Genomic DNA, 144,179 nt, shown 5'->3' with positions numbered 1-144,179 from the left:
ACACTACCACAACTGGTGAATTTTAAAATTTTTCAAAGAGATGGGCCCCACTATTCTCCCAAGGCTGATCTTGAACTTGTGGGCTCAAATGATCTTCCCACCTTGGCCTCCAAAGTGCTTGGATTATGAGCATGAGCCACTGAGCCAAGCCAAAAAAGGTTATTTCTTTCCCCATACATCTCCTACCATTGGTATGTTCTTCTAAATTTCTCTGGGTCTCTGAAAACCAGGTCTGGTGCTTACCGAATGGGTAAATTTAAAGGAAAAGGGTTTATAAGGTGAAAGAAGTTGGTGCCACTTTACTTGTGTGAAGATATTTTTCTTTTCTTTTTTTTTCTTGAGATGGAGTCTCTCTCTGTTGCCGAGGCTGGAGTGCAGTCGTGCAATCTCGGCTCACTGCAACCTCTGCCTCCCAGGTTCAAGCTATTCTCCTGCCTCAGCCTCCCGAGTAGCTGGGACTACAGGCGCCCGCCACCACGCCCATCTAATTTTTTGTATTTTTAGTAGAGATGGGGTTTCACCATGTTAGCCAGGATGGTCTTGATCTCCTGACCTTGTGATACGCCCGCCTCAGCCTCCCAAAGTGTTGGGATTACAGGTGTGAGCCACTGCGCCCAGCCAAGATATTTTTCTTAAGGATAGGATGATATTTCTCAGGAGCACTTGGGGGTTTTCTTCCTTGTCAACTTCTTCCATTTCAGGAGAGAAAATAATGTTTGCCCTTATCAAAGGTCAAACGTGGAAACCTTAGACAGTGCCTGTCCATCGCCACTCACGACTTCCCCCCACTGGGGCAAGGGAGCTGCTCACAAGCAGCCAGGGAAATAACAACACCTGAACCCTGAAGTATAGCCATAAGCCATTGAAAACAGCCTTCGTTCACAAAGCACACTGCTGGCTTCCAAAGTTCTCAGCTGGCCAAGTGCAGTGGCTCATGCCTAGAATCCCAACACTTTGGGAGTCCAAGGCAGGAGGATTGCTTGAGCCCAGGAGCTCAAGATGAGCCTGGGGCTTGAACCCATAGGGAGATGCCATCTCTTCAAAAAATAAAAAATTAGACTAGGCATGGTGGTTCACACCTGTAATCCTAGCACTTTGGGAGGCCAAGGCAGGCAGAGGGCAGGCGGATGACCTGAGGTCAGGAGTTCCAGACTAGCCTGGCCAGCATGGTGAAACCCCATCTCTACTCAAAATACAAAAATCAACCTGGCGTGGTGGCTCATGCCAGTAATCCCAGCTACTGGGGTGGCTGAGGCAGGAGAATTGCTTCTACCCAGGAGGCGAAGGTTACAGTGAGCCAAGATTGCGGCACTGCACTCCAGCCTCTGTGACAGAGTGAGACTCCATCTCAAAAATAAAAAATAAAAATAAAAATAAATAGCCAGGTGTGGTAGCTTGTGCCTGTAGTTTTAGTTACTAGGGAGGCTGAGGTGGGAGGACCAGTTGAGCCAGGAAAGTTGAGGCTGCGGTGAGCCGGGATCAGGCCACTGTACTCCAGCTTGGGCAACAGAATGAGACCCTGTCTCAAAAAAAAAAAAAAAGTTCTCTATGCTCTTACCCAGAAGCTCCCCTTAGTCCCAGAGGTCACCAGATAGGCCACTGGTGCCTCATATATCCCAATGTTAGGCCACAGTGAGAGCTGTGTCTCCAGGGTCCTGCTATGTCAAACTCTAGGATGACAGCAGTCCTCTGATGACAGGGATGAGCCTTGCATTCCAATAACATATCAACCCAATGGTTCTGGCAGGAACATGTGGAGAATTCCACTGTGGCCCTTTGCTGGCGTCTCTAGGATGGAACCTCTTCAGGGAAGGCTGGTGAGCCTGTGTCCAACAGGACAGGAATCTGCATAGCAGGAACCCACCGAGCAACTCCAATGACAGGCACATGAGGGTCATGGCTTCCAGTGCAAAAGCACATACAAAGGAGAAATAAGGAGGCTTAATATTCCCCGAGAAAATAAGAGACTCCTGCAGCCTTTCCCCGCCCCGCCCCTCCCCTCCCCTCCCCTCCCCTCCCCTCCTCTCCTCTCCTCTCCTCTTTCATCTTGCTGTGTGGCCCAGGCTGGAGTACAGTGGAGCAATCATAAGTTACTGTAACTTTGAACTCCTGGGCTAAAGCAATCCTCCCACCTTGACCTCCCAAGTAACTGGGACCACAGGCACACACCACCATGACTGGTTAATTTTTAAATCTTTTGTGGAGATGGGGGTCTTGCTAGGCTCAATGGCTCACACCTGTAATCCCAGCACTTTGGGAGGCCAAAGTGGGAGGATTACTTGAGAACAGGAGTTTAAGATCACCCAGGGTGATATAGAGAGACCTCGTCTCTACAAGAAATGCAAAAACATTAACTGGGCTTGGTGACATGCGTCTGTAGTCCTAGCTACTTGGGAGGCTGAGGTGGGAGGATTGCCTGAGTCCAGGAGTTCAAGGCTGCAGTGAGCTGTAGTCATGCCTCTGCACTCCAGCCTGGGTGATATAGTAAGACCCTGTCTCAAAAAAATAAAATAAAATTACAGCTGGGATCTCACTATGTTTGCCCAGGCTGCTCTCCAACTCCCACCTTGGCCTCCCAAAGCTTTGCGATTACAGGTGTGAGCCACCCACCGTATTCAGCCACCTTTTCTTTTTTTCACCTTTTCTTTCTTTCTACCTTTTCACTGCAACCTCTGCCTCCTGGGCCCAAGCCATCCTCCCACCTCAGCCTCCTGAATAGCTGAGACTACAGGCATGCACCACCACGCCCGGCTAATTTTTTTTGTACTTTTAGTAGAGACAGGGTTTCACCATGTTGGCCAGGCTGGTCTCAATCTCCCGACCTCAAGTGATTCGCCCACCTCGGCTTCCCAAAGTGCTGGGATTACAGGCGTGAGCCACCATGCCCAGCCGAGATGGGGTTTTGCCATGTCGGCCATGGCTGGTCTGGAACTCCTGGGCTCAAAGCAATCCACCTACCTCGGCCGCCCAAAGTGTTGGGATTGGCCAGGCGTGGTAGCTCATGCCTGTTATCCTAGCTACTAGGGAGCAAGAGGATTGCCTGAACCTGGGAGGTGGAGGTCGGAGGTTGCAGTGAGCTGAGATCGCGCCACTGCATGACAGAGTGAGACTTCGTCTCAAAAAAAAAAAAGGGCTGGGTTGGGATTACAGTCTCACGTGAAGCCACCACACCCCCGCTACCTTTTCCTTCTCTTGCTTTTTTTTTTTTTTTTTTTGAGACAGAGTTTCGCCCTTGTTGCCCAGGCTGGAGTGCAATGGCACGATCTCAGCTCACCACAACCTCCACCTCCCAGGTTCAAGTGATTCTCCTGCCTCAGCCTCCCGAGTAGCTGGGATTACAGGCATGCGCCACCACGCCTGGCTAATTTTGTATTTTTAGTAGAGATAGAGTTTCTCCATGTTGGTCAGGCTGGTCTCAAACTCCCGACCTCAGGTGATCTGCCTGCCTTGGCCTCCCATTACGTGCTGGGATGACAGGCATGAGCCACTGCCCCGAGCCTCTCTGTCCTTTTCAAATGTATGTAAATCTTCTAATGGCCAAACAAGCCTCTTGCCTGCCTCCCAATGCCAGAAATGTTTCAAGGACCCAAGAGACATCTCCTTGAGATGTAATCATCAAGGAAGAGAATGGCCCTGTCTCCCAGTTTGAAATGTAATCATCAAGGAAGAGAATGGCCCTGTCTCCCAGTTTGCAGAGAGGAGATGGGCCTCACTTGCCGCCTGACTCCACACTGCAAACCTACTTACTGCAATGTGTTGCAGCCACTTGCCTGTACGAAAGAGGGAAATTTCTTTCAGTCTTTGCAATCTTTTAGCAGATTGCCTATGATGGATATATTCTATTTCATGCTTATTCGATAATAAAATTGTTTTCTTTCTCTTCTACTTTGTGGACAGGTTTTCTAGCTTAGAAGGGATTTTGTTTTTAATTCCATTTTCAAAGCACAGGACAGGGACAGCCCCCAGTGCACTTTTCTCGGGCCCCAGGAGAGGGCTGTTTTTCCTCTTGTGTCCTGGAAGCACCCAGGAGCTCCAGAAAAGACCAAGACTGGGCAGGCGCAGTGGCTCATGCCTGTAATCCCAGCATTTTGGCAGGCCAAGGTGGGTGGATTGCCTGAGCTCAGGAGTTCAAAACCAGCCTGGGCAACACGGTGAAACCCTGTCTCTACTAAAATAAAATTAAATTTAAAAAAATTAGCTGAGCATGGCGGCGTGCACCTGTAGTCCCAGCTACTCAGGAGGCTGAGGCAGGAGAATTTCTAGAACCCGGGAGGCAGAGGTTTCAGTGAGCCAAGATTGTGCCACTGCCCTCCAGCCTGGGTGACAGAGTGAGACTTCATCTCCAAAAAAAATCCAAGACCCAGAGGGGCCCCAGGCCAATTACTCTCAGTTAGAATTTCTGGGAGTAGGGCTGGGAAATTTAAAAATGTTTAAACTCTCCAGGTGATTCCAGTGTGCAGGCATAGCTGGGGTTTGCCACTCTGGAAGGACCAAAGAAACCAACAGACAAACCCACTGCCGATGGAACTGGAGCCTTACACAGAACTATAAAGACACCAAAAAAATGGCCTCTGACTTCACCCTTAAGAGACTTCCCATCTTCCTGCTCCAGGTCCCTTGAGGCTTGCCTGCTTCCTCATCCTTTCTAAGCCTGGTTCTCTAGTCCTTTCATTTTGGAAAAAACATGTGGCCATTAAATTTCCTTTTGTGGCCAGGCACAGTGGCTCACACCTTGTATTAGTTTGTTTCCACGCTGCTGATAAAGACATATCTGAGACTGGGAAGAAAAAGGGGTTTAATTGGCCTTATAGTTCCACATGCCTGGGAGGCCTCAGAATCATGGCAGAGGGTGAAAGGCCACTTCTTACATGGTGGCGGCAAGAGAAAATGAGGAAGAAGCAAAAGCGGAAACCCCTGATAAACCCATCAGATCTCGTGAGACTTATTCACTATCACGAGAATAGCATGGGAAAGACCAGCCCCCATGATTCAATTACCTCCCCCTGGGTCCCTCCCACAACACATGGGAATTCTGGGAGATACAATTCAAGTTGAGATTTCGATGGGGACACAGACAAACCATATCACACTTGTAATCCCAGCATTTTGGGAGGCCAAGGTGGGAGGATTTCTTGAGCCCAGGAGTTCAAGACCAGCCTGGGCAACATGGTGAGATGCCATCTCTACCAAAAATACAAAAATTAGCCAACTGTGGTGGCACGTGCCTATAGTCCCAGCTACTCAGGAGGCTGAGGTGAGAGGATCACTAGAGCTCCAGAGGTGGAGGATGCAGTGAGCTAGGATGGCACTACTGCACTCCAGCCTGGGTGAAACAGCAAGACCCTGTCTCAAAAAAAAAAAAAAAAAATTCCATTTGTGTAAGTTAGACTACAATTTAAAAACCCAATATATTTATCTTCAGAAAGTCATCATTAAGTTAAGTCTCATACTGAAAAATCTAATCATGGCTTAGATTTTTTTCTAAGCTCTGAAGGCATAGAAAATCCAATCCAAACTTCTTAGGACTGCAGCCTCATTAAGGGAAAAATTATTCAGACACTTGTTAAAACAGGAAGAAAGACTATTCAGGACTATTGATATTGGTGTCAAGACAGCCACAATCAGGGAGAGAGATTAAATTTAACTCTGAATACACCTGTAATTTCAGCACTATGGGAGGCTGAGGTGGGTGGATAACCTGAGGTCAGGAGTTCAAGACCAGCCTGGTCAACATGGAGAAACCCTGTCTCTAATAAAAATACAAAAATTAGTGGGGTGTGGTGGCGGATGCCTGTAATCCCAGCTACTTGGCAGGCTGATGCAGGAGAATCACTTGAACCCGGAAGGGGAGGTTGCAGTGAGTCGAGATCGTGCCACTGCACTCCAGCCTGGGCAACAAGAGTGAAACTACGTCTCAAAATAAATAAGTAAAAATAACCAGCCGGGCGCAGTGGCTCACACCTGTAATCTCAGCACTTTGGGAGGCCAAGGCAGGCGGATCACCTGAGGTCGGGAGTTCGAGATCAGCCTGACCAACATGGAGAAACCCTGTCTCTACTAAAAATACACAAAATTAGCTGGGCGTGGTGGTACATGCCTGTAACCCCAGCTACTCAGGAGGCTGAGGCAGGAGAATCGCTTGAACCTGGGAGGCGAAGGTTGCTGTGAGCTCAGATTGCGCCACTGCACTCCAGCCTGGGCAACAAGAGCGAAACTCCGTCTCAAAAATAATAATAATAAAAATTAAACTAACTCTGGCCGGGCGTGGTGGCTCATGCCTGTAATCCCAGCACTTTGGGAGGCCGAGGCAGGTGGATCACGAGGTCAGGAGTTCGAGACCAGCCTGGCCAATATGGTGAAACCCTACTTCTAATAAAAATACAAAAATTAGCTGGGCATGGTGGCATGTGCCTGTAGTCCCAGCTACTCATACGGAGGCTGAGGCAGGAGAATTGCTTGAACCTGGGAGGTGGAGGTTGCAGTGAGCCGAGATTGTGCCACTGCACTCCAGCCTGGGCGACAGAGCAAGACTCCGTCTCAAAAAAAAGTAAAAATAAACAACAACAAAAAAACTCTCAATACAACAAAAACAAGGAAAGCTAAGGAGCAGAGTGAGGGGTCAGAGGATGGAAAATTACTTAAGAGGGGAACTGGAGTGGGTGTTGGGGGCAGGGATTCTTGCTAAACTGATTTAGTAAGATTTTTGCTGAAGGGAGGCCAGAGAATCAGATATCTAGGGCGGAGGGTTAATTCTCTCCAAACTGGTGTGGTAGTATTTTTGCTATGTTGAGACTCAGAAATCAATTCCCCAAAATGAAGGCCTCAGAAGCAAAAGTTTTTCTCTGACCTTTTCCTTCCCTCTTTTTCTCATTTTCCCTCTCCCCCAAGGCTAGCCATAGAAAACAATCCCTCTTCCCCAAGGGGGTCGTAGAAACCTGAACGCTGTTTCTCCAAAGTCAGTCAAAAAACCTAAAAATATTACTCTAACTCTCCCACCACCAACCCACCTTTCTGTGTAAAAACTGGTCAGAAGGAAATTATCTGGGCCTGGGGTGGTGGCTCATGCCTGTAATCCTAGCACTTTGGGAAGCTGAGGCAGGAGGACTGGTTGAGCCCAGGAGTTCCAATCAAACCTGGGCAACATAGTGAGACCCTGTCTCTTTAAAATATTTATTTTAATTAAAAAGATATTTAAAAAATAAATTATCTGACCTATCTTATTTGACTGTATGTCATAAGACCCCCATTCCAGAAAGGGTCCTGCCCCACATGCAGAAGGAAGGAAGGCTGCTCAGAGAGGGCAAGAAGAATCTAGATAGACAGGCTTGCTGGGTTTCCCCACTCAGTCTAATTGCAATAGACCATACTCCTTCTGTCCTATCATATTTCTGCATGGCTGTGCATTGTGAGGAACTTAAGCATAAAAATGGATACTTTCCTCTGTATCCTTGGGTCCTCATTCTGAAGACTCACGTCTCACATAAAGCTATGATCGAATAAATTTGTATGCCTATTCTCCTATTAATCTGCATCTTGTCAGTGATTTTCAGCAAACCTTCATGACACCGCCTTTGCAAAAATTATAACTGAGACAGTGAAGGAGATCTAACTTAGCCAACTCCATCTTTCTTTTAATCTCCAAGCTGCCCTTGTTTATTCCTGGGCATAGGCTGAACTAACTTTGGGAATAACTTAGTTTATAGTTTATAGTTTTATTGTTTTTTTAAATTTTTTATTTTATTTTATTTTTTTCTGTGAACATTCAACTGAGATAAGCTGCTGTGTGTTTGCATTTTGGAGAGAGGTAGATTTTGTTTGTTTGTTTGTTTGTTTGTTTGTTTTTGAGACAGAGTCTCTCTGTATTGCCCAGGCTGGAGCGCAGTGCCGTAATCTCAGCTCACTGCAAGCTCCACCTCCCGGGTTCACGCCATTCTCCTGCCTCAGCCTCCCGAGTAGCTGGGACTACAGGCACCCGCCACCATGCCTGGCTAATTTTTTGTATTTTTAGTAGAGACAGGGTTTCACCATGTTAGCCAGGATGGTCTCGATCTTCTGACCTCATGATCTGCCCACCTCGGCCTCCCCAAGTGCTGGGATTACAGGCTTGAGCCACCGCGGCTGGCCTATAGTTTATAGTTTTAAACAAAGATGATAACAGCCCTTTCCCAAAACAAACCTCCTTCTCGACTGGGGACTAGACTGCCTTTGTGGGACTAACAAATTAGCCACAAGATTAGAAATTATGGTTTAGGAGTCATGCAGCTGGAGGCTACAAGATTCTACATGCCTTAAACTGCTCCTCAGATCAGTGGCTGAGATATTTTGCAGACCCTGCACTTGATGGATCAGCTGGCACTACCCAGATTAATGAACTGGCTCATCTGATCTTGTGGCCCCCACCCAGGAACAGACTCAGCCCAAGAAGACAGCTTCGACTCCCTGTGATTTCATCCCTGACCAATCAGCACTCCTGGCTCACTGGTTTCCCCCCACCCACCAAATTGTCTTTAAAAACTCTGCTCTCCGAATGCTCAGGAAGACTTATTTGAGTAATAATAAAACTCTGGTCTCCCACACAGCCGGCTCTGTGTGAATTAGTCTTTCTCTATTGCAATTCTCCCGTCTTGATAAATTGGCTCTGTCTAGGCAGTGGGCAAGGTGAACCCATTGGGCAGTTACATTCAGAGAGTGAAGGGGAAGTTTTCCCTTGGCTTCAACAGCTTCCACTGGAGTTGTCAGGCTAAAGACAGGACCCAGAATGAGGCCTAGACAAAAAGAGGATTCAGAGGTGCCTGACTCAGGTTTAGCGTCCAATCTCTGTTTCCACCACTTTTCACCCTTTACGCTCTTGCAACAAACAGCTTGTGTGTATACACACAACTACACGCCATATCTTTGACCATGTGGTTTTCTATGCTTAAGCTATTTTTCTGTCTTTTGGTCTACAACTCACTTTCTTTTTTTTTTCTTTTGAGACGCAGTTTCACTCTTGTTGCCCAGGCTGGAGTGCAGTGGTGCGATCCCAGCTCACTGCAACCTCCACCTCCCAGGTTCAAGTCTCCTGAGTAGCTGGAATTACAGGCACCCACCACCATGCCCGGCTAAATTTTGTATTTTTAGTAGAGACAGGGTTTCACCATGTTGGCCAGGCTGGTCTTGAACTCCTGACCTCAGGTGATCTGCCCACCTCAGCCTCCCAAAATGCTGGGATTACAGGCATGAGCCACCATGCCTGGCCTGCAACTCACTTTCAAAACTTACTAAACTTAGATTCCTTGAAACATGCAATTAGCAAAGCTGACACAATGAAATAGAATATGTAAAGAGTCCTATATCTATAAAGAAGCTTAATTCACAATAAAAAATCTTCCCCCTATAGAAAGGACTTTACTAGTTAATTTTGTCAAATAATGAAGAAATAATCTTAATACTAGACAAGCTCTTTCTGAAAATACAGGAGAAGGAAATGCTTCACAGCTTTATTTAGGAGGCCTGTGTGATTCTGGAACAAAACTTGATTAAGACAAGAAAAGCTGGGTGTGGTGCTGCACTCCTGTAGTCCCATCAACTCAGGAGGCTGAGGCAGGTGGGCCACATGAGAGCAGAAGTTTGAGGTTACAGTGAGTCATGATCATGCCATGCAACTATACTCCAGCTGGGTGACAAAGCAGAGAATATATATATATATATTTTAAGTCCAGGAGCGGCAGCTCATGCCTGTAATCCTAGCACTTTGGGAGGCCAAGGCAGGTGGAAAACTTGAGGTCAGGAGTTCAAGACCAGCCTGGCCAACATGGCAAAACCCCATCTCCCCTAAGAATTCAAAAATTAGCCAGTTGTGGTGGCATCTGTAATCCCAGCTACTCAGGAGGCTGAGGCAGGAGAACTGCTTGAACCCAGGAAGTAAAAGCTGCAGTGAGCTGAGATAGCGCCACTGCACTCCAGCTTGGGTGACAGAGCAAGACTCCATCTCAAAACAAAACTAAACAAAAACCCAACCAACCAAACAAAAAAAGGACATTACATTACAAGAAAATTAAGACCTCACAAATATAGATGCAAAACTCTGATAAAATATTAGCAGATCTACTTTGGCAATACGTTTATAGGATTGGGTTTATCATGGCCAAGTGGGCTTATCCTAGAAATAAGGTTTAGCATTCAAAAGTCAATTATTATAATTCTTTATATTGAAAAAAGAAGAAAAACGTCATCATTTCAGTTAATGTATAAAAATCTTTTGACAGAATTAAACACCCATTCAGGATAAAAATCTCAGCAAACTAGGAATAGAGGGGATCATCCTCAACTTGATAAATACCATCTGCAAAAAAAAGAGAAAAGCTAACTCAGACACTACCAGTTTGGGCTCAGTGCCAATACCTGGCTGCCATATCTACAGTTAACTTAGCACTTGATATGGTTTGTCTGTGTTCCCACCCAAATCTCAACCTGAATTGTATCTCTCAGAATTCCCACGTGCTGTGGGAGGAACCCACGGGGAGGTAATTGAGCCATGGGGGCTGGTCTTTCCCATGCTATTCCCGTGATAGTGAATAAGTCTCATGAGATCTGATGGGTTTATCGGCGGTTTCCGCTTTTGCTTCTTCCTCGTTTTCTCTTGCTGGCACCATGTAAGAAGTGCCTTTCACCTCCTGCCATGATTCTGAGGCCTCCCAGCCATGTGGAAATGTAAGTCTATTTAAACCTCTTGTTCTTCTCAGTCTCGGATATGTCTTTATCAGCAGCCTGAAAATGGACTACTACAGTAAATTGTTACTGGGAGTGGGGCATTGCTGAAAAGATACCCAAACATGTGGAAGCGACTTTAGAACTGGGTAACAGGCAGAGGTTGGAACAGTTTGGAGGGCTCAGAAGCAGACAAGAAAATGTGGGAAAGTTTGGAACCTCCTAGAGAGTTGTTGAATGGCTTTGACAAAAATGCTGATAGTGATATGAACAATAAGGTCCAGGCTGAGGTGGTCTCAGATGGAGTTGAGAAACTTGTTGGGAACTGGAGCAAAGGTGACTCTTGTTATGTTTTAGAACAGAGACTGGTGGGATTTTACCCTGCACTAGAGATCTGCAGAAGTTTGAACGTGTGAGAAGAAGTTTGAACGTGTGAGAGATGACTTAGGGTATCTGATGGAAGAAATTTCTAAGCAACAAAACATTCAAAGGGTGACTTGAGTGCTGTTAAAAACATTCTTTTTTTTTTTTTTTTTTTTTTGAGATGGAATCTCACTCTGTTGCCAGGCTGGAAAGCAGTGACATAATCCCGGCTCACTGCAACCTCCGCCTCCCGGGTTCAAGCGATTCTCCTGCCTCAGCCTTCCTGAGTAGCTGAGATTACAGGCACGCACCACCACACCTGGCTAATTTTTGTATTTTTAGTAAGACGGGGTTTCACCATGTTGGCCAGGATGGTCTCGATCTCTTGACCTTGTGATCCCCCACCTTGGCCTCCCAAAGTGCTGGGATTACAGGTGTGAGCCACCACGGCCAGCAAAAGCATTCTGTTTTAAAAGGAAAACAGAGCATACAAGTTCAGAAAATGTGCAGCCTGATGATGCGGTAGAAAAGAAAAATCCATTTTTTGAGGAGAAATTCAAGCCAGCTGCAGAAATTTGCATAAGTAGCAAGGATCCTAATGTTAATCCCCAAGACCACTGGGAAAATGTCTCCAGGCCATGTCAGACACATTCATGGAAGTCCCTCCCATCACAGACCCAGAGGCCCAGAAGGAAAAAGTGGTTTCGTGAGCCAAGCCCAGGGTACCCGTGCTGTGTGCAGCCTATGGACTTGGTGTCCTGGGTCCCAGCTGCTCCAAACATGGCAGAAAAGAGGCCAACATAGAGCTCAGGCTGTGGCTTCTCAGGGTGGAAGCCCCAAACCTTGGCAGCTTCCACATGGTTTTGAGCCTGTGGGTGCACAGAAGTCAAGAATTGAGGTTTGGGAACCTCTGCCTAGATTTCAGAAGATGTATGGAAATGTCTGGATGCCCAGGCAAAAGTTTGCTACAGGTGTGGGGCCCTCATGGAGAACCTCTGCTAGGGCAGTGCGGAAGGGAAATGTGGAGTCGGAGCCCCAGCACAGAGTCCCTAGTGGGGCACTGCCTAGTGGAGTTGTCAGAAGAGGGCCATCATCCTCCAGACCCCACAGTGGTAGATTCACTGACAGCTTGCACCATGTGCCTGGAAAAGCCACAGACACTCAATGTCAGCCTGTGAAAGCAGCCAGGAAGGAGGCTATACCCTGCAAAGCCACAGCGGCAGAGCTGCCCAAAACCATGGGAACCCAGCTTTTTTTTGTTTTGTTTTTTGTTTTTTTGAGACAGAGTCTTGCTCTGTCGCCCAGGCTGGAGTGCAGTGGCGCGATCTTGGCTCACTGCAAGCTCTGCCTCCCAGGTTCACGCCATTCTCCTGCCTCAGCCTCCCGAGTAGCTGGGTCTACATGCGCCCACCACCACACTCAGCTAATATTTTTTGTATTTTTTTTTTTTAGTAGAGATGGGGTTTCACCGTGTTAGCCAGGATGGTCTTGATCTCCTGACCTCGTGATCCGCCTGCCTCGGCCTCCCAAAGTGCTGGGATTACAGGCGTGAGCCACCGTGCCTGGCCTTGGGAACCCACCTTTTGCATCAGGGTGACCTGGATGTGAGACCTGTTATTAAAGGAGATCATTTTGGAGCTTTAAAATTTGACTGCCCTGCTGGATTTTTGGACTTGCATGGCCCTATAACCCCTTTGTTTTGGCCAATTTCTCCCATTTGGAATGGCTGTATTTACCCAATACCTGTACCCCCATTGTATGTAGAAAGTAACTAGCTTGCTTTTGATTTTACACCTCATAGGTGGAAGGGACTTGCCTTGTCTCAGATGAGATTTTGGACTGTGGACTTTTGGGTTAATGCTGAAGTGAGTTAAGACTTTGGGGGACTGTTGGAAAGCCATGCTTGGTTTTGAAACGTGAGGACATGAGATTTGGAGGGGCCAAGGGTGGAATGATATGGTGTGTCTGTGTCCCCACCCAAATCTCAACTTGGATTGTATCTCTCAGAATTCTCACGTGTTGTGGGAGGGACCTGGGAGAGGTAATTGAATCATGGGGTCTGGTCTTTCCTGTGTTAGTCTCATGATAGTGAATAAATCTCACAAGATCTGACGGGTTTATCAGGGGTTTCCGCTTTTGCTTCTTCCTCATTTTCTCTTGCCGCCACTGTGTAAGAAGTACCTTTTGTCTTCCACTATGATTCTGAGGCCTCGCAGCCACGTGGAACTATAAGTCCAATTAAACCTCTTTTTTTTTTTTTTTTTTTTTTTTTTGAGACGGAGTCTCGCTCTGTCGCCCAGGCTGGAGTGCAGTGGCGCGATCTCGGCTCACTGCAAGCTCCGCCTCCCAGGTTCACGCCATTCTCCTGCCTCAGCCTCCCGAGTAGCTGGGACTACAGGCGCCCGCTACCACGCCCGGCTAATTTTTTGTATTTTTAGTAGAGACGGGGTTTCACCGTGTTAGCCAGGATGGTCTCGATCTCCTGACCTCGTGATCCGCCCGCCTCGGCCTCCCAAAGTGCTGGGATTACAGGCGTGAGCCACCGCGCCCGGCCAAACCTCTTTTTCTTCTCAGTATCAGGTATGTTTTTATCAGCAGAATGAAAACAGACTAATACAGCACTTATCATTTGTAGTGATAATATATGTTTACATGTATCACCCATTTTCTAGTGTCTGTAAACCTGTGTTGAACATCTGCATATGTCAGACATGCATTGTTCTAGACAACCAGATATTATGTATGAGTCACCTCGCCTTGGCCTCCTACCTCTCTTGTTGTCCCCAAGCCCCTTACAGGAGGAGTCTACCTCCTATCCTCCTGTGACCACACTTTTCTTTTTTCTTTTTTTGAGACAGAGTTTCGCTCTTGTTGCCCAAGCTGGAGTGCAATGGCGCAATCTCAGCTCACCGCAACCTCCCCGTCCTGGGTTCAAGCAATTCTCCTGCCTCAGCCTCCCGAGTAGCTGGGATTACAGGCATGTGTCACCACGCCTGGCTAATTTTTGTATTTTTAGTAGAGACGGGGTTTCTCCATGTTGGTCAGGCTGGTCTCGAACTCCCGACCTCAGGTGATCCGCCCACCTCGGCCTCCCAAAGTGCTGGGTTTACAGGCATGAGCCACTGCACCCGGCTTTTTTTTTTTTTTTTTTTTGAGACGAAGTCTCACTCTGTTGCCCAGGCCAAGCTGGAGTGCAATGGCATGATCTCAGCTCACTGCAACCTCTGCCTCCCAGGTTCAAGCGATTCTCCTGCATCAGCCTCCTGAGTAGCTGGGATTACAGGCATGCACCACCATGCCTGGCTAATTTTTTGTATTTTTAGTAGAGACTGGGTTTCACCATATTGGCTAGGCTGGTCTCAAACTCCTGACATCAAGTGATCCATCTACCTTGGCCTCCCAAAGTATTGGGATTACAGGTATGAGCCACCCCGCACCAGGCCGATCACACTTTTCAAATAAAAACTGATAACCTTCTGGTCACATTTGACAGTTTACCTTAGAAGTAAGCAGGCTTACAAATTAATCACTCTTGGGAAGATCTTGTGACTTGATGGTGACATTCTGTCTCTGAGTAAAGAATCTTATTGAAAGTACTGCAAATTATTGATGTACTGATGAATGCATAGCCTGCTGACACTGAATAGGATGCTGATTTATTTTAAGATTAGCTGAAGCATGAAGTTCTACTGATTGTCTTGCATGTAGGCATTTTTTAGCCCGCATGATGTAATCTGTAGCTAATGATCACGATTTCTGCATTGTACCCACCTATGAAAAGAGAACAACTCCAGTATGAGAAGTCCTCCTCCCCTCTTTTAAACTTTCCTATAAAAAACTTTTCAGGAGTTTGAGACCAGCCTGGCCAACCTGGTGAAACCCCGTCTCTACTAAAAATACAGAAATTAGCTGGGCGTGGTGGTGGGCACCTGTAATCCCAGCTACTCCGGAGGCTGAGGCAGGAGAATCACTTGAACCCGGGAGGCAGAGGTTGCAGTGAGCCAAGATCGTGCCATTGCACTCTAGCCTGGGTGACAGAGCAAGCCTCTGTCTCAGGAAAAAAAAAAAAACACTTTTCACCACGGTGGGGTGTGGCAGCTCTACCTGTTAATCCCGGCACTTTGAGAGGCTGAGGCAGGAGGATCACTTGAGGCCAGGAGTTTGAGACCTGCCTGGGCTACAAAGCGAGACTCCGTCTCTATTAAAAAAAATTAAAAAGGCAAAACAAAAACAAACAAAACCTTTCACCTAGTGACAGACTCCAGAACAACTGCAAGTTTGTTGGTGGGTCTTCCTGGGCCAATCCTCATGTTCAGTTTTCAATAATCTCTTGTAAAATTATTTCTGTCTCAACAGCCTCAATTTTAGTAGACAAAACCAGCCAATTCAGAGCCCCAATCACCTCCTCTATGGGGATTCCACACTCTGGGCTACCATACACCTGCCCTAACCACCCCAGAGACAGGTATCAGACAACTAAGAGACAGCCCCTAAGCCCCAGGGGCCACTGACATTATGCAATCTAGCTAATCTTAAACCTGCTTTTGCTGTCTCTCCCATTCCTTAGTATGCAAACTTCGATAAATAAACTTACTCACAGTTTTACCCTCCTCTTTCTTCCTCCTAACTGAGCCTGATGCTTCCCCATCCATAATCTTCCCACCTACCCACCCCATCCCCATGGCATGATGTCTCCTCTTGGAAACTATAATTGTGGTTTTTTTTTTTTTTTTTTTTTTTTGAGATGGAGTCTCGCTCTGTCACTCAGGCTGGAGTGCAGTGGCGCGATGTCAGCTCACTGCAAGCTCCGCCTCCCGGGTTCACGCCATTCTCCTGCCTCAGCCTCCCCAGCAGCTGGGACTACAGGCGCACACCACCATGCCCGGCTAATTTTTGTATTTTTAGTAGAGACGGGGTTTCACCGTGTTAGCCAGGATGGTCTCAATCTCCTGACCTTGTGATCCGCCCACCTCAGCCTCCCAAAGTGCTGGGATTACAGGCGTGAGCCACCGTGCCCGGCCTTATAATTATGTTATAAATGAAATATACCTGGTCTTTGTCCCTGGTTCCTAACACAGAGCACCTAAATGCCTTAGAATTTCTTAGGAGACACTTTTATCTTTTGCTGTTCATAATAAGCCTTTGTTCACACCGGAATTTATGCTAATGAGGTGACTCACAGTGGGGCTGCTATGCTAGCCTCCGGATGGGATTGGTCACCAGAAAGACCAAAAATGTGATTAAAGGGTGGGAACTATCGGCCCCACATTCCCACCTCTAGGAAGAGGATGAGCTGAAGATTAAGTGCTATAAAAACTCTTCAACAGGGCCGGGCACGGTGGCTCACGCCTGTAATCCCAGCACTTTGGGAGTCCAAGGCGGGTGGTTCACCTGAAATCAGGAGTTCGAGACCAGCCTGGCCAACATGGTAAAACCCTGTCTCTACTAAAAACCCAAAAATTAGCTGGGTGTGGTGGCAGGCACCTGTAATCCCAGTTACTCGGGGGGCTGAGGCAGGAGAACTGCTTGAACCCAGGAGGCGGAGGTGGCAGTGAGCCGAGATCATGCCATTGCACTCCAGCCTGGGGGACAAGAGTGAGACTTTGTCTCAAAATCTTGGACCAGCCGGGCGCGGTGGCTCACGCCTGTAATCCCAGCACTTTGGGAGGCTGAGGTGGGTGGATCACCTGAGGTAAGGAGTTGAGACCAGCCTGGCCAACATGGTGAAACCCTGTCTCTACAAAAATACAAAAATTAGTCGGGCACGATGGCAGGTGCCTGTAGTTCCAGCTGCTTGGAAGGCTGAGGGCAGGAACATCGCTGGAACCCAGGAGGCAGAGGTTGCAGTGAACCCAGACTGCACCATTGCATTCCAGCCTGGGCGACAGAGCGAGACTCCACCCCACCCCACCCCCCTGCAAAAAAAAGGCTGGGCGCAGTGGCTCATGGCTCACACCTGTAATCCCAGCACTTCAGGAGGCCGAGGTGGGCGGATTACCTGAGGTCAGGAGTTGAGACCAGCCTGGCCAACATGATGAAACCCTGTCTCTACTAAAAATGCAAAAATTAGCTGGGTGTGGTGGCACACGCCTGTAATCCCAGCTACTCAGGAGGCTGAGGCAAGAGAATCGCTTGAACCTAGGAGGAGGAGGTTGCAGTAAGCCAAGACATGCCACTGCATTCCAGCCTGCGTGACAAGAGTGAAACTTTGTCTCAAAAAAAAAAAAAAAAAAGGGAGAGAGGGAGACTGGAACTGCCCAGTGGGGTTCACCTTGCCCGCTGCCTAGACAAAGCCAATATATCAAGACAGGGGAATTGCAAAACAGAGTAATTCACGCAGAGCTGGCAGTGAGGGAGACCAGAGCTGTATTGTTACTCAATTCAGTCTTCCAGAGTATTTAGGGATCAGAGTTTTTAAGGACAACTTGGTGGGTGGGGGAAAGCCAGTGAGCTGGGAGTGCTGATTGGTCAGGGGTGAAATCTTAGGGAATCTGAGCTGTCTTCTTGGACTGAGTCTGTTCCTGGTTGGGGGCCACAAGGTCAGATGAGCCAGTTTATTGATCTGGGTGGTGCCAGCTGATCCATCAAGTACAGGGCCTGCAAAATATCTCAAGCACTGATCTTAGGAGCAGTTTAGGGAGGGTCAGAATCTTGTAGCCTCCAGCTACCTGACTCCTAAATGGTAATTTCCAATCTTGTGGCTAATGTTAGTCCTAAAAGGCAATCTAGTCTCCAGGCAAGAAGGAGGTTTGTTTTGGGAAAGGGTTGTTTTCGTCTTTGTTTTAAACTATAAACTGAATTTCTCCCAAAGTTAGCTCAGCCTACAGTCAGGAATGAACAAGGACAGCTTACAGGTTAGAAGCATGATGGAGTCAGTTAAGTTAGATCTTTTTCACTGTCTCAGTGATAATTTTGCAAACGTAGTTTCAAGACCTTTGTGTAGTGTGGATACCTGGCATGGTACATGAGCCCAGAAGAGTTATTTAAATGTGGTTAAACTAAAGACAAACACATACATTTCTTGGATATAACATTGTATCAAAAAAATTAAGAAAGTTTGGATAAATTTAAATATTAAATAATAGTTTGTTGACTATGAGGCAAAAAGAAAATCCAGGGAACTCACCACGCAGTCATCCCTGTGGTCCTGAGGTTCCTGGTCAGTCTGCTGTTCTCTGTCCTTCAAGTCTTGATGTTTGTTTCATATATAGTACCCAGAACTGTCAGTTGTACTTAGTATGAGGAATAAGGAAACTACCACAACTCACACATATGAAATAGATAATTTGAATAGCTGCATAACTATTAAATTGAATTCATAATTTTAAAACTCCAAAAAGGAAAAATTCAGGGCCAGATGGTTTCATTGGAGACTCCTGCCAAATGCTTAAAAAGTTAACACCAGTTGTACACAATCTCTTTTAGAAAACAGAGGAGAAGGGAATATTTCCCAACGCATTTTATGAAGTTAATATCCGCCTAATGCCAAAATCAAAGAAAATATTTAAAAATAGGGCAGGCATAGTGGCTCACATCTGTAATCCCAGCATTTCGGGAGGCTGAGGTGGAAGGGTTGCTTGAGCCCAGGAGTTCCAGAGACTAACGTGTGTAACCTGGTGAGATCCCATCTCTATTTAGAAATTAATGAATTAATTAAAACAAAAAACTACAAACCTATATCCCTCATGAGTAGAGATGCAAAACTCCTTAATAAAATATTAGTAAATAGAATTCAACAATATATTTTTAGAAACTATACAACATATCTGAGTAGAGTTGATTCCAAGGATGCAAGCATGGTTTAATATTTGAAAATCAGTGTAATCTATCATATTAACAGGTTAAAGAGAAGCAAATCACATGATCATGTCAATAGATGCAGAAAAATCTTTTGACAAAATTCAACACCCATTAATGATAAAAACTTTCAGAAAAAAAGGAATAGAAAAAAACACTTCTTCCATCTACAAAAAACCTACAGCTGCCAGGCATGATGGCTCATTTGCGAAGCTGAGGCAAGAGGATCTCTTGAGCCCAGGGGCTCAAGACCAGCCTGGGAAACATACAGAGTCCCTGTTTCTACAAAAAAACAAAATAAAAAAATTAGCTGGGCATGGTGGCTCTTGCAAGGCATAAGGATCACTTGAGCCTGGGAGGCAAGGCTGTGGTGAGCTGTGATCATACCACTGCACTCCAGCCTGGGTGATAGAGTGAGTGAGACCCTGCCTCCAAAACAAACAAACAAACAAACAAACAAACAAACCTACAGCTAACATACTTGATAGTGGAAGACGTCATGTTTTCCCTTTAAGACCAGGGACAAGGAAAAAGAATAAGATCAGGAACAAGGAAAGGATATCAGCTCTTATCAGTCTTATTCAACATAATGCTGAAAGTTCTATGCAGCGTATAAAGCAATAAAAGGAAATGAAAGGCATACAAACCATATGGATCTGAAAGGAAGAAATAAACTTGTCCATGGCTGGGCGCAGTGGCTCACCCCTATAATCCCAGCACTTTGGGAAGCCAAGGTGGAAGGATCACTTGAGTTCAGGAGTTTGAGTCCAGCCTGGCCAACATGGTAAAACCCATCTCTACTAAAAATACAAAAACTTAGCTGGGCGTGGTGGCGCACACCTGTAGTCCCAGATATTCGGGAGGCTGGGGCATGAAAATCACGTGAACCTGGAGGCAGAGGTGACGGTAAACCCAGATGGTGCCACTGCACCCCAGCCTGGGCAACAGAGCCAGACTCCATCTGAACAACAACAAAAATTGCCGGGTATGGTGGCTCACCCCTGTAATCCCTGCACTTTGGGAGGCTCAGGCGCGTGGATCACCTGAGGTCAGGAATTCAAGACCAGACTGAGGAACATAGGGAAACCCCGTCTCTACTAAAAATACAAAAATTAGCTGGAAGTGGTGGCATGTGCCTGTAATCCAGCAATTCAGGAGGCTGAGGCACAAGAGTCACTTGAACCCAGGAGGCAGAGGTTGCAGTGAGCCAAGATCGCACCATTGCACTCCAGCCTGGGCAACGGAGCAGGACTCCATTTCAAAACAACAACAGCAATAACAAAATTGCAGATAGCATATATATATATATATATATATATATTTTTTTTTTTCTTTTCTTTTCTTTTTTTTGAGATGGAGTCTCGCTCTGTCGCCCAGGCTGGAGGGCAGTGGCGCAATCTCGGCTCACTGAAGCTCCGCCTCCCGGGTTCACGCCATTCTCCTGCCTCAGCCTCCGACTAGCTGGGACTACAGGTGCCTGTCACCACGCCTGGCTAATTTTTTTGTATTTTTAGTAGATACGGGGTTTCACTGTGTTAGCCAGGATGGTCTCGATCTCCTGACCTCGTGATCCGCCTGCCTCAGCCTCAAGTGCTGGGATTACAGGCGTGGGCCACCGCGCCTGGCCTAACATTTATATTTTTAACATTTTATTGGAGATGGAGTTTTATGGTGCTGCCCAGGCTGGTCTCGAACTCCTGAGCTCAGTCGATCCACCCGCCTCACACTTCCACAGTGTGATGATAGGAGTGAGCCACTGTGCCTGGCCAGATAGCACAATTTTCTATGTAGAAAATCTCAAGGTAATTAAAAAAAAAAACTTCCTAGAATTAATGTAGAAGTCAATTGTATTTCTACATACAAGCATGAACATGAAGGCATCAAAATTAACAATGGAATACTTCCATTTAAAATCACTCAAAAAGTACTCAGGTATAAATATAGCAAAATATGTACATGACTTACCTGCTAAAAACTACACAAATTTCAGGAAAGACATCAAAGAAGCTCTAAAGAAATGAGGAGACATACTATCCTGATGGATTAAAAGACTGAACATAGTAAAAATGGCAATTCTTTCCAAGTTGATATACAGGTATAATGCAATTCCTATCAAAATCGCAGCAAGATTATCTGTAGATATAGGCAAGATTATTCTAAAATGTGTGTGGAAAGACAAAGGAACTAGAATAGCTAAAGCAATTTTGAAAAAGAATAAAATAGGAGCAATCAGTTTACTTGATTTCAAGACTCATAATATAGCTACAGTAATCAAGTTGTTTGGTATTGGTAGAGGGATAGAGACATAGATTAACATAACATAACATAACATAACATAACATAACATAACATAACATAACATAACGTAACTTAGACCTAGGAATAGACCCACATAAATATGCCCAACCGACTGGGCAAAAGCAATTCAACAGAGGAAAGATAACCTCTTCAAAAGATGGTACTGGAGCAATTGGACATTAAAAAGCAAAAAAATAAATCTCAGCCAAGTCTCATACCTTATAGAAAAACTCAAGGGCCTGGAGTGGTGGTTCATGCCTGTATTCCCAACACTTTGGAAGGCCGAGGTGGGTGGATCATGAGGTCAGGATCAAGACCAGCCTGGACAAGATGGTGAAACCCCGTCTCTACTAAAAATACAAAAAATTAGCCTGGTGTGGCTGTGGGCGCCTATAATCTCAGCTACTTGGGAGGCTGAGGCAGAGACTTGCTTGATCCCGGGAGGCAGAAGTTGCAGTGAGCTGAGATTATGTCATTGCACTCTAGTCTGGGTGACAAAGCGAGACGGTCTCAAAAAATAAAAAGAAAGAAAGAAAAAGAAAAAAAAATGAAAGAAAGAAAGAAAACGAAGGAAGGAAGGAAAGAAAGAGAAAGAAAGAAAAGAAAAGAAAGGTCCTCCCAATGTTCAGGGAGGAATACATATTGGTAAAACCCTGTCTCTACTAAAAATACAAAAATTAGTCTGGCATGGTGGCAGCTGCCTGTAATCCCAGCTACTCTGGTGGCTGAGGCATGAGAATCACTTGAACCGGGGAGGTGAAGCTTGCGGTGAGCTGAGATCACACCACTTCACTCCAGCCTGGGCAACAGAGCAAGGCTCTGTCTCAAAAAAAAAAAATAAAATAAAATAAAGAAAAAAAATAAATGAACAATACAATGTCTGAGATTAAAAAAAAAAGAAAAAAGAAAAACACTGGACAAGATTAACAGCATCTTAGACAAGGCAGAAGAAAAGATGAGTGAATTGGAAGATGTAGCAACAGAATCCAGGCAAAATGAAACAGACCATAACATAGAGACCCAAAAATAGTCTTTGAGGGAAAGACTCAAAAGAAAAATAAACTGAAAAATGAATTGGTGAGCTGTGGGATAACATCAAATGGCCTAATATATTTGTAATTTGAGGTCCAGATGCATGGACATGGGGTGGAAGGAGGGACGGCCAAAAATATTTGAAGAAATAATGGCCTGGCCAAAAATATTTGAAGAAATAATGGCCTGTGTTTTCGAATTTGATGAAACTATAAACCCACAGTTCCAACCAACAAGAAAACCCAACAACCACAAGCAGAAGGAGAATGAAGAAAATTACACCAAAGCACAATATAATAAAATTGCAGTCCAGATGTGGTGGCTCACGCCTATAATCCCAGCACTTTGGGAAGCCAAGGTGGATGAATCGCTTGAGTCCATGAGTTTGAGACCAGCTTGGGCAACATGGCAAAACACTATCTCTACAAAAAAAAAAAAAAAAAAAAAAAAAAAAATTAGCCAGTCATGGTGGCACACACCTGTAGTCCCAGCTACTCAGGGGGAGGCTGAGGTGGAAGGATGGCTTGAGTCTCAGAGGCAGAGGTTGCAGTGAGCTGAGATCTTGCCACTGCACTCCAGCCTGGGTGACAGAGTGAGACCTCATCTCCAAAACAAACAAACAAACAAACAAATACAATTGTTTAAAGTGAGATATAAGGCTGGGCATGGTGGCTCACACTTGTAAACTCAGTGAGACAGGAGAAAGGTAGAAATCAGTGAGGCAGGCAGTTAGGGTGGGTCCTTGGTTGAATTCTTTCATACAAAAGAACAGCCTGAAAAATCAAGCTTCAGGCACAGATAAGGGAACTTGCATAGAGGGTTTGCCTAAGACATGCCCATGGCTGCACAGATAAGAAAGGATAGGCCGGACGCAGTGGTTCACGCCTGTAATCCCAGCACTTTGGGAGGCCAAGACGGATGGATCACCTGAGGTCAGGAGATAAGACCATCCTGGCTAACACAGTGAAACCCCGTCTCTACTGAAAATACAAAAAATTAGCCGGGCATGGTGGCGGGTGCCCGTAGTCCCAGCTACTCGGGAGGCTGAGGCAGGAGAATGGCGTGAACCCAGGAGGTGGAGCTTGCAGTGAGCCCAGATTGTGCCACTGCACTCCAGCCTGGGCGACAGAGCAAGACTCCATCTCAAAAAAAAAAAAAAAAAAGAAAGGATATATAGGTGACATGCCCACAATGGAAAATTCTGTCCCCTGACACATAGGCAGTAAGGGGAACAAAGCAATACGGAGTAACTCAAGCTAAGGAAGGGCCCGTGTGCACATTAGGAAGATGGGGTGGAGCTACCAGAAATTTGCACCTTATGCAAATGAGATGCCCAGACCTCATAGGTTTCTTATAAAAGCCTTTGCATTTAACTGTAAAAACAGCAAGCCTGGGCGCAGTGGCTCACGCCTGTATTCCCAGCACTTTGGGAGGCTGAGGCGGGCGATCACCTGAAGTCAGGAGTTTGAGACCAGCCTGGCAAACATGGTGAAACCCGGTCTCTACTAAAAATACAAAAATTAGCTGGGTGTGGTGGCAAGCACCTGTAATTGCAGCTATTTGGGAGGCTGAGGCAGGAGATCGCACCATTGCACTCCAGCCTGGGCGACAGAGCGAAACTGTCTCAAAAAAAAAAGAAAAAAAACAGCAGGCTGGGCGGTGGCTCATGCCTGTAATCCCAGAACTTTGGGAGGCCTCTAAGTCTTCAACTCCTATTAACACGACATCATCATTAGCACAACATCACCCCAAGTCCTCTGGCCAGGCATGATTCCTTCTGTGCAGATGATCTGGGAAGTACCCACTGATGTATTCCCACCACGAACACCCAGATTTCCTTGTTCTGCAGTGGTTCACTCTCAACCCAGGAATCTGAAGCAATAATTTCTAAATCGTGTAGTTTGAGGGGGAGAGGTGATGACAATGTTGACATATTTAATTGATAACTAAGGCATAGAAAAATCAGCTAAACTTGGGCCATTTTTTCATATGTAGGTAACAGCTACACACACACACGTGTGCACATGGTACATTCACATATGGGCATGCTCAACAGGTTTTTAACTGCCCAAACAGACTTGGAATTCATCTGTGTAGAACATTCCAACACTCCTGCCTCAAAGGATGATCAGAAGACTGAAGATAACGAACACAGTTCTTGGCCTTTGGTTTGCAAAATAGGCTTCTGAGATTTCAAGGCAGAGATTTTAGTTTGAGACAACAAAGTTTTGAAGTCTGCAAGGTCTGTTTGAGACTCAAATGCCAAATTTCTTTTTTCTTTTCTTTTTTTTTCTCTTAAATGTCAAATCTCTAAAGATATATTTACTTTAGGAATATGGAAAGATTGGATGAGATCAGCGCTCTCCTGTCCCGTGATAAAGATCCCTTCCTCTGCCTGGGCAGGAGAAAGTTGGTGATGCCATGAAAGGTGGAGGGCTTTGGATCAGGGCATGAGAGTGTTTGTTCTCTAGGAGTTAGTGTGTTGGCTGAGTCTTGGGGTGTCCCTTCTGTCCTGGCCTGGCTACACCTTAACTCATTTATGCCGGAGGTTGCAATTTTTTGTGTGAAAAGTCAGATCTTGGCAATGATCTTGAGCAGTAGGATATAAATAACTCCCACAAGCTTAGAGTTCCAATAATGGAACACTAGTTAAGTATTATCTGGGATGTGTATTATCTGCTGGAATGCCAAGGCTCCCCTGTCTGTGCCCCAGCCTTTGTGCAGCCCTCAGACTCATCGTGACACCGAGAGAGGTTGTGGGCAGGCCTAGCATCCCCACTGAAGCTGGGCACTTATCATGTACACTCTGACTATAGTCAGTAGATGACCTAGTCTTGGAGGAAAACTGTGAAAGTAACCACCCCCCAAGGTCACTGTTTGAAAGCACTGTGGTTTCTTAGATTTAATCTATTCTATTACATGCTGGTGATTTATGGTTTTCACATCAAAGAAGTGAGCACTTACACTTTATACCCTCAGGGCAAATCTGGCCAGGGGAGGAGGGGATTGGTTGGTCTCTCACACACAGGAACAGACAGTCTCAAACACAGATGCACATGGAGAACTAGTAATCCTTTTGTTGTAAGGAAATTATCTGTGGGCTGGCTATATAAACTAACATTTATACCTGATAGAGAATGAAAGTGGAATATTTTGATTATTTGACATTGTGAGCCATATGAAAAACATGTTTAAAGACAAAATAGGCGGGCTGGGTGCGGTGGCTCACGCCTGTAATCCCAGCACTTTGGGAGGCCGAGGAGGGTGGATCACCTCAGGTCAGGAGTTCGAGACTAGCCTGGCCAACATGGTGAAACCCCGTCTCTACTAAAAAATACAGAAGTTAGCTGGGCGTGGTGGCTCATGCCTGTAATCCCAGCTACTCGGGAGGCTGAGGCAGGAGAATGGCTTGAACCCAGTAGGCGGAGGTTGCAGTGAGCCAAGATTGTGCCATTACACTCCAGCCTGGGTGACAAGAGCAAAACTCCATCTCAAAAAAAAAAAAAAAAAAAAAAAAAGACAAAATAGGCTGGGCTTGGTGGCTTGCCCCTGTAATCCCAGTACTTTGGGAGGCTAGGGTAGGCAGATCACCTGAGGTTAGGAGTTGGAGACTAGCCTGGCCAACATGGCAAAACTCCGTATCTACTAAAAATACAAAAATTAGCCAGGCATCGTGGCGTGCGCCTGTATTCCCAGCTGTTTGGGAGGCTGAGGCATGAGAACCACTTTTACCAGGGAGGCAGAGGTTGCAGTGAGCTGAGATCGTGTGCCACTGCACTCCAGCCTGGGCGACAGAGACTCTGTCTCAGAAATAAATAAATAAAGACAAAATCAAAATTAATCCTCTCCAGTGCTTAAGGTTTTATTCTATACTTTGAAGTTTTTAAACATAAACAAGTGCTTCTGAACATGAGAGTAGAAAAATGCATTATCTTAGTATGGGAAAGATGTTTCTAAACATTGTAAAAACTAAAGAAGCAGTGTAAGAAAATAGTGCCAAATTTGATTATACACAAATTTTAGGCCAGGTATGGTGGCTCATGCCTGTAATCCCAGCACTTCAGGAGGCGAAGGCACGAGGATAACTTGAGCCCAGGAGTTTGAGACTGCAAGACCTCCTCTCTACAAAAAATAGCAAATTGGCTAGGGCATGATGGTATGTGCCTGAGACCTCATTTACTTGGAACGCTGAGGTGGGTGGATCGCTTGAGCCCTAGAGGTTGAGGACACAGTGGGCTGATGATTGCACCACTGCAGGAAAATAAATACCATAAACAAAATAAAAACCGAAATAAAAATTGGTTAAAAATTTTGCTACATATGTGACAACAGACTAATATTCTTCAACATGTAAGGAGTTCCTGTAAATCAAGGAAAAAAGACAAAAATCCAAATAGATTAGACCACAACATGGACAATTTACAAGAAATAAATTTCCAATTTTTTTTGTTTTATTCTCTTAACAGCTTTTTTGAGATACATTTCATGTACTATATACTTTACTCATTTAAATCATACAATTCAGCTTTTAATATATTCATACTTATGCATCTATTATCATAATCAATTTTGGAATATTTTTATTACTCCAGAAAGAAATGTAAGCACTTGACAAGTTCTTCCTGCCCATTGTGTAACTGCCCAGCGGGTTCACCTTGCCCTCTGCCTAGACAGAGCTGATTTATTAAGACAGGGGAATGGCAATACAGAAAGAGTAATTCACTCAGAGCCAGCTGTCCAGGAGACTAGAGTGTTATTATTACTCAAATCAGTCTCCCTGAGCATTCAGGGAGCAGAGTTTTTAAGGACAATTTTGTGGGTTGGGAAAAGCCGGTGAGCTGGGAGTGCTGATTGGTAGGGGATGAAATCACTGGGAGTGAGAGCTGTCTTCTTGGACTGAGTCAGTTCCTGGTTGGGGAAAATAAGATCAGATGAGCCAGTTTATTGATCTGGGTGGAGCCAGCTGATCCATCAAATGTAGGGTCTGCAAAATATCTCAAGCACTGATCTTAGGAGCAACTTAGAGAGGGTCAGAATCTTGTAGCCTCCAGCTGCATGACTCCTAAACCATAATTTCTAATCTTATGGCTAACGTTAGTCCTACAAAGGCAGTCTAGTCCCCAGGCAAGAAGGAGGTCTGCTTTGGGAAAAGGACTATTAGGGTCTTTGTTTTAAACTATAAACTTTAAACTATAAACTATAAACTAAGTTTCTCCCAAAGTTAGTTCAGCCTACCCCCAGGAATGAACCAAGGACAGCTTGGAGATTAGAAGCAAGATGGAGTTGGTTAGGTTAGATCTCTTTCACTGTCTCAGTCATAATTTTACAAAGATGGTTTCAATTGCAAAGACAAAATTATAATAATTCACTGAGACCACGAAATTGCAGTAAAGGAAGACTTTAATTGATGTGAGGCTGGTCACGTCACATGAGAGACGGAGTTACTACTCAAATCAATATTACCAAAGGCTTAAAGGTTAGGGTGTTTTAAAGATAGTTCGGTGGGCAGGGAGTGAGGGTATAGGTGCTGATGATTGGTTGAGGATTCAATCATAGGGGTATGGAAAATGATCCTTATGTCTGTGTCGGCTTCTTGGTGGGTGCCCCAGGACTGGCTGAGTCATGGGCCTGGGTGGGGCTATCTAGTAGTAAAAAATGCAAAGTCTGGAAAGACATTTCAAAACGCCAATCTTAGGGTCTACGTAGTGATGTTATTTACAGGAATAATTGGGGAAGTCGCTAATCTTGTGACCTCTGGAATAATGTCTGGTAGCCATTTAAGTAATTTTGCAAAGGCAGTTTCAGAAACCATGTACTCCTTAGCCAGTACCCCTCAATTCCCCATTCCCCCCAGTCCTAGGCATCAATATAATTTGTCTCTATGAATTTGTCTTTCAATTCATGAATATAGGATGATTTTTAACTTATTTTGGACTTTAATTACCTTCAACATTATTTTATTCTTTTAGAATCTGTTATAAGTAGAATTGTTTTCTTAACTTCATTTTCAGTTTGTTCATTGCTACTGTATAGAAATACAACTGATTTTTATATATTGATCATACATCCTAAAACCTTGCTGCACTCATTTATTAGTTCTAAGAGTTTTTTTTTTTTTTTTTTTTTTTTGAGACAGAGTTTCGCTCTTGTTGCCCAGGCTGGAGTGCAATGGCACTATCTCCTGAGTAGCTGTGATTACAGGCATGTGCCACCACACACGGCTAATTTTGTATTTTTAGTAGAGACAGGGTTTCTCCGTGTTGGTCAGGCTGGTCTCGAACTCCTGACCTCAGGTGATCCGCCTGCCTCAGCCTCCCAAAGTGCTGGGATTACAGGCATGAGCCACCGCATCTGGCCTGTTAGTTCTAAGAGTTTTTTAGAGGATTCCTTAGGAACAAATTACTTTTAAATATATGAAAAGAGATCAACTTCTCCTATACTAATAAGATAAATGCAAATCCAGATTACCACAGGATATGATAAATTCACCTACTAAATTGGCAGATCTAAAATTTTGATATCATTGTGTAGATGATATCATTGTGTAGGTGTTGTATCTATTAAGACAAATACTCATACTTTGTCTTCAGAATTCTGAAACCGCCATTGCAAAAGTATAACCGAGACAGTAAAAGAGATCTAACCTAAGACTATACTTTCAGGGATCATTTCTATAGTTTGTTACTAAAGAAGTTTCTCTGAACGTGTAGTGCACCAGTACAAACAAATGGGAGAACATTCCATGCTCATGGATAGGAAGAATCAATATCGTGAAAATGGCCATACTGCCCAAAGTAATTTATAGATTCAATGCCATCCCCATCAAGCTACCAATGACTTTCTTCACAGAATTGGAAAAAACTACTTTAAAGTTCATATGGAACCAAAAAAGACCCCACATTGCCAAGTCAATCCTAAGCCAAAAGAACAAAGCCGGAGGCATCACACTACCTGACTTCAAACTATACTACAAGGCCACAGTAATCAAAACAGAATGGTACTGGTACCAAAACAGAGATATAGACCAATGGAACAGAACAGAGCCCTCAGAAGTAATACCACACATCTACAACTATCTGATCTTTGACAAACCTGACAAAAACAAGCAATGGGGAAAGGATTCCCTATTTAATAAATGGTGCTGGGAAAACTGGCTAGCCATATGTAGAAAGCTGAAACTGGATCCCTTCCTTACACCTTATACAAAAATTAATTCTAGATGGATTAAAGACTTAAATGTTAGACCTAAAACCATAAAAACCCTAGAAGAAAACCTAGGCAATACCATTCAGGACATAGGCATGTGCAAGGACTTCATGTCTAAAACACCAAAAGCAATGGCAACAAAAGCCAAAACTGACAAATGGGATCTAATTAAACTAAAGAGCTTCTGCACAGCAAAAGAAACTACCATCAGAGTGAACAGGCAACCTACAGAATGGGAGAAAATTTTTGCAATCTACTCATCTGACAAAGGGCTAATATACAGAATCTACAAAGAACTCAAACAAACTTACAAGGAAAAAACCACCCCATCAAAAAGTGGGCGAAGAATATGACAGACACTTCTCAAAAGAAGATATTTATGCAGCCAAAAGACACATGAAAAAATGCTCATCATCACTGGCCATCAGAGAAATGCAAATCAAAACCACAATGAGATACCATCTCACACCAGTTAGAATGGCGATCATTAAAAAGTCAGGAAACTACAGGTGCTGGAGAGGATGTGGAGAAATAGGAACACTTTTACACTGTTGGTGGGACTGTAAAGTAGTTCAACCATTGTGGAAGTCAGTGTGGCAATTCCTCAGGGATCTAGAACTAGAAATACCATTTGACCCAGCCATCCCATTACTGGGTATATACCCAAAGGATTATAAATCATGCTGCTATAAAGACACATGAACACGTATGTTTATTGCAGCACTATTCACAGTAGCAAAGACTTGGAACCAACCCAAATGTCCAACAATGATAGATTAAATTAAGAAAATGTGGCACATATACACCATGGAATACTATGCAGCCATAAAAAATGACGAGTTCATGTCCTTGTAGGGACATGGATGAAGCTGGAAACCATCATTCTCAGCAAACTATTGCAAGGACAAAAAACCAAACACCACATGTTCTCACTCATAGGTGGGAACTGAACAATGAGAACACTTGGACACAGGAAGGGGAACATCACACACCAGGGCCTGTCGTGGGGTGGGGGGAGGGGGGAGGGATAGCATTAGGAGATACACTTAATGTAAATGACGAGTTAATGGGTGCAGCACACCAACATGGCACATGTATCCATATGTAACAAACCTGCACGTTGTGCACATGTACCCTAGAACTTAAAGTATAATAATATATATATATATAGAGAGAGAGAGAGAGAGAGATCTAACCTAACTAGCTCCATCTTGCTTCTAACCTCCAAGCTGTCCTTGTTCATTCCTGGGGGTAGGCTGAACTAACTTTGGGAATAACTTAGTTTATAGTTTGAAGCAAAGATGTTAACAGCCCTTTCCCAAAACAAACTCCCTTCTTGCCTGGGAACTAGACTGTCTTTGTAGGACTAACAAATTAGTTAAAAGATTAGAAATTATGGTTTAGGAGTCATGCAGCTGGAGTCTACAAGATTCTGACCCTCCCCAGATTGCTCCTGGGGATAACAACACTATTGTAAAACCTAAGATCACTGCTTGAGATATTTTGCATATCCTGCACTTGATGGACCAGCCGGCACCACCCAGATTGATCAACTGGCTCATCTGATTTTGTAGCCTCCATTCAGGAACTGACTCAGCACAAGACTACAGCTTCAACTCCCTATGATTTCATCTCTGACCCAATCGGCACTCCCGAATCACTGGTGCCACCCCTCACTCATCAAATTATTCTTAAAAACTCTGATCCCCGGCTGGGTGCGGTGGCTCACGCCTGTAATCCCAGCACTTTGGGAGGCTGAGGCGGGTGGATCACGAGGTCAGCAGTTCGAGATCAGCCTGGCCAAGATGGTGAAACCCGGTCTCTACTAAAAATACAAAAATTAGCTGGGCATGGTGGCACACGCCTGTATTCCCAGCTACTTGGGAGGCTAAGGCAGGAGAATCGCTTGAAGCCAGGAGGCGGAGGTTGCGGTGAGCCGAGATCATGCCATTGCATTCCAGCCTGGGCGACAAGAGCGAAACTATGTCTTAAAAAGAAAAAAAAAAAAAAAAAAGGCCGGATGTGGTGGCTCACGCCTGTATTCCCAGCACTTTGACAGGCTGAGGCTGGCAGATCACGAGGTCGGGAGATCGAGGCCATCCTGGCTAACACGGTGAAACCCCGTCTCTACTAAAAAAATACAAAAAAATTAGCCGGGTGCAGTGGCGGGCGCCTGTAGTCCCAGCTACTCAGGAGGCTGAGGCAGGAGAATGGCGGGAATCCAGAAGGCAGAGCTTGCAGTGAGCTGAGATCGCGCCACTGCACTCCAGCCTGGGAGACAGAGCGAGACTCTATACCAAGAAAAAAAAAAACAATTCTGATCCCCGAATGCCTGGGGAGACCGATTTGAGTAATAATAAAATTCCCATCTCCGTATGGCTCTGTGTGAAATACTCTTTCTCTATTGCAATTCCCCTGTCTTGATAAATTGGCTCTGTCTAGTCAGCAGTCAAGGTAAACATTTTAGGTGGTTATACATTTATAAACATACACATTTTATAAACATTTATAAAATATCCTCCTTCTCAACATAACTATCATCCCACTCCCCAGTAAAATAATTATCTGTGATCGTGAAGTACCCAGTTTACTTGCTGTTTGACAATTATTTTTGAGACGGAGTTTCACTGTTGTCACCCAGGTGGCGTGCAGTGGATGCTATCTCGGCTTACTGCAACCTCCACCTCCTGGGTTCAAGGGATTCTCCTGCCTCAGCCTCCTGAGTAGCTGGAATTGCAGGCGCCCGCCACCACGCCCAGCTAATTTTTGTATTTGTATTAGAGGCGGGGTTTCACCATGTTAGCCAGGTTGATCTTGAACTCCTGACCTCAGGGTGATCCACCCACCTAGGCTTCCGAAAGTGCTGGGATTACAGGTGTGAGCCACTGCACCCAGCCTGACAATTATTATTATGCTATCTTTTTCATGAGCACTCCATCAGGTCAAATCCTGTCTCCAAAAGTTTATTACAAGAGTCTTCTACATGGTCTCCTATATCTCAAAATTCCTCCTCTACATTTTCCTCTAGACAGCACCAGATTGACTCAGCAAAGTTTACCCCACAAACCTGACCGAACAACTTAAATGGTTTCCAACTGTATGGTGAAACTCCTTTATAAAAGTGTAGTTCTGTATAGAACTTATTTTGATCCTTGACATAACTCTGTAAGAATGGGCAAGGAGAGTTTAAATTCCCCCAATATCCTGGCGCTTCATAACCCCAGTGTCCTAATAAATCCACATGACCCAGTATTCCCTGACCATGTCATGCGTTTATTCATAATAAACAGTTGTTGAACCCTTACCGTGCTCTAGGAGTATACTGATAATGAAAACAAGAGTTTGTTTTGCCCTCTGGACTTGATAATGGGGTACGAGAACAGAGGATACACAAGTAAACAAACTGATACCTATGCAGTTACAAAAAGGATCTATGCTACAAGTAGAAACAATAAGGGTGTAAGTAAAAGGAAATAATAGTGGGCAATCTACTTGTGCGGGTGGTCAGGGGAGGCTTCCCTGAGGAGGTGACATTTAAAAGCATTTATTTGCCTGCTGTGTAGAAAATGACCTGTAGGGAGGTGGGGAGTCAGCCAAGGGAAATGGAAAGAAGCCTGGTAAGTTGACCAGATGGCTGAACTCTGCTCCTGCTGTTTCTCTCTTCAAGTTCTTCATTCAGTAAACATTTCCTGAGCACCATGTGATGTCTCCCCGCTCCCCGACCCTGTGATGTGTAAATGTTCTTGTGGATATACACTTTGTGCCCCCTCCAGAGGCTAATGAATAATGATATCTGCTGAACCAGGGAATGGAAGGGCTGTTCTGGTTTTCTTTTCTTTCTTTCTTGTTTTTTTTTTGAACGGAGTTTCGCTCTTGTCACCCAGGCTGGAGTGCAATGGCGCGATCTTAGCTCACCGCAACCTCTGCCTCCTAGGTTCAAGCGATTCTTCTGCCTCAGCCTCCCAAGTAGCTGGGATTACAGGCATGCACCACCACACCCAGCGAATTTTGTATTTTTAGTAGAGATGGGGTTTCTCCATGTTGGTCAGGCTGGTCTCGAACTCCCGACCTCAGGTGATCCGCCCGCCTCAGCCTCCCAAAGTGCTGGGATTACAGATGTGAGCCACCATGCCTGGCCTCTGTTTATTTTTATACAGACATGGACAGTTGTTTGAGAAAAGCCTGGAAGGGCATGGCACTACAATTTGTGATTTTGCTGAGGCTCCAGGAGCATGGCATTAAGCCACAGTATAAATGAGTGTGGAGAGGGGGTACCTTCCGAGAGACACAGTTCCTGGGTTCTGTTTGCCCCTTGTAGTCCCACAGCTGCCTGGCTTCCAGCAGACAGTGCCAGGCTAGTTCGGGGAAGAAAAAAATATTTTCCCTCAACCCTCTCTGAGTTCTTCATTGAGATGGACTGCTAGAACAAAATACAGATTAACAAGAGAAAAGCAAACAAGTTTATTAACATGACTATCTGATAAATACAAGGGAGATAACTCAGAGAAATGAGACAATCTCAAGAGTAGATCCCAATGAGGTAGCTTCAGACTTATGTACCATCATTCCCTGATACAAATAATGAAATGTGTGGGCCAGACCACCCTCATCCTCTGCTAGGACTACCTGGCCAAGAGGTGCAGGGTAAACAAAAGCCAGGTTTGTGATGCAGATTGAGCTTGTGCTTTTTGCATTAGTAAGAGTTTCCAAGGCCGAGAATGGTGGCTCATGCCTGTAATCTCAGTACATTGGGAGGCCAAGGCAGGCGGATCACCTGAGGTCCGGAGTTTGAGATCAGCCTGACCAACATGAAGAAACCCTGTCTCTACTTAAAAAAAAAAACAACACAAAATTAACCGGGCGTGGTGGTGCATGCCTGTAATCCCAGCTACTCGGGAGGCTGAGGCAGGAGAATTACTTGAACCCAGGAGGCGGAGGTTGCAGTGAGCCGAGATCGTGCCATTACACTCCAGCCTGGGCAAAAAGAGCGAAACTCTGTCTAAATAAAATAAAATAAAATAAAATAAGAATTTGCAGTGATTTAGTCATCCTTTTCTTCCTGGCATGGAGAGGAAAACACGATTACAAATGCAGATTTTCTTTATAGAATAAGTTTCTCTTGCAAAAGGATAACTGTTGACCATTTTCAGAGCTTCTCCTGTGTCTGCTGTTTCCCAAAATCACCAGTTGAAAGTAATCCTTTGTCAAAGAGGCTTATTTGGAATGGCAATATACTGGTCTCCTACAGACATGTTTTGGGGTGGTGTGTGCTGAACTCCACCATTGGCTCCCTCTCCCTTTAATAGAAATGTAAATAACATTTATAGGAGGCCATTGATTTCCACTGAGCTCCTGCACCAGCTCCAAGAGACCAAAGCAAGATGGAGTCCCTCCTGCTAAAGTTTGATGCCACCAAACTAAGTTAACTGACCTGAGAAATCAGGAGAGAGAGAGATAAAAGTCATTCCCAAACAGGCCAGTTTTAGCTGGCTTGATAAGGGAGTCTCCTCTGCTTCAACCCTTACAAGGAAAGCAACTTTGAACGTACCAATTTGCTTTTTGTTCTTTGTTTCTGCTTTCTTCATCCTTTTACCTAAGGATTAAGCTCTGATTTTTTTTATCTTGCCCAAATTCCTATCTAAGGGGTCTGCAGAATCGTGCCCTACAAATCATATCAGATGGGTTTTATTTAACCCTGTATATCGTGACATACTTTCCAATCTGACTCTGGCATAACAAGGAAGAAAATCAAAATATTTTACCCCAAATCATGTTTCTCTGCCATATCTTGAAATGGCCCTGCCAAGCCATGTCTTATGGGAAACATCCACATTCTACAGAGAATCCCCTTTCCCCCTTTTCTTTATTCATTTATTTATTTATTTTTTACCTTCCTTCCTTTCCAGATCCAGGAGATAATCAACTAAGAGCCAGGCACCCTTTTAGGTCCAGTAAGAAACATTTTACAACCTGCTCTCTCTGAATTCTACTATCTGAGAGCTTCTTCTGCACGATAAAACTTGGTCTCCACAATCCTTTATCTTAACCTGAACATTTCCTTTCTATTGATCCCAGGTCTTCAGATAAACTCAACCAATTGTCAACCAGAAAATGTTTAAATTTACCTATAGCCTGGAAGCCCCCTCTTTGAGTTGTCCTGTCTCTCAGAACCAAACCAATGTATTTCTTAAATGTATTTGATTGATGTCTCGTGCCTCCCTAAAATATATAAAATCAAGCTGTGCCCTGACCATCTTGGGCACATGTTCTCAGTGTTATAAAGTTTCAGTGCCACAAAAGAAATAGCACTCGAATATTAAATTTTCTTTTAATTATCAGCAAGGCAAGGTACTTCTATAGAAGGGTGTGCCCTCACAGATGGAGCAATGGTGAGCACACACTTGGACAAGGGAGGGGAAGGGGTTCTTATTCCTGACACCTGCTGCTGTGTCGTTCCCCTATTGGCTAGGGTTAGACCGCATAGGCTAAACTAATTCCGACTGGCTAATTTAAAGAGAGTGACAGGGTGAGTGGTTTGGCGGGAAAAATGTTATCACAGAGCAGGTAATCGGAATGAGTCAGGGTGGAGCAGGTAATTGGAATGAGTCAGAGTGGAGTAGATAATCGGAATGAGTCAGGGTGGAGTAGGTAATCGAAAAAGGTTGATTTATGAGGAAGTTTAATTTTGTAAAAATACACAATTCGCCGGGTGTGGTGGTGCATGCCTGTAATCCCAGCTACTCGGGAGGCTGAGGCAGAAGAATCGCTGGAATCAAAAGGTTGATTTATGAGGAAGTTAATTTTAAAAGTAGAAGGCAAAGAATTGAACATACTGACATATTGACTGTTTGAAAAGAAATTTAGAACTCATATCTAACATCAAGACCACCTGAGGGCTGTGTCACTGGCCATGGTCACTCATATGTGGCTCAGAATAAATCTGTTAAAGGTTTATTCTCAACATATCCATCCAAAATACTCATTGCCCACATTGCGGAGATGAGCTCTCGAAACCCCTTCTTGTTCTGAGGGTTGCATGATTGGTGAATTGTTCTTTGGTCAAATAAACTCTGTTAAACTTATCTTGTCTGATATTCTTCTTTATCACGAAGAAGCTTTGGTGTTGAGTCCAGTAGTCTGAGGCTTCCTGAGAAGTAAACTAAACAGGCCCCCACCATTCAAGACTCACACTCTAGCAAGGTGATGGGATAGTGGGAGAAAGGGTCAGAGGATGGGGGCTGGGTCTAAGACTGGGTGTGGCTCCTCCACAGACCACCTGGGTTTGTTTTTTTTAAACCAATTACTTCCCATGGAAGAATAACTTCTGTATTGAAGTTGTAGCGTGGACATGGGGAAGCCATCCACAGAGACTCTAAACCATCAATAAGCCCTGAGCCGGTATGGAACTTGCCCAAGCTGGTATGGAACTCCTGGGTTCAAACAATACTCCTGCCCAGGCCTCCCAAAGTGCTGGGATTACAGGCGTGAGAGCCACAGTGCCCACCCTTATAGTGTCTTTATTGACCCCCTACTCTCACCAGACTTTTGTCTAGGCAGTGGAGATATGGCAAAGAATAGAGCAAAGGATGTATGCTCTGGGAGCTTACAAGACTATGATAATGTGACAGAGGGCTAGAGGAGGGATGGAGCATGCTCCCACCCTTGCCAGCCTCCTGGAACCCAGGTGAGCAGACAACACCCAGAGAGGCTCCCAGCAGGGCTGTGTGTGCTCAGTTTGTTTCTGACCCTGTCTCTGTTTGTGCTTTCCTTATTTGTTCCCCTCCTCTGGTCCTAATGCTGACCATCCAGGCAGGTGCTGGTGACTTCGGTTCTGACCGACAGCCTGGATGGACACCACACTTCCTCACGTGGAGCCTGTATCAGTTGTGGCTCTCAGTCAGAGATCTGGCCCCAGTGCCTCATCACATCCAACACAGAAGAGCTGCCTCTGTCTCAGTGAGGCCACCATCTTATCAGGATTCACATGTTAGGTGTCTTAGTCTATTTTCTGTTGCTTGAAACTGGGTAATTTATAAAGAAAGGAAGTTTCCTTTTTTCTTTTTTTTTGAGATGGAGTTTCACTTTGTTGCCTAGGCTGGAGTGCAGTGGCATGATCTCGACTCACTGCAACCTCCATCTCCCGGGTTCAAGCGATTCTCGTGCCTCAGACTCCCAAATAGCTGGGACTACAAGCATGTGCCACCATGCCCAGATAATTTTTGTATTTTTAGTAGAGACGGGGTTTCACCATGTTGGCCAGGCTAGTCTCGAACTCCTGACCTCAGGTGATCTGCCCTCCTTCGCCTCCCAAAGTGCTGGGATTATAGGCATGAGCCAGCATGCCCGGCCACGGGAAATTTATTTCTTACAGTTATGGAGGCTGGGAAGTCCAAGCTCAAGAGGGCCTTCTTGCTAGTGGGGACTCTCTGCAGAGTCCTGAGGCTGTGCAGGGCATCACATGGAGAGGGGGCTGAGTGAGCTCACTTGCTAGCTCAGGTCTCTCTTCCTCTTATAAAACCATCAGTTCCACTTTCATAATAACCCATTAATCCACTAATCCATGTATGGACTATACCTCTTAAAAGCCCCACCTCTCAATATTGCCACACTGGGGACTATATTTCAACATGAGTTTGGAGGAGATAAACATTCAAACCATAGCATTTAGAGCTGCCTAATCAGCACATCCATAAATCTATAGCCATGAGTGTGAGTGGGAGAACCAGCATGAACCTCAATCATATTAAGGGCCAACATGTTAATATTCACTCAACGGGAGAACCTGAGCAGTCCTAGCTGGATGACCGCTGCCTGACCCATCTGCGTATGACACAGGCAACCACTGGGGAGACAGCATCCTTTCCTAAAGGTGGATCTTCAAGCTCACCCACCTAGAGGTTAAGCCAATCAAATAATTATCCATGTACTTGGGGTATATATTGGATACTGAACACTTTTCGCTGTGTTGAATAATTCTATAATAAATATACTAATTTGAAAAGGATCCCTAGGGTCAGTTTCCAATTATTACATCAATGCCAGTGGGGTGAACATATCAAGGTTCACCGTAGATATAACCACCCCTCATGCCTTTGGTATCTCTTCCTTCTTCCACTCCAAATCACAAGCATATTCATCCTCGGGGCAGAAATCCTCCCAAGTAGGAGCCCAGGAACCCAGAGGTAAAAGACATATACATCTAGTATAGGCCAAGGCTTTTATTTATTTATTTATTTTTGAGACGGAGTTTCGCTCTTATTGCCCAGGCTGGAGTGCAACGGCGCGATCTCGGCTCACTGCAACCTCTGCCTCCCAGGTTCAAGCGATTCTTCTGTCTCAGCCTCCCGAGTAGCTGGGATTACAGGCGCCTGCCACCAAGCCCGGCTAATTTTTTTGTATTTTTAGTAGAGAAGGGGTTTCACCATGTTGGTCAGGCTGGTCTCGAACTCCTGACCTCAGGTGATCTGCCCACCTCTGCCTCCCAAAGTGTTGGGATTATAGGCACGAGCCACCGCGCCCAGCCGGCCAAGGTTTTTAACATGCCAATTTGTATTTAATAAGCTTGCTATAGGAGGAAAAATATATGTAGAACCTTTGATCCAATCTCTAGAAGTTGAGTATGGTTGAGAAACTGCAGAGAAATTAACTATATGCCACAGTTGGTGGTGCATGCTTGTAGCCCCAGCTATTCAGGAAGCCAAGGTGAAGGATGGACAGTTCAAGCCAGGCCTGGGCGAAATAGCAAGACTCCTTCTCCAAAATATAACAAAAGCAAAATAAAAGAAATTTGCTATATAGGTAAGTTTCTCAAAACATTTCATTAGCAAGTTGGAGGACAGCAGGAGCTGCCTGGCAAGTTGAATCAATGTGTCTTAGTATCCTAGAAATTCAAAAATTAACTTGAATTCTATTTTTCCAATTTTTTATTTTGAAAAGTTCGTTTTCCAGAAAAGTTGAAAAAACTGCACAGTAACACACCTAGACTCATCACTTAGATCCACCAACTATTAACAGTTTGTTACATTTGCTTTACCTCCATATAAAATACATCAGTCTCTGGGGCATTTATATGTCAGTTGTAGCCATCAGGTCTCTTGTCTAATGATTCAGCACTAACATCCTAAGAACTAGGGCATTCTTGTAAATAGCCACTGTCACACTGAAAAATCTAATGATGATACAATAATACTGTCTAATATATAGTCCATATATAACTACAAAGTTCCCCAGTTGTCCCTCAAATCTCTCTCACAGCTTTTTTGCCTTCAATGAAGTGCTGCATCAGGGGTCACTTAATGGACCGACCCAGTTGTGTTATCTGTCTGGACCAATTCCCTAGCTTGACTTTTTTTAGAGTGTAGTGCAGGGAAATTGTTTTGCTGAATGTCTTCCAACCTGGATTTTTCTTATTTTTTTTTCCAACTTTGATTAGATTCACTTAAACATTTTTGGCAGCTATACATGGGTAATATAAAAACCCATTTGTGACATTCTAATGAGCTAATTAGCAAGGCCTTAGATGCAGCTGAGATATGTACCACTGTAGAGTGTGACCTTTACTGATATAGGACTGGGTGGCATTACTGGACTGTGCATTCTTTTATTTTTAATTTTTTTTTTTTGAGATGGAGTCTCACTCTTGTTGTCCAGGCTGGAGTGCAGTGGTGCAATCTCGGCTCACTGTAACCCCTGCCTCCTGGGTTCAAGCGATTCTCCTGCCTCAGCCTCCTAAATAGCTCGGATTACTGGTGCCTGCCACCATGGCTGGCTAATTTTTATATTTTTAGTAGAAATGGGGTTTCACCATGTTGGCCAGGCTGGTCTAGAACTCCTGACCTCAAGTGATCTGCCTGCCTCGGCCTCCCAAAGTGCTGGGATTACAGGCGTGAGCCATTGCAGCTGGCCAGCCTTTGTTTCATTTTAAAAAATTTTATTTATTTATTGTACAGTTGGGGTCTTGCTATGTTGTCCAGGCTGGTCCTGAACTCCTGGGCTCAAGCCATCCTCCCACCTTGGCCTCCCAAAGTGCCGGTATTACAGGCATGAGCCACAATCCTGTGTATTTTTTTTTTGAGATGGAGTTTGACTCCGTCACCCAGGCTGGAGTGCAGTGGCACAGTTCTCGACTCACTGCAAACCCTGCCTCCTGGGTTCAAGCGATTCTCCTGCCTCAGTCTCTGGAGCAGCTGGGATTACAGGCGTGCACCACCACGCCTCGCTAATTTTTGTATTTTTAGCAGAGATGGGGTTTCACTGTGTTGGCCAGGCTGGTCTCAAACTCCTGACCTCAAGTGAACCACTTGCCTCGGCCTCCCAAAGTGCTGGGATTACAGGTGAGAGCCACTGTTCTTGGCCTTTTTAAAATTTTTAAAAATTTTATTTATTTTAGAGTTGGGGTCTTGCTATGTTGCCCAGGCTGGTCTCGAACTCCTGGGCTCAAGCCATCCTCCAGCCTCAGCCTCCCAAAGTGTTGGGATTACAGGTGTAAACCACAGTCCTGTGTATTCTCAATAGCTCCCAATGTGATCATCACTAGTGGCAAATTTTAAGTCAGGGGTTGGGGACGGAGATGGAGGTGGGGCTACATATTTGACTTTGAAGACGTTTTCCGTGAATTTTGGAGGAGTGTGTGTACTACTGGCATCTAGTGGGTGGAGGCCAGGGATGCTGTCAAACATCCTACAAAGTATGGAACAGACCTCACATGAAAGGATTATCCCATCCCAAAAGCCAACACTGCAGAGGTGGAGAAACCCAGGGATCTCACCAATGAGATGAAATTTTCCAACCAGCAGACTTCTTGGCACCTACCTTCTTCCCATCCCTCTTTGTTTCGGAGATGACCCCACTATAAGACATTAAACAGGCCAGGCGCGGTGGCTCACGCCTGTAATCCTAGCACTTCAGGAGGCCGAGGCCAGCGGATTGCTGGAGGCCAGGAGTTTGAGACCGGCCTGGCCAACATGGCGAAACCCTGTCTCTACTAAAAATATTTTTAAAAATTAGCTGGACATGGTGGTGCGCGCCTGTAATCCCAGCTACTCGGGAGGCTGAAATGTGAGGATTGCTTGAACCCAGGAAGCGGAGGTTGCAGTGGGCCGAGATCATGCCACTGCACTGCAGCCTGGGGAACAGAGTGAGACTCCGTCTAAAAAAACAAAAAAGACATTAAATACACAAATGAAAGTGAGTAATTTCTCAACACTTGGTAACTTGTAAGTACAGCGATACACTTTTATATCTCAGTTTTGAAATTAGCCCTCTAGTTGGCCTGTGAACGTCCCATGCCTGCCAAGTGTGTCATCTGAGACAAGCACTTCAATTTGTTTGAGCAGGCATCTATCATTCTTATTTGTTAGAAAAGGTGCCAGTGAAACCCCAAAGAGTATTGCTAACTAATAACTGTGCTGCAGTTTAGAGTGTTCAAGGTGGTTTCCAGTAACATGTTCTGAAATTTGATCTGACAACGCTTTGGGAGGCGGTTTATTATGATGAGGCTGCGCTGTCGCACTCGAGGAACCGGGTCAGTGACCTGCTCCAGGACACGGGACTGGCGGGGAGGGGAGAGCGCCTGGACTCAGCCTCCAAGTCCCGCACTCGACTCTGCAGGAGTAAAAACTATTCTTGATCCTACCTCTCTCCCTTCTGCAAACAAGCAACAAAATGCTGAAAAGGCATCTTAACTGAAACGGAAGTCAAATGAATTCGCGTGCGATCATGGGAATTTTTGGCTCCTAACCTTGCGAGTAGAGCTGGGTGAGTTCCATTTGTGGTGGGGGAGTGGAAACAGGTTTCTGGGCTTGCAGAAGCCACATCCCGTCCCCACACAACCTAGGCCAGGCCAGGTGAGGCTCCGGGGCTCCAGCTAACCTGAGCTACCTGGGCTGGGCTTTGTGCGGGGAGGCAGCAAGCGGGGTGAGCGGGCGACGACGCCGGCCTCTACGTAGTGCGGTGGTGAAGACGTCTCTTCCAGGGAGTCACAGGAAGCAAATCCATCCTTTTAAAGGGCTCGCGTCCCGCGGCCCTGAACCGGCGCGCTGGAGCAGTAATGCGACGTTCTCCGAGGTTCAAGGCTCACGGCCCAGCCCTGTGATCCAGTTTCCTCAGTCTTCGCGGTGTGCACCACTCTGGACGACTTGCGGCTTACGTCCAGGACAAAGGGGGCTTGTCCTTTCTTCAACGTCCTACTGCGCAAAAACGAAGCCCTTCTCAGGCTGCCTGCCTTCCGGGAAAAGCTGCGCCCCGTCAGGAACCTGTGCCCCGCGCGCCTGCCGCCGCCCATTCCCGGCGCGCACCTGGCAGTCCCCGGCTCGAGCCCCGCCCTGCCGCCAGCCAGGTGAGAGGGGCCAGGCCCCGCCCCCGCCGGCCCCGCCCCGCCCCACTGCGCCTGCGCAGTCGGCCGTCGGCGCCAGGCGCCGGGGCGGCGCGGCCGTCGCAGTTCGGCGGGCGCAGTGCGCGTGCGCTCTGACTGTTGGGGGGCGGGCGGCGTCCGCGGCGAGGGAGCGGGGGCGGGGAGGCGCCGTCTGGCTCAGGCTGGGGCCAGCGGGAGCGCGAACGAGCGACGGCGGTACCCGTGGGCCTGTGGACTGCAGCCTCGGCGGTCAGCAGGTGAGGCTCGCGCAGGGCGGGCGTGGGTCGTGAGGGGGTGCGGGCTGCGGGCGGGCCAGCGGTACGGCGGTCTGCCCGGGGGCGCAGGTGAGCGCGGCCAGCGCGGGGCCCGGCGGAGCATTGTCCAGCGGGCGGCGCCCGCATAGCGCCCCCTGCCGGCCGGGCCGCGGCGGGGACCCGGGCTGGGCGGGCCTGGGCCTCGGGGCGGGCGCGCGCTCCTTTGTTCGCCGGCCCCCACTCCTCCGTCCCCCCATCCCCGCCGCCCCCCGCCAACATGGCCGCCACCCTCCCGTCCCCAGTTCCCCGGCCGCCGCCGGCCCCTTAGCGCGCGCTTTGTTTGGAGCCGGGCGGGGAGGCCGGCGGGCAGGGGGCGGCGGCGCTGCGCAGTCGGGCGCGGGGAGGGGGCGCTGCGCCAGAATGCAGGCGGGGAGGGGGAACGTTGCATAATCCCGGGCTGGCGACGGGGGCGGGGCGGGGGGAGGGGCGGGACCCCGGCGCGGCGGGTCGGGTCACCCCGGGGACGCGGGCCTGCCCTGGGGCCACCCCTCACAGGCCCGGGGGATGGCCGCGGACCTTGTAAGTTGCAGGCTCCGCGGTTCGCGGCGCCGGAACGCCCACCAGCCAGTCCTCGCGCCCGCGCAGCCCCTTTCCTGATGCGCCGTCTCTTCGCCGCCCTCCGTGGGGGCGCGGCGAACGGGTTGCGTGCTCTGGAGAGAGACAGGCACTTTTCCTCTCCATCGTGAGTGACCTTGGGTGTATTCGTCAAGGAATGTGTTGAAACGAATTGTGCGATGCGGGAACTGCGCAGCGCTTCGGGTTTGGCTTTCTCGAGCATCTTATTGCATTGATTGTGCGTTCTCGATTTTACAGAGGTTCGTTTTGAGTAATGGCTTCAGTAATGTCATCGTATACGCATTTCAAAGTTTGTTTATGCAATTGTTTTTACATTTATTCTCTTTTTACTTATAATTTTTGAATCAGATTTTGTGTTTTGGAGAGATTTTCCGTACGTGGTGGAAGTGTTTTCACTCATGGTAAATATGGATTGTTTGGCAATTTTATCACGTTAATCACAAAACAATACCAGGAACATTTAAATGTCTTAAAGGATTTCACTCTACATGACTTGTGCCAGAGACGACACACGTACCAAAACGCGATTACCTGTCTTAACTTTTTTTCTATTGGAATTTTCTGGAAGGAATTCCATGCAATCCGAAAGGATTAATGGAGGGTACAGTAATTGCTTTCTACATCGCTTTTGTTAAGCAGTGAAAATTAAACTTGGAGATTTATACCTAGATATACTGAGTTTTTTTTAAACACTCTTGAAGTGAAATTTTGGAAAGGGCAGGTGAAATGAGGCTTCTTCCAACCTCCCCACTCTCCCCCCTCAGCTTTAGTTAAAAGGCAAACACCAAAATATTGTAGTACCTGGTAATTTACAGAACGTTCGTTATCAGATTTGATAATTATATATTAAGGTTGTAAAGAATGTGTATGCCAGAATTATAGGTAGTAGATCCTAGATTCTTAGGAAAAATAGAGTTTCTTTATAATCTTTTGAGTAGCGAAATGGTTACTTTTGCAATGGTTATGAATTGGGTCAAGGCAAAAGGGCCAGTATATGTCTTCAGTCATCTTTCTATGCCTGAAATCCAGGAAACAGTGAAAATGGATGTTCCCTGGAACAGCCATTGCGATGCCATATGTTGGTCATTGGTGTCCTTACAGTGTATCTCAGATAATTGTGTGTCTCCCTTACTTGTGAACTGAGGGGTCACAATATTGATGTGCCTGATGTGTGCCCCTCTGCATTTCGTGGGTAGTGTCTCAAATTTGGCTATCATATTGATGAGAGTTATTAATTTGGTTTTAACTGCCAGAGGTTTAGGTGGTTTTCACTTCCAGTGACTTACCTGATTGCACATAGTTACAACGTTACTGGTTGCACTCCTTAATTGCTAACATCTTTTTTCTAGTATATTCGATATACATTCTTTTGGTTTATCCTTTAAAATATTTGCTGAGATAGCATTTAAATGTTAATGCTGTATTTATATTTGTTGGATGCTTAATTCAATGTGTCTTCTTTCCCTTTCCATGAATGAAAAGAAATTGGAAGAAGAGAATCAACTATTTCGTGCAAGTATTTTGTTCAGTTTAGAAGATATTATGGTATTGTGAAAACAATATTCTGGAGTTAGACATGGAATCACAATGGCCTTCCAAGTCAGAACAGTCTGGGTTGAAATTGACTCCTTACTGGTCCAAAGCCACATAACTGATTCATCATGCAGCCTTTTTTTTAAAAAAGTTTTTTTTTAAAGCTACTCAAATATGTCAGTTTTATTTTCTCTATACACACATTTGTTACTGAAAATTGCAAAAACAGCACATTGAAGGTCCTCTTATTGGAGTTCACATTTTTGAAAACCAGAAAATTTAATAATTATGCTCTTGCCAAACTACCCATTGTTTTCTTTATATTCTTGCCCCACAAGTTACTTTACTTGAATTCTTGGGTTGGGCTTCATCTCACTGACTTCAGGCTTCTAACACACATAGGATACTTAGGACCTACTGGCTCTTTGGGTCACATCAGGGAGGAGAGCTGAAGTATGTTGAAGTTACTCAAATACATTCAAGCTACATAGATCTCTGATAAATTATTGGTGGTATGGTAGAAATGAAAATATACCCCAAAAAATCACAGAACTGTTTATTAAAATTATTGGTATACAGGCTCTTCTAACATAGATTAGCCTTCTCAACCTAATACATAAAATTACCAGCAAGAAAAAAAAAGTACAAGAATGACAGTTTATGGTTGAATTGGCTTGGTGTCATGATTCCCTGTTGTAGCATTCTCAGGCTATCTATGATAACAGAAACTGCAGCCACATTTGAATGGTTCCCTTCTTGATTCATTCTGAACTCTCCCTTTGGCCCAGTATCTACTAGTTTTTCAAGCCAAGAACATCTGTTGAGTAACAGGTATCTCAATTTTGCCATACTTCCTTTCTGCATAGGTAGCAGCGTTCTTACTTCTACTCCTGAGGCAAGCCATCTCTGATGTCCTGGAAGGTCGTTTCTCTTCTATCCAGTTGTTGGGATGAATCTTCTGGTAGAAGGGAAGGGAATTTGGTACTAGGATTGAAAGTCATGCTACTGAAGTTCTTTATTGACATCTCTGAGCAGAAGGGAGGCCCGAGTCGTCCTGGGGATTTTCTTCACTGAGCATTTGTGAAGATTCTGGGGTTAAGGTTGGGTTAAACTTTTGTGGTGGGTCCATCCGCGGTCTAGTCAACAGCACTAAGCTCTTCCTGCAGCTTTGGGACCCAGCGGAAAGTGATGCCAGCTCTCAAATTGCTACAAGGTATCCTGGAAAGAAATCTATGACCTAGAAAGAGCCTGAAAACCCAAACTCCAGCAAATATTGGTGAAAGAGCCAACCCACAAAGCCTTTTAAAACCTTGAATTCCTTAGCTATAAACTGGGATAAAACCTATGGTGTAAGTCTGTTCTGAGAATTACATGAAATGGATTTATAGAGTTCTCAGTACAGTTCCTGAAATACAGCAGCTGACGCCAGTAGATGTTGATTTCCTTCTCCTTTCTACTTTTGAACTTAGCTGTAGTTATTAGCATTTTTTTAATGTTGAGGTAAACAGTTGGCTTAGTTGTGCATCAGTATTCAGTCCAATTTAATGTTAAATTGTGTTTTTACTGGGAGCCTGATCATGACCTTAAAATTGCTGTAAACCCTTTATAGAACAAGTCGTGTTTGGCTAAATATAAAAACAGATGTATCCTTACAGACTTTATAGTCTGATAGAGGAGATACACATGCATATAATGAGGGAATTCTGTGCTGAAGGGTGTCTGGGAAGAGAAGGTGATTCTATAGATTATCAGAATGGGAGAAGAAAGACATCTGGATGGAGGGGAAAGCAGGAACAGAGGCATGAGAGGAGTTAAAGAGGCCATCGGGGATTTCAATCCCAGCCAAAAGTTAGCCCCTTGTTACCTGTCTCCTCTCCTCTCCTCTCCTCTCTTCTCCTTCCTTCCCTCCTTCCTTCCTTCCCTCCTTCCTTCCTTCCTCCCTCCCTCCCTCCCTCCCTCCCTCTTTTTCTACCTACCTACCTAGCTACTATCTTCTATCTATCCTCCTTTGTGAGTGTGTTTATGTATATCAGGGGACGAGAACACCTACCTCATCAGGGGTGAGCTTAAATGAAGTAAAATGATTCATAGGCTCCTGGTATACAGTAAATGCCCAGTTGATATTGATGATGATGTCACCACTGCCTACACCACCTGTAGTTTCTTTCCTATGGCTGATCTGTCTAGGGATGAATTTGGGGGCCACCTTTTAAATTCTGCATGTAACATTAAGGTGGTTGGTGTTGAATTTGTAGGTAGAGGGAAACCATTGAAAGCAGGGGCAGGATTGGACCTGTGTTTTAGAACAGTATGAAAGGTGAGTTGGAGGAACCTGCCCATGTAGGATCTTTAATCTCCAGAGTCTAGCCTGTTAGAGAAGCTGGTGAAGTCATTTAAAGCATGGGGTATTGGTCTGAACTCAGAATATTTAATGTTATGTTAAATGTGCTTTTTTTTTTTTCCTGAAGGGAGGGGAGGAGGAAGAATTTACTCAATGTAAATATTATTTTATCCAAATGGTGAGAGAATACGTGAAAAGACTAGTAAGGCATCTTTATACCATTTGAGATGTTATAGTAGTGTGTTAACAAAATAGGCAATTTTTTTTTTTTAAAACTAGGTTATATTTCTTTGTAGTTGTTTATGCTTGGGCCTGTCTGCAAATGATTTAACAAATCATATCATATATTTGAATTACTGTTACTTAACCTGACACAGGCAATAAGGAGAGAAAAGAATGTCCTTTTTCTTGCTTTTGGGTTTGTTTTTTTTTTTTTTTTTTTTTTGAGACGGAGTCTCCCTCTGTCACCAGGCTGGAGTGCAGTGGTGCAGTCTCAGCTGACTGCACCCTCCACCTCCCGGGAGTCAAGCGATTCTCCTGCCTCAGCCTCCCGAATAGCTGGGTCTACAGGCATGTGCCACCACACCTAGCTAATTTTTGTATTTTTAGTAGAGACGGGGGTTTCATCATGTTGGCCAGGATGGTCTCGATCTCTTGACATTGTGATCTGCCCGCCTCGGCCTCCCAGAGTGTTGGGATTACAGGCGTCAGCCATCTCTCCAGACCTGATTTTTTTTGGAGGGAGGGGTTCGAATTACTTTTTTCTTTCTCTCTTTAGCATCATTGTAGACCCATGGATTTTTATGTATCCAATGTGTGTTTTTGGTTTTTTAAATTTTGAGACAGTCTTGCTCTGTCACCCAGGCTGGAGTGCAGTGGTGTGACCTTGGCTTACTACAACCTCCGCCTCCCGGGTTCAAGCTATTCTCCTGGCTCAGCCTCCCAAGCAGCTGGGATTACAGGCGTGCACCACCATGCCTGGCAAATTTTTTGTATTTTTAGTAGAGATGGGGTTTTACCTTGTTGGTCCAGCTGGTCTCAAACTCCCGAGCTCAAGTGATCCTCTCACCTCAGCCTCCCAAAGTGCTGGGATTACAGGTGTGAGCCACCATGTGTGGCTTTATCCAGTGTGTTTTAATCAAATACTCACTGTTTTTCCTTAGCTTTTCACAACTTGGACATGTTGAGGTCCTTTCAACCTGGTTCTCTTTCCTTTGACATGACACGTAATCTCTGAAGCTTTTCTTGCTTTCTGACACAAGATGTCTAAGGTTCACTTTGTGCTTTTCTTGCCAAATACCTATCAACCGAGTCTTTCAGCTTGCTTTATTGAGGAGTAGAATTTAGATACAGAAATCTGGGTGTTATATGTTCTTACTGTTAGAATGCCCATGCTTTTATTGGACAGCCATGGGAAGCATACAGATTTTGATTTTTATATTGGTATTTCCAGTTCGAATTTAACATCACAGAGTTTTTACTATGAGCTTATCCTTTTTTCTCTAACGTTGAAAATTTACATTCTTAGCAACATTAATATAATTGCATTATCTTACAGTATAAATGTAGTTTGAAAATAACACTAATAAGCAACTGTAGCTTTATGTTTGGTTATGGTTTTTTCCTTAAAATATATCCACATAAGCATGTACAGTTGACATTCTAATTTGGAAGGCCATTTGAAAAGATTTTCTCTGATTATGTTATATGTTTGATAATTAATTTGGTTGGTTTGCCTGAAATTCTTACTTTAAGAATTGCTTTAGTTTTTTATTTAATGTATTTTTTTTTTTTTTTTTTTTGAGACAGAGTCTTGCTCTGTCGCCCAGGCTGGAGTCCAGTGGTGCGATCTCGGCTCACTGCAAGCTCCGCCTCCCGGGTTCACGCCATTCTCCTGCCTCAGCCTCCTGAGTAGCTGGGACTACAGGCGCCCGCCACCACGCCCGGCTAATTTTTGTATTTTTAGTAGAGACGGGGTTTCGCTATGTTAGCCAGGATGGTTTCAATCTCCTGACCTCGTGATCTGTCTGCCTCGGCCTGCCAAAGTGCTGGGATTACAGGCGTGAGCCACTGCGCCTGGCCTATTTAATGTATTTTTTAACATGTAGAACATTTATGTAGTTAAAAAATCTGATCTGTGTTAAAAAGTTATGTTCACAGCTTCACTTTAATTCTGTTCCTCCACGAATTTCTCTCTTGCCCCAGTTGTTTCTGCTTTATTTTTCTGATATTTCATTTTTGCAAATGTAAGCATATGTGTATATTTTTGTTTCCCTTTCCTACACAATAGGCAGCGTTCTATGCACACTGCTCTGCCGTTCTATGCACACTGCTCCCTTTTACTTAATTTATTCTGGAGAGCGCTTCATTGAAGTGCATGCTTGCAACTCATCTAATGATGAACATTTGGGTTTTTTATATTCTCTTGGCTGTTATAAATATTGCGGCAATGAATAACCTTGTGGGTATATTGTTTTTTATTTGTGCAGATACAGCTTTAAGATAGATGTGGGGTGAAAGGTAAACACATTTGTAGTTTTGTTAGTGTCAAAATGTTACATTTTCTTTTTAAAACTTTTTAATTTTTTGTAGAGATGAGGTCTCACAGTGTTGCCCAGGATGATCTTGAACTCCTGACCCCAAGCAGTTCTTTTACCTGGGCTTCCCAAAAAACTTGGGATTACAGGCGTCAGGCATCAATGCAGCCTAAAAAAATTACATTTTCAGGCTGAGTGTGGTGGCTCACACCTGTAATCCCAGCACTTTGGGAGGCTGAGGTGGGCCGATCACGAGGTCAGGAGTTCAAGAACAGCCTGACCAACATGGTGAAACCCCATCTCTGCTAAAAATACAAAAATTAGCCTGGCGTGGTGGCGCGTGCCTGTAATCCCAGCTACTCGGGAGGCTGAGGCAAGAGAATCATTTGAACCTGGGAGGCAGAGACTGCAATGAGCTGAGATTGCGCCACTGCACTCCAGCCTGGGTGACAGAGGGAGACTCCGTCTCGAAAACAACAGCAACAACAACAAAAAAACCCGTCTCTACTAAGAATACAAAAATTGGCCAGGCATGGTGGCCTGCGCCTATAATCCCAGCTACTCCTCATGAGAGTCACTTGAACTTGGGAGGTGGAGGTTGCAGTGAGCTGAGATCGCGCCATTGCACTTCAGCCTGGGTGACAGAGTGAGACTCCATCTCAAAAAAAAAAAATTACATTTTTAAAAGGCAGATCTGACCATGTCAGCTTTTTACTTAAAACTCTAAATGGTGGCCAGGTGGGTGCGGTGGCTCACACCTGTACTGTACTCCCAGCACTTTGGGAGGCCGAGGTGGGCGGATTACCTGAAGCTAGGAGTTTGAGGCCAGCCTGGCCAACATGGTGAAACCCCGTCTCTACTAAAAATACAAAAATTAGCCGGGTGTGGTGGCACATGCCTGTAATCCCAGCTACTCAGGAGGCTGAGGCAGGAGAATTGCTTGAACCTGGGAGGCGGAGGCTGCAGTGAGCCGAGATCACACCCCTGCACTCCAGACTGGGCAACAGAGTGAGACTCCGTCTCAGAAAAGAAAACAGAAAAACTCTAAATGGCTTTCCAGTGCCTTAAGGACAAAAGTTTATAACGTAGCCTCAAGGGTACACATATAGTTGGTGTACATATAGCTTTACATCCCTTAACAATGGGATACATTCAGAGAACCTCGTTGTGTACCTCATAGAGTATACTTACACAAACCTATATGGGACAACCTACTAGGCACCTAGGCTATGTAATATGGCTTAATGCTCCTAGGCTACAAACCTGTACAGCATATGACTGAACTGAATACTGTAGACTATTGGAACACAGTGCTGTGTAGGTATTTATGTATCTAAACATATCTAAGGACAGAGAAAGTACAGTAGAAATGTGGTATAAAAGAGAAATGGCATGCCTGTGTAGGGCACTGAACCATGAATGGAGCTGTCAGGACTGGAAGTTGCTCTGGGTTGAGTCTGTGAGTGAGTGGTGAGTGAATGTGAAGGCCTAGAACATTACTGTACACTACCGTAGACTGTATGTAAACACTACAGTTAGGCTACACTAAATTCATAAAAAGTTTCTTCAGTAATTAACTTTAGCTTACTGTAATTTTTTAACTTAATAAGCTTTTTAACTTTTTTTTTAAACTTTCTGTCTTTTTAAATAACACGTAGCTTAAAACAGCCTCATAATATGGATCCACTGTGGTATGTGTGGTCTGTTGTGTTGACAGAAACGTCATTAGGTGGTGCATGACTAATTACTTTTGGGCCTCAGCCTCATCTTGTACTGTTTTTCCCCTTGCTTTCTTTGCTTCAGCTGTGTGGGGCCTCCTTCATTCTCCTGTGCTCACCATCTTCTCCACCAGGAATCTTGGCACTTGTTCTTTTCCTCTGCCTGGAATGCCTTTCTTTGTTAACAGTTATTCCTGGTCTTTAGAGTTTGGCTCAAGCATCACTTTTAATGAAATTTTCTGTGTGCATGCTTGCACATTTTCATAAGATAAAGAGATTGGACTGTACTGATATTCATCACCGACTCCAACAAGCATCAATTGTCTGAAGTGTTTTTTTTCCCCCAGTCTTGCTCTGTCTCCCAGGCTGGAGTGCAGTGGTGCGGTCTCAGCTCACTGCAGTCTCCACTTCCCAGGATCTAGCAATTCTCACTCCTCAGTCTCCCAAGTAGCTGGGAGTACAGGTGCGTGCCACCATGCCTGGCTAATTTTTTTGTATTTTTAGTAGAGACAGGGTTTCACCTTGTTGGCCAGACTGGTCGCCATCTCCTGACCTCAAGTGATCTGCCCTCCTCTGCCTCCCAAAGTGCTGAGATTACAGGTGTGAGCCACCGTGCCCAGCCTGAAGTTGTTTTTTTGAGACAAGGTCTCACTCCAGTTGCCTAGGCTGTAGTGCAGTGGCACAGTTTTGGCTCATTGCAGCCTCGACCTTCCCGGACTCAGGTGATCTTCCCATCTCAGCCTCCCGCGTAGCTGAGACTACAGGCATGTGCCACCATGCCTGGCTAGTTTATTTTTGTATTTTTAGTAGAGACGGGATTTTGCCTTGTTGCCCAGGCTGGTCTCGAGGTCCTGAACTCAAGCAGTCTACCTGCCTCAGCCTCCCAAAGTGCTGCCTCAGCCTCCCACCTGTGCCACTGCACTACAGGCATGAGTCACCGTGCCCGGCTGTCTGAAGTTCTTGAATTTTTTTGACTTTTCTGCAGTCAAGTCCTCTTGGTGCTTATCAGAATTACAGTGTTATATTAGTTTATGTGATTTAATTAATTTTAGTTTTCCCACAAAGGCTGAGTTTCATGAAAGCAGAACCATTCCTGTTTTTGCCTGTAACTACTTTTCTGGTATCTAGCTCAGTGTCTGAATTGTGAGGGCTCAAGCTACCCTGTGCAGTAGCGAGAATTAAATAATAAGGAAATTGAGGGTGTCCGGTTGGTTAAATGTCTTGTCTGCACAGGTGTTTGTCATACAGTGATTATTAAGTAACAATTTGTTGACTTTTATTTATTTATTTTGAGACAGAGTTTTGCTCTTGTTGCCCAGGCTGGAGTGCAATGGCACGATGTTGGCTCATCGCAACCTCCGCCTCGTGGGATCAAGCAATTTTCCTGCCTCAGCCTCCTGAGTAGCTGGGATTACAGGCATGCACCACCACACCCAGCTAATTTTGTATTTTCAGTAGAAACGGGTTTCTCCATGTTGGTCAGGCTGGTCTCGAACTCCCCACCTCAGGTCATCCGCCTGCCTTGGCCTCCCTGGGATTACAGGCGTGAGCCGCCGTGCCCGGCCTTGTTGACTTTTAATTGTAATATTTTTTTCAGGATCACATAAGGTTTAGAAAAATGAAACCCCTAGGATGGATAAAGAAAAACGTATATGGGATATGTGTGTGTATGTATTAAGGCATTTGTTACAGTGATTTGAGTTCACACAGTGTAGGAGGAGCTGGCTTAAGCAGTTTTTTTTTTTTTTTTTTTTTTTTTGAGACGGAGTCTCCCTCTCTTGCCCAGGCTGGAGTGCAGTGGCACAATCTTGGCTCACTGCAACCTCCGCCTCCTGGGTTCAAGCGATTCTCCTGCCTCAGCCTCCGAAGTAGCTGGGACTACAGGCGTGCACCACCATGCCCGGCTAGTTTTTTTGTATTTTTAGTGGAGACGGGGTTTCACCATGTTGGCCAGGCTGGTCTTGAACTCCTGACCTCGTGATCCACCCGCCTCGGCCTCCCAAAGTACTGGGATTACAGGCGTGAGCCACCGTGCCCAGCCGTTAAGCAGTTTGTGTCAGGCTGTTGTCTTTGTGATTGATGCTGGAGTTTGAAGTCCACAGGGCAGTCATTTGAGAAAGGAAGATGGATGTAAAGTGGGGAAGAAGAGGACACAGGAAGCCACAGGCAAGGTACATGAAAACCATGCTAGTTCTAGTTGCCTTTGTTCCTGCTTGTGTGGGTGGCCTGTAAGAGTTGGATCCTTGGCAAATGTAGCCCAGGAGGCAGAGAAGCTTAAGGAGAGCCCAGAGGAAGGTGGAGTGGATGCAGCTGCAATTCTAGGCCAACCACTGCCTCACACGAATGGGGTGAGTCAGAAGATGAGCAGCAACAGTGTGTGCAAGCTGCAGGGTGGTTGCTTTATCTTCTGCACCCTTCGGTTGCTGCACAAGAATCTCTTGTGAGCCATGCAAGTTGGAAACATAAAGGAAAGGAAATTCTGGGGAATGTAGTTCAGCTCAGCCAAGTTCAAACCATACAAAGCAGAATGATCAGCTCAGGCTTTTAAATTTTTAGCTCAGGTTACACGTAAGGGACCCGAAGGTTTCTGTGACTGCTCTAAAAATGCAAATGTAATTCCTAATTTGTGGGTGAGATCATTGATTGGTAGGAATGGAATCCTGAAAATTGGATTGGAGGCATATGGTCAGATTCTGTTTAAGCTGGAGACCTTAAATCCTTAAATGCTGCTCTGCTGCCTTTCCCGGAGAAGCAGCCTTTCCAACCCTTCCCAGAGGAACTTAATCTCCGTTTGCCTGAAAAACCTGTAATTGGCCTCCCTTTGGGTAGTTGCCCAGCACGGTACTGTCTTCCTCAGAATCTGCCCTGTAATCCTTCTTTCTTGTAGATCTGTGGCTGGACTGTAGTTGCAGCAGGCCCTAGAGAGTGAGGTGACCCATGAGAAAGGTATGCTGCACTCTAAAAGATTGTATAGTTTTGCCACTGTATAGTCAGGAGCCTGGAGGAGTATTTGATTTGTGGCAATGGATCTTAGGGGTATAGTATAACAGTGGAAGGAACATAAAGTTGAATCAGGCAGAATTTATTGATCTGGGCTCACTAAGCAGAGATTCTGGGTTCAGTGTTATAGTTCAAGGAGATAGAAAGGACTCTTAACAGTTGGGTTAATTGACTGAGGCCCATCCACAAGGCCTGATGCCTCAGTTAGATTTTTTCTGGCCTAACAAGGAACTCCACTGACCATTCACTCACCTTCTATGAGAGTCTATATTTGGCCTGGCATGATGGCTAATACCTGTAATCCCAGCACTTTGGGAGGCCAAGGCAGGAGGATCACCTGAGGTAAGGAGTTTGAGACCAGCCTGGCCAACATGGCGATACTTCATCTCTACTAAAAATACAAAAATTAAGCGGATATCATGGCCCATGCCTTAATCCCAGCTACTCGGCAGACCGAGGCAGGAGAATCGCTTGAGCCCAGGAGGCAGAGGTTGCAGTGAGCCAAGATCATGCCACTGCACTCTAGCTGGGGTGACAGAGCGAGACTCCGCCTCAAAAAAAAAAAAAAAAAAATTAGCCGGGTGTGGTGGCTTGTGCCTGTAGTTTTAGTTACTCGGGAGGCTGAGGTGGGAGGATCAGTTGAGCTGGGGAAGTCGAGGCTGCGGTGAGCCATGATCGTGCAACTGCACTCCAGCCTGGGCAACAGAGTGAGATTCTAATAAAATATTAGTTCATAAGGAAAGGTTCACTTAAATGCATAGCCCTTAAATAACTTGCATTGTTGGTGGAACTGTACTTTGCTAGGACCTTTTTGGAGGATGGCTGCACTAAAACAATTTAAAATGCATGTGCTCTGTTGATCCAGCAGTTTCACTGCTAGGATTTTATTGTATAGATGAATATGGACAGTATACAAGTACGTTATGTTTAAGGTTTTTCATTATATCAGTGTTTGTGATCGAGAAGAATTAGAAACAACTGTCCAATAATGGAGTTAAGGTAAATGACCATTATACCCATACACTGGAATATTGTGCCACTGTTAATAATAAGAGGTTGATAGGAAAAAAAATTCATACAGCCATCCCTCCATATCAGGGAATTGGTTCCAGGACCCACACTCCGCCTGCCTCCCCCCCTGCACCCCACCCCATGGATACCAAAATCCATGGATGCTCAAGTTTCTTATATAAAATGGCGTAGTATTTGCATATAATCTATGCATATCTTTCTGTATACTTTAATCTCTAAATTACTCCTAGTATGTAATACAGTGTAAATGCTATACAAATAGTTATACTGTATTGTTGAGGGAATAACTACAAGGAAAAAACTTTATGTGTTTGGTACAGATGAAACCATCATTTTTTCCCCAAATGTTGAAAATCTGAGGTTAGTTGAATCCATAGATGTGGAGCTGAAGGCATAAGAGGCCAAGGGCCAACTGTATTACACAAAAAAATGTAACATTTAATAAGAGAAGCAAGTTGTGGAACTGTATGTTCTTGCTTATGTTGAGATGTTATGTGTCTATTTTAAGCCTTTGCCTAAAAATACTTTGCTAAATTCCTAACAATCTTTTCCTTTTATTAATACATAATATTTTACATCTTTATGGGATGCATATGAATACTTGTTACATGCATAGAATGTATAATGATCAAGTCAGGGTACCTGGAGCATCCATCACCTTGAGTATTTTATCTTTTTGTTTTTGAGATGGAGTCTCGCTCTGTTGCTCAGGCTGGAGTGCGGTGGTGCGATCTTGGCTTGCTGGAACCTCTTGCCTCCTGGGTTCAAGCAATTCTCCCGCCTCAGCCTCCTGAGTAAGCTGGGATTACAGGTGTGCGCCACCATGCTGGGCTAATTTTTGTAATTTTAGTAGAGACAGGGTTTCACCATGTTGGCCATTCTGGTCTGGGTCCCCTGACCTCAGGTGATCCGCCTGCCTCAGCCTCCCAAAGTGCTGGGATTGCAGGTGTGAACTACTGCGCCTCGTTGAGTATTTGTCATTGCTGTGTGCTGGTAACATTTCAAGCCTTCTCTTTTAGCTACTTTGAGATATACAGTATATATTTGCTAACTATGGTGACCCTACTCTGCTAGAGAACATTAGAACTTTCTAACTGTATGTTTGTACCCATTAACCAACCTCTCTTCCTCACCCTTCCCAGCCTGTGATACCTGTCATTGTATTTTCTATTTCCATGAGATCAACTTTTTTTTTTTTTTTTTATAGCTCCCATGTATTTGTTAGAACATGTGTTATTTGTCCTTCTATGCCTGGCATGGCTTATTTCACTTAACATAATGACCTCCAGCTTCATCCATGTTGCTGCAAACATTTTATTCTTCTTTCTGGCTGAATAGCATTCCATTGTGTATATATGCCACGTTTTCTTTATCTCTCTGCTCATTGATGGATACTTAGGTTGATTCTATATCTTTGCTTTTGTAAATAGTGCTGTGGTAAACAGGTGAGTGTATGTATCCCTTTGATAATACTGAATTCTTTTCCTTTGGATAAATAGCCAGTAGTGGGATTGCTGAAGTATGTAGTAGTTCTATTTTTAGTGTTTTGAGAAATCTCCGTACTGTTTTTCATAATGGCTTTACTAATTTCCATTCCCAGTGTATAAGAGTTCCCTTTTCTCCGCATCCTTGCCATCTTCTGTTGTTTGTGTTTTTAATAATAGTTATCCTAACTGTGGTAAGGTGCTATCTCATTGTAGTTTTGATTTGTGTTTACCTGATGATTACTGATGTGAGCATTTTTTCATATATCATTTGGCCATTTGTATGTTTTTTGATGTCCTTTGCCCACTTTTTAGTGGGATTATTATTATTATTATTTTTTAATTGTTGGTTATTTGAGCTTGTTGCATATTCTGGATTTTAGTCCTTTGTCATGAATGGTTTGCACACATCATTTCCCATTCAACAGGTTGTCTCTTCACTCTGTCATTTGTTTCCTTTGCTGTGCAGAAACTTTTCAGCTTGTTCTGTTGGTTATTGAAAGAGATGTATTAATACTTTGATTTTGCATTTGTCAGTTTTTCCTTAGTTCTGATACTTTTTGCTTTATACATTATCTTATGAGGGTGTGTTCTTAGATGCATTGGTATTTAGAGCTATGTATCAACCAGGTCTTTTAAAATCACTGTAATCCCAGCAGTTTGGGAGGCTTGAGGTGGGAGGATCACTTGAGTCTAGAGTTTGAGACCAGCCTGGGCAACATAGCAAGACCCCATCTCTACAGAAAATTAAAAAAAATTAGCTGTGTGTGGTGGCACACACCTGTAGTCCCAGCTACTCGGGAGGGTGATGTGGGTGGATCACCTGAGCCTGAGAGGTGAAGGCTGCACTCAGGAACCCTGATCATACCGTTGCACTTAGCCTGGGTGACAGAGTAAGATCCTGTCTTCAAAGCGGGGGAAAAAAAAGAAAACCACTATTAAGTGTTCTTTTTAAGGGGCCAGTATTATTAGAGGTAAAGTTTATTTAGCTTGATATTAATGTTGCTGCAGTGTTTTCCTTTGGTTAGTATGTGTAGGGTATATCCTTTTTTACCCTTTAATTTCAGTCTTACTTATTTTTCCAGCATGTGTTGCTTAATGATGAGAATATGTTCTGAGAACTGCGTTGTTAGGTGAGCATTATAGAGCATACTTGCACAAAACTTAGATGGTGTAGCCTTTGACACGCTTAGGCTAAATGGTAAGCCTATTTGCTCCTAGGCTGCAAACCTGTATAGTATGTGACTGAACTGAATACTGTAGACAGTTGGAACACAATGGTAAGTAATTATGTATGTAAACACAGAGAAAGTACAGTGAAAACCTGGTATAAAAGATACACAAATGGTCCACCTGTATTAGGGCACTTACCATGAATGGAGCTTGCAGGATTGGAAGTTGCTCTGGGTGAGTGAGTGGTGAGTGAATGTGAAGGCCTAGGACATTATTGTGCACTATTGTAGACTGTGTATAAACACTGTACAGTTAGGCTACACTAAATTTATAGAAAAATGTTTCTTCAATAATAACTTAACCTTAGCTTACTCTCCCCTAACCCCCAGTTCTTCAATCCAGTCTTGGCTGCTACAGTCAGACAGCGAAGACACTTTTTTCTTGCATCTGTATTAGAAACCGTATAGCTTTTTTACTTTATGAAGTTCATAATTTTTAAATTTCTTGACTCTTATAGTACTTAGCTTAAAACACAAACACATTGTACAGATGTATAGAAATACTTTCTTCCTGTTATTTTGTAAGCCTTTTCTATTTTAAAAATTTATTACTTTTGTTTTTACTTTTTAAACTTTTTGTTAAAAACTAAGATACTTGGCCAGGCGCAGTGGTTCATGCCTGTAATCCCAGCACTTTGAGAGGCCGAGGCAGGCAGATCACCTGAGGTCAGGAGTTCAAGACCATCCTGGCCAACATGGTGAAACCCTGTCTCTACTAAAAATACAAAAAGTAGCCGGGCGTAGTGGCAGGCGCCTGTAATCCCAGCTACTCGGGAGGCTGAGGCAGGAGAATCGCTTGAACCCAGGAGGCAGAGGTTGCAGTGAGCCGAGATCGTGCCATTGCACTCCAGCCTGGGGGCAAGAGTGAGATTTCGTCTCAAAAAAAAAAAAAAAAAAAAACAACTAAGATACTCAGGATCATCTGTATCACTGTCTTCCACCTCGGCATCTTGTTCAGGTGCAATAACACATATGGAGTTGTCATCTATGATAACAGTGCTTTCTTCTGGAGTACCTCCTGAAGGACCTGCCTGAGGCTGTTTTACAGTTAACTTTTTTTATAAATAAGTATGAGTACAGACTAAAATAATGATTAAACATATAGTTAATACATAAACCAGTAACATAGTTGTTTATTATCAAGTACAATGTACTGTACGTAATTGTACTATACTTTTTTTTGTTTGTTTTTTGAGACAGGGTTTCGCTCTGTCTCCCAGGCTGGAGTGCAGTGGCAGGATCTCGGCTCACTGCAACCTCCACCTCCCGGGTTCAAGCGATTCTCCTGCCTCAGCCTCCCGAGTAGCTGGGATTACTGGCATGCGCCACCATGCCCGGCTAATTCTTGTATTTTTAGTAGAGACGGGGTTTCACCATGTTGGTCAGGCTGGTCCAGTACTCCTGACCTTGTGATCCGCCCACCTCGCCCTCCCAAAGTGCTGGGATTACAGTCGTAAGCCACAGTGCCTGGCCTGTACTATCCTTTTTTTTTTTTTTTTTTTTCCCCTGAGACAGAGTTTCGCTCTCGTTACCCAGGCTGGAGTGCAGTGGCGCGACCTCATCTCACTGCAGCCTCCACCTCCCGGGTTCAAGCGATTCTTCTGCTTCAGCCTCCTGAGTAGCTGGGATTACAAGTGTGAGCCACTGCCCAGCCTGTACTATACTTTTGTATGACTTTGAACACAGTAGTTTTGTTTGCAGCGCAGTGGGTTTGTTTACACCAGCATCACCACAAAGACGGCTATGAAATCACTAGACAATAGGAATTTTTTAGCTCCAATATAATGTTTGTTTGTTTGTTTTTGAGACAGGGTCTCGCTCTGGCCAAGGCTGGAGTGCAGTGGTGCCATCTTGGCTCACTGCAACCTCTGCCTCCTGGGTTCAAGTGATCCTCACACAATCTCCCTAGTAATTGTGACTACAGGCGCATGCCACCATGCCTGGCGTGTGTGTGTGTGTGTGTACATGTAGAGATAGGGTTTTGCCGCTTGCCTAGTCTGGTCTCCAACCCTTGGACTCAAGTAATCTGCCCACCTTGGCCTCCCAGAGTGCTGGGGTTACAGATGTGAGCCACTGTGTCTGGCTCTATTATAATATTATGGGACTACCATTGTATATGTGATCCATTATTGACTGAAATGTCTCTGTGTGGGGCATGACTGTACTTAAGTTTTGAAAGATTTTCTTGCCAACAGTATATACTAGAATTTTTTTTTTTTGAGTTGGAGTCTCGCTCTGTCACCCAGGCTGAGTTGCCGTGGCGCAGACTTGGTTCACTGCAAGCTCCGCCTCCCGGGTTCACACCATTCTCCTGCCTCAGCCTCCCCAGTAGCTGGGACTACAGGCGCCTGCCACCACGCTCAGCTAATTTTTTTGTATTTTTAGTAGAGACAGGGTTTCACCGTGTTAGCCAGCATGGTCTCCATCTTCTGACCTTGTAATCCACCCACCTCGGCCTCCCAAAGTGCTGGGATTACAGGCTTGAGCCACTGTGCCCAGCCAGTATATACTAGAATTTTAAAAAATCTTGTGTGTTTCTTATGATTAGAGCATCTGTCTATTGGCATTTGACAAAGTAACACGTTTAGTTTCAATCTGTTAATAAGTACTTTCTGCCTATCAAACCTGTTTTTTACCTTTTCCTGTCCTTTCTTGCCTTCTTTTAGATGCTTATTTTTTATGTTTGTTCTGCCGTTCTAACTTGGAAGTTACTTAAACATGAATCTTTTACTATCAAAATCTAATATTATTTGATACTTTCCTCCTCTCCTGGATACTCTGTTGAGCTCATTTTTATTCACATTGTCATTATTGCATTGTTTTAATTCTGTCTGTATTTTATCTTAAGACAGGATTAATTTGTATTTTCAATAGCCATTTAGATTTACCCACAAAATTTATCCTTTTCATTTCCTAACTAGATCCTCCATCTTGTAACATTTTCTTCTGCCCGAAGAACACCCTTTATGCTTCCCACCTTTTGTGTAACTTCTAGTAGTGAATTTCCTATGTTAGTCTAGACATGCCTCAAATTGATCTTCCTTTTTAAAAAAAGAAAAAAAAAAAGATGGAGTCTCACTCTGTTGCCCAGGCTTGAGTGCAGTGGCGTGATCTCGGCTCACTGCAACCTCTGCCTCCCAGTTCAAGCCATTCTCCTGCCTCAGCCTCCCGAATAGCTGGGACTACATACAGGTGTGCGCCACCATGCTTGGCTAATTTTTTTGTTATTTTCAGTAGAGACAGGGTTTTGCCATATTCCCCAGGCTGGTCTTGAACTGCTGATCCCTAGTGATCCATCTGCTCGGCCTCCCAAAGTCCTGAGATTACAGGTGTGAGCCACCGGCCTCATCTTCCTTTTTGAAGGATACTTCTGATGTGTACAGAATTCTAAGTTGTCAGTTTTCTTCTAAGGTGTTAAAATAAGCTATTGAATTGTGGTCAGGAGCAGTGGCTCACATCTGTAATCCCAGCACTTTGGGAGGCCAAGGCAAGAGGATTACTTGAGCTCAAGAGTTCGAGACCAGCCTGGGCAACATAGTGAGACCTCATCTCTAATTTTTTTTTAAATTAAAAAAAAGCTATTGAATTGTATCTTCAGTTTTCATTTTTTTTTTTTGTAAGAAGTAAACTGTCAAGTTTTAAAAATCACTCCTATGACTGGAATCTCTCTCTTTTTTTTTTTTTTGAGCCAGAGTCTTGCTCTGTCACCCAGGCTGGAGTGCAGTTGTACGATCTCGACTCACTGCACCCTCCACCTCCCAGGCTCAAATGATCCTCCTACCTCAGCCTCTTGAGCAGCTGAGACCACAGGCCTGAGCCATCCCATGCTTGGCTATTTTTTGTAGTTTTTGTACAGACAGGTAGGGTTTCGCCATGTTGTCCAGGCTGGTCTTGAACTCCTGGGCTCAAGGGATCTGCCTGTCTCAGTCTCTCAAAGTGCTGGGATTACAGGTGCAAGCCACTGTGCCCAGCCTGGAATCTCTTGGTACTGCAGGCTTTATGTTTTTTTTTTCTGCCTTTAGTTTTCAACAGTTTTACTGTGATGTGTTTGGTTATATATTTCTTTATTCATCCTGCTTGGAATTCTTAGGTTTTATTGAACCCATGGTGGGATGTCTTTCATTAGTTTCGAAAAGTTGACAGGCAATTTCTGCTCTTCCCCCTTTACCCCCTCCCCCCACCTTCTGAGAGCCCATTTAAGCACTTCAGATCTTCTCAGTCCCTTACCCTTGTCATGCTTCATCCTGGATATTTTTGTTTTGGTTTGGTTTCTTTCTTTTTTTTTCTTTTCTTTTTTTTTTTTTTGAGACGGAGTGTTGCTCTGTCACCTAGGCTGCAGTGCAGTGGTGCTATCTTGGCTAACTGCAACCTCCGCCTCCTGAGTTTAAGCAGTTCTCTGCCACAACCTGCCAAGTAGCTGGGACTACAGGTGCCCGCCGCCAGACCTCATTCATTTTTGTATTTTTAGGAGAGACAGGGTTTCACCATGTTGGGCAGGCTGGTCTTGAACTCCTGACCTTGTGATCCACCCGCTTTGGCCTCCCAAAGGGCTGGGATTACAGGTGTGAGCCACCATGCCTGGCCCTTTTTTTTTTTTTTTTTTTTTGAGACAGAGTTTCACTCTTTTTGCTCAGGCTGGAGTGCAGTGGCGCAATCTCGGCTCACTGCAACCTCTGCCTCCCGGGTTCAAGCGATTCTCCTGCCTCAGCCTCCCAAGTAGCTGGGATTACAGGCGCCTGCCACCATGCCTGGCTAATTTTTAGTAGAGACGGGGTTTCACCATGTTGGCCAGGGTGGTCTCGATCTTGACCTCGTGATCCGCCCGCCTGGACCTCCCAAAGTGTTGGGATTACAGGCGTGAGCCACAGCGCCCGGCCCTTTTGTGTGTGTGTGTGTGTGTGTGTGTGTGTGTGTGTGTGTGTGTGTGTGTTTGAGATGAATTTTTGCTCTTGTTGCCCAGGCTGGAGTGCAGTGGCATGATCTCAGCTCACTGCAACTTCCACCTCCTGGGTTCAAGAGATTCTCTTGACTTAGCCTCGCGAGTAGCTGGGATTACAGGCATGCGCCACCATGCCCGGCTAATTTTGTATTTTTAGTAGAGATGGGGTTTTTGCATGTTGATCAGGCTGGTCTCGAACTCCTGACCTCAGGTGATCTGCCCGCCTCGGCCTCCGAAAGTGCTGGGATTACAGGCATGAGCCACTGCGCCCGGCCTGCTTTTCTTTTTTCTTGTTTTTTTTTCTGCTGGTTTTTATTCATTTTGTCTCCTTGTTGGCTCTGTGTGTGTGTGTATATACACGTGCACATCTAGTAGATCACATTATAAATATCGTTTGAATAATTTCGGGTCTAGGATGATATATCCAGAGAGGATTTATGCTTGTTTCTATCTCAGGCATCTTAGGGAATAGGCAGTCTGGGATCACCTTGGTTCAGTTTTAGGGATAAAGATGAGTTGAAATTGAGCTACACGACGGCCAGAGGTGGTGGCTCATTCCTGTAATCCCAGCACTTTGGGAGGCCGAGGCGGGCGGATCACGAGGTCAGGAGATGAAGACTGTCCTGGCTAACATGGTGAAACCCTGTCTCTACTAAAATACAAAAAAAAATTAGCTGGGCATGGTGGCGGGCACCTGTAGTCCCAGCTACTCAGGAGGCTGAGGCAGGAGAATGGTGTGAACCCAGGAGGCGGAGCTTGCAGTGAGCCGAGATCATGCCACTGCACTCCAGCCTGGGTGACTGAGCGAGACTGCATCTCAAAAAAAAAAAAAAAGAAATTGAGCTACATGTCTTAGAGCCTGGCAGCTTCCCTTTTCCCTCGCTTCTTAAGTTCAGCAATTCAGGATTCCAACTCGAAGGGAGGTGAGTTTACCAGTCCCCCTGTAACCCCCTTTGGTATTTTCCGAATTTTAGTTCTTTTCTCCTAATCTTACCAAGCTGTCAAGTTCTCAGCTGGTCCTTAACACTTGGCAATTGCTCTCAGGGACCAAAGTGGTTATAAATGTAGGGTTTCCCTCTTTAGATCCTGTCTCTCTGATACCTTACTATCTTTCAAGTTATTTGATGCTTTCATGCATATATTTTGTGTGTGTGTGTGTGTGTGTGCAACTTTTTTTTTTTAAAAGACATTTATTCAGCATCATGATCAGACTATTACATTTAGCAATCAACAGCATGGGTGCAAAAAAAATCTACATTAAAACCTTTTGTTGGAATGCTTTAAACAAAAGAACAGAAACTAAAATAACCTGTTATACAATTAGTCACAAATACAGTCCTCGAGTTTTTTGCCCATATACATGAGTATTTGTCTAAAACATGTCTTCTTTGTAGCATCTAGGCCCTGCCACCACTGTGCTTGGCTGAATTCACAAATCTGTTTTAACCTGTAGCTTCCCTGTCACTTCTCTGGTTCTCCTCTCCTGCTAAGCTTTGTTACCTAATTAAAATCTTCTGCTACTGCCATAGCTACTGCTGCTACTGGAACCACCATAGTAGCCACTGTGGTTTCATGGTTTGGCATAGTATTGGCCTCCACCACCATAGGGGCCAGAGCTTCTGCCTCCAAAGTTTCCTTCCTTCGTGGGTCCAAAATTTGAAGACTGATTGTTGTAATTGCCAAAATCATTGTAGCTTCCACCACCTCCAAAATTGCTTCCACCATTACCAAATCCATTATAGCCATCCCCACTGCCACCAAAGCCACCATGACCACTGAAGTTTCCTCCACTACCAGAGTTGTCATTCCCACTGAAACCACCTCCACGACCACCACGTTTCCAGAATCACTTAGCTTCTTTGGCTGGATGAAGCACTAGCCATCTCTTGCTTTGACAGGGCTTTCCTAACTTCACAATTGTCGCCATTCACAGTATGATATTTCTGAATGACAGTCTTATCCATGGAGTCGTGGTCGTCAAAGGTTACAAAGGCAAAGCCCCTTTTCTTGCCACTGCCTCGGTCAGTCATGATTTCAATCACTTCAGTTTTTCAGAACTGTTTAAAATAATCTCTTAGGTGATGTTCTTTAGTGTCTTCTTTAATGCCACCAACAAATATCTTTTTCACAGTTAAGTGGGCACCTGGTCTTTAAGAATCTTCTGTTGAGACAGCTCTCTTTGGTTCCACAAGTCTTCTGTTCACCTTTTGTGGCCTTGCATTCATGGCTGCATCCTCCACCTCCACAGTGGCATATGTGACAAACTCAAAGCCCCTGGAGCACTTGGTGTTTGGATCTCTCATTACCACACAGTCCGTGAGTGTCCCCCATTGCTCAAAATGGCTCCTCAGGCTCTCATCGGTTGTTTCAAAGCTCAACCCTCCAATGAAGAGCTTCCTCAGCTGTTCGGGCTCTTTAGGAGACTTGTGACTTAGACATGATGGCATGGAGAAGAGAGACTTTAATGATGCTTCGGCGTCATCCATGGGCAGAAAGCTTTTTTTTTGGAGACAGAATCTCACTTTGTCACCCAGGCTAGAGTGCAGTGGCATGATCTTGGCTTACTATAGCCTTGGCCTCCTGGGCTCAAGCTGTCCTTCTGTGTCAGCCTCCCTAGTAGCCGGGACTACAGGTATGCATCGGCATGCCTGACTAATTTTTTAAATTTTTAGTAGAGATGAGATCACCCTGTGTTGCTCAGGCTGGTCTTGAACGCCTGGGCTCAAGCAATCCTCCCTCCCTTGCCTTCCAAAGTGCTGGGATTACAGGCGTGAACCACTGTGCCTGGCCTATTTTCAACTTTTTCTTATGGTAGTTTTCAGTTATATACAGAAGTCAAGAAAATAGTTCAGAACAACCCCGTTTGAGGCCGGGTGCGGTGGCTCACGCCTGTAATCAGCACTATGGGAGGCCGAGACGGGCAGATCACGAGGTCAGGAGATCGAGACCATCCTGGCTAATGCGGTGAAACCCCGTCTCTACTAAAAATACAAAAAAAAATAGCTGGGCCTTGTGGGGGGCACCTGTAGTCCCAGCTACTCAGGAGGCTGAGGCAGGAGAATGGCGTGAACCCAGGAGGCAGAGCTTGCAGTGAGCCGAGATCATGCCACTGCACTCCAGCCTGGGTGACTGAGCGAGACTGCATCTCAAAAAAAAAACAAAAACCGTTTGTTTCCTTAACACAATTCCAGTAGTCGTTGATAGAGCGTCCTTGCTTCTGATATGACAGGATATTCCAAGCTCCTCTAATATCCTTCTCCTTATCTGGAATTGGTTATTTCTCTAAGAAACTCTGGTTTCTGATAGTTTTTACTAGGGATATCCTTGTAAATTTTACTTTAATTTTGTAGCTGTTGGGAGGATTGTTTAAATTACCAGTCCATTGTTCCCAAGAGTTGGCCATTTATATTGATCCTTGCGGGTGGCCTTCAGAAACCCATCAGAGACCCAGAGAGACTGCTTGTTGTCCATAGTTTTGGGCAGAGGGGGTTGTGCCATGGACCGTTTGCCAGTTTTATGAAACCTATGGATGCCTTTTCAGAATCTTCTGAACACAGTGAATGAAATACATAGGATCACAACAGAAACCAATTATATTTAAGTTATACAAATATTACTACCCTGTTAAACAGAAGACCATGGTGTCTTTCTTTGTCAGTAATTTTTTTTTTTTTTTTTAGACAGTCTCACTCAGTCACCCAGGCTAGAGTGCAGATGGCGTGGTCTCAGCTCACTGCAACTTCCACCTCCCGGGTTCAAGTGATTCTCCCACTTCAGCCTCCCTAGTAGCTGGGACTACAGGCTCATGCCACCACACCCGGGTAATTTTTGTATTTTTAGTAGAGACAGGGTTTCACTATGTTGGCCAGGCTGGTCTCGAACTCCTAACCTCGTGATCCGCCCGCCTTGGCCTCCCAAAGTGCTGGGATTACAGGCGTGAGCCACCGCGCCTGGCCTCTTTGTCAGTAATTTAAGTGACAAGACAATATTGTTGGTATATAGATAATTCAGATTTTGTTTTTTAAGATATTAAAATTAAGTTTTTTTTTTTTTTTTTTTGAGATGGAGTTTTGCTCTGTTGCTCAGGCTAGAGTGCAGTAGTGCGATCTTGGCTCACTGCAGCCCCTGCCTCCCAGGTTCGAGTGATTCTCCTGCCTCAGCCTCCTGAGTAGCTCGCACTACAGGTGCGTGCCACCACATCTGGCTAATTTTTGTAGAGATGGGATTTCACTATGTTGGCCAGGCTGGTCTCAAACTCCTGACATCAGGTGATCTGCCTGCCTTGGCCTCCTAAAGTGTTGGGATTACAGGTGTGAGCCACTTCCCTGGCCAAGGTGTTTTTCTGTTTTTATTTTTTTTATTTTTTTTTATTTTTAAGGCAGTCTCCCTGTATCGCCCAGGCTGGAGTGCAGTGGTGCGATTTTGGCTTACTGCAAAATCGCTCAGCCTCCCAGGTTCAAGTGATTCTTCTACCTCAGCCTCCTGAGTAGCTGGGACTACAGGTGCGCACCACCACACCTGGCTAATTTTTTTAGTAGAGACAGGGTTTCACCATTTTGGCCAGGCTGGTCTCAAACTCCTGACCTCAAGCAATCAGCCTGCCTTGGCCTCCTAACGTGTTGGCCTCCCAAGGCCTCACACTCTACAGGTGTGAGCCACTGTGCCGGGCCAAAATTAAGGTTTTGATGTTTAATAAAAATCAGTTGTGGGGTGGTCTTTGGCTTACCTCCTTTTATATATTCATCAACAAATAATTGTTGATGGGGAATTTTAGTGAGCATTGTGGATGTATGATTTCGATACAGTTCGACTTAGATCAAAGTTAATAGGTTTTCACAAGACTGCCCTCACTTTGGATACCAGCTGCAAACTTCGGGGGCTCCCATGTTACTTTTATTTCTGACCAAGTACAAATGTGGAGGTTTCCATCACACTCAAGTTTGATAATTCAGTTAGGATGACTCACAAAACTCAAGAAAGTCCAGTACTTATAGTTTATTATAGCAAAAAAAAAAAAATACAAATTAGGACCAACCATAAGAAGTGACATATAGGGCAGTGTCTGGGAAGGTCTCAGATACGAAGTGTTCATGCCCTCCTGTGGAGACAGGGTATTAACCAGGAAAGCTCATGTGAGCCTCTGTGTCCAGAGTTTTTATTGGTGCTTAATTACATCAGCATGATCCATTGAATCATTGGCCTTGAGCTTGAATTCAATTTCTTGCTCCCCTCTCTGAACTTTGGGCTGTTATCCTGGGGCTCAGAGCCCCAACCTTCTAATGCCATGGTTGGTCTTTCTGGTTTGGCCAGCCCCCCACCTCCACATCCTGAGATCTTGTTAACATAAACTAGGTGCTCACCGTGAATCACAGAGATGCCCTGTCCCTCTCAGGACATTTCAGGGATTTAAAGGGCACCAACTGGAGCTGGGACAAAGGCCATCTAATCTCTTTGTTATACCACAGTCAGCAATTCTGTTTTCAGTTTGATGCCTAAGGACCAGGCCTAGTGATACCACGTGGCTGACCTGAGCTGTGCCTGAGCGCCTGCATGAGAAGACTATGTGCTCTGTCCTGGTGGCAAATCTAGTCAAGTGTCAGTTGATGAGTTTAAGTGGTATTTTGAGCTACAACAAATGCAATGGGATGGAAATATATGTGATTTCTATTGTTGAGAAGTTGGAAGTACTACTACTAATAACTGTGGTTTGTTGCATGCATTCATGATAGAAGGAAGTGCTGTACTTCAGGTAGAGGTTAGGAAAGATGAAGATAAAATTTTTTCTCCTGTCCAAATCCATGGTCCTTATAAATTTCGACCAGGTATTACACTTGTATTAAAACTTGGTGTTTTGATATTTAGTGGTTTAGGGTGTTTAATAATTTTTTTTGTTTTTTGAGATGGAGTCTCGCTGTGTCACCCATGGTGGAGTGCAGTGGCATGATCTCGGCTCACTGCAACCTCCACCTCCTGCGTTCAAGCAGTTTTCCTGCCTTAGCCTCCCGAGTAGCTGAGACTAAAGGTGCATGCCACCATGCCTGGCTAATTTTTTGTATTTTTAGTAGAGATGGGGTTTCACCGTGTTAGCCAGGATGGTCTCAATCTCCTGACCTTGTGATCCGCCCGCCTCAGCCTCCCAAAGTGCTGGGATTACAGGTGTGAGAGCCACTGTGCCTGGCCTAATAATTTTTATATTGATAGAGAATTTGGGCTCTGAAGGCCTTCAGATATCTACTTGGTATATATGATAGCTGCTTTGCCAGGATCCTTAAGTAGCTGAACATTGTGTAATTAGCAATACTTTATAAGGATTGAGCCCTTTATTTTAATCTTTGAAGTTTTAGCTAAAGGCAGAACCTACACCAGAGGCCCCTAGAACATTGTCCTTAAGTTCCATTCATTGTAACATTTATTTTTTGAGAAAGGTCTTGCTCTGTCACCCAGTGCAGTGATGCCATCCTGGCTCACTGCAACCTCTGTTTCCCAGGCTTAAGTGATCCTCCCACCCCAGCCTCCCAGTTAGCTGGGACTACAGGCATGCACCACCACACTTGGCTAATTTTTATTTTTTATTTTTTTATAGCAATGAGGTCTTACTGTGTAGCCCAGGCTGGTCTGGAACTCCTGGACTCAAGTGATCTTCCTACCTTGGTCTTCCAAAGTGTTGGGATTACAGGTGTGAGCCCCACCCTGCCAATTGTAACATTTTAAATAAGAATATCTAATAATTTTTTTTTTGAGATGGAGTCTAGCTCTGTCGCTCAGGCTGGAGTGCAGTGGTGCAACCTCGGCTCACTGAAAGCTCTGCCTCCCGGGTTCATGCCAGTCTCCTGTCTCAGCCTCCTGAGTACCTGGGACTACAGGCGCCCGCCACCATGCTCGGCTAATTTTTTTTTTTTGTATTTTTAGTAGAGATCGGGTTTCACTGTGTTAGCCAGGATGGTCTCGATCTCCTGACCTCGTGATCTGCCCGCCTTGGCCTTCCAAAGTGCTGCCATTACAGGCATGAGCCACCGTGCCTGGCCCAAGAATGTCTAATAAATTCTTGTAGTTACCTAGGAAGGTTTTGAGTTGTACTCTGAGTATTTTTTCTTTCCAGAACTATAAAACCTAAAACCATTGACCCTAAATTTTTGTTGTGAAACATTTCTAACATAGAAAAGTTGAAACAGGCAGTTAATATCTGTACTCAACATGTACATTCAGGAATTGCAGATATTTTGCTGTCTTTTCCTCTTTTTTGTTTTTAAATTTCTTTTCTGCTAAACCATCCTTTCTTACCCTATTTTTGTTTTATTTGTTTATTTTTAGAGATGGGGTCTCATTCTGTCACCTAGGCTGGAGTGCAGTGTGACTTGATCATAGCTCTCTGCAGCATCAAATTCTTGGGCTCATGGGATCCTCCCACCTCAGCCTCCTGAACTGGAACTACAGATGTATACCACCACATCTGGCATTTCTCTACTTTTAATAGTAATGTCTTAGTTACAAACTTAACTGGTAAACTCTTGTGATGCTGCTGCTAGTTCTAAACTTAGTTACTCCTTTCCCCTGCTGTTTTTTCCCTAAACTTTTTAAATGAAATTTTCTTTTTCTTTCTTTATTTTTTAAGATGGAGTTTCGCTCTTGTTGCCCAGGCTGGAGTGTAGTAGCATGATCTCGGCTCACTGCAACCTCCGCCTCCTGAGTTCAAGCGATTCTCCTGCCTCAGCCTCCCGAGTATCTGGGATTACAGGCATGTGCCACCACGCCTAGCTAATTTTGTATTTTTAATAGAGACGGGGTTTTTCCATGTTGGTCAGGCTAGTCTCGAACTCCCAACTTCAGGTGATCTGCCCACCTCAGCCTCCCAAAGTGCTGGGATTACAGGCGTGAGCCATCGCGCCCAGCCTTGAATGAAATTTTCTACACATAGAAGAGTTGAAACTATAGCAGAGTGACCTAACCTGTCTACCTGATATCAAGATTTTAATTTGCTTACGTTTTGCTCTACTGTTTTTTATTATTGAACCATTTGAAAGTTGCATTAAATTGCAGACATCATGACACTTCTTAAAGTAAGGTTGTTATTCTTTGTAACTACATGCCATATTTAAGAAAGCTAATTAGCCCTTCATATCTAATATCTATGCTCTGTATTTAGATTTTAGCTATATGTTTTTTTCGTATAAATGTCTGTGATAATTTATGTAATCCCCACTAAGTTATAAAGGAGAAACAAATTCTTATTCTCTATGCTCATACTCAGCACAACACTTCTGTGATCAAATGTGTGTGGGTTTTCCCTACATTATCTGTGTCTCATTTTCTCTGATGACTCCAGTTGGTTGTCCTACAGTTTAACTTCTCAGAGTATCCACCTGGAAATAGCATCACATCCCACAAGACTGCCCCCATTTCTCATACCAATTGCAAGTCCAGGTTATTTATTTTATTTATTTACTTATTTATTTTTTGTGAGATGGAGTTCTCACTCTGCCACCCAGGCTGGAATGCAGTGGTGTGATCTCCGCCCACTGCAACCTCCGCCTCTCGTGTTCAAGCAATTTTCCTTTCTCAGCCTCCCCTGTAGCTGGGACTACAGGCGCGTGCCACCATGCCCAGCCAATTTTTGTATTTTTAGTAGAGATGGGGTTTCACCATGTTGGCCAGGCTAGGCTCGAACTCCTGACCTCAAGTGATCCGCTGGCTTTGGCCTGCAAAGTGCTGGGATTACAGGCATGAGCCACCACACCCCAGCCAAGTCCAGGTTATGTTATGTGCTTCTGACACACTAGCTATAAATTGGAGACTCCTGTGATTCCTCTTTCAAAGAGGTTTTGTAATTTGCTAGAATCACTCACAGAACTCAGGGAAACAGTGTATTTGCTAGATTACCATTTTATAATAAAGAATACAACTCAGGAACAGCCAGATGGAAGAGAGATGGATAAGGCAAAGAAGGAGTGTGGAACTCCCCTGCCTACTCTGGGCTCATCACCCTCACAGTACTTCCATGCGTTCACGAACCTTAAGTTTCTCTGCAGCTGTCCTTTTGGGTTTTTCTGTGATCTTCAGTAAGCTGGCATGATTGATTATGTCATTGCCCACTGGTGATCAGCTTAGCTTTTAGCCCTCTCCTCTACCCGCCTCCCTTCCCAGGGTAGGGCTGAAAGTTCCAACCCTCTAACCACTGGTGGGTTCCCCTGGAAATCAAACCACTTCCTGAGGCTATCCAGAAGCCATCAGACATCATTCATCTCATTAGCATAAAAAAGACACTGGTATTCCTAGAGTGTTAGGAATTTGGGTACCAGGAAATGGAAGAACAAAGTATATATTTCTTCACATGTTTAACCTTGTGTGACAACAATTTTTTTTTCTTTTTTGTTTAGGTCTTGTTGCATACCAAGGTAACAGTTTTAAGACAACTTGTTGACAGCCCAAGCTTCAGTTTACACTTGACATGTTTCACTATTAGTGCTCCTGTATACTTTTTCATTAGTGGTCCTGGTGTTAAGATATGGGAACTTAGTATTTTTGCTTAAACAGTTTTAGGAGTCAATTTTCTTTTTATAAATAGCACTGTTCAGTGGTAGCAGCAGGCAACAAATACTTTGATATGACTCTGTTTCCTGAGAATTACTGCTTTTATATCTGAAATGTTGAAATATTCATGTTTTAGCCTTTTTAGAGACAATACGTTGTCATTGATTTCGTGATACCCTATTCCTTTATTGAAACAATCTATGTGTTTATTTTTAAATAGGAAGTTTATCTCGACAATGCTAGTTGCAGTCTGTGTGACCCTGACCAAGTTATTTTAATGTCTGTGCTGCAGTTTTTCAGTTTCCAAGATGGAATAGTTATAGTGCATATCTTCCTCATGGTTGTGAGGAGTGCATGACACATAGCGAGTGCTCAGTGAACGGTCATTTTTCTGGTAAGTAGTTGGAGAATTTTTTGATCTCCTTTGAGATTGCAATAGAATGAGAATTTTGAGTTTCAGAATTTAAGTTCATGACACATTTTTAAGATTAGTAAAATTGCAAGCCTGGATACTGTTAGATAAGAGTTCTAAATTTCTCTTCAAAGAATCAGTATGTCAGTATGTTCACTTCTTTGCCTTCTACTTTTAAAATTAACTTCCTCTTAAAGCAGCCTTTCCCACCCTCATTCCTATTACGTGCTCCACCCTGGCTCATTCTGATTACCTGCTCCACCCTGACTCATTCTCCACCCTGACTCATTCTGATTTCCTGTTCTGTCATAACCATTTTTCCCGACAAACCACTCACCCCGTCACTCTCTTTAAATTAGCCAATTGGAAATAGTTTAGCCTGTGCAGTCTAACCCTAGCCAGTAGGGGAATGACAAAGCAGCAGGGGCCACATGCGTCAGGAATAAGAATCCCTTGCTCTCCCTTGTGCAGGTAGTGTGCTCACCACTGCTCCATCTGTGAGGGCACACCCTTCTATAGAAGTAAATTGCCTTGCTGAGAAGAAGAAAAAGAAAATTTTGTATTCGAGTGCTATTTATTTTGTGGCACTGAAACTTTATAACAATACTTAACTATATTTAATAAAGATGAACTTAGCAAAGGAAAATCCAGCATCTTTTTTTCTGTTAATTTCTTACGAAAAATTTGAACTGAAATAAAAGTTCAAAGAATAACATTAGTGAACACTAATATTCTCTTCACCTATGTTAAAAAATATTTTGCCATGTTCATGTTGAATGGAAATTGTAGGTGGTGCCATTGTTTTGAGCTAATCTTCTGCACTGGGCCACGATAGACCAGACTAAAATCTAAATGGAGCCACTCATGCTGAGGTTCCAGACTACCAAACTGAGGTGTTATCGGACCTTTCCAGAAATCAGGAGAGAGGAATAGCCTTAATTTCTCAAACCAGGCAGTTCCAGTTGGCATGATAATGCAGTTCCCAATCAGTGATTTCTCTATTGTCCTGTTTTTTCCTTCCTTTCTTACAAGGAAAGTAACTTTGAAATGACCAATCCGCTTTTTGTTCTGCCATCCTGAAATAATCAAAAGGATCACAGTCAAGTTTAAAAGAGTTTTATTCAGGCCAGGCGCGATGGCTCATGCCTGTAATCCCAGCACTTTGGGAGGCCGAGGCGGGTGGATCACCTGAGGTTGGGAGTTCGAGACCAGCCTGACCAACATGGAGAAACCTCGTCTCTACTAAAATTACAAAATTATCTGGATGTGGTGGCACATGCCTGTAATCCCAGCTCCTCGGAAGGCTGAGGCAGGAGAATAACTTGAACCTGGGAGGCGGAGGTTGCAGTGAGCCGAGATTGCGCCGTTGCACTTCCAGCCTGAGCAACAGAGCGAGACTCCGTCTCAACTAAACGAAACAGAAACAAAAACAAAAGAGTTTTACTCAAGGGCAAAACTGAGAGTAGCCAACTGGGTAGTGCAGAATCCAGAGGAATGGAGCCAGCCAGTCCTCTGAAGCTGAAAAGTTTAAGGTCTTGCTTATGTAGGCAGAAAACAAATTTAACAGGATTGCCACATTTTCCATACAAGGTTGGTTTATGAGTTATAGCAATTTGATTAGTTACAGTTCTTTTCTTTTCCTTTTCCAATTTAAAAGAGTTTATTTAACATTCCATCTTAGTGTGGTAGTCTTGAGGTCTTTGTGTAAAAGAAGGAAGTTAATCTACAATGAAGATTAAGTTTAGAGGGATGGGGGTCTTCTCTGGAGCCCTTTAGTCTTTTCCAACATTTTACAAAACAGTGTAGGTAAAGAGGCTAATTCATTATCAGAGGACTAAAGCTGCCTGTCATGTGACTCAGATCCCATTATCACATTTCTTTAAGGCTGAAAATAATTTAAAAACTTCCAGCAGATTTGATTTTGAATTATTTTCACAGTTCTTTGTTTCTGCTTTCTTCAGGCCTGTTCTGTCTGTACACGTAGCCTCTGCTCTGCTCATTGGATGCTCATTCTATTTTATGGAACAAAGTGTTGCTTGATTCTAGAATCGTAAATAAAGCTGTTTAAGATCCTTAAACCACATTATTGTAATTTTGTCTTTTGATATTTATGTTAACCCTCATGTATATATTGTTTTCTTTCCCTGAATTATTTGAAGTTAACTTACAGAAATTGTGAGTCTACCTCTTTAAGCATTTCAACATGTTTCCAAAGAATATATTCTCAGGCATAACCACAATGTCTTTGTTGTGCTTTTAAAATTTAATGATAATCTTACAATATCTAATGTTTAGTCTGCATTTAAATTTTCCCAGTTGTCTTAAATGTGTGTGTGTGTGTGTGTGTGTGTCTGTGTGTTTTTTCTTTTGATACAGGGTCTCACTCAGTTGCCCAAGCCGAAGTGCAGTGGCTCGATCATGGCTCACTGCAGTCTTAACCTCCTGGTCTCATGTAATCCTCCTACCTCAGCCTCCTGAGTAGCTGGTAGCTGGTACTACAGATGTGCACCACCACCCACAGCTATCCTTACTGTGTTGATCACTTGAACTCCTGGGCTCAAGTGATCCACTCCTCAGCCTTCCAAAGGATTAGGATTACAGGCATGAGCCATTGTGCCTGGCCTTAAGTGTCTTTTGTAGCTTTCGCCAGCCCCCTCCCCCCGCCCCAACAAACCGTGTGTTTAGGGTTTATTCATTGTGTCTTATTGTTGAGTCTTTAGTCTCTTTTAGTCTAGAGCAGTATGTCTACCATTTTTCTTTCTTGACACTGACTTTTTGAAGAGTATGGCCCACTTTTCATGTACAAAGTCCACCTTTCTAATTTGTCTGTTTCCTCATGGTGTTGTCTAAGTTGCTTCTGCATCACCTGTATTTCTGTAAACTAGAAATTCGATCTAAAAGCTTGACTAGATTTTTTTAAAATATATTTTATATTGCCACATTTCACCTGGAGGTAAAACATTTTTGACGAGTATTTTATAAGTGATATAGCCTGCTTTGCGTCATATCACATTAAGAAGTGAATAAAGCGAGGTTGATTCCCTTTTAATGATGCCAAATTGTTTTATCTTTCAATTCCGTTGTAGTGAAGGATCAAGATTGCTCCACTGTAAAGCAGTAACATTTTCCCCTTTATAATTAATGAGTAACCTGTGGAGTTACTTGTTTAGATACCATACAATTATTGTTCTCCAGCAACCTTTCTCTTGATAGTTTTAGCAACTATTGATGGGTCTCTCTGAATGCAGGACCTTCTTCTTAATGGCCTTATAATTAAGCTCCATTTGACAATATTTTCCGTAACACTTGAAGGTTCTGCTAACCTAGAAATAATGCTAACTCTGAATCTAAAATTTTTTTGTTTCCTTCAGTTTTTTCCTTCAGTTTTCATTTACAAAGTTAATCACTTAGTAGAATAACTTAAGGTGAAGATGGTATATCTTTAAAAAAACCGGAGCAAATTAAGTTTAGCCTTTTCCAGTCAAAGAAGAGTGGGATTTGTTTTAGAAAAGCTCTAGTTCATCTGAATTTTGAAAGCCTTACGTGGCAGCTGTTAAAACCAGGGTTTCATTAGTTAGCACTCATTAGTGTTTTCCTTTTGATCTGTCTCTGCATTTCTTTCTGGTCTTAACAGGAGTTAGGATAAGATCAGGTGGTTGAACTATTTATTACTTGCAACTCAAAAAAGAGAAAGGACTCTAAAATTTTATTTTATTTTTTAGATTACATCTCAACATGAGGGAAGGACTCTTTTTTCTTTTTTTTTTGAAATGAAGTCTTGCTCTTGTCGCCCAGGCTGGAGTGCAGTGGCACTATCTCAGCTTACTGCAACCTCTGCCTCCTGGGTTCAGGTGATTCTCCTGCCTCAGCCTCCGGAGTGGCTGGGATTACAGCTGCCCACCACCATGCCTGGCTAATTTTTGTATTTTTAGAGGAGACCGAGTTTCACTATGTTGGCCAGGCTGGTCTTGAACTCCTGACCTCAGGTGATCGTCCACCTCGGCCTCCCAAAATGCTGGGATTACAGGCGTGAGCCACCACACCCAGCCGAGGGAAGGACTCTTAACTGGAGTTTTGCGTTCTAATATTATTCAAATAGCCACCATGTATCCTTCCCCCACTGCGACTCTTCCTTCTATTCCTGTCTTAAATTTTTAGTTTATTAACAAGTTCAACTTGAAATTTTAATGAAGTGGAAAACAGCAGAAAATACTGCTAAGATAAGCTTAAATCTGATAGGAGGGTACATCAGAATATCAGTAAGTTAAAATTTTCATTTCATTGAATGAATTTGTTAGGATAAATTGATTTTATGTAGTTTTAAAATTTCTTTAATCTGGCTGGGTGCAGTGGCTCAGGCAGAATTTTTTTTCTTGATCTTTGAAGTCATTCTGTAAAGAGCACAGAAAGGGAGTGGAGTCATGGGATGTTTTTTAAAATTGGGAAATACTACATTATGGCTTGTGGGTTTTTTGTTTGTTTGTTTGTTTTGTGACAGTCTTGCTCTGTCACCCAGGCTGTAGTGCAGTGGTGCGATCTCGGCTCACTCTAACCTCTGCCTCCCGAGTTCAAGCAGTTCTCCTACCTCAGCCTCCTAAGTAGCTGGGATTACAGGTATGCACCACCACACCTGGCTAATTTTTGTATTTTTAGTAGAGACCGGGTCTCGAACTCCTGGCCTCAGGTGATCTGCCCACCTCGGTCCCCCAAAGTGCTGGGATTACAGGTGTGAACCACTGTGCCCAGCCTACATCATGTATTTTTTTTTTTTTAAATAAAAAGCTCTTGATCTTCTTTATTTATTGTACTTTTTTGAGATGGGGTCTCACTCTGTCATCCAGGCTGGAGTGCAGTGGTGTGATCTTGGCTCACTACAACCTCTGCCTCCTGGGTTCAAGTGATTCTCCTGCCTCAGCATCGCGAGTAGCTGGGACCAAGGGCATACGCCACCATGTTCGGCTAATTTTTTTGTGTGTTTTTTGTAGAGATGGTTTCGCCATGTTGGCCAGGCTGGTCTCGAACTTTTGAGCTCAAGTGATCTGCCTACTTTGGCCTCCCAAGGTGTTGGGGTTTACAGGTGTGAACCACTGCGCCTGGCCTTTACATCGTGTGTTGTATGCTGATGGGACTATGCTAGTGGTAAATGTATACAGAGAAAAAGGATGGGATTGATTAGGCAAGTGACAGGGTTGAATGTGGCTCAGAGATATTGCATCTTTTATTATGGAGACAAAGGGTACTGATCAGTTAGTCAATTTGGTGGTAAAGTGATGAGTAGTTGAGTAGTTCTCTTTGCTTCTGTTTTCCTAGCCTATCTGCTGAGGCTGTGGGTAGTATTGTTGAATGCACACTTGAGATATGAGATTACAATTTTGAAGTGAAATTTTTGTATGTTTTTCATCCATGTTTAACCACTTTATGTTGTAAGCACTCTAGGAAGGGATTTGGGTTAGGGTTTTGCCATACAACAGTGACAAGAAGAGAAGGGAAGAAAATTGAGAAAAGCAGTGGAATAATAATCATCGTGATGTGATTGACCATCCATGAAAATCTAAGCAGAATGATAAGGGAAGTTAGTCCCTGAGGGAGATAATGCGATATTGGAAAAACAATAAAGCTGTACATTGGTACTGGTTGCATCAAAGAATTGTTGGAATGGGAGTGTCAGTGTAAGAAAACTAGAATGATCAGAGATGGTTTTGAGTATGAGATACTTGAAATAAAGGTTTTGGGATTATTGCAGTTATTGTTGATAAAAAGGTCTGTGTTGAGACTGTGAGAATAGATGAAGTGTAGGGTAAGTGGTTTGAAGGGAGGGTGTCTAAGAGCCAGGCGGGAGGTTGAATGGATCATATGTGTGGATGTTGAGGATGTCAAGAATGTTGATGGGATCATGGAGGAAAAGAAGTAAAGCCGATACCATAATCTTCAACAAACGTGTGCCGATGACGGAAGATTCACAGGTAGAAAAGTAACAAAAAGGGATAGCTGTTACGACTAGTGTTATGGCATGTGCTTCTAGGGTGAGGATTGGGGTAGGAGAGATTGTGTCAGGGTGTGTGGTGACAAATGCAAACCATCTTTTTGGGGGAGCTATTGGTGGTAGGGTCATGTGGTCAAAGTAGACTGCACTTTGCTGAAGAACGACTCTACCTTCTGGAGAGGTTTGGGCAGGCTGGGGGAAGAGAGTAATAGGGGCCCATTAGATAGGTCTGAGTGGGAAGAGAGTTTAATGAGGGAAAAGAGGGATATGAGATTTGATGTGGCAGCTGGATAGGCTCTCAGGGAAAGGTGAGTAAGCAACCAGTTGTCCTGATAGCCTTCATCTTAGGCCTAGTCTCTCTACATCATTGAGTGGTGAAACAGACCTGCTATATCTCTAGGAACTAAATTTGGTTTAAAAGATGACACTGCTTCTGGCAGGGTGCAGTGGCTCACGTCTGTAATCCCAGCACTTTGGGAGGCCGAGGCAGGTGGATCACAAGGTCAGGAGATTGAGACCATCCTGACCAACATGGTGAAACCCCATCTTTACTAAAAATACAAAAATTAGCTGGGCATGGTGGCGCACACCTGTAGTTCCAGCTACTCCGGAGGCTGAGGCAGAATTGCTTGAACCCGGGAGGCGGAGGTTACAGTGAGCCAAGGTTGCGCCACTGCATTCCAGTCTGGCGACACAGCGAGACTCTGTCTCAAAAAAAAAAAAAAAAAGATACACTGCTTCCATAAAATGACTTTGGCATTTGCATGGGTGAGGAACTTTCTTTGAGGCTCCGCTGAAATTTCTCGACCTTTTTCTTTAGTTTCTGGAAGCTTGTGAGCAGAAAGGGAAACTCAGAGACGTGTTTGGCTATAATTCTTTCTCTTGCCCAAGACCCTGGCCTGCTGATCTTCAGCCTTGCTGTTACTCTGTCTTGAACATGATTTCCTGTGCTGCCCCCGTGCTGTCCTTCCACTCTGCCTCCCCAGTAACCTCACACCCCTGTCTCCCACCCCCATACTCTGTTTCTTTGTGTCCCATTAGAGAGATGGGCCATGCTGTCTAAATCTTCTGTGAAATCCCAGCATCCACCCTTTTCTGGTTTCTAGCAGCAGGATGCTTTAGGATAATAATGGGGATGCCAGACAGCAGCTGTATTGTGTTCCAGTTGATCTTGGAAGAGCTTCACTTTTGGGTCTTGCACATGTCCCAGGCTTCTTTTTTTAAAGAGTCTATCACCTCTTTTTCTCCTTTCTACTTTGTCATGTCCTAAGAACCCAGGTCTTAGGAAATAAAGTTAATTGCTTTGGGACAAAATGCACTTTAGCTAATACTTTTGCTTAAAATTTTATGTTTAATGGCTCACTAGGCATAATTTTGCTCTCTTGATGCTCTAGTAATGAACTGTTTCACTATTTTACAGAGTGCTTGTGATTTCACGTATTTTTGCTGAACTCGTAAAAGAGACACTTGGATGGTGGATTAACCAGAACACTAACATTCTGTGAAAAGTTTCAAATTGGAGAATATTGAATTTTCACCCTAGTCCAGCAGCTCTGCTGCTCACTTAAATACAGATGAATGAAGACCCCATTCGGAAAGACACCTGGCCAGCGGTCCAGAGCTGATGCAGGTAGGCATTGCGGTTCTACACATATTTAAATATATACTTCAATATAATTCATTTCAAACAAATGTAAAATTGGGTACTTTCACATAATATCTAGTGAAAAACTTTGTCATTTCTAGTATGTTATACACATATGCATATATTAAGAAGCAGATTTAAGTTTCTTGAAAGGGAAGTAGTCACATGAAATTTCTGTATAATCCTTTAGCAGGTTAGAAATGTCTAGTAAATTTAGCAAGTGAATTGTAAATATCTGTTAATAGGATTATAGTAAAAGGAGTTTTTTTCAGAAGAGTTAAAGTGAGGTGACATGAGTTGGATTTAGTGAAATTTAGTGTACTGAGAGCAGCTTTTAGGAAGAAAGATAAACTTGGAATTTCTTGTGTTTACTTGAAAGAAGTTTACTGGTGTGGAAATTTTAATAAAAATTACATTCATTCTTATTTTTGTGGCACATAGCTAGTATAACTTGAATAGAAGTTAGTCTTTGCCTGATTTTTAGCGTGCCTGCCCCAATAAAGATAAACAAAATCTTATAGAATACCCTATAAAATAGGTAAGTCATACTTTCTTTGGGACTTGAAAAGCATTCTTCTCCATTTCAGACATATATTTGAATGTTGAAAAAGAACATTTTAGGGTTCTTTGACAAATGAATCAGAATTATTCTGTAAAAATTATTAGTACAAACTTAAGTGATTTAGAACAATTTCTTCTATTTATTTACTGTAGTATTTGGAGTTCCGTTGTAGAAAAACCACAAGAATTAAGATTTCTAAGTACCCTTTATCTTTATTTTAGCTTCTCTTTTATAAAGATAATATTCATTTAAATATTTAATATTTGTCAGTCGGATTAATTTGGGTTGGTGATGACTGAAGTTTAAGGTATATGAGAGCTTACTCAGAATCCTAGCCATTATTAGCTGTATAAAGATGGGCACATTTCTTAGTCCTCTTGAGCCTTAGTTTTTCTCATCTAAAAAAATGGGCCTTTTTTTTTCTTTTTCTCTCTTTTTTTCTTTTTTCTTTTTTTTTTTGAGACGGAGTCTCGCTCTGTCACCCAGGCGATCTTGGCTCCAGGTGATCTGCAACCTCTGCCTCCTGGGTTCAAGCGATTCTCCTGCCTTGGTCTCCCCAGTAGCTGGGATTACAGGCATGAGCCACCATGCCCGGCCAGTTTTTTTGTATTTTTAGTAGAGATGGGGTTTTGCCATGTTGGCCAGGCCGGTCTTGAACTCCTGACCTCAAGTGATCCTCCCGCGTCAGCCTCCCAAAGTGCTGGGATTACAGGTGTGAGCCACTGCGCCTGGCCAAAAAATGGGACTATTAATATACCTATTGGGGTTAAGGACTAAATGAGATGTGAGTCAAATGTTTAGGTAGTTGCCTGGCACTTTTAATAGTGTTATTATTGATCATAATGTTTAGAATAAGATATTTTTATTTCTTCTCATTAATTGAAAAAATTGCTGCCAGGTGTTTATTGACTGGTGAAACCTCCCAGGTCTCTGTCATTTGAAATAGTAATTCCTTTTCTAAAGTTCGTATATGTACAGCATACAGCATTCCAAATTCAACATGCATTCTTCTTTTAAATTTCTATTTTTATTTTAGATTCAGAGGTACGTGTTCAGGTTTGTTACAAGGGTATATTGTATGGTGCTGAGGTTTGGGTTTCTATTGATGCTGTCACCCAGATAGTGAACATACTAGTTCCAGCAGGAAGTTTTTCAGCCCTTGCTACGTCCCTCCTTCCCTTTGGAGTCCCCGGTGTTGATAGTTTCCATATTTATGTCCACATGAACCCAAGATTTAGCTCCAACTTATGAGTGAGAATATGCAATATTTGGTTTTCTCTTTCTGCATTAGTTCACTTAGGATAATGGCCTCTAGCTGCATCCTTGTTGCTGCAAAGGACTTGATTTCATTCTTTTTCATGGCTGTGAACATTGCTATTTTTTTTTATCGATTTTGAAATCATCTTGTGAGGAACCTAGCAGGCTGAGTAAAGTGATGTGTAATATGGTATAAGTAACTGAAGGAACTAAACCAAAAGATTTTATTTTTTTTTAAAGGTGAGATTGTTAATCCTAACAAGTACTTCGATCTTACATTTTCTTATTCTTTGATTTTTTTATGGCATATGGCATAGGCTTAAAGACAAAATAGGTTCTGTGTAAATCCTAGTTGGCGTGTTAGATATTTTAGCGTAAGAGTCCGTGAGGTTATTTTTTAATGTTGTGTAAGAAGATACAAGAAAAACAAACCAAAGTGTTTTTTCTTGCCTATTCTCTCTCTCTTTTTTAAAGAGACAGAGTTCCTCTCTCTCACATAGGCTGGAGTGTGGTAGTATGATTATAGTTCACTGCAGCCTTGAACTCCTGAGCTTAGGTGGTCTCTGCATCAGCCTTCCGACTAGCTGGGACCACAGGTGTGTGCCATCAAGCCTGGCTAATTTTTTTGTAGAGACAGGGTTTCACAGTGTTGCCCAGGCTGGTCTTCAACTCCTGAGCTCAAGCAGTCCTCCTGCCTCAGCCTCCCATAGTGTTGGGATTACACTTAATGAGCCAGTGTGCCTGGCCTCCACCTATTCTCTTATGTAATTCAATACAACACAGCACCTCTGGTCACCCAAATGTGGGAAGGGGAGGAGTTGCTTCCCACCAGCAATCAAGCAGTTCTGCAGCAGACAGCATTTCACTTCAATCCAATTCTGATACTCTCCACCTGGAGACAGCATCAAATCTCATAGGTTGAGGGCTCAGTCCCACAAGACCGCTGCTTGCTTCTGATGCCAGTTCAGATGCATATCTGGGCCTCTGGAACTTCTGGTCTGAACAGCCATAAATTGGAGTTTCCACAGCCCTGTCCCTGGGCTCAATTAGTTTGCTAGAGCAACTCACAAAACTCAGTGAAACACTTAACTTTTACCAGTTTATTATAAAGGGTATTACAAAGGATACAGATGAACAGCCAGATGGAAGAAGGAGAGATGCATAGGGCAAGGCATGCAGGAAGGGGCATTGGCTCATCTACCCCCCTCCAGGAACCTTCAGATAGTGTTGCGCTATCTGGAAGCTCTTCTAAACCCTGTCTTTTGTGGTTTTTATGGAAGCTTCATTGTGTAGGCATGATTGATTACATCAGTGGCCATTGATGATCAGCTCAACCTTCAGCCCCTGTCCCGTAACAGTGGGTGGTTGAAAGTCCTGATCCTTTAGTCATGCCTTGGTCCTACTGGAGACCAGTCCCCATCCTGAAGCTGTCTCTGGTTATCCCATTAGCATACAGAAGACACTTACCACTCCAGAGTTTCCAAGGGTATTGGAAGCTGTAAGTCAAGAGGAGGAGGAAGGCCAAATATATATATTTCACAGTATTACAGAAGTATACCCTATTTTGGAAAGATTGCTGACCCCAGGATCAGTATTGTTTATAAAATAGAGTCTTAATCATTCTTCCTGTTAGCATAGACAAATGCTCTGCTGCTTCTAAGTCCCTGTATCAGTTACCAATGTGTCTATTTGCAAATGAAAGAAAAATCACCAAAAAAGGGTTTTGTCTCAGGCAGCAAGAAGCCCAGGTAGGCATTTCAGAGTTGGTTAGGTAGTTCAGCTATGCCCTCAGGCAGATGTCATCTCAAAGGCTTCTTCACTCACATGGGCTGATAGGACTTAAATAGCCTGGAGCTTTAGCCACCCGGCCTCCTGGGGCATCTCTTTTCTTATGGGGACCTTTACATGGAGGCTTCCAGGTAGTATCCCTAAGAGAAACTGTCACAGCTGTGTGGCCTTTATCTAGCCTTGGAACTTATACAGGTTCACTTCTACTGCATTCTATTCATTGAGGCAGTCACAGAGGCTCACCAAGTTTCCAGGGAGGGAGCATAGACACTATACTTGATGGGAGAAGTAGCAAAGAATTTGTGGCTATGTTTTAAAACTGCTACAGTGGTAAATACATTGGGTAGGCAACTTCCAACATCTGCCATGACCCCCAGTACCTGTCTTTAACATAGAGGGTGAATGATTGAGGAAATATTTGAAAGTAATAATTTTATATTTTCTTTATCTCATTCACATATCAGGAATTTCTGTTTTGAAAATAACTTACGTTTTTCTGTGATTATGTTGAAATTTAACTGGTTGCCAAGTAGCAGTTTATGCCTAATGACATTGGGTAACAAGTACTATTAGGGTATATGGTAAATTTTTTTTCACATTTTCCCCTGGTGTTAGCCTCCATTTTTAGTATTTTAGCAAAGGTTGCAGTATTTTCCTTTTATGATATATTTTTTCTTTTTTTTTTTTTTTTTTGAGATGGAGTTTTGCTCTTGTTGCCCAGACTGGAGTGCAGTGGCACGATCTTGGCTTACTGCAACCTCTGCCTCCCAGGTTCAAGTGATTCTGCTGCCTCAGCCTCCCAAGTGGCTGGGATTACAGGCATGCACCACCACACTCGGCTAACTTTTTTGCATTTTTAGTAGAGATGGGGTTTTTCCATGTTGGTCAGGCTGATCTCGAACTCCTGACCTCAGGTGATCTGCCCGCCTCGGCCTCCCAGAGTGCTGGGATTATAGGCGTGAGCCACCATGCCTGTCCCTTTTTATGATATATTTTAATCATATTGATGGTACAAGGAATGTTAGTCATAGATGCTCATGTACCTACTACTCAAATTTAACAAATATTTCTCTCTCTCTCTTTTTTTTTTTTTTTTTTGAGATGGAGTCTCAAGAGCTCTGTCGGCCTGGGCTGGAATGCAGTGGCATGATCTCGGCTCATTGCAACCTCCGCCTCCTGGGTTCAAGTGATTCTCCTGCCTTAGCCTCCCTAGTAGCTGGGATTACAGGCATCCGCCACCACGCCCGGCCAATTTTGTATTTTTAGTAGAGACGGGGTTTCTCCATGTTGGTCAGGCTGGTCTTGAGCTCCCAACCTCAGGTGATCCACCCGCCTCGGCCTCCCAGAGTGCTGGGATTACAGAAGTAGGCCATTGTGCCCAACTTTGAATGGCATTTTTATTTCTCATTCTTTGTGTGTGTCCAGTGGGTTTTATTCCCCATTCTTTGGAAACTTTTAGAATTGGCTTTTTATGTCTTCTGAAACTTTTATGATAATGCCTGTTAGTGTATATCTTTTTCATTTATTGTTCTAGGCTTTCAATCTTCAGATTAATCCTTTAGGTCAGGTACAGTGGCTCATAAACTATAATCCCAGTGCTTTGGGAAGCTGAGGTAGGAGGATCATTTGAGGCCAGGAGTGTGAGACTGCCTGGGCAACATGGTGAGACCCCTTCTCTACAAAAAATTAGCTGGGTGTGATGGTGTGTACCTGCCTACTCAGGAAGCTGAGGTGGGAGGATCACTTTGAGCTCAGGTGTTGCTGCTGTGAGCTGTGAGCTGTGATTGTGTCACTGCATTCCTGCCTGGGTGACAGACTGTCCAGAAAAAAAAAATAGATTTATTCTGTAACAGTGTGGAATTTTATGTTTCTTCTTTAACCGTCTCCTGTTTTTCTTCTTCTCTCTGAAATGCATGCTACTTGGATATTTGGCCTCTTAGATTGATCTCCATCACCCTCCCCTGCGCCCGCCCCGCCTCCCCACCCCCAGTTTTTTTTTTTGAGATAGAGTCTTGCTCTGTTGCCCAGGCTAAGTGCAATGGCATGATCTCAGCTCACTGCAACCTCCACCTCCCAGGCTCAAGCAATTGTCCTGTCTCAGCCTCCCAAGTAGTGGAATTACAGGCATGCGCTACTGCCCCGGCTAATTTTTGTATTTTTAGTAGAGACAGGGTTTCACCATGTTGCCCAGGCTGGTCTCGAACTCCTGACCTCAGGTGATCCATCCGCTTCTGCCTCCCAAAGTGCTGGGATTACAGGTGTGAACCACCCTGGCTCCTTTTTTTTTTTCTTTGAGACAGAGTCTTGCTCTGTCACCCAGGCTGGAGTGCAGTGGCGTGATCTTGGCTCACTGTAACCTCTGCTTCCCCTGTTAAGCTGTTCTGCCTCAGCCTCTGGAGTAACTGGGATTACAGGCGCATGCCACCATGCCCAGCTAATTTTTTCTTTTTTCTTTCAGTAGAGATGGGGTTTCACCATGTTGTCCAGGCTGGTCTCGAACTCCTGATCTTGTGATCCGCCTGCCTCGACCTTCCAAAGTGTTGGGATTACAGGCATGAGCCACTGCGCCTGGCCCATTTTCCCATTCTCTGGGGGAGCTTATTGACTTTATATTTTCCCACCTTTTCTGTTTTGTTTTTTGTTTTTTTAATTTCAGTCAGCAACTTAATGTCTAAGTGCCTTCCCTCTTCCTCCCCCATTTTCTTTTACACAGGCTGGTTTCAAACTATTGGGCTCAAGAGATCCTCCCACCTCAGCCTTTCAGGTAGCTGGGAATACAGGCACATGTACCACTGCATCCAGCTTTTTTATTCTCATACTTGTTTATTTCATAGATACAAGTAGCTTATGTTTCTGGGGATATAAATTACTTTTTGTTTGTTTTGAGATAGGGTCTCGCTGTGTCACCCAGTCTGGAGCACAGTAGCATGATCTTGGCTCACTGCAGCCTCAAACTCCCAGGCTCAAGAGATCCTCCCACCTCAGCCTCCTGAGTAGCTGGGACTACAGGCGTGAGTGCCACCATGCCCTGCTAATTTTTGTATTTTTTTGTAGAGATGGGGTTTCGCCATGTTGCCCAGGCTGGTCTTGAACTCATGAGCTCAAGTGATCCACTGGCCTTCGTCTCCCTAAGTGCTGGGACTACAGGCATGCACCACTGTGCCTGCTTATAAATTGCTTTTTAAACAGCCTTTCTAGTGTTAGCCTTGTTGCTGACGAGTTTCTTTGTGTCTCTGCTATTAGTCTCTGTTTCATTTGGAGGCTTTCCTTGAGTCTCTTGATCCTAGGATGATCCTCTAGGAAGACATCAAGATGATGGCAAGCTGTCTGTGAGGAAATGGCTCTTGTTGCCTGGACTTCTCCTGCCTTATTGGGGAGTCTGTGAAATGTTTTCTTTGGAGATGGATTGTCAGGTGTCCTCCATAGATGATGATCACTCATCTCTCATATTTTCTTATTTCTCTTTTAAGTTTACATAGTCATATTTCCTTACCTGCTGCATCCCCAGACATGACTGTCTGTCATACCAAGCTGAGCTTATAAAGTCTGCAGAGCAACAAGGAGAGTATCACCTTGGTGGACTCTCAGTGAAATTTTCAAAGAAAGAAAGATACGGTAAAGTCCTCACTTAATGTCATCCATAAGTTCTTGGAAACTGTGACTTCAAGGAAAACAAAACCAGTTTTTTGTTTTTTTTTTTCTCATCAACGTTATAAGGAAACAACTTTGAACATTGAACTGACAGCGTTTGAGGACCTCCTTTACGTTGTTTTGTGTAAAGTCTCAGTTTCCAAGAACCTATCGATAGTTAAGTGAGAACTCAAGGGGAGGAGTGAGTCATAGGGTTGGAAGTCAGGAAGTATGATGTAGATGAGGATTGGTTTAGAATTTCTAATCCAAATGAGCTGCTGGATCAGACATTGGTCTTTATCATTGGAGCATCTGAGTCTACACAAAGTTCACTTAAAATAGTTGGTCTTACTTTGGAACATGTGCCTGAGTAAGCCTCTGTGAGACAGTTTTGGTTGTATTTTGTTTCTCTTGCATATTATGGTTTAGTATAGTTTAACTGTTTTAGAGTCAAATAGAATAGTTTATTTTATAAATTATAAAATAGTTTGTTTTATAAATTATAAAATAGTTTATTTTATAAATTATAAAATAGTTTGTTTTATAAATTATAAAATAGTTTATTTTATAAATTATAAAATAGTTTGTTTTATAAATTATAAAATAGTTTATTTTATAAATTATAAAATAGTTTATTTTATAATTTATAAAATAGTTTATTTTATAAATTATAAAATAGTTTATTTTATAATTTATAAAATAGTTTATTTTATAAATTATAAAATAGTTTATTTTATAATTTATAAAATAGTTTATTTTATAAATTATAAAATAGTTTATTTTATAAATTATAAAATAGTTTATTTTATAAATTATAAAATAGTTTATTTTATAAATTATAAAATAGTTTATTTTATAAATTATAAAATAGTTTATTTTATAAATTATAAAATAGTTTATTTTATAAATTATAAAATAGTTTATTTTATAAATTATAAAATAGTTTATTTTATAAATTATAAAATAGTTTATTTTATAATTTATAAAATAGTTTATTTTATAAATTATAAAATAGTTTATTTTATAAATTATAAAATAGTTTATTTTATAAATTATAAAATAGTTTATTTTATAAATTATAAAATAGTTTATTTTATAAATTATAAAATAGTTTATTTTATAAATTATAAAATAGTTTATTTTATAAATTATAAAATAGTTTATTTTATAATTTATAAAATAGTTTATTTTATAAATTATAAAATAGTTTATTTTATAAATTATAAAATAGTTTATTTTATAAATTATAAAATAGTTTATTTTATAAATTATAAAATAGTTTATTTTATAAATTATAAAATAGTTTATTTTATAAATTATAAAATAGTTTATTTTATAAATTATAAAATAGTTTATTTTATAAATTATAAAATAGTTTATTTTATAAATTATAAAATAGTTTATTTTATAAATTATAAAATAGTTTATTTTATAAATTATAAAATAGTTTATTTTATAAATTATAAAATAGTTTATTTTATAAATTATAAAATAGTTTATTTTATAAATTATAAAATAGTTTATTTTATAAATTATAAAATAGTTTATTTTATAAATTATAAAATAGTTTATTTTATAAATTATAAAATAGTTTATTTTATAAATTATAAAATAGTTTATTTTATAAATTATAAAATAGTTTATTTTATAAATTATAAAATAGTTTATTTTATAAATTATAAAATAGTTTATTTTATAAATTATAAAATAGTTTATTTTATAAATTATAAAATAGTTTATTTTATAAATTCATTTTATAAATTAGTTTATTTTATAGATTACGGTTCTGTTTTCTTCAACAAATAGATATAATAAAGCTATATATTAAAGAAACTTCTGTTTTCCACTGGAAAGTCAGTGATGGGTGATATAACTCCCCATTTGGTGACAAACTGATAACAGTGTCCAGTTAATGTGTACCCATTAACTTTTCTTTACTTTTTCTGCTTAACAATGTGTGTTAAGCAGTATATAGAGCTCTAGCAGTATGTAGAGCTCTTCCTCATTGTTTTTTTACAGATGAATAGTACTCCATTGTGTCGCTCTACCATATTCATTTGGTATCCATTATTACTGGACATGTGAGTTGTTTCTACTCTTCTGCTCTTACAGATAATAGCTACAATGAGCTGGGCGCGGTTGCGCATGCCTGTAATCCCAACACTCTGGGAGGCCGAAGCGGGTGGGTCACTTGAGGAGTTTGAGACCAGCCTGGCCAACATGGCAAAACCTCACATCTACTGAAAATGCAAAAATTAGCTGGGCATGGTGGTGGGTGCCTGTAATCCCCACTACTTGGGAGGCTGAGGCGGGAGAATTATCTGAACCCAGGAGGCGGAGGTTGCAGTGAGCCAAGATTGCACCACTGCACCCCAGCCTGGCTGAAAGTGTGAGACTCCAGCTCAAAAAAAAAAAAAAAGCTTATCTTTGTCAGTATGTCTTGCTGTTGTGTCACTGGATAAATTTCTGGAAATAGAATTGAGTCAGATCTTCAATTCATGTATAGTTTTGTGAGATCTCACCAGATTGCCCTCCATCGACTCTGTATTATTTTGCATTCTTTTTTTTTTTTTTTTTCTTTTTTCTTTTTTGGAGATGGGATCTCACTCCGTCACCCAGGCTGGAGAGCAGTGGCACAATCATGGTTCACTGCAGCCTCGACCTCCTGGACTCAAGCGATTCTCCTACCTCAGCCTCCAAGTCGCTGGGACTACAGGCATGCACCACCACACCCGGCTAATTTTTGAATTTTTTAGGGTTTTACCATGTTGACCAGGCTGTTCTTGAACTCCTGAGCTTTGTGGGCCATGGTGCCAGCCCCATTTTGCATTCTTACCAGCAATAAAATACGTAAAGAGTTTCTCTCTTCTCACAGTCTTGCCAGTGACATATGTTGTCAAATATGTGGTTTTGTCTGTCTTGTGGGTGAGAAATGGTGTTTCTGTGCAGTTTTATTTGTGATCTTGGCTTGTAAGGGCCTACTTGGCCTTCCTTTCTCTGATATTACATCTATTTTTCTTTATTACTTGCATAAGGTTTTTTTACATCAGAGTTATTAACCTTTAATCTGTGATAGGGGTCATTTACCTTCTTACACTTCTGTTGTGTGGAGTCAGTTTCTTGGAAACAGCCTTTCTTGAGTCCCTGGTCTCTCACTCCCACCTGTATGGGTCTGTCAGCCTATATCACATAAGTCTTGCTTTGGAACCTTCTGCTCTTCTAGGTTATATCTATGGTTTCTCAGATCCTATGTGTTTATGTTGCTTTTCTTATTTCCTGAAGGGTATCCTTCAGTAACTTCCAAAGAAGATGTGTATGAAATATAAATTTTAGCCCATATATGTGTGGAAATGTATATACTGTCAGTTAATAATTTACCCAGGTACGAAGTTCAGAGTTCAAAATCATTTTGCTTCAATATTGACAATATTACTCTCTTGTCTTACTGTTTTCTAGCCCAGTTTTGTTTGTTTTAAAGAGATGGGGTCTAACTGTGTTGCCCAGGCTGGACTTCAGCTCCTTGGTTCAAGTGATCCTCCTGCCTCAGCCACCTGAGTAGCTGGGACTACAGGTGTGCTCCACAGCGCCTGACTTTCTAGCTCAATGTTGATGACAGAAGAATAATTTTAGACTAACAGTTTTTAAACTTACAATCTTTCTACAGTTTTAGAGTTGCAAAGAGATAATGGGCTCTATTTTTTTAGAGCAGTTTTAGGTACTCAGGAAAATGGAGTGGAAAATAACAGAGTTCCCATATATTCCTTTCCCTCACAAATGTGCAGCACACCCTGCCCCATTCCTGTCCCAGCATCTCACAGTGTGGTACATTTGCTGGAAGTTGATGAACCTTCTTTGACATGTCATTATCACCCAAAGTCCATAGTTTACATTAAGGTTCATTCTTGATGTTTCACCACCCTGAAAATCCCTTGTTTTCCCATTGTTCTTCTCTCTCTCACCCTTAACCCCTGGCAAGTGCTGATTTTTTATTGTCTCCCTAGTTTTGTCTTTTCCAGAATAACGTCATAAAGTCGGAATCATACAGCGTGGAGTCTTTTCAGATTGGATTCGTTCACTTAGTAATTAATATGCACATACATTTCCTCTGTGTCTTTTTATGGCTTGATAGTTCATTTCTTTTTATCACCAAATAATCTACTGTTTGGATGCACCAGTTTATTTATCCAGTCACCTATTGAAGAAACATCTTGGTTGCTTCCAAATTTTGGCAGTTTTGAATAAAGCTGCTATAGGCCGGGGGTGGTGGCTCACACCTGTAATCCCAGTATTTTGGGAGGTCAAGGTAGGCCGATCTCTTGAGCCTGGGAATTCTAGATCAGCCTGGGCAACATGGCAAAACCCTATCTCTACAAAAAATACAAAAAGTAGTGGAGCGTGGTGGCTCACACCTGTGGTCCTAGCCACTCCGGAGGTTGAGGCGGGAGGATGGCTTGAGCCAAGGAGGGAGAAGCTTCAGTGAGCACTGACCATGCTACCACACTCCAGCCTGGGCAACAGAGTAAGACCCTGTCTCAAGAAAAGAAAGAAAGAAAGAAACAACACAACAAAATGAATGAAGCTGCTATATATATCTGTGTGCAGATTTTTGTGCAGGGATATTTTCAACTCTTGGATAAATATTGAGCACAACTCCTGGTTTATGGTTAAACGTATGTTTACTTTGCAAGAAATTGCCAAACTGTCTTCCAAAGCGGCTGTACCGTTCTGCATTTCCACAAGCAACTAGCTTTTGGTTTCATTGATTTTTCTCTATTGATTTTGATTTTCAATTGTAGTGATTTCTGCTGTAATTTTTAGAAGTTTATTTTCCTCTCCTCATCTTGGATTTAATATTCTCTTCTTTTTCTAGTTTCCTAAGACAGAAGCTTAGATTATTGACTTTAGATCTTTCTTTGTCTGGGCGTGGTGGCTCAAGCCTGCAATCCCAGCACTTTGGGAGGCTGAAGGGGGGCAGAGGCCAGGAGTTCAAGACCAGCCTGGCCAACATGGTGAAACTTTGTCTCTACTAAAAATAGAAAGATTAGCTGGCGTGGTGATGCGCGCCTGTAATCCCAGCTACTCGGGAGGCTGAGGAAGGAGAATCACTTGAATCTGGGAGGCAGAATTTGCAGTGCATCGAGATCATGCCGCTGCACTCCAGCCTGGGCCACAGAGCAAGACCCTGTCTCAAAAAAAAAAAAGATTTTTAATTGCTATAAATTAATTCATTAATTGCTGTAAATTTCTCTGTAAGCACTGCTTTTGCTCAGTGTTGGTAAGTTATGTTTTCATTTTCACTTAGTTCAAAATATATTTAAATTTCTCTTGCAGTTTCTTCTTTGACCCATGTGCTTAGAAGTATGTTGTTCAATCTCCATGTATTTTGAGATTTTTCAACCATCTCTCTGTTACCGATTTCTAGTTTAATTACGTTGTTGTATGACAGCATACACTGTATGATTTGTATTCTTTTAAATTTGTGAAACTGTTTTACAGTTCATAATGTCATCTGTTTTGGTGTATTTTCCGTGTGAACTTGAGAAAAGTTTGTATTCTGCTCCTGTTGGGCGAAGTAGTCTTTAGATTTGACTATAGATCAAATATATAGATTAGATTTGATCTATAGTCAACTAGATTTGATGGTGCTTGTTGAGTTCATCTGTATCCTTACTGATTTTATGCCTTCTGGATCTGTCCATTATTGTTAGAAGGATGTTGAAATCCATAACCATAATATAGGTTGAGCATCCCTAATCCAAAAACCTAATATCCAAAATACTTCAACATCTGAAACTTTTTGAGTAACTCACGTGATTCCACAATTGGGTGATGAAGATGACATTAATACTAAAGAAAAAGTGCCTGTTGATGACATGGGGAAAATGTGTGATGGGCTTATTGGAGGACCAGAGCAGGGTGCATTTGTAACACAACAAGAAACCATGTCAATTCATACGATCGAAGAGAGACTTTTAAGACAAAAACTTGTTCATGAGGCAGTTGACTAGAGGAAACACTTTAAAAAACCATCCAGTAGAATGCTTGCTCATTCCTAAGGACCCACTTCCTGGCCCCTCAACTGCTTCTGATATTTTTTTCTCACCTAAAAAAATAAAACACACAAAACACAGAATTGTAGGTGGAGAGTAAAGGCAAGCTGTTGTTTGTTGTTGCTGTTAATAGCTGATACAGATATTCTGGCGCTGCTACTGTGCTGCTTAGATATCCTGAACACATTATTTTTTCAGCGTATTAATGGTATGCTATATTTTTTACTGTTAAGAACTTATGTGTGAATTCGTGTAAGAGAATGGTTGCTGTTGGTAGCATATAAATTCAGTGTCAGGAATGATGATGATAACAAACACAGATTGTCCACATGGGTTGAGCTAGTGACACCTTTGCTTTCTGATACTTCAATGAGTATAAACTTTGTTTCATGCACAAAATTATTTAAAATATTACATAAAATTACTTTCAGGGGGTATATAGAAGGTTTATATGAAACATAAATAAATTTTGTGTTTAAACTTGGGTCCCATTCCCAAGATACCTCATTTTATACGCAGATATTCTGAAATGTGAAAGACTTCTGGTCCCAAGCATTTTGAATAAGAGATACTCGACCTTCGGTGGAGTTAACCTGTCTCTTCCTATAGTTCCATCAGCTTTTTTCCTCACATATTTTGATGCTCCATTTTTAGGCACATACACATTAAGGATTGTTTTGTTTTCTTGGAGAGTTGACACCTTTATTTTATGTAATGCCCCCCTTTATCTTTGATAAGTTTTCTTCCTCCAAACTCTGCTTTTTCTAAAATTCATATAGCTTCCCACTTTCTTTTGATTATTGGTAGCAAGCTGTATCTTTTCTTCATCCATTTACTTTAAATCTGTGTATCTTTATAGTTAAAGTGGATTTCTTGTATCTAGCATGAAGTTGCATGTTGTTTTTGATCCACTCTGAGTCTGTCTTAATTGGTATATTTAGATCAGTAACACAGAAAATGATTATGTAGGTGGAGTAATACCGTGTCATATTTATGTTACTATTATCTGTTCTTTGCCCTTGTTCTTTTTTTCCAGTTTTTGCTTTCCACTCTTTTCTGCCTTCTCTGGTTTTAATTGAGCATTTTATATGATTCCACCTTTTTCCCTTCCTTAGCATATCAAGGATATTTTTTGTTTTTAATTTTGTTTTTAATTTTTAAAAATAGAGACAGAGTTTCACCATGTTACAAAGGCTGGTCTCGGACTCCTGAGCTCAAGCGATCCGTCCACCTTAGTCTCCCAAAGTGCTGGGAATACGGGCGTGAGCCACCGTGCCCAGCCAGTTAAGTTTTTAAACTTTTTTAGTGATTGCCCTGTAGTTTGCGATATATATTTACAAGTAATCGAAGTCTACTTTCTTTCTTTTCTTTCTCTGTCTCTCTCTCGCTTCCTTTCTACCCTTTTTTTTTTCTCTGAGATGGAGTCTCGCTCTGTTGCCCAGGCTGGAGTGCAGTGGTGTGGTCTCAGCGCACTGCAACCTCCGCCACCCAGGTTCAAGCAGTTCTCCCACCTCAGCCTCCCCAGTAGCTGGGACTACACGATGCACGCCACCACGCCCAGCTATTTCTTGTATTTTTGTAGAGATGGGGTTTCACCATGTTGGCCAGGCTGGTCTTGGACTCTCAACCTCAGGTGATCCACCTGCCTTGGCCTCCCAAAGTGCTGGGATTACAGGCATGACACCGCGCCTGGCCTCTTTCTTTCTTCCCTTTTCCCTCCCCTCCCCTCCCCTTTGTGTGTTCTTACAAAAAACAAAAAACTCCCCCTCCCCAAGCCTACTTCGAAATAATAATATATTGCTTTAGGGGTAGTGCCACGTACTTTATGACAATAAAATTTAGTTGGCCCTCTGTATCCGTGGGTTTTACATCTGTGGATTCAACCAAACACAGATTGAAAATATCCAGAAAAACATCATTGTGCCTATACTATAAACATGTACATTATTGTCATTTTTTTCTAAATGATGCATTATAACAATGATTTACATAACTTTTGTATTTGGCATTATTAGTAATCTGGAGATGATTTAAAGTATATGGGACGGGATGTGCCTAGGTTAGATGCAAATACTACACCATTTTATATAAGGGACTTGGGCATCCATGGAGTTTGGTGTTGAAGGGGGTCCTGGAACCAGTCCCCCGTAGATATGGAGGGACGGCTGTATTCCTGATTCTCTCTCCAGTCTGGTTGTATCATCATTGCTGCCATTAGTGTGTGTGTGTGTGTGTGTGTGTGTGTGTGCGCGCACGCGCACGCGCCCATGTGTGTGTACATACATTGTTGCTCAATTAAGAAAAATAGGCCAGGCCAGTATGCTGTGGCTCATGCCTATCATCCCAGCATTTTGGTAGGCCTAAGTGGGAGGATCACTTGAGCCCAGGAGTTCGAGACCAGTCTGGGCAATGTAGTGAGACCCCATCTCTATGAAAAATAAAAATGGCTAGGCATGATGGTGCATTCCTGTAGTCCCAGCTACTTCAGAGGTTGAGGCGGGAGGACCGCTTGAGTCTTGGGACGTTGAGGTTGCAGTGAGCCATAATCGCACCACCGCAGTCCAGCCTGGGCCACAGAGTGAGACCCTGTCTAAAAAATAAATAAATAAATAAAAGTTTTTATATTATATTTTTATTATATTTTTGTATTATAAAATATAAAATAATATAAAATAAAAATATGTTATATTTATTATAATTGTATATTATATGTTGTTATATTATTTTCACTTATTTCTTCTTTAATGTTTTTCCTTTATATAGATCTCAGCTTCTGACAGATATTTTCCTTTTTTTTGAGATGGAGTTTTGCTCTGTCACCCAGCCTGGAGTGCAGTGATGTGATGTCGGCTCACGGCAACCTGTGCCTCCTGGGTTCAAGCAGTTCTCCTGCCTCAGTCTCCCAAGTAGCTAGGATTACAGGCGCTTGCCACCACACCCAGCTAAATTTTCCTTCTTTCTGAAGATTTTCTTTTTAACATTTCTTACAAGGCAGGTCTGTTGGTGACAAATTTCATCACTTTTTGTTTGTGTGAGAAAGGCTTTTATTTCTCCTTCCCTTTGAAGTAATTCTGCAGGATATAAAACTGTAAGTTAGTAGTTTTTTTCCTCTCAACACTTTAAATAGTTCCCTCTACTATCTTCCTTTTTTGCATGGTTTCTGAGGAGAAACCTCATGTAATTCTTTATTCCTCTGTGGTAAGGTGGTTTCTTTCAAGATGTTTTTCTTTTTCTTTCCTTTTTTTTTTTTTTTGAAGACAGTCTTGCTCTGTCACCTGGCTGGAATGCAGTGGCCTGATTTCAGCTCACTGCAACCTCTGCCTCCCTGGTTCAAGCAGTTCTCCTGCCTCAGCCTCCCGAGTAGCTGGGATTACTGGTTAATTTTTGTATTTTTAGTAGAGATGGGGTTTCACCTTGTTGGCCAGGTTGGTCTCAAACTCCTGACCTCAAGTGATCCACCCACCTCGGCCTCCCAGAGTGCTGGGATTACAGGTGTGAGCCACCATGCCTGGTGAAGATTTTTTTTTTCTTTACCTTTGATTTTCTACAGTTTGAATATGATACTCTTTGGTGTAGTTTTTTTCTGGCATTTATTTGGCTTGGCATTCTCTGAGCTTCCTGGATTTGTGGTTTGGTGTCTGGCATTAATTTCTGGGAAATCTCAGTCTTGGCCGGGTATGGTGGCGCACGCCTGTAATCCCAGCACTTTGGGAGGCTGAGGCGGGCGAATCACGAGGTCAGGAGTTCAAGACCAGCCTGACCAACATGGTGAAACCCTGTCTCTACTAAAAATACAAGAATTAGCTGGGCGTGGTGGCACACGCCTGTCGTCCCAGCTACTTGGGAGGCTGAGGCAGGTGAATCGCTTGAACCTGGGAGGCAGAGGTTGCAGTGAGCCAAGATGGCACCACTGCCCTCCAGCCTGGGTGACAGAACGAGACTCCATCTCAAACAAAAAACAAAAAACAAAAAAAACTCAGTCTTTGCTTTACATTGATTCTATTCCTTTCTTCCTTTACCTACTTGCATTTCCATAATGTGTAAGTTATGCCTTTTGTACTTGTCCCATAGTTCTTGGGTATTCCGGGGTTTTTCTCTCTGCTTTTCAGTTTTGGAAGTTTTATTAACATGCCATTAAACTCAGAGGTTCTTTGGTTAGTCCTGTCCAGTCTACTAATAAGCCTGTCTCTGAAAGGCACTCTTTGCTTCCGTTAAAGTGTTTATCTGTAGCTTTTTTTGATTGTTAGAAGTTCCATCTTTGTATATATTGTCCATCTATTCTTTCATGTTGTCTGTATTACTCTTTAGAGATTTAGCATATTAATCATAGTTCATTTAAATTCCTGGTCTGGGTGAAATTAACAGATGTAGTTGGTAATTCCCTGCCTAGTTGAGTCTGGTTCTGATGCTTGTTTTCTCTGTTAATACTGCTTTTTGCATTTCAATAAGCCTGTGATTTCTTGTTGAAAGGTGCAGATGATGTCTGGGTAACAGGAGCTGTGGTAATAGGTCTTTAGCAAGGTAGTGGTAACGTATGCTGGGGAGGGGAAGCAGTCTGTAGTCCTATGATTGCCGGTCAATCTTTTCATGAGGCTTGCACCCCTGGGTTGTGACCTTTGCTTGTACTTCTCAGTTTCCCCACCCCTACCCCTTGTGGGACAGGATGGCTTGATCAACTTCTCCAGCTTGTAGAGGAAAAATTCAGGAAAGTGTAGGGGTCCTCTTAAGAGAGCCCCCAACCCCTGGAGTTTTTGTCAGACCTGCCCATGCTGATCCTCTAGCAATGTCGGTTGCAGTGTAGGTTTTCTTACCATGGCCCTGGTTCCTGTGTAGAGGTTTCTGATCTAGTAAGTTGTGATTCTTTATCTCCGCCTGCCTCTCCAGTTTTGGGGACAGTTTGTCTTGTGACCTCAATTCTCTGACTAGTCTAAGAAGTTGTTGATTTTTTAAGTTTGTTTAGCTTTTTATGGACAAATTAGTTAACTTGGAAGCTTTTTAAATACCAGATTCTCTTCATTTATGTTTTAATTTTCAGGAGCTGCTTTCCCTTTTCATAGCCTCTTGTTCCCATTGGTTTTTTTTTTTTTTTTTTTTTTTTTTTGAGACGGAGTCTCGCTCTGTCGCTTAGGCTGGAGTGCAGTGGCGCGATCTCGGCTCACTGCAAGCTCTGCCTCCCGGGTTCATGCCATTCTCCTGCCTCAGCCTCCCAAGTAGCTGGGACTACAGGCGCCCGCCACCACGCCCGGCTAATTTTTTTTGTATTTTCTGGTAGAGACGAGGTTTCACCTTGTTAGCCAGGACAGTCTCGATCTCCTGACCCCGTGATCCACCCGCCTCAGCCTCCCAAAGTGCTGGGATCACAGGCGTGAGCCACCGCGCCCGGCCCCCATTCTGTTTTTATAATATCTTCAGTTTCCTTGGAGATGCCAATTCTTTATAATCATTTTAGATCTCAGATCATTTCAGGGATAGTGGTGGTGGTCACTTTCATTTTTCTCAATTCTTTGATGATGAATGGTTTACCTTTTTTTTTTTTTTTTTTTGAGATGGAGTCTTGCTCTGTCGCCCAGGCTGGAGTGCAGTGGCATGATCTTGGCTCACTGCAAGCTCCACCTCCCGGATTCACACCATTCTCCTGCCTCAGCCTCCCGAGTAGCTGGGACTACAGGTGACCACCACCACGCCCGGCTAATTTTTTTGTATTTTTAGTAGAGATGGGGTTTCACTGTGTTATTAGCCAGGATGGTCTCGATCTCCTGACCTCGTGATCCGCCCGCCTCGGCCTCCCAAAGTGCTGGGATTACAGGCGTGAGCCACTGCGCCCGGCCCCTTTTCTTGAGTGATAAATAGCAAGATTCTGTTTCTTCTAAATGGGAATGTTGACTCTGGGGACATAGGGGGATGTTTGGCATTTGAGGCACCCTTTCCTGGAACTCAGCACTGAGTACATCCAGTGTGGGGTTGTGTGTAGGTTGGGGATTGAAAAGGGTTCTTGACAAGGGTGCAATTCCAGTAGATCTTGAAAGACTTTTTACTTTTCTTTTTTTTTTTTTTTTTTCATTTCTCACCTCCTTCCATCCTTGTCTACTCTAAGCCCAGTCATGCTCCAGGGATGCTTCAGGTAGACTTGCTCCTGCTTCCTGTCTGTGTCTTGTCTTCACTATTTGAGGCCATCACATACTTAATTCTTCACCCATTAGCCATTATCAAGCCTCTGTCCACGTCTCAGTGCGTATGAACATGCTGGGTGAAGTGGGTAGAGTGATTCTTGGCAGTCAGGCCTATCTCCCAGTTTTAGTCTCCAAGGTAGTACAGTAAGCTTTTGTTTGATTTCAGATTGTCTTAAATGTATTGAGACTTTTATTATTATTATTATTATTTTGAGATGGAGTCTTGCTCTGGGCTGGAGTGCAGTGGCGTGATCTTGGCTCACTGCAACCTCTGCCTCTTGGGTTCAAGCGATTCTCTTGCCTTAGCCAGAATTACAGACGCCCACCACTATGCCCAGCTTCCCCCCTCCCCGCCCCGTATTTTTCGCAGAGACAATGTTTCACCATGTTGGCCAGGCTGGTCTTAAAATCCTGACCTCAAATCATCCCCCAGCCTTGGCCTCTCCCAAAGTGCTGGGATTACAGGTGTGAGCCACCATGCTCCGCCTGAGACCTGTATAATTCAGAAATATGTATCTGAGTGAATATTTCCATGTGAACTTGGAAAACTATTTTGGCATTCTTTTAGTATTCTTTAAATGTCAACTAAGTAAGGTTGGTTGTTCGGGTCTTCTGTATTCCTTTTGATTTTCTTTTTTTAATTTTTCTATTATTTTGATTGGCATATTCATGATGTATCTTTCTGATTTTCCTGTCTACTTGTTATATCAACTGCTGAGAGAAGACAGTTGTATAATTAAGTATAATTATGGATGTGTCTTTGTCTTTAATTCTGTCAGTTTTGCTTCATGTGTTTCATTACTCTGTAATTGGGTTCATATGCATTTAAGATTATTATAGCTTTTTAATTAATTCACTCTTTTAGAATTTGGAATTGTCCTTTGATTTGTGGTAATATTGTTTGTCTTGAAGCTAATTTGTTTGACTTTTCCCTTTACAGTCTTAATTGGTACAATTAGACTGTTTCTATTTAGTTTAATTATCAATGTGTTGCAAGTGGAAGGTATTTTTTGCTGGATATAGTATTTTAAGTCCATAGGTTAGTTGGTTTGCTGTTTTTTTTTTTTTTTTTGACGGAGGTTTGCTCTTGTTGCCCAAGCTGGAGTGTAGTAACACAATCTCGGCTTACTGCAGCCTCCGCCTCCTGGGTTCAAGCGATTCTCCTGCCTCAGCCTCCCAAGTAGCTGGGATTACAGGTGTGCGCCACCACACCTGGCTAATTTTTTGTATTTTTAGTAGAAACAGGGTTTCACCATGTTAGCCAGGCTGGTCTTGAACTCCTGACCTCATGTGATCCACCCTCCTCCGTCTCCCAAAGTGCTGGGATTACAGGCGTGAGCCACTGCGCCAGCCCGGCTTGCTTATTTTTTTAGCACCTTAAAGATTTATTCCACTGTCTTCAGGCTTACGTTGTTTCTGACATCAATTTTGGAGCCAGTTTTATTTTTGTTTTCCTATATTTAATATATCCTCTGTTCTTTAGCTATTTAAAAAAACTTATTTGTATCAATGGTTTTTAGAAATTTGATGAAGAAGTGCCTTGGTGTGGTTTCCTTTGTTTTTGATCTTACTTTGGCTTTGTTGAGCTTGTTAGCTCTGTGGTTATATGCTTTTTATCACATCTGGACAACTTTGTATCATTATATTTTCCCTCATTCCTCTCTCTGCTCTTTGTCTTTGATTCCGCTTTCCTACGTGTTAGGCCAGTTGATATTGTCCTAAAGGTCACTGAGGTTGTGCTCATTGTTTTCTTCCAGGTTTTTCTTTGTGTGCTATTTTGAGTAGTTTGTATTGCTGTGTGTCAAGGTCACTGCTCTTTGTATCTCACATTCAGTGAATTTTTAATTTCAGATTATGTATTTTTCACTAATTTCATTTTTCTTTATATTTTCCATTTTGTATTTTAAGTATTTTTATTTTCCTTTAAATATTTTAACATATTAATGTTATCAATGTCCTTACCTGCTAAATACTTTATGTCATTCATAGTCTACTTGCTTATGGAGTTACAATCTGCTACTTTTTTTTGTGTCTAATAATTTTTGTTGGTGTTGAACATTTGAAACCTTGTGTTGTTGAGTGTTAGGACTTTGTTGATGCCCTTTCGAGACTGTTGGAGTCTATTTTGGCAAGCACGTGCTGAGCTTTTGTTCCAGGCTTCCTCACATTTCCTAGTTAGGGCCATCTTTTGCCATTTTTATTGATTGCTCCAAGTGTTAAGAGGTGGCGATGGAATCTGAACAGCTGTCCCTTTGTGACTTCTCAGAATTATGTGCAGATTTGTGTTAGCCAAAGACTTAAGACATCCTCCCCCAAATGCAGACTTTTCAAGCTTCCCTTCTGAGTAGATCCCTTCTTGCCCACATGTACATGTAGTCCACAAATTCCAGCCAGCCCACCCTTCCCAACGCCACACTGAGTCACAACATGGTAAAAGGGTGGTGTTCTTGGTTCCCCCTTCATACACCATTGCCCAAAAATTGCTTCCAGGAATGAGGTCAGGGCCTATGCAGGGTTCTCGTGTGTGTTTTCTGCTCCCAGGTCCCACACACCTGTGCTGCCTATCAGCCAGCATCTGAAACCAGGTGTTTCATATATTTCATCCTGTTTTTCAGTTGTTTATGACAGTAAGACAGTTCTGTACCTTTTAGGATTTTATGGCTAGGATTGTCACTTAGTCTTGTTTTGGTCTTTTTTTTTTTTTTTTTTTTTTGAGACAGTGTCTCACTCTGTTGCCCAGGCTGGAGTGCAGTAGTGCAGTCTTGGCTCACTGCAACCTCCACCTCCTGGGTTTAAGTGATCTTCCCACCTCAGCCTCCCAAGTAGCTGGGATTACAGGCATACGCCACCACGCCTGGCTAATTTTTGTATTTTTAGGAGAGACAGGGTTTCACCATCTTGGCCGGGCTGGTCTCGAACTCCTGCCTTCAAGGAATCCACCTGACTTGGCCTCCCAAAGTATGGGGATTACAGGCGTGAGCCACTGTACCCAGTTAAGTTTTTTTGTTTGTTTGTTTTTGTTTTTTGAGACAAGGTCTTGCTCTGTCACCCAGACTGGACTGCAGTGGCACAAACACAGCTCACTGCAACCTCGACTTCCTGGGCTCAAGCACTCCCCCCACCTCAGCCTCCTGAGTGGCTGAGACCACAAGTGCATACCACTACACCTGGCTTGTTATTTTTTTGTAGAGAAAAGGTCTTGCTATGTTACCCAGGCTGGTCTCGAACTCCTGGCCTCAGCCACCCTCCTGCCTTAGCCTCCCAGAGTGCTGGGATTACAGGGATGAGCCTCCACACCAGGCTGACACATAGTTTTTCTTGTAGTTCTTGTCCATGCAATTCTGGTTTTGTGCTTTTACGGCTGATTTGAGGGGATAGAGAACTGTTGCCTCTGCTGCTTTGTCTTTCAAGAATCTCTTGTGTGTATCTCTTTTTTAAAAGTTCAGTAAACAAATGGCTTTCTTAACATGTTTGCTGGTAGTGGTGTATTTTCTTTTCATATTCTGTATAGCAGTTTTTCAGAAGTTAAGATTTCCTGCATTCTGAGGTATTCTTTTATCTGGTTTTCATTGACCATATACTCATCTCTCTTACAGGCCATGCTGGAGTATCTGCCAACATGATGAAGAAGAGGACATCCCACAAGTAAGCAGTTCTGAAACTGGTTCTAGATAGTGTTTTGTGACCTTTTGTTACGCAGCATACAAGATCACCTAGGTAAGGCCTCCTCCCCTGTGATCGAGGGCTTCCTAGCTCATAGGAGATGTAGTGTGTGATGAGGAATAGTATGTAGTCATCTTCTCTGTCTCTTTCCTTCCCCTTGGCCTGGCTGAAGTGTGCCAGGTCTACCCTTCAGCCTTTAAAAGCCTTTGGGAACTGGGCCAATGGAAGGAAAACTGTTACGATAAGTGTGGCAGGTGCATGGTGAACCTCTCCCTCTTCTCTCCTTGGAATGCCTGTGTGAGCCTTGCGTGCAGGCTTCCTCTCCTGGTCTTGGTCCACTGTTTGACAAGGAGCTCCTTTTGGGCAGACACCATGTCTTAAGCTGGGAGGGCCTGCCTAGCTTGGTGTCACATGCTCACTGTTTTATAGCATTTTTAAATGAAGGAAAAGCTTATGAATTTAGGGAAAGCATATCCATGTTAAAAGATAATGCAATAGCCATGTACGTAAACCGACAGTTTGTTCTCAATCCTAAATTCTGTAGATACCAGCTTACAGAAGCCACTTTTTTCCCTAATTTTTTTTTGTGTGTGACATAGTTACATCCAAAAAAGAAAATTAAGATTCTATTGTTTTCAATTATAATATTCACTTTTACTTTATTATATCTAATAGATTTCACAACTATCTATCCTATACTGATAACTATGCCACTTCAAACTGGAAATGTCACTTGAACAATCTGTTCTGATTGTGAGACTCTTCTTAGTCATAGATTATTAAATATGGAGAAGACACTCCTTGACCATCGTGAGGCACTCTTAAAAAACATTTTTCCCCCAAAATATTTATATTGAAAGTGTATGCCCCTTAGCCACCACACTGTAATAGCTGAAGAGGATGTGAGGCCTCTTGGCTCTCAAGGAAGGGCTGGATGAATGCCCTTCAGTAATTGTTAGTGATTGGGCGAAACAAAAGTCTCCAAAATGTGTACGTGATACATAATACAAATATTTGTAATATTTAGCTTAAGAAACTACCTGGAAAGTAAAAATGTGAAGGTAAGCTACATAAGGTCTTATTTCTCTGAGGTTTAATAGTTTCTCAGATTTTATCCATGTGCTCATCATCTTCATGGTTTTGCCATACCCAGTGAGTTTCTGCTCATTATCATGTCATTACTGTAAATGGTAAGCTGTGTCTTGCCACAAATAAAACATAACAATAAAAACAAATGTAAGCCATAAATATTAGGTAATGATGAAAAACTTAAATACAGTGGGGACAAAGGCAAGTTAAACCTTAACTTTGCAAGACCAGAACAGTTCATTCAAAATAGATTTTGCAAGTTAAGTTAAAGGCTTATAGAATATTAATGTGCGTTCTAATCATTTTTCTGTATTTTCTAATCATCTATGATTAAAAGTTCATTTACTTAGGATTTCAGATATTAATAGGTTTGAGCTCTTGGGCATGTTATTATTATGCGTTTTGTGCAATAAGATTCCATCTGCCTCATCCTAATAAGCCATACTGTTCATTAATTCATAGGTTTGATTCCCTAAAGCATAAGAAACGAAACACCCAAAGTTCGTATACATAGTAACTGAAAAAATCTCTCATCCTATATGTTCCACATTTGGGGACCTTAATTTAGTGCTTTCACAAGCATACATAGTTGTCTTGAAGACTGGAAGCCTTGAGCATATTACTATCTAGCAAAAGGGAGAAATGGAAAGGAAAAGTTGTGAGTCCCATTTTCCTATTCTCAATGTGAATCTGAAGATGGGTAGAAGGAAAGGCTGAAACAGAAGTTTCCACATTCACGAATGATGATTATTAATGTTTTTCACATGGAGTGAGCAGGGATGGCTGCATGGAGCTTTGAAGAGGCTGCCTGGTGGGGAGGCAGGCTCTCCCAGGTGCTGGTTTTGGAGTTAGGAAGCCTGATGGAGCTTGGCTGTTAGGCCTGTGGAAGTTCCTTAATGTATCTAAGGTTGGCTTAATCCTGTCTAAAATCAAGGTATTGGACTAGAACAATGAGGTTTGCAGCTTTTTAGCATAGATTCCTTTCTAAAATGCAATTTTTATGGAAACCAAATATAAAAAAAAAACAGAACTATAGCATCCCTCTCCCCTTCACTTTTTCCACTTCTGACTCAACCGGAGTTGCAAGGAATAAGGGCCACCTGGCTTGACACTGGGGCTCAATGACGGTGGCCCTCCTTCTGTCTCTTCCCAAGTCAGTATGGGGTGCCCGAGAAAGAACCTCTGGTTGCTTGAGGGAAAAGTCACAGAACTGCACTGAGTGAGCAACAGCACCTGTCCCCGAAGGTGTTAGGAAGGTTCAAGGAGTCTGGTGTGAAGTACTGAGACCACACAGGAAACATTATATAGCTGGGTTTTTGTTTTTTAAGAAAATAGAAGCAAGCTGTTTTTTTCCTATAGGCTGAGCACCTTGTGGTGTTTTGGGTGAAACTGGTGGATACACCTTTCTGGGCTGTCCATGATTTGGGACAAACATTTGCATTAAAAGTACGTCTGTTTTTTTGTTTGTTTGTTTGTTTTTGAAATGGAGTCTTGCTCTGTTGCTCAGGTTGGAGTGCAGTGGTGCAATCTTGGTTCACTGCAACCTCCACCTCCTGGGTTCAACTGGTTCTCCTGCCTCAGCTTCCTAAGTAGCTGAGACCACAGGCGTGCCGCAGCACGCCCAGCTAATTTTTGTATTTTTAGTATAGACAGGGTTTCACTGTGTTGGCCAGGCTGGTCTCGAACTCCTGACTTCAAGTGATCCACCTACCTCAGCCTCCCAAAGTGCTGGGATTATAGGCGTGAGCCACCGTGCCCGGCCTAAAAGTACATCTTGGAGGGAAAATATAGTTGGGGGAGTGTCTAAGACAAATTTATTTCTAGTGGTTCTTCGTTTCAGTTTTCAAATGTAAATTCCCTCCCCCCTCCTGCAATTTGAATAGGGAATAGATTTCCATTCCCTGCTACTGTTGAAAGGGGTGATTGGGTTTTGGTATATTTTTCACTAACTTAGAAAGTGGACTAGAATCTACTAAACACTAAATAGAGGTATTTCCAGGGATTTCTTTCCTCCCATTTTATAAGACACAAATATTAGTCACTGACAAAAGTGTCGTTGTACTCCTCCTTGTCCCTGTGTTCTCATGTAGTTTTCATGATAGCCCTGTCAAGCAGGAACTGTGACCCCTTACTGCAGATGAGGAAACTGATGCATGGAGGGATTAAGTAACTTGTCCAAGGTCATCCAGCTAGTAGGTGATTGAGCTAGGACTCAAATAGGACAGTCTGATTCCAGAGCCCGTGTTATTAAGTACCACCCCATATTTACTGAACTGCAGGTTTTGTTTTCTCTTCTCAGAAATTGGTTATTTCAGTCGTGGACATGAAGACTGGGTAACTCTTGGTGCGGGCATCTATGTGCACCATGGTGTATACAGTCTTAAGTTGGTCAGAACATTGAATGCTTTTTAATCATCTTGCAGTAAGTCATTCATGCCAGCAATGAGAATAGCACTTGGAGACCCTAAAGCTGTTTGAATGTTTGCCGTGGACATCTCTGGTATTCCCAGAGTGCGCAGTGTGTAGACAAAGTAGTGAAAGGAAACATGCTAATGTGGATGGAGAACTGACTTTTTTAGGGTCTATCTTGTTTTATTGTTGACATTTTAATCTGGGAAGTGACAGTACTTGGCATGGAACTTTTATTGAATAACAATTACCTGCAAAGCAGGTTTTTTTTCTCTCTTTCTGGTTTGCATCTTGCAAAAAGACAGTTATTTTGATTTAACCAGTCTTTTCTTCTAAAATCTACTGTAGCCCAGAGTAGGAGAATTGCTTTATTACAATACCAAATAGACCAAGAGTATCAGTAATTAATCCTTACAACCTAGTATACAGTGTATGACAGGCATTTACTGGTATGTGGTAGAATTGTGATTGTTGAAAATTTAACATGTATGATGTCTGTAAATGTTGGCTACCAAGATTAGATATTTAAATGCTGGTTAGGAATAGGAGTTAATTCAAGCCATTAAGGGAGTCTAGGTAAAAAGATGAAAGGTCGTTTTCCTTTCCTTTCCTTTCCCTTTCCCTTTCCTTTCCTTTTTTTTTAAATTTTTTATTTTCCCAGTAAGCCTTTTGCACTCCTAAAAAGGTTTTTCAACACATGACTTCAGCACAAAGTGATGGTACTTTCAGAACTTCTTTGAAGTATTGAGAAGAGTACATAATGTTTCCTACAATCTCAGTTTACTTTTTTGGGAACATGAACACTTAGTGTTTGTTCTATATCAGTGCCACCCAAGGTATGGTTCGTGGATTGGCTGCAGCATCAATTCGGCACTTGGGAGCTTATAGGAATTCTTTTGTTCCTCTTCATGCTGCTGAATCCAAGAGGATTTGGGGGCTGGTCTGGGGAATCTCATTAGAGGATCTTCAGAGGATTCACATGCATGCTGAAGTTTGAGAAGCACTGACCTTAAATCATTGTTGGAATGGTATCTTTTTTTTTTTTTTTCGAGATGGAGTTTTGCTCTTGTTGCCCAGACTGGAGTGCAGTCGGCTCACCACAACCTCTGCCTCCTGGGTTCAAGCGATTCTTTCCCCGCCTCAGCCTTCCGAGTAGCTGGGATTGCAGGCATGCGCCACCACGCCCGACTGATTTTGTATTTTTGGTAGAGACGGGGTTTCTCCATGTTGGTCAGGCTGGTCTCAAACTCCCGACCTCAGGTGATCCATCCGCCTTGGCCTCTCAAAGTGCCGGGGATTACAGGCGGGAGCCACCGCGCCCGCGGTATCTTAAGCACATCGGAGAACTAAGTTAAATTGTGGCTGGAAATTAGTACACTAAATTATGGCAATGAAAGGTCATTGCAGTGCTGTGTAATTGTTCACCATATACTCAAATTCAAACTACAAGAAAAGTTTTTTTTAGCCATTACACAGATACCGGTTTATCCCTAATGATGCTAAATACCTTTCGATTATTTTATTTTTTTTCTGGAATTGTTTCAAGAAATAGCTTCTGGAGTTACGAAACAAGAAAAGAGGTTATAGATGTTTAATTCTGGCTGCATTTCAAGATGTCCTAGGTTGAATGAAGTATCTTGGTATTTGTTTTACAGTATTGCTCTGTGAGGGGATGTTACTAACTGGTAAATGAGAGTAAGAATATTTTAGACTCTTTCCCAAGAAAATATAAGAGATTGAAGGGCTTTTAAGAATACATATATCGAGAGAGTATTTAAATAAAAATCACTATATTCAAAGAACCTTCATTTTAAATCACATTTAAGTTGCTAATCACTTTTCTCTATTTGGGATATTCTTAGACTGAATGATCCAGATATGACCAAAGGGTGTTTGATCATTTTATTCCCTTTCTAGTAATTCCTAATAGTTTGCTTTTATATACACTTATTTCCACTTATGTAAGTAAGCTTTAACTTCTGTTATTAATAGTGTTTTTTTATTTTATTTTTTAGAACTCCAAATAGGTGATTAGAAATTAAAATTTCTTTTAGGAACTTGTTCAATATATAAATAACTTTTTACTGTGGGAAATTTTAAATATACATAAAAATATAGAGTAGTGTATCATAAATCTTGGCATTCTTCACCTAGCTTCAATAACCTACATCAAACATCAGATATTTTTAGTGTATCTAAACCTGTCTTAAGTAGGTACTAGTTGGAAGAACTGAAATTTATTAACAGCTTCCATATTTCAGTGCTCTTAGTAGTGAGCACAGTCTAGGTTTGTTTAAATACTCTTCCTTATGAACTTTGGCTGCTGAGCAGCTTGTGCATTCAAGCCCCACAACTGGAAAGCTGGACTCATGATTTTAACAATTAGTATATTATTCTAATTACTCGTTTTTTGCCTTCAGCCTTGAGGGGAAAATTACCGTTGTTTCCTTTGCCTTTAAAGAAGTTGGACAGAAATAGTATCTATAACAGATATTCTTTAATCCTTCTTCTGGAAACAATAAAATTACATTCTGAAAGAAGAATTGCTCTTGAATCACAAAAAGGCAATAGAAATAAATGTAGGAATTGCCATCCTTAAAATATGCAAATCTGTTTTTATATATAATTTCTTGCCGAATTAGTATACGCATTGCATTAATGTAGCAGTAATTAAAAATTGTGTTCTGCCGGGCGCGGTGGCTCACACCTGTAATCCCAACACTTCAGGAGGCCAAGGCTGGCAGATGACCTGAGGTCGGGAGTTTGAGACCAGCCTGATCAACATGATATCTCTACTAAAAATACAAAACTAGCCAGGCGTGGTGGCACATGCCTGTAATCCCAGCTACTCGGGAGGCTGAGGCAGGAGAATCGCTTGAACCCGGGAGACAGAGGTTACGGTGAGCTGAGATCACGCCATTGCACTTCAGCCTGTGCAGCAAGAGTGAAACTCCATGTCAGAAAAAACAGTTGTGTTTTATGTGGCTGCAAAAGTGAAATACTTAAGTTGTAGAAAATTTTGAAAACATAGGTAGACAGAGAGGAAGAAAACTTATTTATAATGCCATCACCCAGAGATTGTTAATAATTTAATGTATATTTTAAAAAACTTTTTCCTACGTACCTGTAAGGATTGTGTATAAAAATTTTTCATGTCATATTTTTTACACTTGTGGGTTTTTAAAATAAAAAGTTTTTAAGACTGGGTACAGTGGTTCATACTTCTAATCCCAGCACTTTGGGAGGCCAAAGTGGGAGGATTGCTTGAGCCCAGGAGTTTGAGACCAGGCTGGGCAACATAGTGAGACCCTGCCTGTACAAAAAATTAAACATTAGCTGGGCATGGTGGCAGGCACCCCTACGTAGTTCCAGCTACTTGGGAGGCTATAAAGCAAGAGGATTGCTTGAGCCCAGGAGTTTGAGGACAATTTGGGCAACAAAGCAAGACCCCAGTTCTTTAAATTCTTTTTCATGATTTTTAATACGTATATAGTTCATCATAGAGATAACGCTCTGAGCTTTTAAATTAATGGGGCCTATTGTTAAACATTTTGTTTAGTTTCCCGTGTTAGCAATATCTTTGTGCACATCCATTATTATTTTGTTTTGATAAATTTCTAGATGTGGACTCACGGAACAATGGAAACTCCAAATGGTAAGGCTTTGGACAGATATTGCCAAACTAATCACTAGAAAGGTTTTATTCATTTTGTACACAGATAGAAAATAGTACTTCATCATAATTTGTACTAAAATTATGATGAAATTATCAAAATTCTAAGTTTTTGTTACTGTTAATATAAAAAGGTCATCCTGCTGGCAGACCAGAACACTAAGAAATTTCTAGATCTCAAGCAGATAGGAACAAGTTTATATCAAGACTCCACTGAGGAACTCTGGTGCCAACAAGTAAATAAACTAGATTTAGAATACTGCCAGGATCAGAGATAGTAAGGGCTGGACAATAGAATGGCTTGAGTACAGTTACCAAATATTAGAAGGGTAAGAAAATTGATTGTACAGAATTGGCATTGGAACAGAAGATGCTTAGCTTACCTCCTCTTGATTTAAAGATACCTGTCACTTCTTAGCCTCTGTGCAGCTACCAGGGTTGTGGCTTCTGTCATCAGAACCTGCATTTGCTGCTCAGAGGCCAGAGAGTCTGACTTGAGCTGAAGACATACATTGTATCTACAAATGCCACTTCATCTTGACTTGCATCTACAAATACGAACACCAAGAATCATGAGGCATCTTAGAGCACTAAACGCATAAAAGACAGTCACTAGTCAAAACAGAAGAACAAGCCAGGAATTACCGTGTGTGTAGAAAACAGAGGAGACTTGATCCTAAAGAGTTCCTAGAAGAATCAGGAAAAAATGAAACTTATCTTCAGATATCAGAAAGCATGTTCATTAAAAAGAAAAACCATTCGAGATATGACAAAGACATTAAAAATATTATGCAAGATATTCAATAGGCTGAAAGTAGAGTTTACTTAATTCACTAACAATTGAGCTAAAAATTTCTTCAAGATGAAAAGTATGACAGGGCAGTTGAATCATGGAGAATTGATCTAGAAGTGCTAGCATTTGTCTGATGACATTTCAAAAGCGGGTGGAGGAGGAGAATAATCCAGACTACAAATGGGTGATAATTTTGCTTTGCTCTCTCTAGGTCGACCAACTTCTTATGAGGGATAATTAAAAACACATGTCACAAGTCTTTGTGACATTTTAGAGTCTAGGAACAAAGAAAATTCTAAAACACCTTGAAGACCCAGCACTTTGGGAGACTGAGGTGGGGCGGATCACTTGAGGCCAGGAGTTTGAGCCAGCCTGACCAACATGGCGAAACCCTGTCTCTACTAAAAATGGAAAAATTAGCCGGGTGTGGTGGTGCACACCTGTAATCCCAGCTACTAGGGAGGCTGAGGCACGAGAATCACGTGAACCTGGGAGGTGGAGGTTGCAGTGAGCTGAGATCGCACCACTATACTCCAGCCTGGGTGACTGAGTGAGACTCCCTCAAAAAATAATAATAAATAAAATAAAACACCTTGAAGAGAAAATTGCCCCTCAGAGGAACAAGGACCAGATTGGCTTCTATTGTCTGTAATTTTAGATGGTAAAATGAAAGTTTTTTTTTTCTCTCAAAGTACTGAGGGGAAAAAGACTTTGAACCTGATTTGTATACTCAGGCAATTCAGGGATAAGGGCAAAATAATAATTTGAGGCTTGCAAAAATCTAGCAAGTTTGTATTCCTGAAGTTTACCTGAAAGAATTACCAGAGGATGTATCTAGAAAGACAGAATATACATGAGAAAAAAATGTGAAAATACTACGCAAAAAGCAACCAAAAAACCTTTCTTGTTTCTAAATTAAAAAGTTACTAAGATAGTAGCAAAATGAAAATACCAATTTGTAACAAAAGTCTACATTTCAGCAATGCAGTAGAATTAGCCAGGTAAGGTTTTAAGTTTTTCTTTTACTAAGGATTTTTTCTTGTTTGGTTTTAGTGTTGCTTTGGCTGGGGGATGAAAAGTATAGGTTTTGATTAATCACAGATTTTAATAGAAAAATGAAAGTTTAGGTATAATATATGGAAAGTTAAAGATAATTGTTGGAAGACTAGAAGCAAGGTACATCATTTGCGTTAGAAGCTTTATTTAGTGAAAAGAAACTTCATTCTAGTGGCACAGATGAAGGAAGAGAGGAAAGTGAGGAAATGAAAACAGAAGACAGACAACACAGAACAAAATGTTAAGTATGAGACTCATAGTATCATTTACCACAGCAAAAGCTAACTCTTAATAAGAAGAAGATGAAATAAAATCAGTTCAAAAGGGAGGAATATGCATTCTCAGAATTAAAGGACCCCGGGTCCTGTTTGAGGAGGACTCTTGGCCAGATACAAGCCCCTTGTATAATGCTCAAGAGGGAGGAGACCTTATTTGCTCCTTGGAGGTGTCTAGTATGAAAACTGCTTATTTTGAAATGTGATTCTAGCCATTATCAGGAGCAACTGCAGATAATTCCCATTTACAGAGGAATGCTGCTAACAGGTGTAGGAGAGAGCAGCGACAACGAAAAATTCTGCTGTCATAGGTCACGTTTATGTTGGTTTTCTTGAAAATCAAGGGTAGAAAATTTCATGCCTCTAGAGAGAGAGAGAAAAACACATGGGGAGGGAAGCGGGGAAGATTTATATTAAGGAATTGGCTAATGCAGTTGGGACTGAACAAGTTCAAAATCTATAGGGTAGGCCAGCCATCTAGAGAGCCAGGGAAGAGTTGAAGCTGCAGCACAAACAGCCAGTCTGGAGGCAGAATTCCTTCCTCCTCCGAGGAGGCCAGTTTTTTTCTTGGATGAGGTCCACCAACATTATGAGGGCAGTCTGCTGTGCTCATAGTCTGCGATCCAAATGTTCATTCCAGCTAAAAAATGCTTTCACAGAGAAATCTAGAGTAGTGTTTGACCACATATCTGACTACTGTGGTGTAACCAAATTGACACACAAAGTTAACCACCATATGGGTGAAGATGCTGTATTTGCTTATAATTTTGTTAGTAATCATGGAATGTCTGTGTAAATTACAAAATGGGACACATGACTGAATTCTATCCTTAGTGAGGTTTGGGAACTAACCTTAGCCTTTGCACTAAATATGAAGAAAGCCTGATCCTGTACGGGGAGTAACTCATTGGATCTTTGGCTTAGAAATCAAAAGAAGATACGTAACTGGTTGTCAGTTTAAGAAAAAAAGTATTGCTACAAAGGATTCTTGTATTCTAAAGTGGAAATGTAATCTCCTTCACCAGCTGTTTTCCCGTAGAGGCCAATTGGATGTTACTGTATATTCCTAGAGATTATGCAGATGTCTAGAAGTCAACTTTCTTCTACCTCTGAGTAGTAAAGTTACAGACTTTTTGTTTATTTTTATGTTATATATATATTGGTTCCTTACTGTGAACAATACTGAATTTAGCTCTTTGTCATCTCCTTTCTCTCTACAATCCTAATTTTAATTCTTTTTTGATCTAAGTTTCTAAGACACTCACTATACTTATTCTGCTTTGCATATTCTTTTCTCCTGTTTTTGAGAGTTGTGTGAAATCTGAAATATCAGAACAGATAACGGTTACACACTATTGTCTCTCCTTGCTGCCATTTGTTCTACAGTTAAATGTATTCATTGCTTTCTCTCAGTGCTGTACTGAACCTTCTCTGTGAGTTCCTTGATTATCTGAAGCTCATTGTCATGTAACTTTATAAGAACAGTATCCCCTGCCTTCTGACATGTTCGTTACAGTTTTGTTTGCGGCCTTTATACTTGAAGGTCAGTGTACCTTCTTGGCTGATGAACAAATCCTTGGCTCACATTTTCTTTTCCTTGAGAACCTTAAGTTTATTACTCTGTTGCCTTCTGGCATAGAGTGTTGCTGTCACATTCTGAGTCTATCCCTTACACATGATTTGGTCCTTTTGTGTAAATGCCCAAAGGGTGTTATTTTCTTTAAAATTCGTTTATTTGACTTGGATATGCCTTAGCGCCAGTCATTCTGGGTTTTCCTGTGGGGTGCATTAGTACATTCAAGTGTTTTGTTTCAGGAACGTTTTCTTCAATTACGATTTTTAGTACTCTCTTCGTTTTTAGGTTCTTCTGTTACACAGAAGTTGGAATATTTGTTACCATCTCTTAATTCTTTTTACTTTTGTCCCCGTCTGTCCCCTTTTCATCATCCACTTTCCTCACATGCTTCCGTGGTGTCTGTTTCTTCTCATGTTCTTCTAGTCTTAATTTCTGAAAAAAAATTTCAAATTATTGATTCTTTACTTTGTTTGGTAGTTCTCACATCTTCTCTTGTCTAGCGATCTCATTTCTCATCTTTTCTGTTCCTGATATATGTTCTTACGTTAGGGTTCTCCAGGGAAATAGAAGCGTTGGGAAATAGATAAAATATGAAGGAGATTTATTATGAGGAAATTGGTTTATGCTATTTTGAAGACTGAGAAGTCCCGTGGAGTGCTGTCTGTAAGCCAAGCCTCGGGAAAGCTGGAAGTGGAATTCATTCTGCAGGTCTAGAACCAGGGGACCCAGTGGTGTCAGTTCCAGTCCAAGGGCAGGAGAAGACAGATGTTCCAGCTCAGGCAGGCCAGCAGGAAGAAAAAGGGGTAAATTCCTCCCTCCTCTACCTTTTGTTCTATTCAAGCCCTTGACAGAATGGATTATGGCCACCCACATTGGTGATGGCATCTTCTTTGTTCAGTCTGCTGATTCAGATGCACAGACACACCCACGAACAGTGTTTAATCTAGGCACTCTGTGGCACAGTTAAGTTGACACATAAAATTAATCATCACAGTTTCTATTTCATGGCTTCTGTCATTTGCTCAGTGTTAGATAGTAGTTTTCATCTACTTAATGAGCCTGTTTTTGAGGCCTGCTCCTGCCTGTCAGAACATCTGTCACATTGTTAGTCTTTTTCCTCCTCAAGATAACTTTCGTATGTTGTCCAACCATGATGCTTCCAGACCCATGTAAATGAGAGGATTCCAAGAATGCTTTCCTAGCTTAAGACCTCTCTGGGTAGCCACCTCTGTCATACTTTCTGAGACCTGCCACCCTCATTTCTGCCTGAATCCTGCTTTCCTCACCCTGTGGTCCTGTCCTGGTCAGTAAGGATTGTGTACTCAGAAGGGCTTTGTCTTTCTGGAAGGAAGGTTTGCTGGGTTTTTGCACAGTCCCAAGGGGCTTAGGCAGACCTGGGTTTTCTGGCCTTACAGTCTTGCACTTAACCCTGTGAATCTCCTCCCAGTCTCCTTGGTTAGGTTCAGACCCCCTTGCTTAGTTTTTCACCCCCAGGGGAGAAGCTTCCCTTCTGCGGCGAGTACTCCTTATTGTCTCTTATGGCGTGTTCCCGTCTGACTTAGCTAAATATATGTTACCAGTCTAGAGTAAATTATTTCTATTTAGAAAATACATAATTTTAGTTTTAACTGTTACAACCTACACTAAATTGTTTCTTTAAAACTTATTTGTGTTATATGTCAGATATTAATCACTTTTATTCATGGTGTACGAAATGAGAGCTTTATACCCATAAAACTGTGGGAAGGGAATTCCTTTCAGCTCTTTTTGTTCTTGGCGTATATCAGCATCTGTTATCTTGGTTTTGGCCTTCAGCTTGCATCCAAGAAGCCAGGGTTTTAAGGTGAAATGAAGATTTTTTCCTGATATCAAGAGCCAGGTGTATTATTTATAAACATTCTGTGTAGATTTTTCAATTGCTAATAATAAACCAGAAAAAAAGTAGTTTGATGTTTCAATAATTTTTAATATTACATTGTTATAAACTTCAGTTTTAAGATTATATGTTTTCTAAACAAGTAATGTTTCTATAGTGCATTGATATAAGCTAGTCTGGACTTCAGTTTAAGAGAAAATTGTCTAGTTTATTTTTATTAGGCTTGTACAGACAGAATTATTTGGGCACGGGAATGGGTGAAATTGAATAGTTACACATTTCTTTTTAACTTGAAGTAGATATTATATAAAACTATATACCTGTGTGATTATTGATAACATGTATTCCGGATCAGTCCTTCTTTAATTAACTTGGAAAATTTTGAGTTGATTGAATTAAAATAAACTCAGAAAGCTGATAACCTGATGCTTAATAGTAGGGCTTAAGTTGCTATTGACGAGTAGTTTTTTCTGCCTATACACAGTTGAGGTGCACAACAAGCTCCTATTGCTAACATACCATGTTACACAGTCACCACCACTAGTACAGGGGTAGAGGACAACCACTTTGAGTCACCTGAAGCAGGAATGTGGCAAACATGAGTTTGTACATATTTTGGGACCATCTGTAATGAGATCATGCTAGCCAGTGGTTATGTTAGATCTAGGCATGCATACTTTTGAGATAATACCTTATGTGTGTGTATGTGTGAATACAGAAAACATCGGAGCAGTGTGGGTCCGAGCAAACCTGTTTCCCAGCCCCGGCGGAACATCGTAGGCTGCAGGATTCAGCATGGGTGGAAAGAGGGGAATGGCCCTGTTACCCAGTGGAAAGGAACCGTTCTGGACCAGGTGCCTGTAAATCCTTCTTTGTATCTTATAAAATACGATGGATTTGACTGTGTTTATGGACTAGAACTTAATAAAGATGAAAGAGTTTCTGCGCTTGAAGTCCTCCCTGATAGAGTTGGTAAGTTCTTTTTATAATTTGTGCATTATATACTTTAAAAATGATATTGAAATGGATGCTTTTTTTATTTTACATTATTAATACTTCACTTTTATTGGAACACAAGCACCCTTCTTGATAAACATTATATTAAATCACCGAAAACCACAAAAATGGATCCTAAGCAGTTCAAGGAACTGTGTGAGGGATATAAAGATGTGTATTTTCCCCCCAAGAAGTTTGCCACGTACTAATTTATAATACGGTTATTTCTAACATTTTTGCTCACTGTTTTCTGGACTCTGATGGGTAAGGTTATCAGTAGCTGAAATATCCTATGTGTTAATCTCATCTCATCAGATACAAAAGATAAGAGAATGCTGTGCCTTTAGAATCTTTTTGTGAAAGTGTATCTTTGTGTACAACGTAAATGATAATTGTACTTTGAGCCAAAATTTAAACAACCAAAACGTGGTCTTTATTATACACAGAGCTTGATTGAACAATGTTTGTGGAAATGAATGGCTCTTTTTAAATGTCATACAGTGCCAGTTTTGCCTTGCAAGTGTTCCTTAAGGCATAAGGTCTAAGGTAAATAATAATTACTGATTTTATTAGTAGGGTGGGATACACCCAAACTAATATTACTTTTTTTGAAGTATTTATTTTGAAATATTTTATTACAGTGATGCTGCTCTTGTTTAAAATATTGGTTTATACTTTTAGAATTGTTTTTATAAGTCTATACCATTAAATAATAAAGTTTCAGCAGATCTAGACTTGGGAGGTAGGAATTTTGGGATCAAATTGTCACAGGAAGAAATTAGTTCAGTCTCCTCGCTTTGTTTTTCTTCAGACTGTGCCATTGTGTCCCTGGGATATAACGAGTTTCCTTAGGAAGTTAATTCTGCCTTAGTAGCAAGTTATTTTGTTTTACTCTTCTCTTTAGATATCAAATGCTAAATCTTTGCTCATCTGTATAAATATGGTTCAGTTTTCAAAGAAATCTTTCTTTAAATTTAAATCTTTATTATTACTCCTAAAAGTAATATTAAGTCTTTGTTATTTTCAACATTCTCATCTATTCTTAAGTGTGACTGATCACCTGCTCTTCCTCTTGATGCACATCCTACATTTCTTCTTGATCATGGCATTAATCCATTTCCCATATAAGAAACTTTAACATATTAAAAATCTTAACAGCAGAATTTTAGTCTCTGCCCCTTCTGAGATGACAGCTAGCTCACTTGAAGGTTCCTGCATATTGCTGCATGACCTGTGGTTGTTGGTCCTTTTGTCATCGAAGGATAGAAACTGTACAAGTATCTCTGGTGATGGGACTAAGGGTTCCATGTTGTTTGTAGTTTGGTATTATCTCTGTTTCCAACAATAGTAATTTTGTAAACATTCAAGCAATATAAAAAGAAACCCAAGAACTTTTCTGTAAATCAGCAATATATATGCCTAATTCAGCTAATAGTTGTTATTAATTTCAGTATTTGTGGTATTAGGTTGGTGCAAAAGTAATTGCGGTTTTTGACATTGAAATTGAAAGTAATGGCCAAAACAGCAGTTACTTTGGCATCAACCTACTTTTGTCTAAAAAATTACTTGCTCTTCACTTACGTTTTACGTTGGAAGCAATTGCTTCAGGCAGTACATTAGAGTATAATTAAAATTATGTGTTTCTTAAGCTAAAGTTAGAGAAAAAAGTCAGTCAGCCAGAATGCATGTGATGTCACAGAGCAGTGGTTCCCAAAGCAAGGCCTGGGGACCCTTGGGTTCTCTGAAGCCCATTCAGGAGATTTGCAAAGTCAGAAATATTTTCATTTTGTTAAGCTGTAATTCGCGCTTTTCACTCTCTTTTTTTCTCAATTACACAGTGGAGTTTCCCACTATCTATTTGGAAGATTTGCATAACTTAGTGAACACAATATTTTCTTTATGAGCAGTGCATGGTACCACATCATGCATTGGTGAAAGAGCTATTCAAAGTGCAAGACTAACTACTTTTTTTTAATTGTAAAAAAACACATAGCATAAAATTTACTGTCCTAACCATTTTTAAGCGTACAGTTCAGTAGTGTGTTAAGTACATTCGCATTGTTGAAACAGATCTCCAGAACTTCATCTTACAAATCTGAAACTCTCTACCTATTAAACAAAACAACCTACCTTTCCTCCCATTCCCAGCCCCTGGCAACCACCATTCTACACTCTGTCTCTATGAATTTGACTATTCTAGATATCTCATAGAAGTGGAATCACACAGTATTTGTTTTGTGAGTAACTTATTTCACTTAGCATAATGTCCTCAAAGTTCGTTCATGTTGTAACGTGTGACAGGATTTCCTTTAAGGCTGAAAAGAACATTCCATTGTATCTATATACCACAGTTTGTTTATCTGTTCACCCATTAATGGACATTTGGATTGCTTCTACCTCTTGGTAGAATGTAAAATTGTACCATGTAAAATTGTGAATAGCGCTCCTGTAAACATGGATATGCAGATATTTCTTTGAGATCCTGCTTTCAGTTGTTTTGGATATAGGCACAGGAGTGGGATTGCTGGATCATATGGTAATTATAATTTTAATTTTAGTATCGTAATTCTAATTTCTTAGGTAGAACTACCATACTGTTTTCCACAGCAGTTGTACCATTTTCCAGTCCTACCTACAGTATACAAGGGTTCCAGTTCTCCATCCCTTAGTCAGCAGTTGCTATTTACTGTTTTTGTCATAGTGGTCATCCTGATGGGTGTGATACGATACCTCATTTTGTTTTGATTTGCATTTCTCTGATGATTAGTGATATTGAGCTTCTTTTTATGTGCTTGTTGGCCACTTGTAAATCATCTTTGGGGAAATATCTACTCACATCGTTTGACCATTTTCTAATTAGGTTATTTTGATTTTTGTTGAGTTGTGAGAGTTCTTTATATGTTCTGGAGACATGAGTTTTAATGTAACAGTATGACAGATTTATTAATGGTTTCAGATTCTGCATTGTAACTAACCTTTAAGGAGCTAACTGTTGAATTCTGTGGTTTCATATAAGTATATCTAGAATTATCTGAAAGACGATTAGAATATTCTTTTCAGTATCATATCTTTGAGAGGCTGGATTTTATACTTGAACTGAAGGAGCAGATCATAACAGATTGAGTGCTGAAGCAGATATGAGAATCTACTTGTTCTTTTTAAAACCTAGACATTCGGAGATTTGCAAAAATGTAAAATTAAGCCACTCTTAATGTATTTTGATAGGAAATAGTTATTTTTAATTTAAAATACATTGATATATAGGTATTTTTAAATAAATGTTTCTAGATTTGTTTTTCATTTTCTGAAGTAGTAAATATTGGTAGGCATTATCTATGTAAACAGATGCTTTTTTAGGTCTGTAGTAATTTCCATTTATGTTTTAATTTTTTTTTTTAGAGACAGGATCTCGCTTTGTCACCCAGGCTGGAGTATAGTGGTGTGATCAGGGCTCACTGCTGTCTCAACACGTTGGGCTCAAACAGTCCTCCTGCCTCAGTCTCCTGAGTTGCTGGGACTACAGGCACTCACCACAGTACCCTGCTAATTTTTAACTTTTTGTAGAGATGAGATCTCATTATGTTGCCCAGGCTGGTCTCAAACTCCTGGCCTCAAGCAATCCTCCTGCCTGGGGCTCAAAGTGCTAGGATTATAGACGTGAGTCACTGTGCCCAGCCAGTAATTTTTAAGAATGCACATGGAGTTCTGAGATCTAAGTCTGAGATCTACTGGCTTTAAGAAACTAGTGGGGTTTTTTTACTGTCATACACGGGGGGAATTCTATGTAATTTTTTATTATTACTGCGTACTTAAAACCAGCCATATATGTTTAGGGTTTGCTGATAAAATTAAATAGCAATACATGTATCAAGAAAATCTAACTTTTTTGTTTCTTTTGATGTAACAGAAATAGAAGTTTGTTGAATGAGGAAAATAGGAGAGCTAATTGTTTGTTGTTGTTTTTGTTGTTGTTAAGACAGGGCCTCACTCCCGTAGCCCAGGCTGGAGTGCAGTGGCGCCATCTTGTCTCACTGCAGCCTCGACCTCTGGGTTTAGGTGATTCACCACCTGAGCCTTCTCAGTAGCTGGGACTACAGGCCTGCACTGCCACACCTGGCTAATTTTTTGTATTTTTAGTAGAGATGGGGTTTTGTCATGTTGCCCAGGCTGGCCTCAAACTTCTGGGCTCAAGTGATTCGCCCGCCTTGGACTCCCAAAGTGCTAGGATTACAGGCGTGAGCCACCGTGCTTGTCTCTAATTGTTTGTTTGTTTGTTTGTTTGTTTTTTAAAGATAATTGTTTAAATTTGGTATAAAGACAGTTATCTAAAATTGTGGACTGGAGAAGTCTTAAAACCAATGGGATCCTTCATAGTTTTTCCAGTATTAAAAAGATGAAGGTGATAATTTTCACCACTTTTGAAAAATATTAAGGGCTAGGACCGTTAATCTATCATTTCAGAGACCTGAGCTCCCAACCACATGGGGTATCTGATTAAATCATACAAATACTGACCTGCTATGATCTAGGTATAAAACAAGAAAGGGAAGGTCTCTGCTTTCATGGGGATGTACAAGCAACTAACAAGTACACAAATAACATAAAGTGGGATAACTTTAGATCATGGTGAATGTTATTAAGAGGTAAAATTGGGTAATGTGACTGGGATTTGTGGGGCTACCTTGTTGGTCAGGAGAACTCCAAAAGGAGCCGGCCTTCTGAAGGTATGGGGAAGAGCTTATCAGGCAGAGGAGAGTGTGTCCTAATGGGAGAGGAAGAAAAGCAGAATAGAGAACGCATGAACAACAAGGAGGAAGATGGGAAACCTGAGGGCAGAGGCGTGAAGGCTTAGGGCTTGGGGGCCATGGTGAGCAGTTTGGTTGTTTTTCAAATTATAAAGGGAAGGCATGGGAACATTTTAGATCACACAATGTGGTATCAGTGACACAGCGATTACTTTGGTTGCAGTGAAGAATAAGATTGTAGGAGCAAGAGAGTAAAAACCTATGCCTTAATAAAAAAATGGAAATAAGACTGAAGGAAAACAAACACCAATTTCTTTAAAAAAAAAAAAAACAAAAAAAACCCTCTGTGCCTTGAATAGGTTTTCTAAGTTTTAAATAAACATTCTGTGGTTATGTAAGATGCTAATACAGGAGAAGCAAAGTGAACCGTATACAGGAACTCTGCTATTTTTCCAGTTCTTCTGTAAGTCTGAAATTATCTCAAAATTTAACTGTTAAGTAAACAATAACAAACAATATTTTATACCTTGAATGAGCAATTAAAACTTTTGATTTGGGTACAGAACCAAGAGCAGATGAGTCCAGAAAAATAAAAAATCATATTTTTTTCAATTAACTGACTTGGGACAAAATACTTCTATTCTGTTGAATCCATCTCTGAGCTGGGGCCCAGTAGTTTGTCTTTGGTTTTTGTACTTTTTAAAGCTTTCCCAGATTCTGATGCTTGCTAATACGTTGCATGGACAAAATTTCAGGTGTAGCCTTCTTTAGTAAATTCAGTCTTCGTAGTCGGTAATCAGTGAAACACTTTGTCAACTTTTTTTTTTTTTTTAATCCCCAGCAACATCTCGAATCAGCGATGCACACTTGGCAGACACAATGATTGGCAAAGCAGTGGAACATATGTTTGAGACAGAGGATGGTTCTAAAGATGAGTGGAGGGGAATGGTCTTAGCACGTGCACCTGTCATGAACACATGGTTTTACATTACCTATGAGAAAGACCCTGTCTTGTACATGTACCAACTCTTAGATGATTACAAAGAAGGCGACCTTCGCATTATGCCTGATTCCAGTAAGTATATATTGGCAACTTTTATATTTGATAATTAGAAGGGATTTGGACTTCAGTACAAGATATTTGATTGGCTCTTTTGCAGATACATTTTTATTTTTGGATATATGATTATTCTTTTAGTCATGCACAAACACAGCCTTTGAAATTTTTCATCCAGTTGTTATGAATGTTAGATAAGAAAGTATTTGATAATCAGTTCTGCTTGGCTTCTGTAATAAGATACAAGTTGTTTTATAATTATTAACACTACTACATATTACTTCTTGCTTTTATTTAAAAACATGATGGAATAGGGATCAGTAAAATACGTCCCCGTGTACCCTGCTCAGCTTTAACAGTTATCTCATCGCCTGTCTAGTTTTATCTGTTAGTCCCCCCAGTGCAATTATTTTGAATCTAATCCCAAGACATTGATTATTTCATCTGTAAATACTTGAACTTCAGAGCAGCGATCTTCAGCCTTTTTGTCACCGGGGACCAGTTTCATGGAAGACAGTTTTCTGTGGATTGGGGGTTGGGTGTGGATATGGTGGTTTTGGAGGCATTAGATTCCCATAAGGAACACACAACCTAGATTCTTCACATGCGTAGTTCACAATAAGGTTTGTGCTCCTGTGAGAATCTGATGCCTCTGCTGATCTGACAGGAGGCAGAGCTCAGACGGCAGTGCTCTCTTTGCCGCTGCTCACCTCCTGCTGTGCGGCATGGCCCCAGGTGTCTGGGACTCCTGATTTAGAGAACATCAATTTCAGAAAACGGTTGACTGCTAACTTTTCAGTAGCAAGTGGAGTACAGAGTCAGTGTTTAGACAGATGATTTAGCTATTTCCACAACTAGTCTGTTCACACAGGTAAGGTAGAAGAGGATGTGACCTGGGCTAATTTCATTAGGCCTAGAAAAGCTTTATTGTGGTTTTTGTTTTTGGACGGAGTCTTGCTCTGTTGCTCAGGCTGGGCTGGAGTGTAATGGTGTGGTCTTGGCTCACTGCAACCTCCGCCTCCCAGGCTCAAGCGAGTCTCCTGCCCCAGCCTCCCAAGTGGCTGGGACTGCAGGCACCCACCGCCACGCCTGGCTAATTTTTGTTTGTTTGTTTTGTTTTATATTTTAGAGATGGGGTTTCACCATGTTGGCCAGGGTGGTCTCAAACTCCTGAGCTCAGGTAGTCCACCAGCCTTGGCCTCCCACAAGTGTTAGGATTACAGGTGTGAGCCATTACGGCCATGTTAGTCCATATGGTTAGTCCATTTAAAATGTGCATTTCTGTACTTTTTAATATACGCACAGATATGTACAGTCCTCACCACAGTCGATTTTAGAACATTGTCATCACCTCAAAAGAAAACTTTGTATCTACTAGCTGTCAGTCCTTTATTCCTCGAACCCCCTGGCCTTAAGCAACCAGTAATACTTGCTGTGTAAATTTCCCTGTTGTGGACGTTCATATGAATGGACTATATGGTGTGAGGTCCTTTGTGCTAGCTTCTTTCCCTTAGCATATTTTGAGATTTCATTCACGCTGTAGCATATATCAGTACTTCATTCCTTTTAATGGCCAAATACGATTCCATTGTATGGATATACTACATTTTGATTAGCCATTCATCCAGTAAAGCACATCTGAGTTGTTTCCCCACCTCTTGGTTATTATGAATAATGCTGCTGTAAACATTTGTGTACAAGTTTCTGTGTGGACATGTTTTATTTCCTTTGGGTATATACCTAGGAGTGGAGTTGCTGGGTCATAATGGTAACTCTATGTTTAATTGTTTGGGGGAACTGCCAGGCTAATTTTAAAAACGGAAATACCACTTTACATTTCCAACAGCAGTGTATGAGACTTCTGATTTCTCCACATTCTCACCAACTGTTACTGTTACTTTGATTCTGGCCATCCTAGTGGATGTGAAGTGGTATCTCATTGTGGCTTTGATTTGCATTTCCCTGATGAGTAATGATGTTAAGCATCTTTCATATGCTTATTGGCCTCCCCCTTTTTTTTTTGAGACACAGTCTTGCTCTGTCGCCCAGGCTGGAGTGCACTGGCGTGATCTCAGCTTACTGCAGCCTCCGCCTACTGGGTTCAAGCCATTCTCCTGCCTCAACCTCCCCAGTAGCTGGGACTATAGGCGCGTGCCACCATGCCGGCTAATTTTTGTATTTTTAGTGGAGATGGGGTTTCACCATGTTGGCCGGGCTCCTCTTGAACTCCTGACCTCAAAGGATCCACCTGCCTTGGCCTCCCAAAGGGCCGGGATTACAGACGTGAGCCACCATGCCCGGCCTATTGGCCCTTTTAATATCATCTGTGGTGAAATGTCTATTCATATCCCCTGCCTATTTTTAAATTGAATTATCTGTCTTTCATTATTGCATTGTGACAATTTTTTAAATACAAGACCTTTATCAGATATATGTTGCAAATGTTTTCTCCTATTCCATGGGCTGATTTACTTTCTTGATGATGATCTTTCCACAAAAGTTTTAAACTCTGAAGTCCGAGTTATGTTTTCTCTTGCTGAGTATGCTTTTTGTGTCCTAAGAATCTTTTGCCAAATCTGAGGTCATAAAGATTTACCCTTGTTTTCTTCTAAGAGTTTTATAATTATAGCTCTTACTTAGAGATCTTTGATGCATTTTCAAGTTAATTTTTGTTTGTGGTTCAAGTTAAGGGTCCAACTTCATTTTTTTTTTTGCTTGTGACTGCCTATCTAGTTGTCCAAGCACCATATTTTGAAAAGACTATTCTTTCCCCCATTGAATGGTTTTGGCATCCTTGTTGCACGGTGGCTCACACCTGTAATCCCAGTACTTTGGGAGGCCAAGGCGGGTGGATCACGAGGTCAGGAGTTCGAGACCAGCCTGGGCAGCACGGGGAAACCCTGTCTCTACTAAAAATTAGCCAGGCGTGGTGGCAGGCACCTGTAATCCCAGCTACTCGGGAGGCTGAGGCAGGAGAATCGCTTGAACCTGGGAAGCGGAGGTTGCAGTGAGCCGAGACCACAACATTGCACTCCAGCCTGGGCAACAGAGCGAGACTCCGTCCCCAAAAAAAAAAAAAAAAAAAAAAAAAAGAAAATCAGTTGACCACAGATACGTGGGTGTGTTTCTGAACTCTCAATTCTGTTGCATTAGTTGGTATGTCTGTTGCTGTGCCAGTGCTGCATTGTCTTGATTACATTGCTTTGTGGTAAATTTTGAGATCAAGAAGTTTGAGTCCCGCTTTTTTTTTTTTCCTCCTTTTTTTGAGACAGTCGCACGCTGTTGCTCAGGCTGGAGTATAGTGGCACGATCTCGGCTCATTGCAACCTCCGCCTCCCAAGGAACTGGGATTACAGGCATACGCCACCACATTGGGCTAACTTTCGTATTTTTAGTAGAGATGGGGTTTTGCCATATTGGCCAGGCTGGTCTCAAACTCCTGGGGTGAAGTGATCTGCCCACCTCAGTCTCCCAAAGTGCTGGGATTACAGGTGTAAGCCACTGCGCCCCGGCCCCTCCTTTCTTTTTCAGGAGTGTTTTGACTATTCTGGGTCCCTTGCAATTTCATATAAATTTTAGAATCAACTTGTCAGAACAAAGAAGTCACCTGGGATTCTGACAGGGACTATGTTGAATTTGTAGATCAGTTTTGAAGAGTATTGCCCTCTTAACAATGTTAACAAGACTTTATAAGTCTTCTAATCCATGGCTTGATCTCAGCTCACTGCAGCCTCTGCCTCTCAGGTTCCAGCGATTCTCCTGCCTCAGCCTCTCGGGTAGCTGGGGTTACAGGCACATGCCACCTCGCCTAGCTCATTTTTGTATTTTTAGTAGAGACGAGGTTTCACCATGTTGACCAGGCTGGTCTCGATCTCCTGACCTCAGGTGAGCCGCCGTGCCTGGCCACTTTTTATTTATTTATTTTTTGAGATGGAGTCTTGCTCTGTCGCCAGGCTGGTGAGCAGTGGCACGATCTTGGCTCACTACAACCTCCAACTCCCAGGTTCAGGCAATTCGCCTGCCTCAGCCTCCCGAGTAGCTGGGATTACAGGCACACGCCACCACGCCCATCTAATTTTTGTATTTTTAGTAGAGAGAGTTTCACTGTGTTGGCCAGGATGGTCTTGATCTCCTGACCTTGTTTCTCTCGCCTTGGCCTCGCAAAGTGCTGGGATTAAAGGCGTGAACAGTGGAGCGCCCGGCTCCACATTTCTTTTATTAAATTTATTTACTTCTAAGGATTTTATTCTTTTTGATGCCATTGTGCATATGAATTGAATTGTTTTCTTAATTTCACTTTTGGATAAGCTTGTTCCTTTAAAAACTACTCAGTGGCCTTTCTTCAAACACATGAATCTCTGGCCTTGGACAGATGTAACTGGTAGGCCCTCTCCATACATTAGCCATGCGTCAGTGATCTCTATTTCTTTTTTTAAAAAAATTCTTCCTATGAATAAGTTAGTTAACATACTAATTTGCTCATCTGGCCTTGAATTTCTACTTCTTCGATACATATTTTTAAAATTTTTGGGCTGGGCATGGTGGCTCACACCTGTAATCCCAGCACTTTGGGAGGCCGAGGCGGGCGGATCACCTGAGGTCAGGAGTTCGAGGTCAGCCTGGTCAATATGGTGAAACCCCGTCTCTACTAAAAATAAAAAAATTAGCCAAGTGTGGTGGAGGGCGCCTGTAGTCCCAGCTACTCGGGAGGCTGAGGCAGAAGAATCGCTTGAACCCAGGAGGCAGAAGTTGCAGCGAGTCGAGATCGCACCACTGCACTCCAGCTTGGGCGAGAAGAGCAAGACTCCGTCTCAAAAAGAAAAAAAAAATTGTGTACATTTGTTATAAAGGGATAATGCAACTTACATACTCAGGAATTTGTCATGAGAACATTTCTTTAAAAAGCATTTCTCCAACCTGTATGAGGTGACTTGAACATTTTTTTATAGATAAATAGAGCAAGTCCTGTTAACCTAATCATAGGAAATGCAAGGGCGTCTGCAATTCTGCATCGCTTTTCCTAGCCATTTTTTGATCTTCCCTCTCCTTTAATTCTCCAAACTTATATTTGTGTGTGTGTGTGTGTGCGCGCGCTATGGAAGCTTATTACCTTTAGAAACAGTGGTGATGCTCTGATCTAATGATTTCTGAAAGGGTCCTGGTCGCGTACCCGCTCTGATGCTAAAACAGGCCTCTACATGACTCCCTTGGTTAGCTGAGTTACTATAAAATTCACGTGCGATTGTGTATTTGTAATTCCTTTGTAAACGTGCCACAAAAATATGGCAGTATGATGATACTGCTTAAGGGAAGAGAATTTTTAAAGAAAAGAGTTCAGCTTATATTTCTTTATTTCTTTTAAAAGAATTGATTATGCTCAGATGTTTTATTTTTATTTCTTGTGACTCTTAGTACCAGGGATCACAGTAGCAGTTTTTGGATTGTCATTCAGTGAGAGAATTTATTGTAACCGAAGAGGCAGACTACTATTAATACATGTACATTATATGGTCCACACCAGGATACCTGTGAGAGTAAAATGACATTACTACCAATTGTGCTAGGATAACATGGACTGTCTTATGTAGCTGGATCCTCTGGTTGCCCTACCTGAAGGCCACCTGCTACTACGAGGAAAAGAGCTTCGAGTTTTTCAGAACCCATGCAGAGTTTCTTAAAATAGAATTATAATTGCCTAGCAAACCCCCTCTCTTTTTTTTCTTTTACTTTGTTTTTTTGTTGTTGGTGGTGATGGTTTGCTGTTTCTGTGTGTTTTCTTAGAGGCTAGAGGCAGTACATTAATCTTGGGGACCTTTTAAACAGTACAGATGCCTGTGCCATCCTCAGAGATTCCCTTGTAGTTGTCCTGGGCTGAAGTTCATTCAGCACCAATTTTTAAAGCATGGAAAGCTTAAATTTTGGAACTGAGTTAGGAAGATGATGTGAAATGCAGTGAAGTTGAGGGGGAAGAAGCTTTAAGGATTCACAGAGTAAAACCAATGGTACTTAGGCATTTTAAATGTGTGCCATATTCTCAGTAATCCCTGTAGGAATTGTCTGCTTTCAAATTATATTTCAAAGCCACTCAAACTTATTTTCATTTAAGTACAGCTACAGATTAAACATGGGCCAAAGAAATTTTTGGTTATGATTTTCAAAATTGTTCATATATCTAGATGGGGGTCGGCAAACTATGAAAAAAAGTTTTATTGTTGGAACACAGCCACATCTGTTTATATACATATCATCAGTGGCTGCTTTTGTGCTACAGTGGCAGAGTTCAGCAGTTGGGACAGAGACCATATGCCCCTAAACCTGAAATATTTACTGTCTTGTCTTTTACGAAAACGTTTGCTGACTCCTGGTCTAGATAATCATGAATTCAGGCTATTAAAGTTTTTTTTAAGTTATGAAAATAAATATGTGAGTTGATTTATATCTAAAAATTGACTTAGAAATTTTCTCTCTCTCTCTCTTTTTTTTTTTTTCTTTTAATATAGATGATTCACCTCCAGCAGAAAGGGAACCAGGAGAAGTTGTGGACAGCCTGGTAGGCAAACAAGTGGAATATGCCAAAGAAGATGGCTCGAAAAGGACTGGCATGGTCATTCATCAAGTAGAAGCCAAGCCCTCCGTCTATTTCATCAAGTTTGATGATGATTTCCATATTTATGTCTACGATTTGGTGAAAACATCCTAGATGTCATCACAAACTCTGCCAAATTTGTGGAACTATGAAATGTATTATTTGTAGACATAAAGACTTGATTGCTTTCCAGTTTAATGAAAGCTTAAATGTCCCTGCGAACCCACAATCTCTGCCAGCAGAACTGGTTTTGTTCTGAATAGTACAGATTGATGTGAACACAAAGCATTTTGTGTAAGGAGAACCCCTTTCTTTTAAAAGAAGTCTGTCTATTTCGAGGGGAGTTACAGGCAAGTTTGGTAAAAGTTAAGCTAGTATCATAGTCATTTAAAATTGTAATAGATCTTAACCATTTTCCCCCTCACCCTAACTCTCTTATTCTGCCGCCACAATGCAAGCATAGTTTGATGTTTTCGTTATTGCCTTTTTTGAGATATATGTATCTGTATCTACCTATATCTATATGTGTGTATACATATATAATATATACACACAGATACAAGTGTACACACACACACCACACACACCCCACTGGCAGTCTTTGTGGATTAGGATGGGGGTGACATAATTTTCTTGAGTTTAACAGGAGTGCTTTACCCAAGTCAGTCATGGTTATGATATCACTGCTCTTTATTTAAAAGTAAACTTTGGGCACAGGAACCATATGGGAACATTCAGCTTGTTTTAAAAAAAAAAATCAGAAGTTCAGAGCACCTTTTCAATCTGGAGTCCTTAAACCATAAGTCCAAATATGAATTATTTGTGAACAGTTAATGACCCATATTAGAATTTTGTAATCTGGTGAACAATCTGGGTAAAAGGCTACCTTTAATTCTAAGCTTCGTTTTGTTTTTTTTTTTGGGGGGTTACATTTTAATCATAAATTCTTTTTTGCAAAGCCCAGGTTCTTGTTCCACACAGTGTAATGTAGGTGTATTTTGGACAGCACATATGGTCCATTGTGTACAAGTCAGTAATCTGGATTTCAGTACATGGATTTAAAAGGCAACAATCCATCACTGGTTTGTGTGTTTTTGGTAAGTTTCTGGAAGAATACAATGCTTTTATATTGGAAGTATAAGTTTTGAGTGGCATTGTTGCCTTCTAACAAGCTCTCTGGGACTTTTAAAGTTTTATTACTATTATTGCTAATGTATGATTATGGTCAGAGACTTTCAACCCACCCCTTCCTGCCTACCCCTGGCTTTTCCTCACAAAGAATGTCTAGACAAATAGCAGCTTAGTCTCCTGACACCTCTTGTGGGGTGCATGTTCCTGCTCCAGGTATGCTGTTCATGTGGATTCATTCCATTCAGTGGCCCCTTGGGGTTTGCATGCCAGTGAAGCGTTACCATAGAAGAGCCAGCCGTTTGTGTTCGCTTGGTGGGTGTAAGTAATAGCAGTCCTTAGCCACGGAGTCTTTATGTGGTTTATTCCTGCAAGGTTGTTTTAAACTGAAATAGAACTGCTAGTGTGATTGGTTGATCAGCAAAACAGCTGCTCTCATTTTGTTTTGGAGGAACCCTGGTGGTTTGACAGCCAGGAGAAAGGCCATATGTGAAACCAGTCTCTTGTGGAGATTGGAAATCCTCCCTGATATTTGGGCAGAGCCTAAACGTGCATGCTTGTCACTCAAACACCAGAAGTTTGAATCAGAGGTCTGAGTGACCTCTTTCGTGGCTGTTCTTGATGGTTTCCAGGCCTCGTTATGCATGGTTTGCTTGATGCCCATTTTTTGTGCCTTGTGCTGTTGGATGGTAACGACCACTCACCATGTAAACACAGTACCTCAGTTTTCTGTCCACAGCTGCAGTCGCTCTGTCCCTCGTGCTTCACTGTGGGCAGCCAGGCACAAGCTTCTGAAAGCAGTGTGATACCCAAGTCATAGGTGCTTCTCGTGTGTGAACAGGTGTCATTCTGCAGATCTGTTATGTGTTTTCCTGTTGACTCTTAAGAGTCCCTGCATGTAAATCTCAAAGCTGAGCCTGGCTCCCAGAGTCCAGGCTGACATTACAGCGTAAGAGTTTGCAAGTGTGTCCAGCATGCACCAACTGTGCAGAACTTGGCTCGGTAACTTTGGGTGGAAAAATAAAGTACATTTTGAAGTATCTTGAGGGTTGGGTCAATTGAGACATTTCTAGCATTAATGACTTGCATTGTGGTTTTTCTGCAAGCAACTTTAATGACTTTTTTTATACCACATGGTCTCCCAGTTTCTAGATGAATGCAACATCATGATGGTGATGATGACGATGAGTTTAATCATTGTTCATTTATTGCCTTTAGGGCTGAGGGAAAGGGAAGGTTTGTTTTTTTTTCTCCCCATTTTCCCCCATTCTGTCTTTCTTTTGGTGACTTACACCACATGTAATGACGCTATGACTAATTCTGCTCCCAAGCCCTTGTATCTTGGGCTTCATTTTAGGCTCATGTGTCAGATCTGCATGCATTGCTTGCATTTTTCTGGTATCTGAATGTTGGTTCCTTGTTCCAGGAATTCAACATTAATTTCCAAAAGTATCATGGGACTTGTGACAACACAAGACATGAATCTATGTATAAAATTTATCGGCCTTTCTCATTTACCTGCTCTAGTATTATTGTATTGTGTGTGCGTGCGTGTGTGATGTCAGGCTGCCACGTAAAACTTCAGCGAAAAATCTTAAAAGCAGACCATCCTTTTTTGCATGCTCTATTCTAAGTAGAATGTTCAATGTAACTGACTAAAATTGCATGTTAAAGATATTTAGGTTTTTTTGTTTTCTTTATTTTTATTTGTTTTCAGTTTCCTGTATATTTGCTTACTGTGCCGTTTTAGTGGTTTTAGGATAAAAATGCACTGGTGAAGCAAATGTAGTGCCAACAGAAGGTGATTTTCCAGTTGTAAATGTCATGCAGCATTTGAAGGGACTGTGTTTTCTTAAAAAAAAATCACAGTTACTTCTAAACCAGATTTCATTTCTTTTATTGTTTTATGTGCCAAACCACGAAGTGCATTGGGCTTCAATCTCTGAACACTGTAGACCCATTAGAAGACTGTTCCGATTGTCACAAATTGTAGTGCCTGAAAACACTCTTAAGCTGATTGTCTTAACAAAATGAAAGTTCTCCAAAGACAAAACAGGAACAATTATTATAACAAAATAATTATGGTTGAAATGTCTGTGGTTCCTTGGAAATGCTGCGCTCTTTGTGTTTTTCCATCATTAGTGCAGTTGGAATGAATGTGTATAGGTCAGAGGTCTTCGTGTTCACATTTTAAAATTAGGTAAATGACCTCATCTTTCAAGCTTGAATTCATTTTTAATTTTAATTTTATTTTATACAATGTGTAGACAGTTCCCTGTTCTCTGCATTTAGAAGTATACACAATATAAATCTGTTAATTCTGTAAGTAATTTTTATAATTATGATGTAACTCTATCTTATCCTTAAAACATTTAAAATAAACCCTTTATGTGCAACTCCTGACTGTAAAGTTTGTGCTGATGAGCAACATGTGATGTGTTAAACTTGATTCTGAAAAGTTTTTTGGGCCAAGTAACCTTTTCACCACATGTAAATGTCAGATATGCATAGAAAGAAATAGAATTTTTATTTGATTGATAACATTCAAGAATACCTGAAAGAAGAGGAGGCAGTCATCAATATCACACATATATTAAATATTGAAGTTTGCAATTTGACATTGAGAAAGTTTAACTTACAAGATCTTAAACTTAAAAAAATTCTTTTAAATATAATTAAATAATGGGTATTTTATACTTTTCACATGTATTCTTGCTTTGAATATTTCTTATAATGCTTTTACTCATACTTAAATAATAAACAATGGGATTCTATAGTGAAAAATCACTATTTCTCAATGCTAGGATACAAAAAAATGAAAGTAATATAGGCTGGTGCAAAGTAATAGCAGTTTTGCCATTGCTTTTATGGCAAAAAATGCAATTACTTTTGCACCAACCTAATATTAACACCTATGTATGTTTTATCTTTCTTGATTATTTTAATCAATGAGGTAAAAAGTGGAATTTATGGCATGCTTTAATAAGATTTTTTTTTTTAATGTTTCCCAGTTCATTTTGGCCTAAGGATCTCATGCTTAAGTCTGGGATATTTACCTGCCTTTGGGAGTATTTGGTGAGGGATGAATGCAAACTTGGGCTTTGGGACGCTGGGCTTCTAGGTTTGTGTCAGTGCAGTGCCTGTGCTCCAAGTCCATGGAGGTTACTGAGGTGGACTGAAGGCAGGGTCTACTCCAGCTTTGGTGGAAGAAGGCTGCAGTTCAAGGAGGAAATGAGCCATTGGGAAGCACAGGTGCCCCCCTTGAGTCTGGGTTTTCTGACCTTCCTTGCTGAAGGTAGATTATTCGTTGTCTGTGTTATCTGTCATGGGTACAGCTCTGTAAATATTGCCCCAAAACTATAACAAAGCAAGTTTAGTCTGAAGTTTGAAACTTGATAACTAGTATTTGTTGTAAACTAATGAATCAACTCCCCTATTTAAAGCAGTCATCACTCTGTTGGAGAATTTTTGTTTTTTCTCTTGATACAATTAAACTCTGTGATGACAAAAGCATTTGGTACTAATAAAGCATTCATAAATGCTTAATAAGTACCTTGCCAAGCACTTTCCACACTATTTTGTTTAGTTCTTAATGGTCTTTTGAGGAAGAGGCAGAGATTGAGTATCTCACGCAGGATTATAGAGGAATGAAGACTCAGATCTCTATTTTGTGCCCAGACTCTGAGCTGCTTTATGAACACCTCAATTAAATTACTTCATTGGAGTGATTTGAGTAATCTATCTATAGTGTAAATATTTTCTGTGAATAATTTTCTGTAACCTTATTTCATAAGTTAATATCTAAAAAGTGTTTATTTCCAAATTGCCAAATAAAAGGTTTTATATTAGTCATTAGAATGTAGGCATCTGTGTCTCTGTATGCTAAGAATTATAACCCAAAATTATTTTTGTGCTTAAAAAATAAATGATGTCTCCACGATGGCACACATATACTTATGTAACAAACCTGCACGTTCTGCACATGTATCCCGGAACTTAAAAAATTTTTTTTTCCATAACTAAAAAAATAAAAATAATGATGTCTTTTTTGGAGAGAAAGTATGCTGAAGAAATTTTAATAACTTTTCATCACAAGAATATAGATACTTTATTTTAATTTTTAAATCTATTCATTTGCTTATTTATTTTGAGACTGGGTTATGAGACTGGCTAATTTTTGTATTTTTGGTAGAGACAGGGTTTCAACCATGTTGCCAAGGCTGGTCTCGAACTCCTGGGCTCAAGCCATCCACCCTCCTCAGCCTCCCAAAGTGCTGAGATTATAGGCGTGAGTCACGGCACCCAGCCAGGTAACTATATTTTAAAGACACTTTCAATATATCATGAAAGTAATATCTTCATAAACCTAATTTTTTTAACCATACAGGAGACTTAAAAAGCCTAGATTTCTTTTGCTCATAACCTACAATCTTATGTTTAATTTTTATAGTAATGAGTTTGTTCTGTGTCATATACTGGTAAGTTTTAGGCAGCATGCGGAGTTGAGAGAATTCATTGAGTCTTTAAGTTACTTCTCCAGCCATTCCTAGAGTCTTCGTCTGCCCTTATGATTAGTTTTGGGAAACCAAGTAGCAGACGGTTTTTTAATAATGTCATGGCACATAAGTTTGCCTAAACATGACATTGGCATTCTTTCTGCTTAATTTTCAAGTGAGGTCCCTGGACCAAGTGGTGCGTCGGCCCCTGTCAGCTCTGAGGTGACACACAAGTGCGGGGCCTTGCTGTGCATTTGTTTTTTTACGTTGACTGTTCAGTGAGTGAGGAGGCTTACTCCTGGCTCTGCTTTTACCATCCTCTTTCTCATTATTTTCAATGTATGCTTTCTGGAGGGAAAGTTAAGAGCTTTATGTACCACACAAACTACCTAAAATCCTTAATAGGGTAAGCAGATTATACATAACTTTAAAATTGTCTGTTTCTATGTTGGAATTACATAGAAGCAGATTATAATGTGAAAGGACAGAAAGCCTTTTAAAAACCTTTATGTTGGGCTGGGCGCGGTGGCTCATGCCTATTGTAATCCCAGGACTTTGGGAGGCCAAGGTGGATGGATCACAAGGTCAGGAGTTCGAGACCAGCCTGGCCAATATTGTGAAACCCCGTCTCTACTAAAAATACAAAAAAATTAGCCGGGTATGGTGGCGCACGCCTGTAATCCCAGCTACTCAGGAGGCTGAGGCAGAAGAATAGCTTGAACCCCGGAGGCAGAGGTTGCAATGAGTCGACATCGTGCCACTGCACTCCAGCCTGGACGACAGAGTCTGTACAAGACTCTGTCTCAAAAACAAACAAAAAAAAACCTTGATGTTAACATAAGTAACAGTTGTTAACAACCCAGGGTTGAGTGGCAGCATTGTGAATTGTCTTCAGATACAGATCGTGAAAATAACTCTAAAGCCTTTTCCTCGAACTTGTCTTTCTGTGGCTTTGTAAAAAATTGGATAGCTGCTTTCCTTGGTCTTCCCTGCACCTGCACACTGTGTATACAAGTGTAAGCCTCTGGTCTTCTCATAGAAAAGTCTGATGACTGTTAGAGAAATGACATCAGCAGTAGCTCTTTTTCCTAAAGTCAGTCTTTATCCTGTAGTGTGTTTACTCTCTGTTTTATTTATTGGGGACCTGGTTTTAACAAAATGTTACTTCCAGTTTTTCTGTAATACTATGGTAAAGTAGCTTTAACCACTAGATTAAAGTAGCCACTAGATTCTTTAATTTAATCTAAATCTGATGGATGCTACTAAGGACAAAACTGGTCATTTTCAGAGCAGTCCTGTAGGGGAGAGCAGTGTGTCAAAGACAAGTAAGCACAGTGCAGGCCTATGCCTGGCACAGGGCTTGCCGCTGTTCTGCCGGCCTGTCATCATTGGGTGTCACTTAAGGCCTTACAATGTTTTGCTTTGTTTTTTTCTTTCTTTCTTTTTTTTTTCCATAGAAGGCGTCTCACTGTGTTGCTCAGACTCATCCTAAACTTCTGGACTCAAGTATTCCTCCCGCCTCAGCCTCCCAAAGTGCTGGGATTACAGGTGTGAGTAACCACGCCCGGCTGGCTTTATTTTTGATGTTTGAGATTACGCTTTCAGTTCCACACAGTCGATTTTGCTTGTTATATAATGTTCGTTTTTAGGAAGATTTTAGTTGTTACATTTTTTTAAGAACACTAGCATCTTCCAGCGTATATAAAAATTGTAATAAGCAGTGTTAAGTTTCACATTTTCTACTTTATTGTGATTGAGAAGACTATACATCTAACTTTTATGAATAAAGTGACACATCTGTGTGTGTTTGTTTTTTCTTGAGATGGAGTCTCGCTCTGTCACCCATGCTGGAGTGCAGTGGTGTGATCTCGGCTCAGTGCAGTCTCCACCTCCTCGGTTCAAGCTATTTTCCTGCTTCAGCCTCTCGAGTAGCTGGGATTACAAGTGCTTGCCATCACACCCAGCTAATTTTTGTATTTTTAATAGAAACAGGGTTTCACCATGTTGGCCAGGCTGGTCTCAAATTCCTGACCTCAGGTGATCCACCCGCCTTGGCCTCCCAAAGTGCAGTGGGCATGAGCCACTGCGCCCAGTTCAAAGGGACAAATCTGTGTTTTAAGTTTGCTTTTGCATTGTCTTAGTGTTCATGAACACTAAATTGTCTTAGTTCATTTGTGAAACATGGTGCTGGAGTTTGCAGTCTAAGCTCATGGCTAGATGAGTAGTGACTTAAACAGCAGGTCTGCTTTCAGAATGTATTCCTGCAGAGAGGTAAGCTGCATTCTTTTAAAACGGACAGTTGTGCCCAGTAAAGTTTATCTGTTGAATACTACAGAAAAGTAACTATCATTATATTTGTTTCTACCTTTAGGCCTTAGATGCGTGATGTATTTAATCAGTCTTATTCTTTCAAATATCTGAAATAGTTGGTCTTTGGAAAAGTTTTAAAAGTTGATTGTGTTTCTAAAGGGAGAAATTTGCAGATGTTAAAAATCACCTTGAATTTTTGGACATTCCGGCCTGGTGCGGTGGCTCACACCTGTAATCCCAGCACTTTGGGAGTCCCAGGCGGGCAGATTACTGAGGTCAGGAGTTTGAGACCAGCCTGGCCAACATGGTGAAACCCCGTCTCTACTAAATATACAAAAAAAATAGCCAGATGTGGTGGCACACACCTGTAATCCCAGCTACTCGGGAGGCCGAGGCAGGAGAATTGCTTGAGCCCGGGAGATGGAGGTTGCAGTGAGCTGAGATCACACCACTGCACTCCAGCCTGGCCAACAGAGCAAGGCTCTGTCTCAAAAAAAAAAAAAAAAAAAAAGATTTTTTTGACATTGCATCACTAATTCAGTTTGTGGTATGGATTTATAACATTGGTCCTCACAATCTAAGTAAAGCTAGCTGCTTTATCAATTCCAACAGAATCTCATTCTCTTAATGTGTGCTCAAAAGAAATAACTATCAAGATTGCAGGAGTGATTTCTAAAGGCAAGTGGGTCATTTTATGTTCTTCCATGTGGAGCTTTGTGACGTAGCAGAGAGTGTGAGTGGTGTCAATAGTATGGCAAGAAAACTTGCATATTTTGGTCCTGAGAAAGTGAAGGTAGTAGGCTGCCTTCCTAAAGGATTAGCAATTTAAGGGACATTCTAGACCTCTAGTCTAGAAAATGTAACTGTTGGCTGGGCGCCATGGCTGACACCTGTAATCCCACACTTTGGGAGGCCGAGGTGGGCAGATCACCTGAGGTCAAGAGTTCGAAACCAGCCTAGCCAACATGGTGAAACCCCCGTCTCTACTAAAAATACAAAAATTATCTCGGTGTGGTGGCACGTACCTTTAGTCCCAGCTACTCAGGAGGCGGAGGCACAAGAATTGCTTGAACCCGGGGAGGCAGAGGTTGCAGTGAGCCGAGATCACGCCACTGCACTCCAGCCTGAGCAACAGAGGGAGACCCTGTCTCAAAAATAAAACAAAAAAAGAAAATGTAACTGCAGGTGAAGGTTTAATTAAACTTCTTTAGACTGGAATTTTCACATGTTTTATCTATCAACTTTTATTAAGAGGTAGGATCTCTTTTTGTCCCAGGCTGGAGTGCAGTGGTACAGTTAACAGCTTACTGTAACCTTGAACTCCTGGGCTCAAGTGATCCTCCCAAGTAGCTAGACTACAGACAGGTGCCGCCACAGCCAGCTGATTTTTCAGAGACAGGATCTCTCTATGTTGCCCATGCTGGTCTTGAACTCCTGGCCTCGAGCCATCCTCCCACCTCGGCCTCCCAAAGTGCTGGGATTTGAGGCATGAGACACCCACACTCGGTCTTCAAGTTTTTATTGTAACTTATAAGCAAGTCAGTTCCAACTTAAATTGGTTTCAATGCTATTTAGATAGTAGCTAAAGTATGTATTTTCTTCTAGTATATTTTTGAAATGTGGGTATATATAAATAACTTCATAACCCACCTAAAATATTTTATGGGATAAAGTGGATATAAATAATTTTGTCCTTAGAAAGTTCTTTGCCATCTAATTATCATTTTTTAACATCTATTATTCCATAAATTCATAGGGACTAGGTTCCAGCAGCCCAGGCTCCTTTCCATTGGTTCTCACAAAGTGCGCTTCTCTGGGTAGAGCAGGCTGGCGTTTAGTGGAACCCAGGCACCTTTCTCTGGCTTCCTCCTTTTTTCCAATCATTTTCCTTCACGAATTTCAGGAAGCTGTCCTGGCTCTTAAGAGTGCTCAGTATACTCTATACATAACACACATTAATTGTCTTAAGAATCTTGCCCTTACCTTGTTTACAACAATACCAACAGCATGCTGGGTAACATTATAGACTGCTCCAGTTTTGCCATGGTAACATCTGTGGGCATTCCTTCTTGAACAGTACCCATTCCCTTAATGTCTACAATGTCACCTTTCTTTACAGATACGCATATATATGGGCAAAGGAACAACTCCAGGTTTTCTAAAAGGTTTAGAGGAAATATATCAGGTGCCTCTCTTCTTTCCTTTTGTTCATAATTTTGGCAAATTACTGGAAGATGGTGGTTTGGGCCAAAAGGAACAATTACAAATTTTTAAACTGTCATGTTGAAGAATTCTTTCTTCCTAGATAAATGTAAATTGACATGGTGTTCCACCACCTATCCTCAGAGATGCAGTTAGCAGAAATGGCCCCTAAAATTAGTGGTCACTGTTACATATTAGTGGTCACTGTTACATTATAAAAATTTGTCAGGCCAGGCACGGCGGCTCACGCCTGTAATCCCAGCACTTTGGGAGTCCAAGGCGGGTGGATCACTTGAAGTCAGGACTTGGAGACCAACCTGGGCAACATGGTGAAACCCTGTGTCTACTATAGGTACAAAAAAAATTAGCCAGGCATGGTGGCAGGTGCCTGTAATCCCAGCTACTTAGGAGGCTGAGGCAGGAGAATCGCTTGAACCTGGGAGGTGGAAGTTGCAGTGAGCCGAGGTGGCACCATTGCAACGGAGTGAGCAACGGAGTGAGAAGCTGTCTCAAAAAAAAAAAAAAAAAAAGCCTGTAAATGAACTTATATGGTGGTTATGATTTGGGGGATTTAGGGAGTACTGTGCCAGGTGGCAGTTGGACTTAGATTCTGGTAAGAATCAGCCTTAGGCAGAGATTTTGGAGTCTGTTCTGTTCTCTATTTTAAAATGTCTCTGTGCCTTAGTTTCTTTTCTTGCATGATTTTCTTAACATGTTTGAACTTCTGATTTATCTAGAATAACAGTATGGTTTCCTATTTTTTTAAAACACTCTGGGAAGATTAATTTGGTTTTGCGAAGTGTCACATTCAGTGACAGTACATTGCCTATAAAACTAGCAACATAATTTGAATCACTAACATGTTTTTTTCTTTTTTTTGAGACAGAGTTTCGCTCTTGTTGCCCAGGCTGGAGTGCAATAGCACGATCATGGCTCACTGCAACCTCTGCGTCCTGGGTTCAAGTGATTCTCCTGCCTCAGCCTCCCGAGTAGCTGGGATTACAGGCATGCACCACCACGCCCGGCTAATTTTGTATTTTTATTAGAGACGGGGTTTCTCCATGTTGGTCAGGCTGGTCTCAAACTCCCAACCTCAAGTGATCCGCCCCGCCTTGGCCTCCCAAAGTGCTGGGATTACAAGTGTGAGCCACTGCGCCCAGCCACTAACATGTTGTTGTCTATAAATCATTTGTGTCTATTCTAAGTGTGACTAGTCATAAGCTTTCCATTGCTCAGTTTTTTTGGGGGTTTGTTTTTTTTTGAGACGGAGTTTCACTCTTGTTGCCCAGACTGGAGTGCGGTGGCGCAATCTCAGCTCACTGCAGTCTCCGCCTCCCAGGTTTAAGCGATTCTCCTGACTCTCAGCCTCCTGAGTAGCTGGGATTACAGGCATGCACCCCCATGCCCGGCTAATTTTGTATTTTTAGTAGGGACGGGGTTTCACCATGTTGGTCAGGCTGGTCTCGAACTACTGACCTCAAGTGATACACCTGTCTCAGCCCCCAAAAGTGCTGGGATTACAGGCGTGAGCCATCGCACGCGGCTGCTCACTTAGTTTAGGTACTTTCCACTGTTTATGTCTTAAAACTAACGATGACATCTGGGCTTTGGACTAGAAACGTCAAGCTGATGAAGTCATTTGTTCTTGTGTGCTTCTGTGATGATCCATGGAGGAGCTTAGGTCTAAAGATTGCCATTTTGCTATAGCTTTCAGGAAGAGAAAATAAAAAGTAAAATACAAATTGAAGTATGTTCTCAGTTTACAGTCATAATTCTAGCTGAGCATTAGCGGACAGAATGTTAATACTTTGGAATCCACCAAGGCTATTTCTGCATCTGCCCCAGAACAACACAAATGCACAGGATTTTTGTTCCAGCGTGATTCATTTAGCTACAGTCAAGACCTTTGGCTGGTCAGGCATTGTATCTGTTACTTCTTATGTTTTATGTGCACAGTATTCTATAGTTTTATCATGAATTGAAAGGTTAAGTTTCAAGTTCCTTCCCATTCTACAGAAAAATATCCAGAAACTTTCCTAGTTTCTATGTCTTTATACTATAAAATTTCCTAAGATCATTTTTATTTTTTTTCTATAAAAATAGCTGTAGTTACAGTGTCAAATTGGAACGGGGAACAAGGTGCTGATGTGATTCTGGTTGGACACTGTCTTGAAGGATCTGGGTGAATCACCAACTTAAAATCTCGTGTTCTGAGCTCTACTTCCATGGAAAAAATACCAGCTTTATCTTTCCGATGGGCATATTGTGGGATTTAATGGATTTCAAAAATGTTCATAAAATTTTGGGAAAGAAACTATTAAAATGGGACTTTAAAGTTCCTTTTATAACTAACCATAATATCAACTGCCTTTGCACTTTGTAAAAACCGGAATGTCTTAAAGTAAAATTGTTGTAGTTTTATTGAGGATTCTTGTGATAGTATAATTTTGTGCTGTTTTTTTTTTTTTTTTTTTTAGTATTTAAAGGAACAATTTTAAGAATCTCATGTCATGAAGAATTTTTTTCAGATTAAGTTCTAGTTCAGTGTTTGGGAAGTACTATCTAGTGAAAACATTCTGGGTTTGAATGAGCTTGGGAAGAAAATTCCCGAAAAAGAAACGTATGACAGTACCTAATTGAAAAAATGAGGAAGTTAATTCATATAGTGCCTAAGGTACCTTTAAACATTAGAAGAAATGCTCTGAGCAAGTTCCTCTTAAGTTCAGCAGAGTCAGTCTTTAGGTCAGTCTCCATGTCAGGCTTTCACATGCTGAGACCCAGGTTGTGGTTAAGGGGCACCTCCAGCTGTGCTGATCAAGGCACCCCAGGACCCCTCCATCGTGGTTCTCTGGCCGACTGCTGAGTTGGTTAAGCACAGCATTTCCTATGATGTGATGATTGGTGTTACAGGCCGCCTGAGTGGTGCTGGTGTCACCTACAGAAGCCTCTGTAAGATCCAAGAAGTAGTCTAGGCCTGGTGCCCAATGAGAATTATAGTCCCTGGTGAAGAAATGCAGCTCTTAACTGATAATTACCTGTCAGCTGGATGCAGGTATGACTCTTACACCTCAGAAAGTCAAGATATCTGCTTGTCCTGGAGCCTGTGCTGCCTGGCTGCCCCTCAGGCTACTTTCTAGTGGGAGAAATGGTGCCCATTGAGTCATAAACGGAAGGCTGGACCTTTCCATGGTTATGCTTCTGTTGTGGATGGTCAGGACTGTAGAAAAGGGCCTCACAGTACAGAAAGAAGAGCCAAATCTGAATCCTAATGGACCAGGCTGGATTTATAGCCTCAGAGGTTGCCCTGGTTTAATGTTGTAGCAGAATGAGTGGTAGCAGGGAAGGCCAGTCAGGGTCTAATTGGCTGCTTCTACTTTAACCACTTCTTGGAGACAGGATTGCAGGGCAAAGAGCTGTTGGCCAGCCTCAGGTTGCTTGTTGGGAGTCAGCAACTAGCTAGGTATCATGTAACTTAATTAGCTGATGGCTGGCATGACCATTTTCTCTCATACAAGTTATTCCCCAGTCTTTTTTTTTTTTTTTTGAGACAGAGTCTTGCTCTGTTGCCCAGGCTGGAGTACAGTGGCACGATCTCGGCTCACTGCAACCTCTGCCTCCCGGGTTCAAGCAATTCTTCTGCCTCAGCCTCCCGAGTAGCTGAGATTACAGGCACATGCCACCACGCCCGGCTAATTTTTGTATTTTCAGTAGAGATGGGGTTTTACCATATTGGCCAGCCTGGTCTTGAACTCCTGACCTTGTCATCTGCCCGCCTCGGCCTC

The 144,179-nt window shown here is 42.2% G+C and overlaps 1 protein-coding gene and 2 pseudogenes across 25 annotated transcripts; 2 read left to right on the top strand and 1 right to left on the bottom strand.

Moving 5' to 3' along the window:
• Positions 1-28,825: 28,825 nt before the first annotated feature.
• LOC112440938 (small nucleolar RNA U3) lies at positions 28,826-28,910 on the top strand (annotated as a pseudogene).
• Positions 28,911-39,617: 10,707 nt separating this feature from the next.
• On the top strand, positions 39,618-133,785 carry SPIN1 (spindlin 1). 25 transcript variants are annotated; one of them, XM_055091811.2, is made up of 9 exons: positions 42,877-42,993; positions 67,123-67,263; positions 70,754-70,915; positions 73,263-73,364; positions 80,786-80,995; positions 104,064-104,112; positions 117,596-117,849; positions 123,460-123,693; positions 130,176-133,785. In XM_055091811.2, exons 5-9 carry the CDS (start codon positions 80,944-80,946, stop codon positions 130,373-130,375), a joined length of 789 nt encoding a protein of 262 aa, XP_054947786.1. In that variant the 5' UTR covers positions 42,877-42,993; positions 67,123-67,263; positions 70,754-70,915; positions 73,263-73,364; positions 80,786-80,943; the 3' UTR covers positions 130,376-133,785. The 25 variants fall into 25 exon arrangements, with proteins under 25 accessions (XP_054947788.1, XP_054947789.1, XP_034823552.1 ...); XM_055091809.2 differs by having other exon boundaries at positions 73,191-73,364; XM_063594349.1 differs by lacking the exon at positions 42,877-42,993 and adding an exon at positions 65,244-65,758 and having other exon boundaries at positions 73,191-73,364.
• LOC134728577 (heterogeneous nuclear ribonucleoprotein A1-like) lies at positions 65,013-66,144 on the bottom strand (annotated as a pseudogene).
• Positions 133,786-144,179: the final 10,394 nt, after the last annotated feature.

Source organism: Pan paniscus, chromosome 11 (assembly GCF_029289425.2).
Source record: "Pan paniscus chromosome 11, NHGRI_mPanPan1-v2.0_pri, whole genome shotgun sequence".
Classification (NCBI taxonomy): Eukaryota; Metazoa; Chordata; class Mammalia; order Primates; family Hominidae; genus Pan; species Pan paniscus.
Note: the sequence above shows the minus strand (reverse complement) of the source record. Positions and strands in the feature narration are given on the sequence as shown.

What these genes read in the sequence shown, in the direction of transcription:
- SPIN1 (XM_034967661.3), top strand. Translation starts at nt 80,944, where the DNA reads ATGAAGACCCCATTCGGAAAGACACCTGGCCAGCGGTCCAGAGCTGAT. An exon ending in GCGGTCCAGAGCTGATGCAG is followed by an intron (nt 80,996 to 104,063) that starts GTAGGCATTGCG and finishes TCTCTCTTACAG; the next exon opens with GCCATGCTGGAGTATCTGCC. An exon ending in AAGAAGAGGACATCCCACAA is followed by an intron (nt 104,113 to 117,595) that starts GTAAGCAGTTCT and finishes GTGTGAATACAG; the next exon opens with AAAACATCGGAGCAGTGTGG.